Source organism: Curcuma longa, chromosome 8 (genome assembly GCF_044706935.1).
Source record: "Curcuma longa cultivar G26 ecotype Majalengka, Jawa Barat chromosome 8, ITB_CL_G26_1.1, whole genome shotgun sequence".
Taxonomy (NCBI): domain Eukaryota; kingdom Viridiplantae; phylum Streptophyta; class Magnoliopsida; order Zingiberales; family Zingiberaceae; genus Curcuma; species Curcuma longa.
The window spans coordinates 7,819,156-7,953,426 of record NC_133868.1 but is presented as its reverse complement, the minus strand read 5'-3'; the positions used below and the strand labels follow the sequence as shown (position 1 = coordinate 7,953,426).

Here is a 134,271-nt window from a genome sequence, read left to right as displayed (position 1 = left end):
TTAGTGGAAGCTTCCAAATATATATGTCCATCAGAAATGGGAGATGGCCCAATGGTGGAAGATCTTCCCACCTGGCACACCAATTAAGATGAATGGATTCCAAATTTGTAAGATAATTCTTCTCCAACCAACGTGGGGAATTCAAACCTCCATAGTGCTGAATCTTAAGTCTCTTTAGATTACAATGAGGTTCAAGGCCTTCTATTATATCCTTCTCGATATCTCCCTGGCTCCTTATACCTTCTCTGAAGTTGAGCACAAGATGATCAAGGTGTTCTTTGTCCTTTACTTTTGCCACCAAGGCCTCCTCCTGAGATTCAACACACTCAAGATTCTGTATGATTAATCTCCTTCGAATATTTCGTAATTCCTTGAGCTCTCCTATCTGGTGCCCTCTCTTCCTGGTAATACGGAATTCATCTAGTTCTTGAAGGTCAGTCAATCTCCCAATCCCATCTACTAGAGCAATTGTGTCTGCATCAGCATGTAAATGTCGCATTTTGATAAGCCTATTCATTCCATCTGGTAGTTTTTTAATCCAACACAGCTTTAAATTCAGCACTTGCAGATGGTAAATCTTAGAGAATGATCCAGGAAGCTGCCGAATCTTAGTGCCGGAAATGTCCAAATATCGGAGATGTGAAAGATCACAGGTAGCATCTGGTAGCTTCTTTAGTTCTACGCGCATGTACGATAAATTCAATATTCTTAAATTCTTTAGATTTTTCAAGATTCCTTCCAGTGATTCATAAAATTTTCTAGAACCATTTTCTCCCAAGGACAAAAGATCTTCAGGATGATAATCACGATAGAATACAAGTGTTCGCACTTTATGAAGCTTTGATAATTCTGCCAGTGTGTCAAGTTTAGCTGTCCTTATTACTGTCAAGTGACGGGCAGTTGGTGGAATTTTGGAAGGTTCATCATCAATCACAAAACACTCATCCCTTGAAATATACACTGCCAACTCTCTTATCAGATCGTGAATCACATATCTTTCATTTATAGTATGTAGGAAGAAGTATCTGCAAGTTAGCTCATCAAAAATCTGATTCCCAATATCCTCCAGTGTCATCCTTCCGTGCTGAGTTCCTGTTCTGACAAAGCCTTGAGCTATCCACATCTGAACTAGCTGTTCTTTATCAAATATGTGGCCCTTTGGGAACATGGCAGTGAAAGCAAAGCACTGTTTCACATTTGAGCTGAGGTGTTGGTAACTCAGACCTAGAGATGGAAGAATATTTTCCAAGACAAAATCATTTTCCCACCATTCACTTTCTTGAATCATTTTCCAATACTGTTCTTCCAATCTTGTATGTAACAAACTTCCTAATACCTTCGCTGCTAATGGTAAACCATGTAGCTTTTTTGCTATTTGTTTACCAATCAATTGCAACTTTCTTCTTAGATATGAATCAATCACTTTTGATGAACCAAATGAACAATGCTCAAAGAGCGTCCAGTAATCACTTTCCTCTAAAAGTTTTAACTCGATTTGGTCCATTGTTCCCATCACCTCGGCAACTAATGGACTTTGAGTTGTTATCAGAATAGTGCTGCCTCTGTTCCCATAGATCAAGGCACTTCGAAGCTCCATCCACTTTCTTCCAGCTTCATCCCATACATCGTCAAGTACAAACAAAAATCTTTTACTTTCAGTGGCATCGATGAGTTTAGTTAGCTGTGAATCTAAACTAAGGAGATCAGGGCGAGAATCAGAAGCCATATCGCCTTCCAACTCTCTTGCAATCCTTTTCACATTGAAATCATTAGATACATAAACCCACTTTCTGAGATCAAAATGGTCAGCAACCCTTGGATCATTGTAAATAATCTGTGCTAGAGTTGTCTTCCCAACTCCCCCAATGCCAACAATTGGAAGCACACCAAGACTCGCATGGCTGCTGCTGCCAGCTCCCTTGCTGCGGAAATCAGCATCATTTCCGGAACTCAACAACATCTCAATTATCCTTTCCCTCTCTTTATCTCTCCCAAACACCACTTCCTGAGTGAAGGAGCTCGTCTCCCTTATTGATGCGGTGTGCCTTGAACTGTCCTCATCCAGCTCAACTTTTTTGCGGTCGATCTCGGAGTAAATTTTATCCACATCCCCCAGTAGATTCTTCAACCTCTGGAGTTCATCATCCGAAACAAATAGGTTCTTGAAAAATCGGAGAGCTGATGCGGCTAAATCATTCACCATGCCCCTGTCTTGTACCTGATCCCTCAGTTGTCTGTACTCCATCTCGTCCAGTAGGTCGTCCGCTTCGTAGGCCGCCTCTTTGAGTTGCCGCAGCCAGTCGACCAAGGCTGGGTCCCTGATCGGCCTTCCCTCTGCTGAATGGATCACGGCTTGGATGCGAGGAAGTCGATCTTGTATCTCCTTGAGCTTCTCCTCCACGTCAGTGAGCAGATCCCTGTGGTCGGATACATGGGACTCGACGAAGTTGACCAGCTTATCGACGATGTAGCCCGCAAACCATTGTCCGACCATCATTGCGACGCCGGCTATATCCATGTTTGCGATTTCTGCTGGAAAGGAGGAGAAAGGAGCGGAAGAAGGGGGGTTCAGACTCCGAGAACTAGAGGTCTTTTGATGTTCATATACCGACTTTTCTTTTTAAATAAAATTACAATTTTTTTAAATAAATTGTGTGGTGCTCAGCTTCAAGTGTGTCTGGACACTTATTGACTTTTATGAGTGATTGGGACGATCAGTTATTAGCTTCAAGTTGGTGGCATGTTGGCAGTTGGCCCTAACTTGGGTTTGGGTTGAGAAACGTTTGGGCTGATGGGCCCACATTAGGATCAATTGGGCCTTATTTAAGTTTGGGATGTTTATTAAATTACCTGATAATTAATTAATGGATCATTAACTTATCCATTACATCTCCCACATAATTTTCTTATATAGAACATTTTATTCTCAAGCACACCACGTTCTTGCTAGAGTCAGCACTACAATTCTTTTCACCAAAAGCTTCATTATTTATATTTCACAAATAAGGTCGAATGATCATTTCGTATTTCATCATCTTCTTGTTCCTGTAATTTGGTCGGAGCCGAAAATTTATTTTAGATCAGTGTTCAGTTCAGAAATCATTGCGTCTCACTGGGTTTAATGCCTGGGGCGTGGCAGTCGACTGTGCTGGTCGGGCACGTGGATCCCAATTTGGTAATGGGCTGGAATGTAGGTGTCAGTGAATCCTCCTGATTTACCCTCGTTGGTCGGTGGGGACTCTAGTTGAAGGCCGTGGGGCAGGGCCGGTCAACCAAGGGAACTAGTTGGTGCCAAATGCCCAGATACCCCTTGTAAATCAAACAAAAAAAAGCCTTTCGACGTGAATTCAAATTCCCTGTAACTGTCACTCCAAATTTAAGAGATGGAAAGGATACATCAGCGTCCTGATCACATCAGTATCCATCTTGTGCATATAAATGCCCCTACAAGAGGAGCATGTGGGTGACCATGGCCGATCAGAGAGCATGCGAGGGAGAGTTGTTTCCCTGCCACAAGAAGGGGTTGAAATAGGCACAATGGAAGGTCAACTTCCAGAATAAATTCGGTTGCACTTTGCATCAGCAACACACATGGTTCAGAATCCACTCGGTGCACGAACTATATATGTTTACAGGTCGATCAGGAGCTGCTGTCTCTCGAAAGTGATCCGACAACAACCATCTCAATTCCAAGACATGCGATAAAGTTGAAACGAACCATATCGAGAAAACGAACATGAGATATGTTCATGGGTCAGTGAGGATTTGCAGTACCTTGAAAGAGATTTATCATAAGCTCCACAAGGTTGTCTCTTCCGAGAGAATATCACCCTGGTCCTCGATACTAACAGATGGAAATGGTCCAAAAACAGCCCTATATGGCCATTTGCCACCACCAGACCAGATAGGTCATCTGAACATTTCTAAATGGGAGAATAAAAAAGGCTTCTAATGGTTCAAGATTAGTGGAGGCAGACAATTAAACAAAAGATCAGGGGGCTGCTGTTCATCTGTCACTATCGTTTTGTGCCTATATGTAATCCTTAGACATTTACTATATTGGATTGTACGTTTTGTTTAAGTTATATGTATAGCTTCCTTTTGTGCCAAGTTATCTATAATCTAATGAAGATAAATAAATAAACCGTATAATTATGTGTAATGCTGAGGTGAGAGCATCAGTTTTAAAGGAATTGTTGTCGAGTGATAATCAACGTCTGTATTTCAACAAAAATACTCATTAATTTGATGACGGCATTAATTTTTATTGACCATTGTTTGGTGGTTATCAATGTTTCTTTGAAAGCAAATGGCAACGAGACATTCATTAAATTGATAATGAAGTGATGAGGGTTATGATTATAATTAACTGGACATCTTTCTCCTTCCCGTTGGTGAATGGCCTTCAAAGATTTAACTGTAGAAACTGTCACAGAGCTGACCAAATCCACAAGCATTTTTTCCCCTATAAACAAACTTCACCGTGGGCATCAATGGTGGAAGAAGAAAAAGGATAGAAGAATTGGCGAGGGTTAGGTTAGGTGTGAGAGTTCAAATGTCAAAACATCCCCTTTTCCTTGTCCTCTTCTCGCACGTCTCGTTCTAGCATTTTGTCTTTGAGGCCGTCAATTCCAACAGCGAATCTTTCAGCCTTCTCTTTACTTTCCATCGATCACTTTATATATGTAGCTTCCTCGAGGGACTTTCCTTGACATGGAGAACTCAACCCACTCGTCGGTTGATGCCTCGTCCTGTTCTTACGAAGAAGAGAGTGGTTGGACTACCTACTTCGAGGACTTCATGGCGTCAGAGGAGAGGAGGAGAGCAGCAGGCGGATCCTCCTCCAGCGTTGTCGTCGCAGGCAATTCCATGATCTCGGATGCAGCTTCCTGTGCTCCAAGGATTAAGACGACCAAGCCGCAGCAGCCGACGGCGAGCCTCGAGGTGTCTGAAAAGTACAGGAAGTTGAGCTTGAAGAGGAGGAAGGGAAGGAGGCTACTGGAGGACGATGCCTTGGAAGACACAGCAAGCTCGCCTGCTAATAGCCCCAAGGTGAATTGTTACAGCCCCCCACAATTTCCATTATCTTTTCTTAATCTTCAGGGGGAAGAAACTCATCTTATTTCATGTGCTGCTCGAAAAGATCACTCGTTTGAGTGCAATCCCAAGCAAGGAAGATGAAAACCACCAGGACACTGCTCTGGTAAACTAATCAATCAATCAACGATTTGCTTTTCTTTGAAGTTCTTCTGTCGAGATTTTAATTTGGTGTCTACTGCTCCTTGTTGCAGGAGGATGGCGCTGCGAGTAGGTTTGGTTTCGTAGAGAGGGCGAGTGAATGCACGGAGCTGAAGAAGAGAGGGCTCTGTTTGGTCCCTTTGTCCATGATTGACTTTATAGTTTGAAAAGTTTATGAAATTGCATAGAAAAAGGGTGAAATGGAGTTTATAAATGATTGTAGATTGATGAAGCATTTGCATCTTTAGTAGGCGTTTAATTTTGCTAGATTGCAGAAAATCTTCTTTACGATGAATGAAAGAACAGAGAAACAAAATTGGAAGAGAAATATACAATGAATCTGATGTTTATTTCCAATTGTTGAATGTTTGCCGTTCAAAAAGTTAAATTCACAGAAATTAGTTTCAAATATAAATTTATTAAAATAATTAATACCCAATCAACTTTTTTTTTCTGCTTGAATTAGAGGATATAAGTCATTTTCTATGTTTAGGTGATGAATGAATAATAGAACCTTTAGCATTTGAGCAGTTGAAATAAAAGAAAAAGTTGAAAGGGAAGCGTAATCACTATCGTCGACATGATAATCATAATTATTAGATGAACTGATTAGACTATAAATTTATAATTCTATTTATGAACTATAAATTTAGATGATAAAAAAGATTAACACATTATAACGAATACATAAATTTTATATCACAAATTCTTTTATTAAGTTATAATTTGATGTATAATTATGATTATGATTGTCCTATAATAATAAGAGTGACCCAAAATCAAACTAAATCATATTTTTATTGATAATTACTATTAAATATAGAATAATTGTTGATATAAAAATTATAAAAATCAACTTGGAATTATATTTTAAATAAAGATTTTGATTCTTTTTAAAAATATTTGTATTAAATAGACTAAAAAATCTTAAAAATATTTTCTTATACAAAATTTTTAAACATTTTTGACATTTTAAGTCATTATACACAAATTTGGGCAAAAATGACCTTTTATTGAAGGAAGTAGCTCAGGTCGCGTATCGCTCTCCTTCGCTTTCGCTTGTCGTTTGGCGATCTACGGTCTGCAAACCCTACTCGATTTGGTGAGCAATCGAGGGATCTCTCGCGCGCAGGATCCATGATTTTCGCAAGCAAGCTCGAAATGCTGATTGCTACAGGTTCTTCTCATTCCTCTCTTTGGTGCGCACAACATCTCTATGAGAAATGCTGTTTCTTTCGGTTGAATTCTTGTTCTGTGATCTTACGGCTCTTGTTTTGTTACTTCTAGTCGATCCTTTTGTTTCTTGGTTCTTGGTGCATTCGTGATGAGCTTTCTTAGGGCAAAGTGGAATTTTTTTTTCCAGTTGTGTCTTAATTTCTTCCCCTATCTATCTGTGGATGAGAATGGAGAAAGTATAGCGGTGGGATCTTCAGGGAAGCAGGTGTTTTAGGGCAACATAGAATCAGGCCATTACGATCGCTGCCTGTCTCTAGGGTTTGTCTTTTTATGGTCTGAAAAGGGTATCTTGCGAGATAGCAGGGGCGTTTGCTGATTATTGGAACTGAAACAGGAAATTTTATCTGTTTTGCTCGATATGTTCATTCTTCTGCATTTGAGATCAAATTCTGGGAAACTATCCTTTGTGTTACCAAAAATCTTCATGCTAGGTTTTGGAGCAGTCATTATTGTCTTTAGTTCACGGTTCTGGTTCCCAGTTGTTAAAAAGAAATTCAAGTGAGCAATCTAAAGTTGATACTGGGACGCCAAGCGTGTTCTTATGCATATGGGTCATTTTTAGACTGTGGTATAGTTTATTGAAGTTTGGAATGGGAAAAATGAAATTAACACAAAACCTAAGTTATTAATTCCAAAGCAAATGACAGTGTAACTATTTGGAACTGGAAAGGCTGATGTCTCAAAGTAGTTCATGTATAAACGTTTTCTTCTCTCGATCTTTTCATAGCTTTTGCGATGGTTTCTGAAAGAAAGTGTTATAAATTTAATATTAAATGAATAAAATATGACCATTTGTAATTAAATGAATTAAATAAGATTAATAAATTTAATAAGTAAAAAGTAGAATAGTCCCATATTATATAATTCAAAATAAATAGATTATAAATTACCTTTAATAAAAAAAAGAATAATCTTACATAAAAAAAATTTAAGATAAATAAATTTAAAAATTATTTAAATAGAAAGGTAGAATGGTTTCACGAATTTAAAATAAATAGGTTAAAAAATTAATTTAAATAGAAAGATAAAATAGTTCCATGTCAAAAAATTTAAGATAAATAGATTAAAAAATTATTTTAAATACGAAGGTGGAATAGATTAATTAATATTGAATTATATGTTACTAAAATATTATAAATATATTAAATAACATATTACATTTAATATATTTCTAATATTTTAGTAATATTAATTAAAAATCTAAAAAATATATAAAAAATTAATGAATCGGCAATTAACCGAGGCTATTAATCGATTCAAATAGCTAGCAATTGAACACTTGGTTTATCAGTTTATCGGGGTCCAACCTGTCTATGAGTTGGGTCTGTTGAACTGGTCCAATGGATAGCCGACCGTGCTGATCTGATTACGGATCCGATTCAGACTCAGCTCGAGGTCAAGCCTAAGCCGAGCTAGATGATGTTATACGGCTTGGAGAGTTCGTCAGGGGCTCCAGCATCTGATCTGATTGCAAAATTTGAAAAAGAGGCCGCAGGTGTTATGCTTTAATTTCTTGCTTAAGTTATTTCGGGGCATGCAGGATATATATATAGTCCAGTACTGGTTCTAGTATTCTATTGTCCATGGAATTAATTGAAGCAATTAAGCTAGGTACGTACGCTTATTGAGATTGGCCATGGGTGCACATCCAGTTCCACTGCAGAAAAGCCGATCAACACAAAGCCTGGCGGCTGGCACACCCAAATAATGCAAACTGTCCTTATTCCAACAGACAAAGATAGTCACGTCAAAGTAGGGAACACCACAGTTGGGTGAATGTTAATGGGAAAGAGGTTTGCATTTTATTGGAATTCATGGTAAAAGAGTGTGTTTTTATCTGTTATATAAAAAAACATTCTACCTAGCTATTTTAATCTATATATTATTATTCACTCAACAGAATTGGGTGAAGCTCCAATTAATGATTCAGATCGTTGGTATTCATTTACTGATTAATCTAGTAAGTACTGCTTCAGCACTATCAGGCTGGAGCAGTCATTTCCAACTCAATTGGCAAACTCAGTATGAATGGCCGAAGAGGAAAACCTGCGAGGGCATCAAACACTACCAGCGTCCGTTGGATCATACAATTATGTCTGGCTTTTGGCTGGTGCCTGGTAACCTAATCAAATGTGGTTTTACTCATTCTTTTCATGATGTTACATATGCAATTACTGTGGATTTCAGCACCACATTGCTGATCTATATATGCTGGCTTTGGTATGATCCCATGAATTAATTCAAGCATTGCATCTTTAATTTAGAACCAAATCAACCAAACAAAGACAAGCTAGCAAATTAGTTTGAGAACCAAATCTAGCAAACGAGTTAAGTGGATCGATCATATGGCACGGACAAGGCAATTAAGTCAAATTAGTCGAATGGATTCCCTATAAGAATAGGAATAAGGAGCAAGCATTAGTCAACAAAAATAATTCACATGCATTTATTCCAAAAGCATAAAGGATGGTACAAGCATGCATGGCAGCATGCACTAATTCACATGCATATATATAGCATAAGGTGTTTTTACACGATCATATTAATTATACAGATAAGATGCATGCAGGATCATATTATAGCATAAGGTGTTCTTCTTGCAGAAGCAGAAGAAGAAGAGGATGAAAATGCTCCACAAATTATTTATATCACAAGCCAGATAATATAATTAAGATGCCACAACACAAACTCTGACGCATGATGGAGTGGAGAGACAACACAAACTCTGACGCATGATGGATGGTTTGGAACTTGGAGCTTTAATTTGTATTGGGAGCAGCTGTCCTTCAGAATTTGCAGCTTTTTCTGGTCGCTCAAGAATGCCGACATGGTACAGAAGAACCCAGAGATGCGTAATGAACTCCCCTCCGGAAGCAAGATGTTTTTTGTGAGCCTGAATATTGTTCGATGAAGCAAGGTACAGGATGTACTCTACCCAAAACTCACCCAGCACTTTCCATCTCTCCTCCTCCTCCTCAATTCCATCCACCAGCTTCATCCCCAGCATTGCTCCCATTCTTGCTGCCGTTTTACTATTTGATTCTACGTCCGCCCCCGGCATCATCTTCTCCCACATTGCATTTTCGTCTTTGGCGCCCTCCAAGACCCTGTCCGTCTCATCAAAAATTAGCTTCTCTTCCTTGCTGCGATCCAGCAGCAGGTCCGGCGCATTCACCACAAGGTGTGCACAATAATTTGATAGCGTGGTGGCAACTTCCTTATAAGTTGATGATGAAGGCGCAGTCTGCGATGATTTTGTTTCACAGTAGCAAGTAGCGATGTGCCACACCAGAATAGTCAGAACGCTAGTGGGGAGATCGCAGGCCCAACCTAGCTCTTCTTTCTTGCTATTTCGTTCCAGTGATTTTTCACCGTTGGAGACGTGCACGATTTGGCTCTCGTCTATACTTAATGTAAGGCAATCCACGATCATTTCTTTGACCTTTTCAGGCACTTTGATGTGTGCATGGGTCGGTCTGCGTGGCCTAGCCTTGATGGGGAAGTGCTGATAATGTCTGAGGAGCGAGAATTGTCCAACCGTCTCACGCACGGGCTGCAAGATCTTTGTCTTGCAGAAGAATTTGAGCGCCATGTTGACTAAGTACGATTTCTGTAGCCATGGAAACTGCACGTAGATGATTAGCAAAGCCACCTTGGTCCAGTCGGAAAGGACGTAAGTGGTTATTTCAGTGATCTCCATGATAAAGATCATGGCTACAAGGACATAGGTGGTGAAATAATCACTGTTTTTTTCGCAGAGAGAAGCAGTGGTGACGATGATCCAGCCGGTGGCGGCCATTAGCAATAGAGACAGGAGGTAGTTGCAGATGGGAAGTCCATAACCGAAGACAATTGGGTACTTGGAGAAGAAGAAGTCTTCTAAGAACCCTAACTCTGTCTTGATCACCCGAAACACCCTGCTCTTATCATCCTTCGACTTGATTATGAGGTCTTGTAAGATCGATGCCTTAGATTCTCGGATTAATTCTTCACTAGGATTATCAAGAAACCTACATATATACGTGTGCAAATTAATGGATCAGGTAAAAATAAGTTTATATGACAGTTGGTATTTTTTCCCCGCCTAAATAAAACAATCATCTTGCTTTCTCCTCTCTCTCTTTTCTAAACTCTCTTGGCATCATCCTCTCTAGATCTTTCGTGCGCTGTCACCAACTGAGATAGAAACTTTCATAAAGTTTATCCTCATCGATCGAATATATATGCATCTGATAAAGAGAAAAGCTAGCTTAAAACGATCGATAATGCATTTCTATCCTTATCATCAACAATTGAGCAGCTAGTGTCATAGTTCTACTTTAATAATTTACCAGATGTTTAGATAGGTATTATATATATGCATGGGTAAAACAAAACAATATATTTAATCAAATAGAACTGTGATACCTACTCATCTCATCACATTATCTAAGTTTTATCTGCCATGTATACCAACAAAATTAAGTAATAACCTACCATCCTTGGATAAAACTAATTAAACCAACATGCGAGAGAGAGACATTTATATTAATTCATGAAATTTGTGAATGACTGATATATAAAATTGCAATTACCTTCTTCTGAGCAGCTTCATCAAGGCAAAGGAGAGGCATATGTCTTTGAATCGCCCATCGAGGTCCTTTGGGTGCTTGAGCAGGTCGCCTTCGCAGTCCCTCAACTTGTCCAATGTGATCACTTTATTTCTCAAATCCTCCTCATTATTAGGCACCGTCTGCATCTTATTCTCGTCCTTCATCTCCATCCGAAATGATATCTTCCCTTCTCCGCTGACGATGTATTTATGCCCTTGCTCGTAAACCGGATCAGCAGCGGTATCACTCATCTTCAGCGGCTGATCGTCCTGATATCGCAAATAGTTGGAGACGGAGTAGATGGAATCCACCCCGTAGGTGCTCTTGGCGGCTTCAAAGCTGAAGAACCTTTCCGCCGCCTTCAGTATGATCAGCCCCCAAATGACCCACAGGTTGATGACGAAGCCCCAAGACTCGTGGCCGTGCTTATCTTTGGGGATGTCGTTGGTCACATCCACCAAATTGTAGGTGAGCATGCCGATGAACAGAAGCTTGACGGAGTTGGAATCGTTGAGGGTGCATGCTTCGGCGATGCAGAAGAGGGTACCGTGGCCGATCATCAGGATGGCCCCCCACACCACGTAGATCTTCTCCAAGGGCTTGGAGAGAAGGTAGAAGGTGGCTATATCCATGAGCGGCCCGAGCATCTGAGCGAGAAGGTATTTGTGCGTTTTATCGATGGCTGGATTGGAGTGCCAAAGCCGGTTTTTGGTGGCGGCTATGAAGAAGGTGAGCGTGATCAGTAGCATGACGCCGCAGGTGATGCTTTCGCTCAACAATCGCTGCACTTCGAACGTACTTTCTAGAACTTTGCAAGACGGCAGCGATGAATACAACCACGACGTCGAGTTCGACGACGAAGATGAGGATGACGAATTAGACGATGATGACGATGAAGATGAAGATGAAGATGATGACGACGACGATGATGATGAGGAAGAGGACGATGACGACGAATTGGACGACGATGATGCAGCAGAGGATGAGGACGACGATGACCCAGAGAATGGCCGGGTTGGGCCGACGCCGGGACTCGCCATGATCGGAGTTAACTAATCTTGCTCAATGTAGAAACTATATATAATGGATCAGATGTGGTTGGCGATACACAAAGATGAAAGAGACATGCGCGAGCAGTGGCCCGACACACTCAAATAATTGAGTGGTTCAGTATTCCAACAGATGGATATATCAAATGTAGGACTGTTTACTGGACGTCGACGTTGCATAAATCTTGATGCCGAAGTGTGATTGGCACGTCAACTTTCAGTGCCTCCCCCAGTCTGAGTGATCTTTAAACCCCAAAAGGAAAAATATAAATAATTGGTGAGGCGAGCAGAGGACCAACCAGTGACGTCGGCAGTAAACGACTGGATGACTATAGAATGTTTCCGCATGCGATTGTGTTTGATAAAAAAAAATTACAATTTATATTCATTTTTTTAAAAAATAGTTAATAGTATAACTTTTATAGCAAATTATATTTCATAATTCTTTTTATAGAAATTTTCAGATACTTAATTTCCTATTTACAATTTACCCAATTTTCACAACTTATTATTAATGTTTTTTAGAACTTAGAAAAATGGGGGAAACGAACCAGTAAACACATAACATGTTATGCATGCATGCATGCAGGGGTCTTAATTTCATTCATGCTGAAATAGTACGAAGGCTTTTTACTTGCGTAGAATAACTAATTTAATCTTAAGTTAAATTTTATGTAGCTTAATTATGCAAATGATGGGTATCTAATTATTCAAGTGCCATCTATATACTTAGTCTGGCAATTTTAAAATGGGCCTGGTGAATGATGATTATATGTATATGCTTATAACACAATGATAGCAAGACTCGCGAGTCAACTGGTGGAAATAAGGACAATATGATCAATTATTCCCCTTTGCATTTGGCTATATAAAATACTAACCTCATGCTTTGCGTGGAAAATAAAATATTTAAAAATGATAAGGTTTAATGTATACATATATGCTTAATCATAACATTCAGCTTCCTACTCTACTCATTAATTAATTATCCATTCCCATGAGTACGTCATTCATGACGCATACGTGTAAAAAAGCTGGAACTGACGTACAAACTTTTTTGATTCCGGTCAGCTGCTTTCCCTTCCTTTTCGACGTCCACAGCAATCACACACACCACCTGTTCGATTCTCGATCGTCTAAGTCACTCAGTTCACTTCAGCTAATTACTCTGTGAGCTTGCGTAGTTCATCTATTTCGCTTACTTGACTCAGTCTAGCTAGCTAAAAGCTAAGCTGTTATAATATTCTAAAAGTCTTTGGGCGTTTCCTAGGCATGCATTCTCATGACGTTCATATACAATGAACAATGGTGACGAATTGAAGCTAGATGTCTCTTTCCTTTCTTTCTTTCTGTTTTTTTTTAAAATAGTAGTGGTCCTATTTTACTCTAAAAGAAAGATGGTTTCTAAAGTTGCTTCATCATTGATGCGCAACAGACAACAGATATTATATTAAAACCTATCTTGACTATTACTATTTGTCTTGCTTGTTGTTGTTTTGGAATATCATATCAGTATTAAATTAACTAGTTCATTTATATCATTGTGTGGTTACTTGTCGCTCACATGCATGAGTGAGAGACGACGAGACTAATTTGGCTGCAAATAAAAATGATTGATATGGATGGCAAAAGGGAGCGCAGTCATTACATAGAAGATGAGTAGAAGGGACAGAATTCCAAGTATATGTGATGAACAGCGTTGAAATTAATTCCAAGTATGCACAGAATTCCAGCTAGCTAAATTTTGATCCGCGACGAGAGCAGCAGCAGAAAATATAAGGGACATAACTAAATTAGCAATGGAGGTGTACGTTTTCTTTTGTCTCTGGGGGAAGAGCAGGAGCACTTAACAAAAGCAGAGACGAGGCTGCGAAAAAAGTGAGTTTTTTTTTGTAAAACAAATTACGAACCAGATTCTTCAATTTCTTTTTTAATATCCAATCAGCCGTTGATTTGATTTGAGGGTGATAAGGTCGAACAGATAAATAGATATAGACGTATCTGACCCACTCACTCGCAATTGCTTCCTCTTCTTCATCTCGGCCATATCAATTCGCTGCAGCACGATCGATAACGCCGGCAGAACGACCATTGGAATTGACTGCGCTCCAATCAAGTTAGTTTTTCTTTTCCTATATTCCTTTTTCCTAATGATCGATGGCTTCTAGAAGAAGGGGGAAAAATAATTGGATCATACGTCAAATATTTAGGGATTGTTTCCAGCGTTTTCCTGTACGCGCGTGTGTGAAATTCGTCTTTGAATGAACCAGATTATGAGATAATTATGCAGAAAACTCATATGAAGACGAATTTTTTAATTTGTAGATTTACTTTTTTTGTCAACGGAAATGTAATTACACGAAAATTGGTTTAAAATAGGATTAATGTTGGGAGAGAAATCACACGTGAATTCACTCTCAAAATAGAATTTGAGAGTAAAAACGCATGAGTATATATGCTTGATTCATCAGTTAACATATCTTTAAATGCTCGTGAACTGATGTTTAACAGGTGCATTAGGCTGTAATTTCCATTTTTTTTGACACTAAAAAAGGTTAAAAGTTTTGATGAATAAAAACGGATTATTGGATAATTTTTTGTTAACTCTCTCCCTAATTATCTGCAAACAAAGGGGACAACAAAGCCAAGATGCTCAAAATTGTACTCGCTTGCTGAAAGATCTACATCTCCAAAAGCCGAAATGCTCTTGCCCTGGAATTGATTGAGCATGCTGCCAAAGCACATACAGAAGTTGTTCTCATCAACAAATTCAAGGATGAAGTTTATAATCGAGTTGGCTACACAATTGTTTCACCCCTCTCCATTAACTCAGAAGCAAGTCCATTAATTAAGGACTGTAGTGTTTGACATGGTGAAAGCAGCCTTCGAAGCTATCGATCTCGAATTGCATTATGGAACTCATCCCCACATCTTGGAGTTGTAGACCACATCTGCTTCCATCCCTTGGCACAAGCTACGCTTCACCAAGTTGCTGAAATTGCAAAATCAGTGGCAACTGACATTGGAAAGTAGCTCCAAGGTTCCTGTTGCTTCTTATGTTAACTTAGAAACTTTCATTCATCATGCTGTTGGTTTTGTAACTCTTGTGCAATGCAATGCGATGCAGCCCCGACCTATCTATATGAATCATGCCATGAAGGAGGAAGAACTCTTGATTCACTAATTAAGAAGAAAGCTTGGCTACTTCAAACCCAACTCTGCTGGAAATCAATGGACAGGCTCTCTGAAAACGGATATTTTGGAGCTGAAGCCTGATGCTGGTCCCCTTCAGCCTTCACCAGCAAAAGGCATTGTGGTCGTAGGAGCTACACGTTGGGTCGACAACTACAGTATCCCAATCTGGTGCACTGATATCGACTCTGTTCGGAGAATTGCGAGCAAGGTAAGGGAACGAGTAGGTGGGCTAAAATCGGTGCAAGCTATGTCCCTATCTCATTCTGCAGGCTGCATTGAATTAGTTGCATGCAATATGCTTGATCCGAGCATCACAGGGGCGGCTGATCAGGTACAAAGTCAAGTCCAGAGACTTGCCGCAGAGGAAGGATTCAAAGTGGGGGAAGGATATTTTACTGAAATGTATCTTAGATCTAGTTCATGTGGAAGAGGGTGAAATGTATTCATTCCTATCTTGCATATGGATTTTTGAAGAAAAGGATTCTTACAAGCCATTTAATTTGGAAAACAGCTTCCAGTAGACTATTTGGTATACGATGGAACATTACATTTGCGTGGTGTTGACTTGAACATGGCATATTGGCATGCATGATGCAGACGGCATGGCATGCCGCCAGTTGAATTACAGTTGGCGCACTAGTCAACTTTTGCGGTCCATTCATTATAAGCCGTCGTTATGCCATCTTCATTTTCCCTTGCACTAATTAACTGTCATCAAATATATGAGCCACCATGCCATTTATGCTCTCAATTAATCATTAACCTGTTCGCATTCCATAGATTTTAATTTGTTTAGGTGTAATTGCCAACTCCACGGGCACATAAGTCGTCGATTTAATAGCGTACTTCAAGCCTTATTTTCTTGAATTGACTTTTGTTTCATTGTTATCATCTAGAATGATTATACTGGTCAAACACATTAATATTGTTTTCATCTAGAAAGTCTAATTGAATTAAATTATGGTTTGTCAGCAGCCGCAAAACTAATAGCGCACTTCAAGCCTTGTTTTCTTGCGCTGACTTTTTCATTATTTTCATCTAGAATGATTATAAGTCAAACACAAACACATTATTATTTTCATCTAGAAAGATCACAGGTCAAACACATTAATATATTAATATGTTTTCATCTAGAAAATGGCCATGGTGACTCATGGAACCGAGGGGCACAGCTGTTGATAAAAATAACAAGTGATATAAACAATAGCTCCATAAAAAATTTGCAAAATGATTATATACTATTTAATTATAAAATTTACTAAGGAATTCAAATCATGATAATTCACCCGAAAACTTATATATAGTGTCTAGCATACTTGTAAACATACACTGAAGAGTAGACCTTCCTATACGTAGCACTTATCTGCTCGATCGGCATTATCAATGACAATGACTCCTTCAGCCTACCACCACCACTTCCTCTTCCTCCTCCTCCTCCTCTTCTCTTCTATGAGTCTCTTCGCCTCCCAACCGTTGTACAACGTCTGCGGCACCACAGGCAACTTCACCGCTAACAGCACCTACCAAACCAACCTCAATCGCCTCCTATCCTCCCTCTCCCGCAACGCCTCCACCTCAGGGTTCGCCACCACCACCGTCGGCCAAATTCCCGACCTCGTGATCGGCCTGGCGCTCTGCCGCGCCGACGTCAGCACCACCGAGTGCCGCGCGTGCCTGAGCACCGCGACGAAGGACGCGCAGCAGGTCTGCCCCTTCAACAGGGCCGTCATCGTCTGGTACGACTTCTGCTTCCTCCGCTTCTCCAACGTGCAATTCCTCAGCTACACCAGCAACGACCCGGAAATCCTCTTGGGCAACACAGCCTACGTCAGTAACCCACAACGCTTCAATCGCCTCCTCAATCTTCTACTCGACTCGACCCTCGACAGAGCAGCCAGGTCGAGCAACGAGGTTCGCGACGGGCGTGGTGAGCAAATTCACTGTGGAGGACCCGACGGTGTACGGGTTGGTGCAGTGTTTACCATACTTGTCGGCGTCTCAATGCCGGCAGTGCGTGCGCGGTCTGTACGACCCGCTGCCGTCGTTCCTGCAGGGAAGACAGGGGGGAAGGGTCCTCGGGGTGACATGCACCCACAGTCCCGCTGGAAAACGCCACGCCGCCTCCTGCGCCACCTCCGCCCGCGGTCCGCTGAAAAGGTGAGAACATAATTGCTTATACCCGTACGATCATCGTATCATTTAGGCATCACTAAATTAAGTTTATTACGCTAAATTATAGATTATTAGAAATTAATTTCTAACTACCAGTAATTAAATTCGTATAATAATATTAGTAGTAGAGCTTTATTATTATTTTTGAGTAGAGATTATTTTAAATTTAAAGTGATGTGAAAAAAAACATTGATACACCGTTAAACAATTTTATGTTTATATTTTTATTACAATTTTTATGATAAAATCAATTAATATTATTTTTAAAGAAAAATATTTACTGGATATTTACCTTTTTGAAAATAAATACCAATTATTTTTTGTTAAAAAACTTGAAGGCTCTTTGACATTCTCTTACTTTAATGGCAAGAAGTCATCCGGGTGCCGTGCTGGCTGCGTCCACGAGCTGCCTTCCTATACAGACATCAACATATCTGAGAAGGAGAAAAGGAGCCAGCCCACAAAGAAATGCCATTAAAATAAATAAAGAGAAGAAAATTATAGAATTCCAGAAGTCTTGAATTGATCAACAGCTAGCAGAGAAATTATCTAAATAAAGCTTATTATTGATGTTCTGTTCATCATGAGTGTTTAATTTCTTCATGTATAATAAAATATCTGCTTCTAGATTTGCCATATCCCAAAAATATTTGAAAGAAAACCTCAAAAAAGAAAAGCTTAATTTTAGAAAAATAATTAATCCGCGAATATAAAAATTAAATATGCATGGAGGCGCATAATGTTGTGAGTTAACTGATGAAGATATTATTGGATTTAATTCTATATATAGACATAGACTAAGTTTCTTAGTCGGTAACTCTTTTAAAATAGTCAATAACTATTTTTTATCAATTCAATTAATTAATTTAGTAAATTTATTCGCCCAACAAATAATTATCAAATCACTCAATCCACGTAAAAGCCTTAAAATTGAGCTTGGTTATAAAACTATGATTTGAAAACAAATTAACTAGCTCCTAGCTAATTAGCTCACATAATCTTTTAGATTTTTATCGATTAGTAGAGGTACCCATTCAAATTTATTTAAACATTATAATAATAAATTAAAATAATCTTTAATTAGATTTATTTCTATATATATATTTTTTAATTTTAGATTTAAATACACATTTGAAAAATTTTATTAAAAAAACACAACTTATCTATTAAACACGTATTCTTTGAATTACACTTGTATAAGTAGTACTAAAACAGACAAAAGCATATTTAATTTAAAATTTTAGTAAATTAAATAATGACACACTCATTCATGGATGTAATTTATATAACTTATAAACAATTAAAAAATATTTATTAACATATAATTTTAAAAAATATAGATTAACTTTTAAAATACTTTAATAGTTTGAGTAGAGAGGAACTTAAATTTATATGTTAGTCTATTATTGATTCTATTTTTTTATATTTATTGTGTATGCCACATTTTAAATTTATACATTTAAGATAAATTAAAAAAAATTTAAAATAAATTAAATCAATTAAAATTATTATTATTTATTTATGATCACAACCTATTATAATGAAATAATTAGATACATTTGTAAAATTAATAGAACGAGATATAAAAAATTTTCACATTATATATTTCATTTAAAATTTGATCCAATTTTAATTTAACTCCCTTACTTCGTATCCGACGATTCAACTCGTTCCCTTATGATTATTATATATTTTATTTAAAAATTCAATATTTAACATAAAATATTATTAGTAGTAGTAATTTAAATTAAACTTACAAAAGTATAATAAATGTGTATGAGGATTTTTAAGTTTTAGACAAGAATCTAAAAATTATTTGATGACTTTTTTTATTTTAGTAAAACAGATAGTGTGAGGTGAATTTTAATATTTTATGATGGTAGTCATAAAAAATTTAATTATTTTTTTATTTGTCTTCATTATAGAAAAAAAATTCTCCAACTTCTTTAATTTTGAAAGTAAAGAATGGAAATATGAAATGCAACTTTCAACGTGGATCAGACATTTAATTTTGAAAGTAAAGAATGGAAATATGAAATGCAACTTTCAGATAATACAGTAGAAGAGTTTGATAAAAAAAACAAACGAACCAGAATCTTCAATTTCTTTATTTATATCCTGATGGATGATACTCTGGGGATCTTCGTCCAGATTATAACATGACTAAAACCATCAACCGTTGATTTCATTTTAATCGACGGCGTTAAGGTCAATCAAATCAATCGATATGGACGTATCTGAACCACTCACTCGCAATTGCTTCTTCCTCTTCCTCTCGGCCACATCCATTCGCTGCGGCACGATGAGGCGATGAAGCCGGCAGGCAGAACGTCCATTGGAATTAACTGCGCTCCGATCAAGTTAGTTGTTCTTTCCTAATGATCGATGGCTTCTAGAAGAAGGGGGAAAAAAATCAATTGGTTCATAAGTCAAATATTTAGGGATTTGCTTCCAGCGTTTTTTTGTACGCGTGTGTGTGAAATTCGTCTTCGAATGAACTAGATTGTGAGATAAATATGCAGAAACTCAAATGACCACGATTTTTTTGATTTGTATATTTTATTTTACTTTTTGTCAACAGAAATGTAGTTACGCGAAAATTGTTTTAGTATAGCATTAACGTTGAGAGAGAATGCCACTTTCTTGTTTCAGAGTAAATCTTCATTTCATTCAGAAAGGAAAATTTTCCCACTATTTTATTATTAGTGTTATCTCATGTTCTCAGGCACTTTCATATGTGAGCTATTGGCTCTCGCCGATAGCACATTAGGTACTTCTTTGAACTGCTGTCCCCCTAACTATTTTTTTTTAAAATAATAATGATGAAAAGCATTTGATACTTGTAAATTTCGATCGCTAGATAATGGTTTTAGTTTTGCAATTCTGTTCTCAGTCCCTGTTTGATTATAAAATTGTGGTTTAGCTGCTGCTGATGTTCTTCAATATCCTAATGTCGTTGTGCTTTGTGTTTAGCCAGTTTATTCAATGGAAAAAATATACAAGTTGGGGTTCTTAGACAGCAAGTTGTTGAATCTACCATGTACTGTTCTTAAAGCAATCAGCTTCGAATTTATCAAAATCACAAATTGTGCACACTTTGCAACTTCACAAGCTGTTGGTCCAACTGAAATTTAACATAATAAACAACTAATTGATAATTTGAGAGTATGTATGAAGATTTTTTTCCTTCTGAAAATTCAGAATGGTTTTGTCAAAACGCTAAGTATATGCTTGATTCATCAGCTAACATATCTTTAAATGCTCGTGAACTGATGTTTAACAGGTGCATTAGGCTGTAATTTCCATTTTTTGGACACTAAAAAAGGTTAAAAGGTTTGATGAATAGAGACGGATTATTGGATATTTTTTTGTTAACTCTCTCCCTAATTATCTGCAAACAAAGGGGACAACAAAGCCAAGATGCTCAAAACTATGCTTACTTGCTGCAAGCTCTACATCTCGGAAAGCCGAAATGCTCTTGCCCTGGAATTGATTGAGCATGCTGCTAAAGGACATTCAGAAGTTGTTCTCATCAACAAATTCAAGGATGAAGTTTATAATCGCGTTGGCTACACAATTGTTTCACCCCTCTCCATTAACTCAGATACAAGTCCATTAAGGACTGCAGTGTTTGACATGGTGAAAGCAGCCTTCGAAGCTATCGATCTCAAATTGCATTATGGAACTCATCCCCGTCTTGGAGTTGTAGACCACATCTGCTTCCATCCCTTGGCACAAGCTACGCTTCACCAAGTTGCTGAAATTGCAAAATCAGTGGCAACTGACATTGGCAAGGAGCTCCAAGGTTCATGTTGCTTCTTATGTTAACTTAGAAACTTTCATTCATCATGCTGTTGGTTTTGTAACTCTTGTGCAATGCAATGCGATGCAGCCCCAACCTATCTATATGGAGCATGCCATGAAGGAGGAAGAACTCTTGATTCGATAAGAAGAAAGCTTGGCTACTTCAAACCCAACTCTGCTGGAAATCAATGGACAGGCTCGCTGAAAACGGAGATTTTGGAGCTGAAGCCTGATGCTGGTCCTCTTCAGCCTTCACCAGCCAAAGGCATTGTGGTCGTAGGAGCTACACGTTGGGTCGACAACTACAATATCCCAATCTGGTGCACTGATATCGACTCTGTTCGGAGAATTGCGAGCAAGGTAAGGGAGCGAGGAGGTGGGTTAAAATCGGTGCAAGCTATGGCCCTATCTCATGCCGCAGGCTGCATTGAAGTTGCATGCAATCTGCTTGATCCGAGCATCACAGGGGCTGATCAGGTACAAAGTGAAGTCGAGAGACTTGCTGCGGAGGAAGGATTCAAAGTGGGGGAAGGATATTTTACTGATTTCTCAAGAGAAAAGATTACTGAAATGTATTTCAGATATATTTCATGTCGAAGAGGATGAAATGTATTCATTCCTATATTGCATATGGTTTTTTGAAGAAAAGTACTTATTACAAGCCATTTAATTTGGAAAACAGCTTCCGGTAAACTATTTGGTATGCGATGGAAGATTTGCGTGGTGTTGACTTGAATATGGCATGATGCAGACGGCATGGCATGCTGCCAGTTGAATTACAGTTGGGCGCACTAGTCAACTTTTGCCGTCCATTCATTATAAGCCGTCATTATGCCCATCTTCATTTTCCCACTAACAATTAACTGCCATCAAATAAATGAGCCGCCGTGCCATTTATGCTCTCAATTAATCATAAGTCTGTTCACATTCCATAGATGCTTGTTTAGGTGTAATTGCGTTCATCGGGCAATGGTGCTTCCGGTAGGACATCCAGATTGTTGGTGGGAAATTTGCGGTTCGATCTCCAGCTACGGCGTATTTGTAAGAATTTTCTTTCAAATAGGGACTGATTCAAAGGATGCTGGGTATTTTTGTTTAGCCGCCGTATGCGCTTCCCGATGGCACCCTGGTGGTCGGTAGGATACTTCAGTGGGACCGGACCGACCACCCCCAGGGATTGAGTCCATGAGACTGACTGGGATTTATCATTTTTTTTTGTTTAGGTGTAATTGCGTACCCTGAGCATAGCTAAGTTGGTTACGACGTAGCACTTTTATAAAAGAGGACAAGGGTTCGAATCTATGGCATTTTTGTTTAGGTGTATAGTGGAATTGGTATGAGAGTGGTAGATTATCACATTAGAACCGTGATCGAATTCTCCAAGAGAACAATCTTTTAAAGATTAAAATCTCTTCCACTTGAAAACATAGTTCAGTCATTGTGATTTACTCTCTATTCTAAAATTTTTGAATCCACCACCTACAAAATTTATCAAAATAATTCGGTGAAACAACTTAACTGATTGAAATAATTTGTTTTTTTTTAAGATAAATATATAATTGATGCTTAACTTTTTTTTCTAAGCTTAGTCCATGGAACTATTCAATCATACAATTAATACGAACGATCAAAATTATGGTGTATCAAAAGTCGTTAACATAATAGCGCACTTCAAGCCTTATTTTCTTCCACTCACATTAATTAGTTTCATTGTAATCATCTAGCATGATTACCGGTCAAACATATTATTGTTTTCATCTAGAAAGTGGCCATGCTGACTCACGGAGGCGCACATAACTATAGATAAAATAACAAGTGATATAATAAATATTGTTTAAAATGATTATATGCTGAAAAATTATCTTTTATTAGGAATTCATTGATTAAGTGTAGCCAAAAACACAAGTATTCAGAGGGCCCTAAGCATCGATCTTAATAGCCTATCCCTTATCCCTCAGCACATATTTGTATATATGCACAGAAGAGTACAGCAGCACCACTTCCTCTTCCTACGTAGCACTTATCTTCTCCGCAATATCAATGACAATGACTGCTTCAGCCTACCACCACCACTTCCTCTTCCTCCTCCTCCTCCTCTTCTCTTCTCCGAGTCTCATCGCCGCCCAACTGTTGTACAACGTCTGCGGCACCACCGGCAACTTCACCGCTAACAGCACCTACCAAACCAACCTCAATCAAGTCCTATCCTCCCTCTACCTCAACGCCTCCACCTCCGGGTTCGCCACCTCCACCGTCGGCCAAATTCCCGACCTCGTGATCGGCCTGGCGCTCTGCCGCGGCGACGTCAAGACCACCGAGTGCCGCGCGTGTCTGAACACCGCAACGCAGGACGCGCAGCAGGTCTGCCCCTTCAACAGGGCGTCCATGGTCTGGTATGACTTCTGCTTCCTCCGCTTCTCCAACGTGCAATTTCTCGGCTACACCGGCAACGACCCGGAACTCCTCTTGGGCAACACAGCCTACGTCAGTGACCCACAACGCTTCAATCGCCTCCTCAATCTTTTACTCAACGCGACCCTCGACAGAGCAGCCAGGTCGGGCAAGCGGTTCGCGACCGGCGTGGTGAGCAAATTCACTGTGGAGGACCCAACGGTGTACGGGTTGGTGCAGTGTTTACCATACTTGTCGGCGTCTCAATGCCGGCAGTGCGTGCGCCGTCTGTACGACCCGCTGCCGTCGTTCCTGCAGGGGAGGCAGGGGGGAAGGGTGATCGGGGTGACATGCACCATGAGGTACGAGATCTATTCCTTCTTCGAGGGCGCGCCCAAGGTGACACTCACAGTCCCACTGGAAAACGCCACCCCCACCCCGCCTCCTCCGCCACCTCCGCCCGCCGTCCCCGCCCCATGACAAGGAAGAAAAAGGTGAGAATTGCTTAAACCCGTACGATCGTATCATTAGGCTTCACTAAATTATAGGTCATTAGAAATTAATTTCTAACTTCTAGTAATTAAATTCGTATAATAATATTAGTAAGATTATTTGAAATTTAAAGTGATGTGAAAAAAAAAACTGATAAGATCATTATTTTACTTCCTATAAAGGGACGAACTGTCTGAGAAGAGAAAAGGAGCCCAGCCCACAAAGAAATGCCATTAAAGTAAATAAAGGGAAGAAAAATCTAGAATTCCAGAAGTCTTGAATTGGTCAACTGCAGAGAAAATTATCTAAATAAAGTTTATTATTCATGTTCTGTTCACGAGTGTTTCTTCATGTATAATAAAATCTGTATCTCTATATGTTTATGCTTTTACCGACGACATAGTCTAGTTGTACTCAGAAAATCTCTAAAGTTATCATATCCCAAAATATTTAAAAGAAAAGCTTTAGAAAAATAATTAATTCATAAATATAAAAATTAAATATGTAAGGAGGTTATTGCATGGATTTGATTCTATAGACCTAGATATGGTTATTTTCTATACGAATGAATTTTTGTAGTAGTTTTCTTTATTGTTTATAAGCCAATGGTACTTTCTCAGTTGGTAACTCATTTAAAATAGTCAATAACCATTTCTTGTCAATTCAATTAATTATGATCAAGAACATATAATTATTGAATCCACTCAATTCAAGTGGAGAGTAAGCTTATCCCAAACAGAGAGCGAGCTTGTACGTGGTGGACTAGAAAAACTTATCCTTACACAAAACTCCAAAACTGAACTTTGTTTGTTATAAACTATGATCAAGAACTAAACTAAGCTAGCCCTTGTTAGCTAATTAACTCATATATTACATGTTAAATAATAATTATTATCTACTAATAATTGACCGTAAAATTTAAAAAAAAAGAAATTAAAACTAAAATAACTTTATACAATTGAAAGTTACTAATCAAATATATAACTCATCTATATATTATAAGAATTATTATTTATAATGGATATAAATAATAATTATTATTATAATCGATGTATGATAGATACATGAAAATAAAAGAGTTATACATATATGGACACTGTCGCTACTTATAAAAGAATGTAAATAATAATGAATTGAGTACTTTCATAAAGAAGGGAAAGGGAAAGAAGAGAGAAACTTATATATGCAAAATAATTGTATTATAATTTCTTTATCAAGTTTAATATGTAAAATATATAAATTTTAAGATTCGTTTCATGAAATAAGTATAATGATGTTGCAAATTAATAATATTATCCTCTAATGACATGGTAAAAATCTTAAATCCAAATTAAAACTCATATTCTCTTTGGTATAAAGCAAAAGAGAAAAAATGCGTAAAATCACTATATTTATAATTGTTCGCTTCCCCCACCCCCACCTTAATCATTTCCACCCCGTTGACTCTAGGTCAATCTCACCCCCTACAGACAACATCAACATCAACATCAACTCCGCTACAAGTAGCCTTTTCACTAATTCACCCTTTAGAGTAAACGGATCGGATCCATCTTAAACTAAAACGGAGCACGATGGAAGATTTGCCTTGCCTTGCCTTGTGTTTGCTTCGATTGGGCATGCATAACGCGGACGGCACTCAGCTTTCGCCTTTAATTCTGACGCAGTCAACCATTGACTATGTCATCTTCGTTTTTCTGATAGAGTGATGTTACTTGTCACAACATATTCCCGTCACAAATTTATGATGGAAATCTGGGCCGTTCAATCACAATCACCCATTCAATCACAATCATTCATTCAATCTACGATCAGGATTTAATCTTAATTTTAAAATCCAACGGTGCAGATTCCCATCACAACATTTGTGACGGGAATTCTATTATGACGAGTAGCTTTTTTCTTTCCGATAACAATTAACTACCATTAATAAATGAACCTCAATTTCTACTCTCCATAAATATGTTCACATTCCATAGATATTTTCTTTTAAAAAAATAAATAGCAATTACATATGATTGATATTTGTTTTTTAAAAAGAAAAATTACCATAGTGTTTTTCTAAGTTTAGAAAATAAAAAATCTATGTAATTCAATGAATATTAATTTTAAGATATTTAAAAAAAGTAATAGTTTGATAGAATGAAATCAAATAAGTTCTATAAATTTAAATGAGCGAGACAGGTCTGATTAATTCAAGCATCTAATTTGCATAATTGTGAAATCTTTTGTTTTTGTTAAAATACTGAAGCGAGACACGTGTTTTATAGTTAATGCAAACGTACGCGAACGATTGACCGACGAGAAGCGTCCGGTTGCAGTGCCGTCTATGTCCACGAGTCACATTTCCACATGACAAAAGGAGCCGAGCCACACCACAAAGAAATAATATTAAAATAAAAATCTATATGTCCCCCAAGTCTTGAATTAGTCAACCGCAGAGAAAATTATATCTTAATATTTTTTATACTATTAATTATTAGGATCGGTGCATGACCTAATAAACGATGAAGAGCTTATACGTACATAAGTTTAATTTGTGCAAACATATTGTTGTTTTTATTATGAGTTTCTTCGTGTATAAAGATATTTATATCTCTAACTAGATTTACCATATCCCTAAAATATTTTTAAAAAATTCAAAAGAAAAACTTTGAAAATTATTCCGTCCACTCGATCTGCTCAGAATTTGATTGCATGCCTTCTAGTTTTAATTTCCCAATTACCACTGCGCTCTTATTTTCTCAAGATGATCAGCAATATCGATCACAGCACAATGTCTCCTGCCGCTTACCACCACTTCCTCTTCCTCCTCCTCCTCCTCCTCCTCTTCTCTTCTCCGAGTCTAATCGCCGCCCAACCGTTGTACAACGTCTGCGGCACCACCGCCAACTTCACCGCTAACAGTACCTACCAAAACAACCTCAATCGCCTCCTATCCACCCTCTCCCTCAACGCCTCCACCTCCGGGTTCAGCTCCACCACTGTCGGCCAAGCCTCCAACCTCGTGATCGGCCTGGCGCTCTGCCGCGGCGACGTCAACACCACCGAGTGCCGCGGGTGCCTCGACACGGCGTCGCAGGACTCGCAGATGCTCTGCCCCTTCAACAGGGCGGCCATCTTTTGGTATGACTTCTGCTTCCTCCGCTTCTCCAACCAGCAATTCCTTGGCTCCACCAGCAACGACCCGGAAATCATCTTTGGCAACAACGCCAACGTCAGTAGCCCACAACGCTTCAGTCGCCTCCTCAATCTTTTACTCAGTTCGACCCTCAACAACGCAACCGGGTCGGACACGCGGTTCGCGACGGGCGAGGTGAGCAACTACACGGCGGAGAGCCCGACGGTGTACGGGCTTGTGCAGTGTTTACCGTACTTGTCGGCGTCTCAGTGCCAGCAGTGCGTGCGCGGTCTGTTCAACCCGCTCCCGACGTACCTGGAAGGGAGGCAGGGGGGGCGGGTCCTCGGGGCCGTATGCACCATGAGGTACGAACTCTATTCCTTCTTCGAGGGCGCACCCACCTTGAGGCTCACGGTCCCACCGGAAAACGCCACGAGTCCGGCTGCGCCGCCTGCTGCAGCACCTCCGCTCCCAGTCCCCGCCTCCGGACAAGGTATAAGAATTGTTAATTATATTACGCCAAATTAAGGTAATTAGAAATGAATTTCTAACTATCAATACCAATAATTAAATTCGTATAATCTTATTAACGGAGATTTATTTTTATTTTTCATTAGAGATAATTTCACATTTAAAGTGGAGTACAAAAGTTCTGATCTGAGATGAGCATTCTGAAATAGTGGGTTGTTTTTTTTTCCCCCTTGAGAAATAAGTTCGGGTCTGGCTTTAATTATCGATATATATGAAGTATATTTAATTTGCTACCGAACTTATTTACTGACGTCTGGCAAGGGACGATGGGTCCAATAAGTTATTTTTCTATTGGAAATAGATAGTCATCACAAATTCAAGACTTTTGATAAAGTCAAGCAAAGTCCACTCAGCCGTGATTTCATGGCACTGTCGTTCTCTTGCCAGCGACGTGACACTAAACCAATTTAATTAATAATATGTAATGTAAAATTTAAACTTGCTGACAGTGGATGAGCACCAAAACTTGTGAGATATTTTATTGTCTTAACTGCTTGTGGAATAAAACGTCTCAAGAATTTTCTACATGAAGGGAATAATGTCGTCTAACAATATTGCGATTTAATTTGCTGCAGGGAAAAGGAATATTGTAACTGGAACCGTTCTAGCGATTGTAATACCATCGGTGACTGCGATATCTCTCATGAGGCACTGGACAGCATAATTAATTATCAAGCTACATGATGTTTCTTATGCAATCTCAAAGTTTTTTAATCTTCCATCAATAGATGAAACTGAAGCATGAAAATCATCAGTGTTGAATCAATATTGTTTCATCTCCCCACACTACAAGTCGCGACAGCCTTCTTCTCTTAAGATAACAAACTCGGTGAAGGTGGATTTGGAGCAGTTTACAAGGTATACTTAAATCTAAACTCAAAAGAAGAATTACAACCTATGTATAATTAAAAATGATGTTCAGGATATTGTTGATGCAAATGGGTCTTTAAGATCAAACGTGACTCGAATGATAATATTGAATGATATAAAACTAAACTTCTTGTTAAAGTATACATACACTCAATAATGACATTAATTATAAAAGGACTTTTTCACCTCTCTTAAAAATATCATTATGTATTATTATGACACTGATGACTCATTATGATTTAGAGTTACATCAGATGGATGTGAAAATAACCTTTCTGAATGAAATTCTTGAAGAAAAAGTATATATGGACCAACTTGAAGATTTTTTAATCGAAGAAAAATATTAGTGTGTAAACTTAAGAAATCAATATATGAACTTAAAATGTTTCCAAATAATGATATATTAAGTTTAATGATACCACATCTTTTGATTTTGAAGAAAATATTATTGATCATTGCATATATCAAAAAATTAGTGAGAGCATAATTATACTTTTAGTCTTATGTTGATGATATCTTACTCGCTACTAATGATTTGGGTATGTTGCATAAGATAAGAATTTCTCTAAAAATTTTTTAAATGAAAGATATGGATGATGCATCTTGTGTGATCAGAATTAAAATATTTCGTAATAGATCAAAATTAAAAGACTATTGGAATTATCTTAAAAAACTTATATTGAAAGAATTATAGAGAGATTTAATATGAAAAATATTCAACTAGAATTACCCAATTCAGAAAGGGGATAAATTTAGTCTTATGCAATGTCAAAATAATGATATAGAATGAAAATCAATGAATTCAATTCCATATGCTTTTGTTGTAGGAAGTCTAATCATGTACGTGCAAACCTATACAAGATTGGATATTAGTTTTGCTATTGGAATGCTCAGTAGATATCAAAGTAATCTTGGAATTAATCATTGGAAAGCTACTAAGAAAATTTTAAAGTATCTTCAAAGCATCAAGAATTACATGCTTATGTACAAAAAAACTAATCAATTGGAAGTGATCGATTATTCAGATTTATTTTATGGAATATATTGACAGTAGAAAGTCCACTTTTAGTTACTTGTTTCTTCTTGGAGAATGAACAATATCATAGAAAAGTAATAAATAATTTGACATTGTCTTATCCATAATAGAAGCAGAGTTTATAACATATTTTGAAGCCACAATCCATGCATTATGGTTAATTGTAAAATTTTATTTTAGGACTTAGAGTTATCGACATTATTGCCAAGCAGTTAAAAATTTATTGTGATAATTCTACAATAATATTTTTTTTCAAAAAATGATAAATACTCAAGAGGTGTCAAACATATGAAATTAAAATATTTTATTGTTAAAGAAGAAATTCATAAACAAATAGTGTCTATTAATTATATTAGAACAGATTTCATGATTGTAGATCCGTTTGCTAAAAGTTTACAATCAAAGATATTTAATTAACATATATATCAAATGAGTCTTAGTTATCTTTTTAAATGATGTATTAAATTGATATTTTGAGCTTACTTATATATTTCTTATATACAATTTCTAATTATAATGCATATTACTGTGTTATAACATAAATTACTTAAAATATTATGGTGAACCATATTTATGAAATTATATGTTTATTTATAGGCTTAGTATGATAGGATATTGATGTATCTTATATATAGAAAAGAAGTATATGTTATATAATATACAATCGCTATAACTCACATTTAGTATTTTATTATACTAAGGTAATTATGATATTTTAAAATGATGATTTATTGATACTTAAAATTATAATGCATCACATTTATGTTTTAAGTTTTGATTTTATTTAATTTTTAGACGGAATGTTAAATAATTATCATTATCTACTCATAATTGGCCACATAAAATTAAAAGAAAAAGAAATTAAAACTAAAGTAACTTCATGTAATAAAGTTACTAATCAAATATATAATTCATCTATATATTATAATAATAATTATTTATAATGAATATAAATAATAATAATAATTATAACTTATGGATATACGAAAATAAAAAATTATATATATGAGTCCTCCTCTCCTCTGCCTATAAAAAAAATCATGAATGAAATGAGTGAAAGAAAAGGAAGAAGAAATTTATATATACAAAATAATTATATTATGATTTTTCATCAAGTTCAAGTACATAAATATATAGATTTTAAGATCCATTTTATTTTATAAAATAAATAAAATGATGATGTAAATTAATAATATCATCCTCTAATGACATGGTAAAAAATCTTAAATCCAAATTAAAAGCCAGATTCTCTTTGGTATAGGGGAAGAGAAAGCAAAAGAGAAAAGAATAAGTAAAATCGCTATATTTATTATTGTTAGCGAAAAATGATAGAGAGCATGAAAAATGATAACATGAATGTAGCATGACACACTCAATTGTATGGATGTGGGTCCCACTGTATGTAAGTGGGACCCACTGCATGCAGTGTGTCATGCTACCATTTTTCATGTTCCCTATCATTACTCATTGTTCGCTCCCCCCCCCCCCCACCTTAATCATTTCCACCCCATTACCTCTAGGTCAATCCTCCCCCCCCCCCCCCCCCCCCCCCCCCCCAACATCAACTCCACTACAAGTACCATTTTCACTAATTCACCCTTTAGATTAAACGGATCCATCTTAAACTAAACATGATGGAAGATTTGCCTTGCCATGTTGTGTTTGCTTCGATTGGGATTTGGGCATGCATAACGCGGACGACACTCAGCTTTCATCTTTAATTCTGACAAAGTCAACCATCGACTATGTCGTCTTGGTTTTTTCGATAACAATTAACTACCATCAAATAAATGAACCTCAATTTCTACTCTCCATAAATATGTTCACATTCCATAGATATTTTCTTTAAAAAAAAACCTATTACATATGCTTGATATTTGTTTTTTAAAAAGAAAAATACCATAGTGTTTTTCTAAGTAATTCAATCAATATTAATTTTAAGATTTTTTTTAAAAAAAGTAATAGTTTGATAGAATGAAATCAAATAAGTTCTATAAATTTAAATGAGCATTTTTTTAATCAAAGTAACGAGACAGGTCTGATTAATTCAAACATTTTGAAATATATAGTTGGATACGTGTCTTATAGTTAATGCATACATACGGGAACGATTGACTGGGTCAAAATCTCTGGTAGTCAACGGTTCTTGCCACGAAATCGACGAGAAGCGTCCGGTTGCAGTGCCGTCTCTGTCCACGAGTCACATTTCCACATGACAAAAGGAACCGAGCCACACCACAAAGAAATATTATTAAAATAAAAATCTAGATGCCCCCCAAGTCTTGAATTAGTCAACCGCAGAGAAAATTATATCTTAATATTTTTTATACTATTAATTATTAGGCTCGGTGCATGATCCTAATAAACGATGAAGAGCTTATACGTACGTACATAAGTTTAATTTGTGCAAACATATTGTTGCTTTTATTATGAGTTTCTTCGTGTATAAAGATATTTATATCTCTAACTAGATTTACCATATCCCTAAAATATTTTTAAAAAATTCAAAAGAAAAACTTTTGAAAATTATTCCGTCCACTCGATCTGCTCAGAATCCTGACTTTGATTGCCTTATAGTTTAAATTTCCCAATACCATTGCGCTCTTATTTTCTCAAGCTGATCAGCAATATCGATCAGATCACAATGTCTCCTTCCGCCTACCAACACTTCCTCTTCTTCTTCCTCCTCCTCCTCCTCTTCTCTTCTCCGAGCCTAATCGCCGCCCAATCGTTGTACAACGTCTGCGGCACCACCGGCAACTTCACCGCTAACAGTACCTACCAAACCAACCTCAATCGCCTCCTATCCACCCTCTCCCTCAACGCCTCCGCCTCCGGGTTCGCCTCCACCTCTGTCGGCCAAGTCCCCAACCTCGTGATCGGCCTGGCGCTCTGTCGCGGCGACGTCAACACCACCGAGTGCCGCGGGTGCCTCGACACGGCGTCGCAGGACTCGCAGCAGATCTGCCCCTTCAACAGGGCGGCCATCTTCTGGTATGACTTCTGCTTCCTCCGCTTCTCCAACGAGCAATTCCTCGGCTCCACCAGCAACGACCCGGAAGTCCTCTTGGGCAACGCCGCCAACGTCAGTAGCCCACAACGCTTCAGTCGCCTCCTCAATCTTTTACTCAATTCGACCCTCAACAACGCAACCGGGTCGGACACGCGGTTCGCGACGGGTGTGGTGAGCAACTACACGGCGGAGAGCCCGACGGTGTACGGGCTCGTGCAGTGTATGCCGTACTTGTCGGCATCTCAGTGCCAGCAGTGCGTGCTCGGTCTGTTCAACCCGCTTCCGACGTTCCTGGAGGGGAGGCAGGGGGGACGGGTCCTCGGGGCCGTATGCACCATGAGGTACGAAATCTATTCCTTCTTCGAGGGCGCACCGACCTTGAGGCTCACGGTCCCACCGGAAAACGCCACGAGTCCGGCCGCGCCGCCTGCTGCAGCACCTCCGCTCCCAGTCCCCGCCTCCGGACAAGGTATAAGAATTGTTAATTACGCCAAATTAAGGTCATTAGAAATGAATTTCTAACTATCAATACCAATAATTAAATTCGTATAATATTTTTAACGGAGATTTATTTTTATTTTTCATTAGAGATAATTTCACATTTACAGTAGAGTACAAAAGTTCTGATCTGAGATGAGCATTCTGAAACAGAGGGTTGTTTTTTTTTTCCTTGAGAAATAAGTTCGGGTCTGGCTTTTAATTATCGATATATATGAAGTATATTTAATTTGCTACCGAACTTATTTACTGACGTCTGGCAAGGGACGATGGGTCGTCCAATAAGTTATTTTTCTATTGGAAATCGATAGTCATCACAAATTCAAGACTTTTGATGAAGTCAAGCAAAGTCTGCCATTAGAATCCACTCAGCCCTGATTTCATGGCACTGTCATTGTCTTGCCAGCGACGTGACATAATCCAATTTTATTAATATGTAATGTAAAATTTAAACTTCCTGACAGTGGATGAGCACCAAAACCTGTGAGATATTTTATTGTCTTAAATGCTCGTGGAATAAAACGTCTGAAGAATTTTCTACATGAAGAAAATAATATCGTCTAACAATATTGATTTTAGATGGAAAAAAGACGTGAAATGTTGAGATTTAATATAATTTGCTGCAGGAAAGAAGAGGAATGTAACTGGAACTGTTCTAGCGATTGTAATACCATCGGTGACTGCGATATCTCTCATCTTCTTAATTTTCATTTGCTACTGTAGGAGGAAGCCGGCACCCCGATGTGAGTGAGGCACTGCACAGCATAATTAATTATCAAGCTACATGATGTTTCTTATTCAATCTCAAAGTTTTTTAATCTTCTATCAGTAGATGAAACTGAAGCAGAGAAAATCATCAGTGTTGAATCAATATTGTTTGATCTCGCCACACTACAAGTCGCGACAGCCTTCTTCTCTGAAGATAACAAACTCGGTGAAGGTGGATTTGGAGCAGTTTACAAGGTACGTAAATCTAAACTCAAAAGCGTATGTTGGTATTAATTTCTTGTTATGTGTTTACATATTTTGCTTTAATCATTTCATTTGTAGGGATTTCTTCCAAATGGACAAGAAATAGCAGTAAAGAAACTATTAAATGCGGGTCAGGGACTTGCAGAGCTGAAGAATGAACTACTTTTGGTCGCGAAGCTTCAACACCGGAATCTTGTGAAACTTATCGGAGTTTGCTTGGAGGAGGAGAAGATGCTCATCTATGAATATGTTCCTAATCGAAGTCTCGATTTATACCTTTATGGTAATCATCAATTTCTCCATTTTTATGAAATTAATGCAAGTCGCAGCACTGCAACACTGCTAATTAATTAAACATTTGAACACTGGCTACATAGATCCTGTGAGGGGTAAGGAATTACGTTGGGGAACGAGATACAAGATCATCAGTGGAATTGCCCAAGGCTTGCTTTACCTCCACGAGGAGTCCCAGATAAAGATCATACATAGGGATTTGAAAGCCAGCAATATTTTGCTAGATGCAGAGATGAACCCCAAAATCTCAGATTTCGGTTTAGCCAAGCTTTTTGATGGCGACCAGACTCAAGGCACCACCAACCGAGTCATCGGAACTTTGTGAGTAATCTGCTATTTGCCTTTTTCTTTTTTCTTGTCGATCTGTTGATCAACTTTGGTTAAAAAAATTATTTTGCTTGGCTTTTATGTATTTAGTGGATACATGGCACCGGAGTATGCAATGCATGGTAAATTCTCAATGAAGTCAGACGTGTTCAGCTTCGGTGTTCTGGTTTTGGAGGTTTTGACGGGAAGAAAAAACAGCGGAAGCTATGATTCTGAGACTGCAGAAGATCTTCTAAGCTTCGTAAGTAGAAGTTGTTTTTTTTTTGTTCAAAATCTAACGAAGTGTATAGTGATTAATGGATCGATATTCCATTGTTTGGAACAGGCGTGGGAGAAGTGGAGTGGAGGAGCTGCGTTGGAGGCTGTAGACCCAGTTCTGGGTGACCAGTACCAACGCGGCGACGTTCTCCGATGCCTCCAGATTGGGTTGCTGTGCGTGCAGGAGAATCCATCGGATCGGCCCAGCATGAGAACGGTGGACCTGATGCTGAGTTCTGAAACGGTGTCCGTGCAAATTCCTTCCAAGCCTGCGTTTTGCGGCGGCAAGAGCTTCAAGGACGTGCAGGTCTCCGACAGCTCCTCTTTACCGTTTGGTGTACCGGAGAAGAGCCGCACTCGATCCATGGCCATGTCGCCCAACGAGGTCTCCATTTCAGAACTGGAACCCAGATGATAATAAATTGTCACTTTCCCTTTGCAAGCTAGCTAGCTATTCTACCAGCTGCATTAATTAGTTTTAGGATTTTGTGAACGCCATTTTGTTTTCTCTTCTGGATCGAGCAAGAATCACAACTCTTTCCATAGCTTTGACTTTTATTTTCTCCATGTGAAATTTCCTGTTGAACTTAAGCATGATGTCTGGGACAGATGTGCACGTATAGAGACATATATAAAATTGTGATTGGGACTTTTTTTTTTTTTCACAAATAAAAAAATTTCGTGTATATCCAGTCAGAGCAATATTTGACTAATTCTTCCTGCTGCAACATTTTCGAAGTCAATTTTCTGATCAATGTCTACGCACTCGCATGGTAGTAAATTAGAGTGTAATTGGAGTCCAATTTTCACATTCCATTTCCAATTCCACCATGGCTTCCTCCTTCCCCTTCCTTCTGCTTCCCCTCCTCCTCCTCTCTTTCGCCGGCGCCCAGGAGCTGTTCCAGAACTGTGATCCTAGCGCCGGCAACTTCAGCGACAACAGCACCTACCAATCCAACCTCGAGCGCCTCCTCTCCACCCTCGCCTCCGACGGCTACGCCACCGGCTTCCTCAATATCAGTGTCGGGGGAGGCTCCGACCAGGTGTTTGGCCTCGTCAACTGCCGCGGCGACATCAACGCCACCGAGTGCCGCTCCTGCCTCGACACCGCCACCGCCGAAGTCACCCGCAACTGCCCTAATAACAGGGGGGCCGAGGTGTGGTACGAGTTCTGCCTCGTCCGCTTCTCCAACCAGCCGCTGCCCACCTCCTCCTCCAACCGCCAGCAGTTGGCGTTCAACAACGTGGACGACGCCCCGGAACCGATCCGGCTCGCCTGGCTGCTGGGGATGCTGATGAACCGGACTGCCGACGCGGCGGCCAATTCCAGCAAGCTGTTCGCGATCGGGGAGGCGAGCTACTACTCGGCAGAGTTCCCCTCCATCTACAACGTGATGCAGTGCACGCGCGACCTGTCGCCGGCGCAGTGCAGGGAGTGCCTAGGGACGCTGTTCGTGCCGATGCCGCCGTCGTTCGTGGGAAAACGAGGGGGGAGGGTACTCGGCGAGAGCTGCAGCATGAGGTTCGAGCTCTACTCCTCCTTCTTCGAAGGTTCCCCCACCCTCAACATCTCTGTGCCCCCGCCGCCAGCGATGCAACCGACTCCGGCGCCCACCTCGTCCGGAGGTAATTAATTAATTAATTCGTCAAACAATTAGCTTCTTACGAGCATGATGATCGATCTGCAACAGATAAGATCATCTAACTACGGAAGAATAGATTAGTTCTTGCAAATTTCCAAAGGCTTCTGCTGATTAGAAATAAATTCGTATAAAAAAAGACTTAGCGGGGCGGAAAACGAAAGGAAGCTGACGAGAAATTTAGAAAATGAAGGGGTGTTCATTGTATGGCTTGACGGAAACCACTGAGGAAGGCAATTTCATAACGACGTGCCACTTCGTAGCCGCCCCACGTCAGCTTATTCAAAAGAGGATGAGACGAAAAAAATGCATCCACTTTAGAATGATTGGCGCAATAATATTAAATTACGAAGAACAAACACATTTATTCTCGATCGATCAACTGTTCAGCGATGTTATCCAGGACATGGCATACTGAATTTAGCGTACTTCTGGCCATTAATTTTTTTGATCGATGCAGGAAGACATGCAACTACAATTGCTGTGGCAACCGTGATACCAGTGGTGTTCGTATTATCACTGGCCTGCATCATTTTCATTCGCTATCGTCGGCTGAGGAAGCAGGCGTCATTGGGATCGCTTTGTAAGTTACTGAAACAAAATCAATGTCATAGATTAATTATGACATGCACGTTAATTTCGAGGTAACTAATTGGTCGCTCTTTCGATTTGTAGATGAAACTGACCCGGAGAAGATCACTAGTGTGGAATCTCTGTTGTTTGATTACCAAACACTAAAAGTTGCGACTGGCAATTTCTCTGAGGAGAATAAACTTGGGGAAGGTGGATTCGGAGCGGTTTACAAGGTACGCCTGCTTCAACAATCTTCTTTTACTTTACAGCATGAATTCGTTCAATACTGTGCGGATGCATTCTTGAGCAGGGAACGCTACCGGATGGACAAGAAATAGCAGTGAAGAGACTCTTGAACTCAGGGCAAGGCCTCGGAGAGCTCAAGAATGAGCTGGTTTTGGTGGCTAGGCTCCAACACAGAAATCTTGTAAAACTTTTTGGTGTTTGCTTGGAGCAGGAGAAGATGATCGTTTATGAATATGTTCCCAATAGAAGTCTCGACACATTTCTTTATGGTAATATATATATCCTTTTTCCTTTTCTTTCTCCTTTGAACTATATATATACCTAAAGATCAATAATTTGCAATTTCTGTTCATCTTTTTAATTAGATTCAGAAAAAGGGCAAGAACTGCATTGGGGAACAAGATACAAGATTATCACAGGAATTGCTCGAGGCTTACGCTATCTACATGAGGAGTCTCAGCTAAAAATCATACATCGAGATTTAAAAGCCAGCAACGTTTTGTTAGATGCAGAAATGAACCCCAAGATCTCAGACTTCGGTTTAGCTAAGCTTTTTGATGTCGATCAGACTCAGGGCATTACGAATCGAGTTGTGGGAACTTTGTGAGTCGACTATATTTATCCCAATGATTAACTCACTGCTAAATATAAATGCAATAACTAGTGCTCCAGTTTAAAAATTATAATTTCATTGCAGCGGATACATGTCGCCAGAGTATGCAATGCACGGACAGTTTTCGAGCAAGTCTGATGTTTTCAGCTTCGGCGTTTTAGTTTTGGAGATTTTGACGGGAAGGAAAAACACTGGTTCATATAATTCTGAAATGGCAGAAGACCTTATTAGCTATGTGAGTATATAAAGTACAACTACTACGCTATCTGTTTAGTGATCAAACAGCTCAACTCCATAGAGTGAATGATAACTGGAAACTAAATTAAAGGTTCAAATATATATGGTTTGAAACAGATATGGGGGAAATGGGATGGAGGTGCAGCATTGGAGATCGCAGACCCAGCTTTGGGTGGAGACTATGAAGCGAATGAAATGCTGAGATGCATTCAGATTGGGTTACTATGTGTTCAGGAGAGCCCATATGACAGGCCAACCATGTCTACTGTGGTTGTGATGCTGAATGCTGAAACTGTGTCTCTTCAAGCTCCTACCCGGCCAGTATTTTCTATCGGGCATAGTCGCCTCGCCGTCGACTCAGGCTTCAGCTCGAACGCTGCCGGAGCGTATGAAAGAGACAGTAGGACATTGCTCATCACACCTGCAACAAAGGATGTGTCCATTACAGAAATAGAACCTAGATGAGAAAATACTTAGCTTTTCTCCATAAAGTTAAGTATGGATGGATTCTTTTTGGTTCTTATATATTTTAATTTTGGCTTAATCTATATTTTAACTTTGGTAGGTATGATTTGTAAAGCTAGAATAAAAAGATGTGGGTTAGTCTTTGTTTGAAAATAAGTTTAAAGTTATTATCAGTCACACATAAAACATGAAACATACGAGTAATTAGATTTCCTATTAAAGATTTTTAAAATTAATTTACAAGTCCATTCAATTAACCTAGCTGAATTCCTCTCGACGTGCATGTTCTCCTCTAAATTGAGATTCAAGCTAGTTAGAAACAGTTGCCTGTTATGGTTTCAGCTACAACGTAACAAAACTAGTGCAAACATTAATATTCTGGCCTTCAGTCTGAACATTGATTGAACAAAAGCATTTCAAGATAGAAAATTGAGAGTACAAAAGCTAGTACTAGCAAAATTAATGATCACTACGCGAATGCATTGGAATAGCTAGAGACTCTTCTTTAAATTGATCTAGCAAGCGAGTCGACACTAGCTGAAGCATCACATGAGCAAGCTCCTAATGATGGCAGCTTGATCGCTACTGCTTTCTTCGAGCAGCTTCGACAGTCTCTCGCTCAAGTCGTCGACCTCCCGGTGCAAGCTTCTGATGTAGTTGCAGGTTTCCTGCAGCACCTTTGCTGCCGATGCCTGCACCAACAAAAGCTAGAGTTTGAATTGCAGAAATGGCGGCGTTGTTACCTTGCTCAACGACACTGGAACATTCAAAACTTACTCTATCGTTTCTGCGAATGCGGGCTTCGGGGAGGACGGATTGCAGCTTGGAGACCAGATCATTGATTTGTTCATCTGTGATCCTGGAGGAGCCTGACTGCCTTGCTCGATTTCTCCTGCTCGACATCTTTTGATACTGTCGAAAGACCAGTTAGAAGCTCAAGTGACAAGGTTTAAGACTTGTTATTGTAGAAAAGGAGGAAAAGATGCAGCAGAGGAGGGACACGAGAGAGCTAAAGAACTATTTAAATACTGCAGCTAGCTGAGAAGGTGCAGAGAGAGAGAGAGATGGAATATGCAAACCACGTTATGTTGTGGTTTTAAAAATCTGTACAAAAAACATAATTAAGGTGTTAGATTTGGACCAAAGCATAGTTAACTATGTTCACGAATGGATTAATTGTAAAAAGTGTTTCTAAAACCAGGCAACATTACTGAGGATAGAGGAAGATGCTGTAGCAAGATGATTGCTCACCCATGGCATTTTCTTATTAGATACTAGTTTTGCAGAATCGAATCACTAGCTAGTAGAGCTTTAAATGCTAAACGAAATAACTGCAAACATGATTCAGCTAGGAAATTTTCAGAGTTAGAGATCTTTCATCTCATTGTAATATTCCACTTCGAGAATATATACAAATATTTTCTTAGCCAACCAATCACAGCAGAGCAATTTGGATCTACCTAACACACACCTCCTCTGATTTCAAATATTTGTATTTTGAACAGAGTGCATAAACACTCAAGATAGGACCTTGAAACAAGCAATAGAATATAGAGAAGAAGTTCATGAAGATCTAATGATGAACTGACACTGCTGCTAATAATTTCAGTGGTATACAGAGAATTAAGCTTAACTAACACTGATAAATTGTATTTAAGTGGCAATTTGCAAGAAAAAAATACAGATATTAACAGTATCACCTGGATCAAACATTTAATATTGTTAAAGTTAATCAATCAGTGAAATATATTGAACCAAGTGAAGTTTCCTGCATGCTGCAGGTGCCACATGATTTGGATCCAATCGACAGCGAAGACACTGAATTAAAATTAATCCTGGGGTTTCTGATTCATGTAGTTTAATGCATTGGTACTGTACTGAACTTGGAATTGGTTAATAGGATCGGCCATGGAGGGATCCAATGAGGCTGATCTTCCTCCTACTTTCTGCGTTTGGATCAAAGCAAGAGTGATGAAGAATCACATGGAACCGTAAGGAGTAAAAGATGTGTGTACGTAGTTCTTGATTTTTTTAGGTTTTGATCTAGATTCATTCACATATATGTTTACTCTAATGTTTATGCTATTTTTTATAAGATTCTATTGGAGATTGCGCCCACTTAAAGATTTTTTAGCTCTATCACTTGGATGAAAAATAAGTTGGACGGTTACAAAAATACAGAAGGCAATCAATGAGTTTGTACATGGATCATAATAAACTTTAATGGAGGCAGAGAGCATTCACATGCAGAATTGTTTGTTTTCTCATACCCTACTTTTGACTAATGATTGTTTAATTTGTGGTATAAGCTAAATTTAGAGAGTGTGTTAAATTAGTTTAGTGCGATTAATGGTATAAACATATGATATCATCACATGTGAAGAAAGATTTCTCTGAAACCAACCTGATAATTAATAATCTTCAATCACAGGCCATGGCCACCACACCATTTGATATGTTTTTATCTTCAAATAAGTAAATCCTTAAAGTTATTGTAGATATTATGGAAAGATTATCACAATTGTAATAAATTAACAACCACCATAATTAAAGCTTAAGAAGAGCCTCATGGCACCACATGCACATTGTTAAACAATTTGTTTTATGATAGGACCTTTGCCGTCACATTATTGCGATCCTAAAATTATTTAATCAACCATCAACAAGATTTTTTTTCTTTTTAAAATACGATCATCTAGTTGTGATGCTTTAGATTTGGTTTTTATTTAAGATTGTACATGGGGAAGAGTGCATCAGAATCATGGATTAGTTTGTACATTTTGATGTGATCAAAAGTTAGTCGCAATTTTTAATTTCCATCGGAAAGAGTTCGTTAAAATCGTGGATTAGTTTATGGTGCAGTGAGCAGGTTAATTAAGGAGGACAAGGTGCATAGTTTATAAAATTGGATTGGATAGATCGAGTGAGTTAAATTATGTACAGTCAAAGATTTATTTTGATTTCATTGGTCGGACTAAATGTAGAGTTTCTAGTTGAAGAATCTGATTCAATCGAATAAAGACAATAATATATAAGATTTTGGATGATTTGAATGATCCAATGAACATATTTATTGCAACTTGTTTACTTCACAGCCATATGATTTAAGCCACGAAATAGAGATGTGGTACAATTCTTTTTAAAATTATACATGCTGATGATTATATTGGATATGGATCGGATAAACAAATATTAATAGAAAGTAGGAAATAGCATTATAAATATGATCATAAATGTTATTTTTTATTAATGAACTTTTGTATGATTTTTCTTATTTGGATGAGAAATTGATATTAAATTAACCATATGAGAAATTTTTTTATGACTTTTTTCTTTAATGTGTCGCTCTAAGATTTTTGGAAAATTTAATCTCTTCAAAATTATATGAGAGATAGCAAAATACCTATGTTTAAATGTAAGTTTGCAGTGCACCATTTTTAATTTATAAACTGGTAGAAAACTTTTTTAAAATTAATTCCATAATAACATTTGATGCCATTCTTTATAAAGAAAATTACACATGTAGCCTTATAAATATGTTATTTTGCATATTACAGAGTGCAAATTATTTAATTTATTTTAAAAAAATATCATTGCAATTCCTAAAGCATTGATCTATGCCAAGCTTAACTATTTTAGAATAATTTAATATTTATAATTGATAATCTTACCTTTTAACTTTTGAATCAGATATTCTGATCTTGGCCCTTTGGTCACGAGATATATATCCTTACATCCCATTGGAATGTGATATAATTCTATATTACGACAAAGTTAAACTCCTTTTCAAGTCATTATATGAATTTAATCAGCAACCTTTAATGAAAAATCTGCTGAATCTAATATGTATAAACATCCTATATCCATTTGTTATCACTGCCCTCAGCCCTGTTGGCTCAGATGTTTTAGAAACACTAAACCATATAGCTGTTAGTCGACTACAAATAAAGGCCATAAAGATTCTAGAGTAAAACAAGAAAAATGAAAAGGGTTAGTCTTCGCCAACATTTCAATGGGATCTTAGCATTCGTCGTGGCATTCCAATATCTGTGCAGAAGCCACCATGGGTTCTCCTATCTTCCCCTTCCCTGATAGAGAAAGCTTCAGGTTGTTCTGTCTAACATCCACTCCCTCAGTACATGTTTTAATTTGTTCAAGCTTCTATTAGCATTCTGTAACAAAAACAAAGTTAAAATCCAAACATGTCGGAGAAGAATAGACTGACAGATATGTCTAATCCAGCAATTGAAAAAAGATGTTTTCGATTTGTAAATTTTGACCATTATATTATAGATGATTGACCCATCGTTGATGAACTTGACCATTATGTATATTATATATGACTGACCCATCGTTGATGAACTCACGTTATGAAGGGCAGCGACTCTCATTTCTGCATTTGTTATTTGAGACTCTATTTCTTCTTCTACTTGCACAATAAGCTGTTTGTGTGAAGCTTCTGCTCATTAAACCAAATAAAACCAATATGAAAAGGAATTATTATCCATATAAGAGAATTGCATCAGATCTCTAAGAGAAAGGCAAACTTCATGTGTATGATTTACCTTTTGTGCATTCAAGATCATGTGACATGAATATTATGAGCACAAGTAACACCTTCAGAAAAGAATAATCTAACTTTATTGAAAACAAAATGAGCATACTCAGTGTATTAAGCTAGAAAGTTTAGTTACATAGTGTTCCATTACAATGCATCAGCTATTGAAAAAAAAAATGAGGACATAACAAAGGAAGATAGACCCAGCAAACTACGGGAAAGTTAAGCAGAGAATGCCAACAGACAAAAGATAGAAAGATTTTAACAGACTGCCAGAAAAGAAGAGTAGAAAAGAAAAGAATAATGCAAGTAATGTTGCAGTCAGGCATCTTTATGCTTTGTGTTCCTATCACATGATTGAAAAGATATAATAGGTACCAGAAAACCACATGATAAGGGGTCTAGATCCGGAACCTAGAGTTTGTTTTAGGAGAACAACCAGAAAGAAAACTTAGAAAACGACTAATGGCGTCATGCATTTACCTGGCATTACATCTGATGCACAAGTCATGCTCGCTCATATATGCCTGTTATTTGTTTATTTGATGTCTAATTCTCCTATCCTAACAATTCGCAAATTTGACTTCATGCACTAACTACATAAAATTTTAAACACTTACGCTGCTTATCGAAACCTCCCTTTAGCTGTATCTTGTATGCTTCTATTTCCTCGAAAGTGTTTTTGCAGACATGGAGGTGCTCACCTACCTCCTCCTTGAACTTGTTGTGTATGAACTCCAATCTTTCTTGTTGTTCTGTCACTCAGAAAATAATGAAATAAGCTAAAATAATTTAAAGAGCTCAGGGAAAAAGTACAACTGACAAGGACAATTGACAACTGAGGCATCTTGCAAGCTTATATTTACTCAAACTCTAGCTTCAAATGGTAGCCTGATCAGGTTGACAAAGTGAGAATGTACATGAAATTTTATTGAGCAATTTAATAATTCACCAAGCGAATTCATTGACCGCAGTGAAGTTTGTACCTCTGAATTTAGACTCTAAGCATTTTTCTTTCAATTTGCCAGCACTGAGGAACTTCCCACTGCAAATAGTAGAAGAGACTCTCATTAACATGTTACCCATTTGTTGCAAATGTGAATAACTTACATATCTTTTTCTATCCGAGATTCAGCATGTTGTAGTTGCTCGCATACTTTTTCCCTGGTATCTGAAAGTATATCTGAGCTTTTTTTGCATATTTGTGACCTTATTTTGGTTTTGAATCTTTGAAGAACTAGTGCCAGTTGGATTACAGCCCTATCACACACAGGTAGATTGGTAGGAAACATGAGCAGGAAAAAAAAACAGCTATTTTAGACCTGGGCAGCCTGCAAAAATAAAGGCATTTGGTAGTGAAATGGATGAACCTTTCCAAGCTATCCTCTGGATACTGCTCCAAGACTTCATATGCTCCAGAAGGTTCTTCAGTTTCTGTATTAGAGTAAAGCAAAGTTAACCTCAACAGTGGACATGGATGAGACAAAACATGAGCATTTAGCTAAAGTAGAAAATGATGGGGATAGTATGTTTTTGCTTATCAAAAGGGTGGGTGGGTTTATTGTATGAGAAGAAAGGATCGGTTGGGGGAGGAGATAAACTTAGAGAAAAAGAAACATGAGTGATAGAGCTCCATGTATAATTTTGTGAGCATTAAAACCCTCCTTCCACCATCCCCTCTCCATCCTAATTTTCCATCCAAGTAAATTCAGTATTAATCATCATCACACTGCATCATTTCATTTGATGAAATCCAAGTAGGACTGCCATTACTAAAGGACAGCATCCGAAACTGAATAACCAAACTTAAAAAAATTCAGCCAATCATTTAACCAATTTGGTTTTATTTGGGAAAATAAGAAATTTTCATTTTCAGGCTGGAAGTCTTTACTAACAAAACTGAAACAGTATTCCCTAAACACCATAATTGACCAGGATTAAGATTAAGATTATTAAAAATCAAGCACAACAAATTAAGTCAATTCAACTCCTTAAACATGGCATGTGTTGTAGAAGATCATTTCTTAATTTTTCATACTGAAATAAAGTATAGCATCAACATCCAAAAAAAGAAATTGGAAGTAAAATCAGGTAGGCAGTATTTCAAAAGAGTATATAGTCTTTTCTTTTGGGAAGGTGGGGTCACCAAGTATCCACTATCTGTGTGTATCTCCACTATATGCGATGCAGTACCATTTATGAGCATTAATATTTAATATAATAAAACTTAATGATAGAACTCTGTAATGCGACAGCTGAGATTGCAAGAGGTGATAACTTACAAATGGTCATGAACAATGCACGTAGTACCATTACCATGTTGTATTTGACAAATCATCATATAAATAACTTCAGAAGAAAGAAACTCAATGTATAGCAAGAGTATTCCATAATTATGCTACCACATAATAAAAAATAAAACATCTGTAATTTTCTTGACTTTATTTACAAGTATCTTCATCTAGTGTTTCTGGAACTGGAAACCCAATCATTAAATACTAAAGCCATATGCATCCAAAATGATGACATTTTCATAATTGTAATTGACCAATTCTAAAAGCAATGCAGTTCACACTCATTAGCGATAACATTTATCCTTTGCATCTTTCTCACTGGCCACTGCAATAACATGCTATTGACAATCATAACTTAGAAAATGGTGATGACATGCAACATCCTCATCAGCAATCAAGACAATGGCCAATGAAATCAAATGGGGTTGAGTAGAAGAAAACACCAAGATATACAAGTAGAGTTATTTCTATAACAACATTTTATCTAGACATCAATGAAAAAGAACAGAATGATTGAACTATTGTACAAGATGAGCAGCATTCAATTAAACAGGGATCAGCTGTCAAAGAGCTGTTGTATAATTGTATCTGAGGCAATGCAGGAATTGAAACAGAAATTACAACAAGATTGCAACAAATGGGAAAAAACTGAATCAGATACAATTAATCCACAAGCATATCATTGATAAATAAATAAGAAATGATCAGATGTTAGCCAATGACATATGATTCAAACTTAGCCACTAAGATATCTGTTTCAAAAGGTCAGCATTCTACAAACTATAATCAATAAACAAGGGATCATCCAAGTTCATTAACTAAATAAACAGAAATATTAAACAGACAGAAATCACAAGCATAAAAAGGATATGAGTGAATTCAATTATTGAATGCATCTGGATCATGGAAAATCCCAACTATTAAACAAGCAATATATAAACCAGATTATAGAAATTATGCATAAAAATCTCACTCCAATGCATTTTACACAACCATACCCCACTCAACCAACATATGGAATCTGGGAAACTGCTAGGTTCAGACTACTCCCTAACCGATAGTTATCCATGATTAACCATCAAACCATGTTGATCATTCTAAACCGGCAAAATGTGTTCACTTCAAAGTTATAATTTCACATCTAATATGAAATAGGTAGCGAGACAAATTGATATTTATGCTCACTTGCACAAGACTATCACATGAAATTTAAGCACCTTTATAGAAAAAATCACTTGGCTGGCATTTGTCTGGTGAAAGAAAAGGTTGTTTCTTAATTTCATTTTCTTCTTCCTCACTCAGAAGTACCATATTCTCTGATTCAAGAATCTCCACTGTCTGTTCCTTAACATAATTAAGGCAAATGAAATAAGGAGACAATGAAGAGGCAACCTACAAGACTATTTTAAAAGAAAGACAACAACAAAAAAGGATACAACAGATTCCATGTCTGAATCTAAACTATCAGTTTTGTGTTTGTGATTCTCCATAAATTTTGACTTAGAAGATGTTCTTAATCTTCTCTTAGTTGGACTGTAAAGGTCCTCATCCAGTAGTTTACATCTTGGTGAAGGTGACCTCACATTCATGGTAATATTTAGATCCTGAAGATCAATTAGTGGGATTGTTTTCTGCACTGATGGATGTTCAACTTTTTTTTCCAGGTACACATTATTTGGCACTTTGCTGTCAACATGTTCCCATGAATACCTCTTCCTTTTTAGGCTATTAGAATGTTCTTGAACGTTTGCAGTGCTTGTTACGAGTGGAGTGACCAAATAACTATCTGCTTCAGATTGTAACCGATGTTTCAGACCCTTCTTTGATGTTTGTGGCTTTTCTTTTTCATGCTCAACCATCTTCGCTTGATAAAAATTTGGCTTTTGAGTCTCAACTTGTTCACATGAATATCTTGTCCTTCTCAGACAGCCAGAATCTTGTTGAGTTTCTGCACTGTTTGCAAGCGGAGTGATCAAATGCTTATCTACTTCTGATTGTAAGTAAAAGTTGGGACCTTTGTTTAATTTCTGTGGCATGTCTTTGTCATGCCCAACCAGCTCCTCTAGAAATAAATTTGGTGTTTGACTCTTGACAGTTTCACATGAAAGGCTCTTCCTTTTCAGACTAATAGAATGTCCATCTTGAGTTTCTGCACTGCTTGTGGCTTTCTTTGATGTTTGTGGCTTTCCATTGTCTTGCTCAATCATCTTATCCAGATACACATTTGGTTCTGAACTCTTACCAGGTCCCCTTGAACTCTTCTTTTCTGGACTACTGAAATGTTGTCGAGTTCCTGCACTGCTTGCTACAAACCCAGTAATCAAATTCTTATTTGCTTCTGAATGTAACTGCTGGTAGGTTCCTTTCTCTGATGTCTCTAGCTTGTCATTATCATGCCGAAACAGTAGATTAGCAGAGGGCCTTGTTTCTCGTCTTCTACATGATGCTTCATCTGGGGATGGCACTATTTGTCCTCTTCCATTGGCTTCTAAAATTTTGACAGAAGAAAACTTTTCAGTTAAATGGACTTTCGGTAACTCAAATCTCTTATTTTTCAGTTCACTTTTCATCCCTTTAAATTCATTGGGATTATAGTTAATGTGCTGGGCTGAATTTACTAGTTTTGCTTCCACTCCATCAAAGGTAAAGATGTTATTTTCTCCCAGTTTCTGTTTAGATTCGGAGCTGGATGACAGAGGAATTTTTCCATACACACTGCCCTGGAACAATTTCTGAAATGTTTTAGATGAAGCTTTCTTTTGAGTCATAGAGCGCGTAAGAGGTCTTCTGATGATTTCATTTGGACTTTCTGAATCAGTCTCAATAGTATCTGACTTCATTTTGTTCCTCTTAGAATTTCCTTGTCTAACTTTTCTTTGATTTCTGTTGAATGTTTTTCTATTTCTGACAACTGGAGAATCTATAATCTGATGGCTCTGTGCAAACTTATCAGATTGATTCCTGTTGATGGCGTCCTTGTCTTCAGGTTCTGGCAATTCTATTTTCTGCTTGCTCTCTGATGCCATGTTTAGTATCTCCTGAAGCTTCGCCTTCAAGCCTTCATTGTTATGCTTAATCATTTTGTCTTGCAACCCCATATTAGCACCTTTATGCAGCACATGCATTTCAACATTTGCAACCTGCTCTAATCTAATTCCAGAAGCAATACAACCTGTTTTCTCCTGCATCCTGTCCTGTGACTTGTTCGTTGAAGCTTGATCTCCAGACAAAATTTTCATTGAAGTTGGCATTGGATGTTGGGACTTCATGGAAAACCACTCTGAACTCTTTTCAGCCTTGTCTGCCTTATCTCCTTCAGGAGCAACAAAATCTACATTCTCAAGAATATTTTTTAACGAATGTATCACTGGAGTCTGCTCAGTAAAAATATGAACTGTCTGCCTGGACTCTGTCCCCTGAGGTAACAATCTTGTTGAAAATTTCACAGAAGCTTTCTCATCTTTGGCATTCAGTGTTCTACTTTTAGTTGTGTTCTCAGAAATTTCAGGTTCCCTATTTTTATTTATAACATTTTCATCCAATTCATGTCTCCTATGCCAAGATGGCAGTCCAACATCATCTTTAGTTTCTCCTTGGGATCCCAACTTTGGGTACTTCTCGACAGTAATACCAATGGATACTTTTGGATATCGTTCTGGAGGATAGTTGTTGGTTCCCAAACTCTGAAAAACACTTGATCCAGCCTACATTATGCTTGAAAACTTAATAAAATGGAGGAATCTATTTGATGGTCAAAGCATGAAAGAAACATTTAACTTGACCCAGGAATGGAAACACATCATGTTCCATAAAAAAAAGAGAGAGAGAAGCAAGTAAGCTCATAGACAAGCATACATTTAATAACTTTGGTGACTTAATATCTGTCATTTTCTTCTTCAGCTAATTGACTATGGGCATCTACTTCTAGATTGAATCTGATAAAACAGCAAAACAAGAATCAGAAAATAATGGTATGTCTAGAGGAAAAAGTGCTCTTTACAGAGAATCCTACTGGACGCCAGCTCAATTTAACTCCAGCACATAAGAACGTGGTAAGAAAAGAAGGGGAAAATTTTAAAAAATATAACAAAGAAATCTTTTAACCATCCTTGTATGTATTCCTCTCGTGTGCTTTTCATGGATCATTTAAATCTGAATTTACATTGTGCTAAACTCTTTTCAAGTGTGTTTACTTACTTATAGGGAAGTTGTCCAAATGAAGAGGGTCAGAAGGCGATGTTTTCTCGAACATTGGTGATGACTAGACATTGCCAGCCACAAGTCATTGACCATCGCAAATAATCAAACATCATGCAGCCATCACACCTTGACCATCACCACAACCTATTGTAACTTCGGATGGAGGGGAGGGTTAAGTTGACTACTGCAGGGCAGCTAATGTAACAATGGACAAGGGGGTCAAATTTCAGCAAAGCCGAGAAAAATGCCCTCCCCACAGTGGTCAACTACAACTTTCTAATTTACCTCCTCACAGATGGTCGTAGAGTCAATTGTGTGGAGGTCGTTGAGGTGGCGGATTCCACCTTTTTTCTACAATTGGGATAGAGGAGAGACTTGAAAACAAGTGTATGGAACTATTTTTCATTCCTTCCTCTTCCAACTTTTGATCCCTTCTCTTTCCTTTTTTTCTCACCCTCTTTTGGCTCCACCTTTTCCTTATCTACAATACTGATCCCTCCAAGTAAACAAAGTCTTCAAGATTCATCCTTGATTAGATCAGAATTTGAGGATGAATTATTATCACTAGACTCATCATTGTCTGGTCCAGATATGCAAAATATTCAAACTTTTGGAAACCCCTCCTTGATTGGTCGAGGGAAGCAGCTGCCATGTATAAAATTGAAGCAGTCGTAAACAAAATAAACTTGGTAACATTGGCTAGTTGTATAACTTCAACTGTGTTTTGTTTATTTTTCTCTGTTTATTTAGCTACTTGTTGGGCATCATTCGACTCAAAATAAAAAAGGATCCTATTTGTATCTTCAAAATACCAGTACGAAGCAGACAGGTAATTTCCTGCAACATAATTAATTATGATTGTTATGCTTTGAGAATAACTGATGATATGGTAATCCAAACATTAAACTGATGTGAAAAACAAGTTTGCATCCCAAAAGCAAGGGGGCCTGTCTTATAAACTGATGAGAGACCGGGCACAAGTAATTTGAAAATTTTGTTACATAGAATAAAATCTGCATGAATGCCTCAGAAATGTGATCAAACCATGTTAACAAGGGAACAAGCCAGTTGCTTACAAATTTATAAGCAATAGACATATAGAAAACATACGACACAATGGTGTTCCAATTAGATAGGAAAATATTGACTGCTAATATATATATTTTTAAATAATAGCAGAACAATATTCCCAAGATATCCGATCTATATTCCAAAAATTCCAGGAAAATGATCAAAACCTAGTTAACAACGACAGAAAATTCAAATTATGTAAATGCTTCATATCAGGACAACACGTTTCATAAACAAAGCATGAAATCTTCACTTCTGACACTATATTGGCGAAACGAGATCAACTTCCCGTGTGAAGCTCTTATGAAACCTTACTCCCCGGTAAAACCTAACACATTTCTTGAAAGCGGGAATGGAAGCGAAGCGGTCAATTAATCCCCACTCAAACAAATACAAAAACCCTAAGTTCCTTTTTCAAAAGCACCAAAAGCCTAAATTACTTGCAAAGCGGAAATCAGATTCCCCTCAATTCGCGTAGCAAAACCACAGGCATTGTATCGATCTAATGCGAACACCCATAGAAGAAACAGAACAGGGCAGAAAAAAACGCAGATGAGAGGGAAAAACAGATCAAAGTTTCCGAGTAAATCCATCTCAGAAGCTAAGCCGAAAGCATCTGCGATTGGAAGATATCTCACCTCCTGCTCCATCCTGGGCAGATCTGAAGCCCCTCTCTCTCTCTCTCTCTCTCTCTCTCGCTCTCCCCTCAAGGGATTCAAATCTGAAACGAAGGGCGGGTTCCCTCCAACGCTAACGGAACGCGCACCGCCATTTTATAACGTGGGTCGAGCGGGCATCTAACAACTTCGGATGGGCCCAATGTTTCACCATGTTCACATGTCCACTTTGTGCAGTTGGCTTTGCTGGCACTTGAAGCCGAAGAAATGAAGAACATACGCTTGACTACTGCGTGAGGCATGTGTGACTATAGAACTGCAGATAATATGAATATAAACTAGTCATCTGAAAGTGGTAGTCATTTGGGTGACTAATGAAAATGGTAATTTAGATTTTAAAATAATTCCTATAACTTTTTTTTCTTTCCATTTCAGCATTTTAAAATATAAAATTTATAAGTTTTGAGATAGTGCTGCATATACAGTAATTATCTTAATAGTGTATGTATTTATAGTGAGTAAAGTGACAACTTTTACTAGCAAATTAAGTAATTGTTATAATTAATAATTACGGCCATTGTAGCTATAATAATATGAAATAAATTGGCTTTTTCATTTTAGTCTATTTAAGTCAGTGTTGATAATGATGAATAGACCTCACTTCATATTCAGCAAAGTTATCAAGATGCAACTCTGAATTAAATATATTTGTTAAGTGCTAATTAACATTAATAATGATAATATTTTTCCAAATCTGAAAAAGAAATGAATTCAAATTTTTATTAAAGAATTATATTTCTTTAAACAATTCTAAACATTAAATCCTAAACCTAAATGATTTAGCTTGCTTAAATCCGATTCAGAAATTCGAATTGGATCTGAATCCGACCCAATTTGGATGCTTAGATAACCGGTGACTTTTTTTGGCTGTCACAAAAAATTATCCCACGCTTTCTACTCGCTCGGACCCAGGGTACAGAGTGGGTAGCTAAATTATTGATTGGGCCCGACGGAGCCCAGAAACTTCTAGAATTTTTTCCCCAGGCCTCTATAAATTTACAATGAACCCTTGTTTCCGGTTTCTCCAAAACCCTCCCAACTCATCGATTACCTTCCAGGTCTCTCTCTTCTCATCCTTCTGCCCCTGATCACCGCCGCCATGGCCATAATCTCCGAGATCGAGGAAGAGATGCAGAAGCAGGAGGCGCCTGCCTCCTCCTCCTCTCCGATTCCCGCCTCGACGGCGGATCCAGACGAGGAGGTCTTAGCATCGCTTCTCGCCAAGAAGGGCCCCCTTCCCTTTCTGGAGGCCGCCATTGACCTCGTCAGGCGTCGATCGGAATTCTTTAAGGACGAGGCGGCGGTGGGAAAGGTCGTCAAAGTAGTAAACGCCGCCAAGGAGAAGGCCGATGCCGAGGAGAGTTTGAAAAAAAGGGCTGCCAGCGAGGCAGCCAAGGCCGAGAAGCGGCTCAAGGAGGAGGTCCAAACTGTTCCGGTGAAGACGGAGGCCAAGGCTCCGGAGACGACGGAATCTTCTTCCGAGCCAGATGAAAAGGATGGTTTGCGGAGTAAGCGGTGCTCTTTCATATGTCATCCTTGTTTTCATAAGCTTCAGTCCATCTTACCATTTTTTTCCTTTTAAACTGTATTGTTGGGATGCGCCGAAATCTACATTGAATTAGGTTAATTTTGGTATTGTGACGTAGAGTCGACTAAGAGATGGACAAACTTTGAGCATCTAGGGTTGCCCGCCCCTTTACCTGAATGCTCAAGACTTGAATGCTTAAAATTTTTGTTATTCATTTTTGGATTGAAGGTTGTAAAGTACATTTTTCTTATGCAGTGCCGTTGTTGTGCTTGAATCATTGTAATTACAAATATAGTTGCTTTTGCGAGAATTAGTGCATCCTTTCTTTTTATTAGGGTTTTCTCTGTGATCTTCCTTTTGGTTTAATATTCACTTTATTAATATTCTGTTCCTTATCTTGCAGAACCAAATTCTGGTAATGGATTGGATTTAGATAAATATTCATGGATCCAATCACTTCAAGAGGTCACTGTTAATATACCAGTTCCTCAGGGAACAAAATCAAGATTTGTTACTTGTGAGATCAAGAAAACTCACCTTAAGGTTGGATTGAAGGGTCAACCTCCAGTTATTGATGTAAGTCCGTATATTGCATATATGTTTATTTGATTCGGACTATTGCTAGAAAGTCTTGTATCTCACCCATATAAATTTGCCTCCAGGGGGAGCTTTATCAACCAGTGAAAGCAGATGACAGTTTCTGGAGCATAGGTACTTCAACATGAACACATTTTGTGCAAATTATATGTTTGTTTTTATATCTTAAGGTCAGACGTGTCCTTACAGAGGATGGGAAATCCATTTCTATACTGCTAACCAAACAAAACCAGATGGAATGGTGGAAATCTGTGGTGAAGGGTGACCCTGAAATCGATACCCAGAAAGTAGAACCTGAGAATAGCAAGCTATCTGATCTAGATCCTGAAACTCGCCAAACTGTAGAAAAAATGATGGTAATTGCTCTTTTTTTCCTTCAAATACATTAACGTGGTTAATTTTTTTTTTTCTAATTTAGACATCTTTATTACCCTTGGTCACCTTGTCTGTCAGTCTCTCATTATCAACTTGTCTGGTTTCTGATAAATCTATAGCACTGATCTCTATTGTTGCCATATTTCACATGAATCTACCTATAGTAATCTTTGCTTTCAATGGATGATTTATAAACAAACTGGTTAGCTAGTTTTGCTACGTAAGATGAGGAAAGGCTTTGAACCAGCGACACTTTAAATGGTTTGGTTAACCCCATGCATGATTTGCAGGAATAGCTACTCTATATTGCTGCATGAACCTTGATTACCAATTTTGTCAGAATTAATAAAGGGATATATATGCTCATGTCAAGGCAATTTTCTGTTTATTTGTATTATATTTCTTTCTGTTATGCCTTGTATTGTTGTTATAATATGCACGCAAATGGTTTGTTTAAGTTGTCATTAGCTATTTGTGAGATCAGGATGATCTTTTTTTTCCCCATATGGAACTTCATAAATGAATTTTATTGGAGTTGTGGTACTCTGATCAATTTTGTCCCTGATAGATGCCATAAATGTTTTTTTTACTAATTATCATTTGGATTATGCTATGATATTCGTTCTTAAACTCTCACGATGGTTTTTGTTTTCAGTTTGATCAGCGGCAGAAATCCATGGGTCTTCCAACAAGTGACGAGATGCAAAAGCAAGAAATCCTCAAAAAATTTATGGCTCAGGTGACCGATCTTCTCTTTTTGCCAACATCTTCTTTCTTTGACTGTACTTGTCTGCTCATGTTCTATAGAATCATTTGACTGCTTTGTTCTGTGCAGCATCCGGAGATGGACTTCTCAAGGGCAAAAATAGCATAATATTATGACGTTAGTTAACAGGATCAAGTTCGTCCGTGGACAATGTGGGTTATGGAATTAAGAAAAAGGATATCTTCTCGAGTCGATGCTCTGGTTATGGCAATGTTTTGTTATCTTGTGTCTAGACTCTAGAAAGCATTATTAATTTAAGTTGTTTGTGACTTGTTATGCTACATCTATGGTTTGATGCTGTGTTTGAACTGATCTGTACTATGGTTAAGACCTCGGCCTCATTATGTTATTTTTAGGTTACTTTGTGAAAATTATACCATTTCATGAACGCGGAATATAGCCATCCTTTGTGGATAATTCGGTAGGCTGATTGATTGAGGAAGTGAATCATATTTTCCTATGAGATTGAGTTTATCAGATGCATCTTTTCCTATTGATGCAACTAATATCTGCCTTAGCAGTGGTCATTGAGAATTTCACCATGTAATTTTGCTATATATTGGATAAAAAACCATCTAGGCTACCTTATCACAGCAATAAATGGGTCTTCTTCAATTACAAACTTCTTGAAAGAATATAGAAACGAACCATACATGCAATAAGATCCTAATAATCAATCCTAAACCATGCCTTGATTTGTATGAGTATATCAAAGATCCTAGGAAATTTGGAGGTAGATAAGAGCAGCAAATGGCAACCAGCTAGTAAGAAATTTTGTAACTTCAACATTGATGCTCCTCTGTAATCTGTTTTTTGTTTCAGGTCTACAAAATCCAATTTGAAGTTACAAAGGAAAGAAACCAACAATTGTTTCTCACGCAAGAATTTATCAGGATCGTCTTAGAATGATAACATTCAAGTCCTCGTCTTTTAGAGATCTTTTCAACAAACAACGCGTTTCCCTCTTGTATTTGGAGTCATGCCTTACTATTTTTGATCATTTTTCCTTCTTATTTTGTGATGGAGTGCAATTTATTAAAGCATAAATAAATATGACCATGAGGCGAAAATTTCCGTATTAGTGGATATTATGAAAATTTTCCAAAATAATATATCTAGATTGGCAAACAAAACAGGTCGCGTTGGAAGCCAGCGGTGACCGAGAATCCATAAGACGCGACCACGCTGATGAAAACCGCTGCCTCCAGTCCAGCCACCCAAAACTGAGAGAAGTCTGAAGAGAGAGGAGAGACGAGAGGCGGTCGGAGAAGGCCATGTCATACAACAAGGTATTTAGGGTGGCAGCCGACGGAAGCGCCGACTTCCGCACGGTTCAGGAGGCGATTGATGCAGTGCCGCTCTCCAATCGGACGCGGACGGTGATCCAGGTGACGCCCGGCGTCTACCGGCAGCCCATATACGTTCCGAAGACCAAGAATTTCATCACCCTCGCCGGTTCCTGCCCCGAGAATACCGTCCTCAGCTGGGACAATACTGCATCTGGCATCAACCACCATCAGGTTCGCATCAACCCCGAGAAGGTGCTTCCTATATGTTTCTCTCACACGCCCACTCTCAATGCAGCCGTCGCGAGTGATAGGGACGGGGACTTTTGGGTGCGGAAGCACGATTGTAGAAGGGGAGGACTTCATCGCGGAGAACATCACTTTTGAGAACTCTGCTCCGCAGGTGTGCCCAATTGGTTACCTAAAACCCCCATGTTTATTTCTCTTTTCTTCCACTGCCTGTATGCTGGAGTGGTTCAATGTCATGGCCCGACACAGGTCTAATTATTTTGGGTGTACATGTAGGGTTCGGGACAGGCCGTGGCTCTCCGGGTGACTGCCGATCGATGCGCTTTCTACAATTGCAGGTTCCTTGGGTGGCAGGTGCTTTTAATTGGCTCACTCTTTCTTCTCAATTGCTTGTTTTTTTTTTCTTGACATTCCGGCTTTTATTACCTAGTGCAAGAGATATGAAACTGTTTGATACAATATGTCGAGTGGCTTTCTCTTATCTTTTCTACTTTATCTCATCAACATTGATATTAGTTAATAGTTGTTTATTGTCTCTATTCGCATAGCTATGATTTATCTTCTTCTTCTTCAATTTTATTTTAACACTAATATGGCATTTCATCTTAAACTTCGCTTCTTTCTTGTTATGGTTGATTCTCGTAAAAGAGAAAAGGATTCAGAGCTATCCAAACAAGAACTCAGCTGATCACGAAATGAGATACAAGGGGCAATGAAATGGGCTGCAAGGCATTTTTTCCTTAGCTCAGGGAGCCCAGCAGCAAGAAAAACAGGGGCATTACTGCATGCCATGAGGCTGCAAAGCATGTAACCTTGCACTACTTCCAATCCGCCGCACGGCTAGTATCACAATGATGACTTAAGCCATTAGTGGTTTAGTTTCGTAAGAAATGAACGTTAGATTTCATTGCTTACAATTTAACAAAGTGATCTATTATACTTATCACCAAAAAAAAAAGTGATCTATTATGCAGTTTTTTGTGAGTAAAAAACAAAGAGCATTTTCATTCTAGTACGTGCATTGAAATAGTTGGCTTATATAGAAGATTTTGGTCTGCGGCAAATTCATTAGGAGGTTACTTTTAAGAAGACATTGAAGATCAAGGAGGGAAGATGAATTTGAGTCTTGAGTTGTCAAGGGAGATATTTCTTAGCTATCCACTTTTGTAGCTAGCTTCATTTAATTGAATCCTTCAATCTTTGGTTGATTCCAAACAAAATCAGCCAATGAAAGACGAGAAATATATCAATTCTTTGTATAGTCTTCAAGAACAGGCAGGCATCCACTGTCATCTATTTAGCTCTGCAATTTCATCTCTTTGAGGTTGTGGAAGACTTATATTCACACATTCTTCTCCCAATCTACACGTAACCAATCAGGAAACATATGTTCATATCCACCACATACTGTCACTTGCAATAGGGAAGGACTAATGGTTCGTTAATGACTGATATAGTTTCTATTTCCCAAAAATCAATAATCAGTGTCATCAAATCTTCTCTTATTTAATAATTCTTTCTGTCATTTCCCTCTTTCAGTATTCTAGATTTACTCATCTCGACAAACTGATATATTTATCTCGGGAAAGTTTTTTTTAGCTTATAATCAGGATTGTGAAGTTAACAGTATTACATTTTTTTAATTTTTAAATAACAGCTGTTGTTTAAATTCTGCAGGATACCTTATACCTACATTATGGAAAGCAATATCTGAGAGATTGCTATATTGAAGGAAGTGTTGACTTCATTTTTGGTAATGCTACTGCTCTCCTAGAACATTGCCATATCCATTGCAAGGCGCAGGGATTTATAACTGCTCAAAGTAGGAAATCTTCTCAAGAAACTACTGGTTATGTCTTCTTGAGGTACACCATTCTTTAGCAAACTTAATGGGATTAGAAAAAGTGAACAGATTTGTTTGCAATTTTAAGTTGAAAGAACTAGCTTCTGTTATTCTCTATGTCAAGATAGCTCAAGGATCCGGTTGAAATGATTAGCATGGACATAAAATAACCCAAAACTCTGTATTGTCTTGCAAACATGAAATTGTCTATTAAATATTGTTTTAATTTTGCTCTTTCAAAGGTAATGCTCATCGGGAATGTTATATTTATGAAATGCCTCAAGCTAAAATTATCTTAGAAAATCAGGAGAATGGTTTTATGAATGAGTTCTTGTTTCAAATTGGATAACTATTCAGCACCTTGAATAAAAAAAACAAAATCACTTGATGAAATGGTTGTGAAACTCTATTTGATTACTTTAACACCCTATGCTGGAGAATTATCAGAGATCATTTTAGGATTTGATGCAACTTATCAATTTGACTTGACTATGAAATTTGGTCTTTGTTGCATGATTTTGCGAAACAAATGTTGTTGGCTAAACAATGAACAAGCTAACCCTCTCCCCTCTTTTAAATTTGAATTGTCTTCTTATATTTATTTTTAAAAATTTTAAAGTTATCAATTATTTTATGTTTTTTTTGCATCCTCCAACCCTTAAGGCATGATTCCTACATGGAGACAACCTAGGAAGTTAACACTGACTGGGAATTCTTTTCTCCATTTTTTCGCATTTTGCTTTCCAAATTGGGCATGAGTAGCACACAAAATGTCCCTTATATCCTGTAAAAAAACTACTTTTAATGAACTAATTTAATGAATTTATCTGCTTATGTTCATGTTTAATGAGCTAATTTGCTGTACATAGTGTCTTGAGCTTGACTGCAGGCTTAGTTAGCAGAGGTAATGTTTCAATCATTTTAGCCAAATGTGGTCTATAAGTACTAATCTCATTAAGTTACATGACTAAACCAGCATAGATAATAGCATATACTGATAACCTGTGTATTTAGTCAGATAAATAGGATGGAGAGAGGGAGATGGAAAGAAACAGGAAAGGAACCTCATGAAAATTTTTGCATGTGTTTTTCTTGCCCTTTTGCCTCTATGTTCCCTCTCCTCTCTTATTCAACCACCCAGGCGAGGTTGCTTCATTGCATAATTTGGCTGTCTCTACGGGCTATATTAGTTTCCACATCAAGTGCCATTTGGTTTTGCTTGCTTTGATTTTGTTCCTTACATTCGATTTGCACAGATGTGTTATTACAGGCAGTGGTGGAACTTCGTATGCGTTTCTTGGGCGTCCATGGGGACCGTTCGCGAGGGTTGTTTTTGCATATACTTGGATGGACTGTTGCATTAGACCTTTCGGGTGGCATAACTGGGATAAACCTGACAATGAACGAAGCGCTTGTTTCTACGAGTACAGGTAATTTGCCACCTGTTACTTCCCTAGTTTACTCATCCTTTTAGATATTGAACAGATTGGCACTCTAAATTCAATCAATAATAGCTCCTTGATTGATTTAGTCCGCATGGTTTCAAAAATGATTGTCTGATGAAGTTCTTGCTGCTTCTCAACAATTTACACTGATAATCAATGAAATAAAAAATATTCACCCTTGACCTGTTTACTTTCTGAGCTCATTTCAGATGCTCAGGACCTGGTTGCTGCCTCACAAACCGAGTCGGATGGTCAAGAGAACTGCTTGATGATGAGGCAGAATCTTTTATCTCACACTACTTTGTCGATCCTGATCCAGATAAGCCTTGGCTTGCACAGAAAATGGCTATTAGAATTCCATATTCGGCTTAGAATTCTGAGTTCATGCATAATCTGAATGTTGTGTATGCCCGCTATAATGTTTAGCACCTCATGGATTCGGTCCTTTTAAGAATGTACTGAAGAACAGTTGTTTGAGATGCTTTATTAGTTCCTGATTTACAAGTAATTTGAGCTTTTGAAGGTGTTCATGTGCTACATTAATGATGCTTATATACGAGAATCCAAGCGATATAACATTTTATAAATATAATCATAATTTACTTAAAATATTAATTTATTTTTGATAGTTTTAATTTTTAGTGTAGCTATAATTAAACATCAAAAAAAATATTTTTTAAAAGTTTTTTGTGTTCCGAAAGAGTACTTCTGAACAAAATATAACTCTGGGTAAAAAATAATATTGTTCCTAACTGTCAGTGACATTTATTGTTTTTTTTTGCTACTTTAAACGTTAGGATTTTGTTTTGTTAAAAAGTTGGAATACAAATCTTAATATATTTTATAACAAGATTAAAATATGGTTCTATATTATTTCGGTGAAAAAGGGATGCAACTGCTAGAAATGCCATTGAACATTTATAATGATGATTATATAAGAAAATAAAATCAAATGGACATCTATATATTAAAAGCACTAAATAAATAAATAAATATACATTAGAAAATGATTCTATAAGTAGAATTATGTTTGCATAAAAAAAGAAAATTATCAGAAAAATCTATATGCTTTAATCAAAATTAACTCTTCTATGTTAGTGTTACAATATTTTATTATAAGGTGATTATTTCTTATTTGTTTTTTCTAAACTGTAAAATATTTTTTGTTTTTAATTTTTTTATACTATTGATTTCCGACTTCATTCACCCTGTGACTGGATCCAAATGAAATGTAGGGTATTTTTGACATTTTACTAGCTTTTAGGGTTTGGTGAATAATACGTAGCACCCTCGCAGATTTTCCATTCGCAGCCGTCGCAAATTTGGATATCAAGAGAAAAGCTCAGGCTTTTTGCTGCAGGAGAGTGATCTTGTGTGATAATGGCGTCGAGGACCCTTTCTCAGAAGGAGCGGGACATACAGATGATGCTTGCGGCAGATGTCCACCTTGGTACCAAGAATTGCGACTTCCAGATGGAGCGCTATGTCTACAAGCGGAGAACTGATGGTAATTCTATCTCCGGTCCCCGTCTCCAAAATTTGATTGTTTTTTTTTGCCTTTTTGTGTCTGATTTGTATTCCATTAACTTGATGCCTTTCTCTCGAGAATGCGCTATAGTGTCTGGTGTTTCTGATTGGAATTTTGGGTATTCGGTAAAGTTTACTAATGCTTCGTGGGGGGAAAATGGTACTTTTGTGTGTTTGTGTGTGTTGTTTTTGCTTTTAACCTCGAGTGCTGAAATTCTTTAGTTGTAATTCTTTCGTGTTATGAGAGTTCATGTCTAAGTTCTTTGTCTTCGTTTGTCAACATGTTGAAGTTGAAGATTCATGATTGATAATTGGTATGAAATTATGTAATGCTTTCGTGTAATGAGAGTTCATATCTAAGTTCTCTATCTTCTTTGTGTTGAAAATTGAAGTTTGATTATTGACATTGGTATGAATTTATCGCACGTCTTAGAGAAAAAAAAAGCTTATGAAGGGTTGTCAAATAATTAACTCACTCAAGAATTTATTGAAGGGGGAAACAATCTAGACAATTCACATATATGGTTGAATTCAATTAAACTATGGCTATTTGATGACTAGTCACTAACCTAGGAAAGTGTAAACTACTCATGGATGAGTGAATATGCTCAATGTGCTCGTGTATAATGCATTACAACTTGAGAAATAAGTTTCTATCTTTAAGAAGGTTACGGGTTATAACTGATTAATTTATATGAATATATTAATTAAATGTTTTACAAGAAGTGTTAGTTTTGGGGCTTTATCAGTCCATGCATGAGTTCAGGTATTCTAGATCTAATCATTAATTTTCATTTTGATTAGATTGAATTGCAAATCTCCGATCCTTATATGATGTATTGTTGTTCAGCCTGATTGCACTTGTTTTAATACCATTGGTGATCTTTAAATTCCCTCACTTGATCTAGGCCCTATTATCCTATCCTATTGCCTATAATAAGTTTTTTTTATATAATATCCAATGTATGTGTTTCAAGTCATAATCCTTTATTTATACTTGTTTAAGTGCTATGCTCATTAGAATGACACAGAATTTAAAAAAAAAAAGAAAGACAGAGATATAAAATCGAGGCAGATAACAAAATTGGTAATTTTCTATCTATGTTTCTCTGGAGGGATTGGAAAAGAATAAATTACCTATACCTATCTTTTGTCTGTTAAAATTGGATGGTAGCTGGATGAATTACATGTAGGTGAAATCGGGCAAAGAAGCCAAGGCAGCAGCAAGGGAAGGATAGGAGATTGCAATGATAACTTCATATTTGGGAGGTGTTCCGGCTAAAAACCGACGACAGTCAACCCTCCGGTCAATAATATGCCACCTCAACCTATGAGGGCCCGGCGAAGGGAAGGGAACCTGCAAGAATCACGGGAGAACGGACGGATTAGTTGGCGCCGGGGGATCCCGGCAGGCCACTCCGACGCTCAAGTTAGGTTTCCGGTGGTGGTGGAAAATAATAGAGTAAAGAGAGCAGTAGTGAAAATGATTGAGATTCGATGCCTCCTTCATACCTGCGAGAGGGCTTATATACCTGCCAGGAGAAGCTCCTTTCTGTTAGCGAGGCAGGCTTTGAGGGTATCTGGGGGGACAACGTCTGGCGTTGTCTGACATCCGTGTCAGAGAGGTAGCATCTGAGGGACAAAGGTGAACCGTTTGTAACCGTCCGCCAGCGTGGCAAGGCAGCCAACTTCTGTCGTTTATCCAAAAGAGGGAAGAAGATTGCCACGGGGGAAGGTAGTCGTGAAGACATGATCGCAACCTGGCCCCTGCACCTGTTCACATGCTCCTTTGTCTGTAGTGTCGATAGGGTTTGAATTAGAAATGCTTGTCGGAGTGGGCAGTGTAGCTATCTCCCGGGAAATGGTGTCGGCGGTGAGAGCCGGGTGAATCGTTTGCAGTGTAAGAATGGCCGAGAGAAGAATCCTTAGCTGAGTCTAAGGGCCGGGGATGTGTCTCCCGGGAGCTGGTCCATTGGACCCCTCAGATCCTTTTAACTGAGTGGATCAACTTCCCGACCGTGGGCCCCGGGGTTTGCCACATCAGCTCATCTGTTGACCTGAAGGGCTGCATATGAACAGGTGAGACTGCCTTGACCGTAGGCCCCGGAACTGGCCAGGCTGGGCAATCTATTGACCGATTGCGCCACGTCAGGAGAAGCTCCTTTCTGTTAGCGAGGCAGGCTTTGAGGGTATCTGGGGGGACAACGTCTGGCGTTGTCTGACATCCGTGTCAGAGAGGTAGCATCTGAGGGACAAAGGTGAACCGTTTGTAACCGTCCGCCAGCGTGGCAAGGCAGCCAACTTCTGTCGTTTATCCAAAAGAGGGAAGAAGATTGCCACGGGGGAAGGTAGTCGTGAAGACATGATCGCAACCTGTCCCCTGCATACCTGTTCACATGCTCCTTTGTCTGTAGTGTCGATAGGGTTTGAATTAGAATTACTTGTCGGAGTGGGAAGGTGTCTCGGACCGACAGTGGTCGGGTTTACCCGGGATTAAGTAGGAGATGTGTAGCCCGGGCGAACTGAACACCGTTGGTGAATGGCCGGGCTACCCGACAGACTTAGCCGTAATGTGCAAATAAACACAGTTTAGGTCAACTGTATGGAGTATCTCTCGGGAATTACCTTCAGGAGATGAATGAGGCTCGGAGCGGTTACTGCTCAGTAGTATCCGGGCAGACCAGGCACCTACAAGGGATGGCCGGGCAAATGAGCAGTATAGAGACAGTGAGCAAGTCACACAACTGGTATTCCGGGGTGAGAGTTTGGGAGGCCAGGGATGCTTAGGCACAGTAGTGTCTAACGAGGCCGAACAACCTTGGCTATGAGGAGTGTTGACCGAGGTATGATGTGGAGATCTGGGGGTACGTTTCCCGGGGGATGACTGGGCAGTGTAGCTATCTCCCGGGAAATGGTGTCGGCGGTGAGAGCCGGGTGAATCGTTTGCAGTGTAAGAATGGCCGAGAGAAGAATCCTTAGCTGAGTCTAAGGGCCGGGGATGTGTCTCCCGGGAGCTGGTCCATTGGACCCCTCAGATCCTTTTAACTGAGTGGATCAACTTCCCGACCGTGGGCCCCGGGGTCTGCCACATCAGCCCATCTGTTGACCTGAAGGGCTGCATATGAACAGGTGAGACTGCCTTGACCGTAGGCCCCGGAACTGGCCAGGCTGGGCAATCTATTGACCGATTGCGCCACGTCAGGCCCGGCATGACTTACCACATCAGGAGGATTAAAGTTTTGAGGAAAGGAAGAGTTAATCTTCCTTCTGCTATCTTCTCTCTCTATTTTTTATTTCTCCTCTACTCTTGTTTCTTTTTCTCAACAGATGCACAACCTTACACTACACCAAAAAAGAAACCAGAACTGATGAATACTATTGATTTTCATAACTACATACCATTGATGTCAAAGAGGATTTTTGTTTTTGTTTATTACTTCTCAGTTGTTTGATTACATATTATGATTGTAGAAGTTCAGTTTCTATCTAGAATGACCTGGTTTTTTCTCTTTATACCAATTGTCATTTGTCTAATACCTTGTTTTCTTGATTTTATGTCCTTTCAGATCCTTTGTTGGTTTTTTTTTGTAATGCATCTAGTTGTTCATCTATTACATAATTGAGCACCATCAAACTACTAAGTTCTATTTCCTGGGTAACTTATTTCATTGAAATTGCAGGTATCTACATCATCAACCTTGGAAAAACATGGGAGAAACTTCAACTTGCAGCCAGGGTCATTGTGGCCATTGAGAACCCTCAGGACATTATTGTCCAATCTGCAAGGCCGTATGGTCAGCGAGCTGTTCTCAAGTTTGCACAATATACAGGTGCTCACCCTATTGCAGGGAGGCATACACCCGGAACCTTCACGAATCAGCTGCAAACATCATTTAGTGAACCACGACTTCTAATCCTAACTGATCCTAGAACAGATCACCAGGTAAGAAAATTGGCTAGAAATTTTGAGATTGTACTTGGATGCAGATTAGTTAAAGAAACTGTCCTATTCTTCTACCAACAGCCTATCAAGGAATCTGCTCTGGGTAACATTCCAACTATTGCCTTCTGTGATACTGACTCTCCAATGCGATATGTTGATATTGGGATCCCAGCTAACAATAAGGGAAAGCTCAGTATTGGCTGCCTTTATTGGTTGTTGGCCAGGATGGTTTTGCAGATGCGTGGCACTATTCCATCTGGCCGAAAATGGGAAGTCATGGTGAGTTTACACTGATTGTTTATTTCTACTTTCTCATCGGTCATACCAATTCTATTTTGATGAAAACCTTTTTATTTTTGTGCATTTTAACACACTTAATACCCCTACTTAAAGTTTTTTCTGTGGATTTGATATATGGCATGCATTTTTATCAGGTTCTAATGAACTTATTTTTGTTTCAGAAGTTCATAATAACCTTTCTCTTGTTCCAGAACTTATTTCTCATTTTCTTTTATTTTATTTATTCGGTGATACTGGTTTTGCAGGTTGATTTGTTCTTCTACAGAGATCCTGAGGAAGCAAAGGAACAAGAGGAAGAGGAAGCTCCAGTTGCTCCTGATTTTGGTGCAGTTCCTGATTATGGTGCCATGGTACCTAATGATCAATGGGCTGCTGCTGAACAGTGGGTGCCTGATGCAGCAGCTGCACCTGTCATGGCTCCTCCAGTTCCAGGGGTCACTCCTGCTCAAGGTTAATCTAACTATCCATATGATGATCTACTTTGCTATGACCAAATTGACTAAACTATGACAAGCTTCTGTCGTACAAGACATTTCTGAATCTACACCAACAGTGGTATACTGATGCATTATTGCATATTTCCTCTCAAATGCCCTTGATTACCTTTCATTTTAAGATCTTCTCATGCAGTGATTCATGATATGTCAAATCATTATTTTTCTAGGTGAGTGACAGAATTGAATAGAGAACCAACTCATTTTATAATTATACAAAGATGTTACTTTTGGAATCAAACCCGATTACTTTTGTGGCATCTATTTCCAGTGTCTGATAACACAATGTTCTAGATTCTCTAACTTTAACCAGTCAACAACATTCTGTTGTTTAAATGTTACTTACCCCAAGGTTTGTCTAATTGTTATCTTTTCTACATCAGTTCCTGTAGCTTCTGATGGATGGGACGTCGCTGCTCCACCTCCAGGGGATGCTGCTGTCGTTGCGCCTGTTGTTCCTTCCGGTTGGGAGGCCGTTCCGCCTGCTGCTCCTTCTGGCTGGGAGTAAAATGAGCTGAAATGCTAGTGCCTCGTTAATCTTCAAATAGTTTCTCTTGAAAGAATTTGAATTTTGTTTTATTAGCACTGTTTGTTCCTCTGATAACCTCTCAGACTATTTTTGCCATTTTCTAGCCTCTTGTTTCTTTACTTCATTGTCTTTGCAACAGATTATTTCACTATTTTATCCGTTCAGAATTGTGATCGAAAAATTTATATGAATGAAAACTTCTCTCAACATGCTATACGCTATACTTTGCTGAGACTCAAGAGAGATTATATTAATGCATTTCAAACATTTAAGGAAGATTTTATTGAAACTAATAATCAAAATTAGTGATGTGTAAGCCTTCTGCTTAGTTATACATGTGTAATTGTAATGGTTTATTAGTTTCATATTGAAACCCAACTGAAACATGATCTTTCTTGTACTGTATCTGTTTGATTTGATTTATTGACTTGGAGGTACAGATGTTCATCCCTACTTTGAGCAGGTCACCAGTCCAAAGACGTAACGAATCTAATGCATGAATATATACATATAATAGCAACACCCACTTGTTGCTTGCTTGCTTGCTTTTCATACAAGATACTTGCGTTCATTTACGTCGTGCCATGCAAATTGAAGGAGCGAACAATTAAGTTGATTTGCATTTTTTGCATGACACAAGTGGCCGTCACATTCATTCCTCCACCGCCCTACACTACGCCAATATAATCACCCCAAACTTAGAGAGGTCCCCTCTTTACGTTTATTATACAAATTTAATGGAAATCCTTCTCTGAAAGATCGATCTTTCAGTCAATTTCAAGAATTCATGCACACATATTGGGTTTGTGATGGCTTTGATGCCCTGTATCTTATGATCACTATTAAGAATTTTGTATGGAATTTAGAAAAAGAAACATTTAGTGATGTCACTGCTACTAAACGCGATGGTAAAAGAAAGGAGGGGAGGAGAGGAGAGGAAAAAAAAACTAAAAAGTTGACATGGCTCAATGCCATTGGTTAGTTATGCCAACCCTAGATTATAGAGAGGTAGGGTCGTGATAATAGTCGCATTAAATAGTATTATGCGCATGCATGCATATTGCCAAGCTAAAGAATAACGATGACGTATCGTAATTGTTGGATTGGTCCTTCCTTCTTCGCCTCACCTTGTCGTCTTGCATGGCATGCATGCGGCGAGGCATGTGGCGTCGTGGACTTTAACGGAGGCACTTGCATGGGGACTACGAAACTGGGCCCACATCAGTAAGTGAAGGTGGTCCCCCTGCGTTCCATGTAGGATCAGATTAGCCTACCGTAGGTAGCCAGCCAGCCAGCCGCCTTCGCTGAAGGGGCCTTAAATAATAGGCCTAACCAACACGTACGACAACGATGACCATGTAAAAATATAATTGTAAAAACTTTTTTTATTTATTGTAAATATTAATTTTAAATAAATTAGCTAGCTTTTTTTGAATAGATGAACACGTAGAAAAACTTATGGCCTCTTATCAAATTAATTGCACCATTAGATGAGTAAGTGTTTTAATGCTTCATCTTTGACCAATAATTATTGATTAAAAATATGGCCAAACACAAACTCAATGCTCTCATTGATATATTAAGATAGTTCTTTACCTTACTCTCGTAGAAAATGGAGTTTGTGATCTTATACCGAAATAAAAAATAATAATGATAAAGGAAAGATTGAATCCTCTTTATATCAAACTTCATCTTTATGTAGCTGTAGACTTTTGTGAGCTTGATTAAATGATGGGACGGTGGGATATGTGGTCCCATTCAAAATCCACAGTGAGTAACTAAAAAAACTGTAAAAAAAAAATAAAATAAATCAACTTTACTTGGTGAATAATAAGCAAAACTGCAAGCAACAAACAAGTTTTATTTTACCATTGTAATCTTGAAGAAAAATGGCATCTGATAGTTTCTTCCGATCACGAGCCAAAGATTACCTCAACTGCCAAAGCATAGGAGATCAGAAATATTTTGTTTTCTTGCGAAATTCGGCGAAAATTGGGAGATGCTACGATGCTTTCTGCTATTTAAAGCAACCCAGAAGGCCGTTTATGTACTTGTCCTCCAGGATTAGGAAAGTGCTTTGTAGTTTATCTTCCAGAGAGAGAGAGAGATGAGAAGCATCTCCTGTTCTGAGAAATTCAGCAGCAGACACATAGATGTTGAGAGGAAACCAAATGACCCAGAAGAAGATCATCTTTCTGGTGCATACATTCGCAGTCTTGTCAAAAGACTCAGCTATTCGAGGTCTAGAGGTCCAGCAAAAATGGAGCTTGAAGATGGCAAAGACATAAATCTCCTCAATAAATCACAAAAACAGCAACATGAAGAACAACCGCAAAAGTTACAGTCAGGATCACCGAAGTCGCTACCACCGAAGAAACAAGTGAGAAGAAGACTCCACACAACTAGGCCTTACCAGGAAAGATTGTTCAATATGGCAGAAGCGAGAAGAGAGATTGTAGCTGCCCTCAAATTGCATAGAGCTTCCATGAAGCAAGCCAACGAACTCCAAAGCATGGCGACAACATCGACTTTGCAAGGAACATCCCATGAGCTGGTGGCGGATTCTATAAGAAACTCCACAGACCATCATCCCGACCGCAGCTTCACTAACTCCTTTCATCCTTCTCAATTCTCACCCATCGACCTTTCTTACCCCTTCTCCTGGACTTATCCATCCATTGCACCTATGTCAATCTTTGATCAACTCAACTTCCAATTGCCCAATCAGCCATTAGGCCTCAACCTCAATCTCCAAAGTTTCCAAAATATTGATACATCCATTTATCACAACATTCACAATCAAAAACCAGTTGAGCCATCATCATCGACATCATCATCATCACAAGCTTTGTTGTCATCTTATTCAAACTCTACTTCTAATGCAACGTCAGGCATCCAAAGGCCAGCCAGTTCACAGCAACCATCACATGCTGCATTCCATCCTTCATCAGTCTCACTGCACCAGGCGATGGATGATGAGGAGATGGCTGAAATTCAATCTATTGGAGAGCAACATGATATAGAATGGAATGATAAAATGAACTTGGCAACATCAGCATGGTGGAGTAAGTTTTTGAAGAACATGGAAGGTGGTGTAGGTGAGGGTCATGGTGGAGCCAATGGAGATTGGATCTATGCCTTTGATGAGGCCTTAGACATGCCATATTGGTTAAATGGCGGCAGTGTTGGAGAGAATGCAAAGGAGAATTCCTTATTTCAACAACACTTGGATGACTATTTCCATGTTGATGATTACCTGCAAGATGCTACTCTGGAAAGGTAAGTGGAATAATTTTTAACTCCAAAGATCTATCTGCGTCGGCTTTGATCAACTATAAATTAGAATTGACCGCACAGTTTACCTAGTTTATTTAAGGGTTTTCTGATCTGATAAGAGACTATAACATCAAATTTTCACAAGATTGTCAAGTAGTAAACAGAAGTTCAGCAGCTTGGATAATCATTTCTTCCACTCGAGTTTAGTGGACTGAACAGTTTGGCTTATGAGTTTACTGGTTATCTTTTGCAGCTTGGATACTGGAGAAGTTGAATATGGAGAGGAGAATGATTAAAATAGCAAGACAGACCATTTTTGACAAACAGCATCTCATCACAGCTCCAACAAATTGATTTGGACTTCGAGATGGAAGTATATGAAATTAAACTTAAATTTTGGGAGAAATCTTGTATCAAATAATCTGGTTTTCTATAAGATAACATGGCAATCTCAAGCCATCTAGAATGTAACCGGAAGAATTTCATGTTTTAATCTAAACTAAAATTTTGTTTTATCTTATTGATTTATGGTTGAGTGAAGAACTTGTAACAAATAAATAAAAAGATAGGTGATACAATGCCAAAAGATTTAAAAAAAAAACATTTTAGACGATGCCAAGAACTGCCTTCTGAAAATGGTTGAAAAAGATCCATGTAATTGACACAAACAGTTGAGATATTACAGCATCAAAAGAATAGAGTAAAAGTTAATGTGCGGCAGATAACTCAACTGATTCATTGTAATGCAGAAAAACATACGGGATTGTATTGTTGATCTTCCATTCAAATGGTTCTAATTGAATCACACTCAAACCTGGATTGGTTATCTACCCAAAAGTCAAGGTATGTGCTACTTTCCGATTCTGCAAGAAATTATGACTAAAGAAGATCTTTTCTTTCATCAAAATGTCCCCTATGGTTTGTGCTTGCTTTCCTTGATGAGGTTACTGCTCAAATATGTACAGTAACGCATTTAGTCCATTTGAATGCCAATGACTTGACTTAATTTAACTGGTTTTTAAAAGCATCCCAAAACACCTTAGTCTTCACTTTGCTGTTGAATGTTCAAGCTAAATACCAATTTCATTGACTTCTTAAGCTTGATGGGATTCCTTCAGAGAAAGAAGTTTTAGTTGTCCTTTACTAAAAAATTTAGCAAGTTGCCAATTAACTTAAATTTTTCAAAAATATAATTTTTTGAATAAAATAATCATCTTTGTGCATTTTCAACTTATGTGGTGATTTGGGCACATTTTGAACCTTTCTAAACCTTTTTGTAATGTAACTAAAAAAAAAAAAAACAGAATCATCATTTGTCTTAAGCTACAGATATGACTATGTAATCAACTTTTCAAACCAGCTTAAGCTAATGGAATATATCATACATTTAGGATATATTATTTCATCATAAGAAGTTGGATTAGAGATAATTTTCCAAGTTAAAATCAAAGACAAGTGTATGGTGAAGATGACCCCATCAAACAGGGAAATAAAAAATTTGGTAAGCAGACTAAGGTTTCTAGATTTATAATGTAATGTCTTCTATGGAACAAATGGTTATAATTCTACTCTCAAACCTCAAAACAATACCTATTAGATATGGTGTCTCAGTGATGTTGTCAGGTGTCTAGCCATTCAGGCAATCAAACAATTCTACATCTGCAAATCCTTGTCATGGGACCAACCTACATAAGACCTACCACTGACACTATTTCAGTTTCTTTTATGATCAATCTTGACTACTAGATCATATAATCCAACCTTTGCAATCCAAAATAACAAGATTTAATAACAGAAGCAACAAATCTAGTAGGAGGTTTTCTTTGGCATCTGTAGATTCAATGCATATCAACAGTCTGGTAGTACAGGGTATAAAAGTATACAGAGATAGAAGAGTTAGCTAGTGCTGTAAACTTTAGACACCAAACACTTCTAAATTTCCAAAGGAAGAGCTCAAACACAAGGTTGGAAAGATATAGGCACAGTTGGGGTCAAATGATCCAGCAAATGGAAACAATAATAATGCATTTAGAAAATAGTAGAAAAGCACAATTTTAGCCGTAATAGTGCCTATTAGAAACGTCCAAATGCTGAGTGGTCCACAACCTACGGGTAGTATGTCATGTTACCCACTGTTGAAATGGAAAACAACATGAATGTGAAGCAACTACTACTTTCTGAACAAATTCACTAGATCTTCGACTACGCTAGTTCACATTGCCTTGTAATTTTAATTTCTAGAATATTTTAATTTCATATATTACATGATAACAATAGGATTAGATGTTGCGGGCATTTTCAAAGGCAATCAAGAGATTCCATGTTTAGAAGAATTTAATATATAGATAAAAGAAAACATTAGTTATTGTAAATAAAACTAATTTTAATTGATTTGAATATTACTAGTGATATATCTTAGTATCTAGTTCACTGAAAGGTAAGATTCACCTAATCAATCCAAATATTTGGACAGATATGACCTGACTATATATAATGCCATGATACCATCCACTTAAAAGTTTTCGATCTACCATTTCAAACACTATTGCAAAACTACATATCATAAATTACAAATTATTTTTAGAAAACTCAAGAGTTTTGGCTTATTAGATTGTAGATTAAGAAATCAAGCTTGTCTTCCTAGGATAGTAGCAAATATAACCTATATGCAGATTTAAGAAAATGATAAACAAGGTACATGAAAGATTATATTGGCGTAGCTCCAGCAGATATATAAGCTGAATGCTAAATTGAAACCTAAGGGGTTCACAAGAAAAAGCCATCAAAGTTAAGATTCCTAAAACGACAGAACCATACCAATTTACACACACCAATCACAAAGAAAGAATTTATCATGTTCATTTTAACAGACACATGGAACAATTCTTATTCTTAACTAATTGCATGATGAAGAACCCCTGAAATTCATAAAATTGTATCGTTTGCAAGCTTCTAGCATCCTCACCGCCACCACAACCATCATCATAAGAAATAAAAGATGAAACCCTAGTTACCAACAAATTGTTAGATTCTTATATTGCTTTTGCCATACGCAATCTTCAAATTGCTGACTTTTTCAACGTCCCTATAACAGGCATTTACCCAATGAAGAGGAAGTCTTGCAGAGGGCCAAGAGCACAACATTGAAAGAGGAATATTCTTTTTTGAGAAGATGATAACAAAAGTAAAGGTAGCATGGCCCTAACTTCTGAAATAAGAGATAATAACAAAGTAAAAGTGGTGGCATGGCCTTACCTCTGAGATATCTGTTCCCACCAATCCCTTCCTCTCCAGTCCTGCGAAACAAAGGTGTGATTTTTTAATACATTATTCAGCAATCGAGTGAATGAACTGGTGAAGATTCATGGAACACCGGTGGTTTTAATATTTACGAAAAATTTCCATTCATTCATCAGTTTATAAATATTATCTAAAATGTTAAAACATATATTTCAATTTTATTCTTAAAAAAGGTATATTTTTCATTGATTCAGGAACATGAATCAAATTCGTAGAATTGTCGTAGAGATCATGTGGGGGCGCTGTTAAATCCACCTACTAAGGACAGACGGCATTAATGTTTTGGAATTGAATGAGTCAAGTGGCAGCATGGGCTGCAGCCTGTCGATTAAGCCTCGTATTAGTACAGCAGAGCCCCAGAGGTGATCATTCGGGTTTTATACGACAAAATGATGAGCTAGCCTACTACTATCACTATCACCTGTGCCGTGGTGGTCTCTAAGAAAATATAGAATTCCTTATGTCATTAATTTTACATACGATCCATTTTATAATTATTTATGAATAAATAAATTAAAAAATTATAATTGACCACTAAAAACGAGAATATTTTTCTCAATTTCATCATCCTTGCCTATTGCACCCTGTAATAATCAATTCAACCCGACTGATCTTTTGCAACCTGTTAATCAGAGGGGCTGCTAGAAAAATGTGGGGATAGAGATGAGGATCATTTATGATAGGTTGATTGGGTCGGCTCTGGTAAGTCTACGATCAGCTACTGTAGTAGCCAATACCTTGTGACCAGACTAGTAATGGGCGGTCACGGTGTGGTGCTGGTGGGGCAGCCAAGATTTTTAGATTATATATGGTGTGAATAAAAAGACAAGGATTAAATTATTAGGAGAATAATTAGGATTGGAAACAACCTATGAATCAAGTCCAATCCAACAATTATAGTATAAATATTATTTAGGAGGAACTTTGTAAACTATTCTTATTTTTTTAGATTTTTATTTTTTTAGTTATTGGTTACGAAAAAAATAAACTTTAGATTTTTCTTTAAAAATGGCCCAACAATGACTGGCTCCACCCCATGGCTTTGGATCAATTGAGTCGGGCTCTGGCAGGCCATGCTTGGGCCGGTGCTCCATCTAGCCTGGCTCTTAAGGGGTCAGGCCTGGACTTGGTTTAATTATTTGAGATTCTCTATTTCTCTTATCTAAGTTGATGGGGAAGTGAGTAAATTTGTTCCTGTTCCTTGATTCTGTATAAGGTTGGTTCTGAAAATATGTGCTTGCATTTTGAGTTTTGAAAGAGGCAAAGGAGTTGAGTCGATTGATATTGGAATCGTATTCAGGCAGAATAATTTTAATTAACAGAAAGAAACATGAGTAATTATTGGATAACTAGAGATGAGTCCAATTTATTAAACAGAAAGAAACCTCGTAACTAGAATGGCATTGCTCAAACAGAGTTTCAAACATAAGAACATTTCTCTTCATTCATCACGACAAAATATTGATCGAGAGACCACGGACAATTAATTAGCAAGCCAAAGCTCGAGCATCAAAGGTGGGATATGACAGTGAAGGACGGAAACACTGAACACACTTGCGGTCTTCAGAAATCAACCATCTGCAACGTGAAGAAACTAAAGTTAAAGAGTAATAAAACAAATGGATCGGATACTGGTCAGAGATTTGGAGCCATATGCAAATACCATTGTAACACTGGGAAGCAATCATTGGCATGCCATGGTTTGCCATGGGAAGAGAAATAGACAGTCGTGTCTTCAAGTCCATATTCATGCTCATCCAAGGATCTTCCTTCTTTGGAGGCTTCTCATCGAGAAAACAATGGAATGGCCTTGGTTGTTCCTCCTCCAACTTAGTAGGGCTATCTGTCCTACGATCAGTACTCGACAGAAAGTATTGTTTTTCCATCTCGTCCGTGCTCTGAATGCTGCTCCAAATCTGTTTCGATCCCATCTCAGACAGCCCGAAACTGCATGGCATCTCCCTTCCACCCCTAGAGCTTTCCAAGAGGAATGGATATTCATTTACACCTTCCTTGAGTCCATGAGTGCTCCTGCTCTCCAAATATTCATGTAAATCGACAAACACAGCAATACTTAGAAAATAATGTAGAGATTATTATAGCTGCGATCACCTGTAATTATCAGTTGCGTGGGACAGAGAGTCCAAGCTCAAATTGGTGGAATCCTTATGGCGCGAGTAACCCTCGGCAGGAGGCCTTGCAGTTGCAGAGGAGGAACAGGAGAAGGGAAAATGATTGTTTTGGTGTGCTGACCGTGAGAGAGGTGGGGAGAAGTTTGACGGACAGTGGGAGGAGACTGGGCGGGTGGCCAAAGATAATTCCACAGGCTTTCTTGAACGGCTTTTACCCCTGTGCATGTGCCTCTCACAATACTTGGAGTCAGGATAGGCCTCCTTGGAGCATCTCCACTTTTTCCCATCTGTTCTCCTGCACCTCCCAGGCTCTGAATCCATTGCTTTTCTTACACCACCCATCTGATACGCTCCCCATCCAACTGAATGCCGACATAAAAACGGGCAACGTAAATTGTGTTGCAAATACAACATCATCTAAAGAGTCATACCGAAGCAGAAACTAGGGAACTTGAACTCGCAAGGCTTACTTGCGGGAGGATTAGGGAGGAAGGGGAGAGTTTGAGGATCAATGAAGAGTCTTCTCCTGATGCGAAGGACGAGATCAGAGGGAACAGGTAAACCTGATGCCATGTAACTGAAGACGAGGGCTTGGAGCTCCAATTCTTGCCATTGGGATAGTGTGAACGGATATCTACTTCCCCCTCCTCCCATCATGATCTTCTTCTCAGTGACTGGCTTGCGCAGAAGAAACACAGCTACAGGTTCGACAAGGTTGAGACTGGAGATGTTAACCGTAGAAGCAGCAAGGAGAAGGCAAGGCAAGAGTAATGGTGGATAGGAAGTCGATGCACTAAAAGAATAGAGAGTGACCGACACATGACAGAAGCAGCAGCGACTTGTTAACTTGCTGCAATAATAATTTAGCTAATTTGTTTTCTCATGTGACTGCAATAAAGAAGAAGCACGTTTGGTTTGCATAGGTCTTGTCAGTCAACGAGGGAGTGGGGAATCATAAGACTCAGCTGGGGCATTGCATGGGAGCTCGGCGGAGCTAATAGATCACAGAGAGAAGTAGTATTTAGAGTAGCTTTACCTGTGTGTTGACATAACATCTAGGTTTAAAAATTAATGGCGCGCGTCAGTGGTACAGCAGTTGTTTCTGCTACCTGGTGCCAATGCTCTGTCTGTTCTTTAATTTGACTGACGGCTTGATGGAGTGCAGGCGAAGGCACAAGCACACAATTTGCTGCTCGTCCCGCTTCTGCTCGTCTGCTGTCTTCTGGTCAATTGCTGCTGCCTTTTGTTGTTATTGCTGTTGTTTTCTGACGCCCTGCCACCTACGCAGAAACCATTTGTAAAAAGGGGAAGCTTTAAAAGCTGATGCAAGTCGTAAAAATATTTGGGGAAAAAAAAAATCTAAAATGTGTTTCTTGTTTTTCAAAGAATAAATAAAGGTTTTAGGAGTCATTAAAGTTCACTCATGCTTTTAAAGTGGCTAAATCACTCAAAAATAGCTAAACTTACTACATATCTATTTTAAACTTAAATTGTATGGAATTTTTCTTCAAATTTTGAATTGCAATAGAGACATACACTATTAAAGTTTGCCTAAAGTTTTCAAATTTAAGGAGTCGTTTATCTTTTCCTATTTATGGAAGTTTTGAATTGCCCAATATGAGGATTAGGGAAGATGCAGAAGGTATCAGGAGACAACACCCTGCAGAGATTTTTGGATAGTCACTTGCAATGACCACCCTTCTGGAACTTCCACAGAGTGTTCAAAGTAACAAATAATAAAGATTCAGTCAAGCACATGCATATGGCAGAGGATTGCCTTCTGCAATCTCCAGTGCCATGCCTTCGATACATAATAAGTGTAAGCGAATGCAAAATTCCAAACATACAATGGTGCTCGATCATGCAATGAGAAGATCCTTTCCTCTGACCTCAATCTCATGTTCAGACTGTAAAGAAAAACATCCAGCAAGAGATGCTTGCCCCCGGCCGGCAACCATGCATGGTAATTTCTGAAAATGCACTGTTGAATTTTGCAGGGCACCCGGCGACTTCTAGGACTCTAAGTTTTGGCTAGAGTATCAGACTATGCATCATCTCAGCAGCTTCATCAGTAACTTTAAAATAATTTTTTTCTCGTTAAGGTTTTGGAAATTACTCTTTCCTTAAGGTCTAAACAAGTTTTCTAGTGTAGACACGGTAGGAACTTGACTGATTCTGGAGCAGAAAGATACCAAACTTCTGAGGCAAAGACATGGAGATTCAAACTGCATTCTTTAAAATCATTTGCAGGAAGACAGTAAGCATATAAGGAAAGAAAATCATCTAAGCGAAGCAAAAAAAGTTACGTTTCTGTCGTGACAGGGAAGAGTAATCTAATACTATCCTTACCCGTGCAACTTTCATCAGTATTGGTCTGATCAGGTAACAAAGTCAAAGGCAGTGGAAATGGCTCAGGAGTTGACAGAGTGAAAGTACAAGCAGTCAATTGTTACAAGGAACAAATGCATGCGCAGACATGGGAAATCTGTAATGAGCGTCCGGGGAAGTGTAAACGAGAAATCGTTCATTAGATAGAAACATAGAGATTCATTAGGATATATTTATTGTGCAGAAATGCTTTTTACAGGACTTGTAATGGCTTCTTCCTCACGAATATTAAATTCATTTTGAATTAAATGCTTAAATCTCCACCGCCGCTCCACCAAAGGTATGGGATGATGCAGGACTAGGTGGTGCATTCAAAAATTTCAAGTAGAAGCAAGCATATCTTTGATTACTAAAAACAAACTAGAACAAAACATGGGTGTTCGATCTAACTGAACGATAAAAAAACTAATGCAATAAATTGCAGAGCATCTTAGCATTATATGAGATCTTCAGGATCTACAAATATGCTAGCTAGAATTCATAAAAAGTGTCAACTTGCTTCACTAGACGCAATTTGCACCTCAAGCGACGATAATGATACAGTAAGTAAAATTTGTATGTCGAGCTGAATTTGAGCTAAACCACAGGAGACTTTCAGATTGACGGTAGCATTCCTATAATTAGAGTAACTATCGACATTTCAAAGAAGAAGAAAGGGCTCAGCCAGCATCTATTAGGATGGGCGTGACTTTTTGCTGCTGCATGTTGGGCATTTGTACTGCTTGATGTGTTCTGCTTTAGCTGGCGTGATCTTCACACACTTACCGTGAAACCATGTCTCACAAATATCGCAGCAGATCCAAAATTCATCTGATGCATAATTGTCCCCACAAGCCCCGCATAGGGTGTCTCCATGTTCATCCTCTTCTTCCTCATCAAGTTCATCATCCTCTTCCATGACTTGTGCCTTTGGAAACTTCGCCTGGGATTCTGATACACGCTGCAGCAACAATGCATGGGAAAACAAGTCTAATGTGAGTATAGAAACAAAAGAAACTCAAAGTTCAAGGATTCTCTTTCCAATACAATGATTGTGGAATGTGTTAAAATGTCTTATATACATATCTAAAAGTAAAGTTAATAATGTATCCAAGACGAGAAAACAGTTTGTCTGCTATAATCAAGAAACTCAGATTAGCTAAGGGAGGTGATTCAGTAATCTAACCGTGCTAGAGTTTGACTTGGATTTGTTATTGTTATGGTTTGTTTCAGTTGGCCGGACCTTGTTCCTGCTACTCACAACTTCATATATGGAAGGAAGATCATTGATCATACCAAAGAGGCGCTTCCTGTATCCAAAATCACCACAAATTTATTAGAGATGCCACCCAGTAAAACAATTGCATGCAAACTCCAGCAAGTTGTTAGTTAAAGTACGTGAACAACTAGAATACAGTTAGCTAGTCATAACTTGCTGAAAGAATGCAATAGGACAAACATAGGAAACAGTAAAGGAGTGAGCAAATCTCTAAAGTGAGTGAAGCAAGCCATGTGTGCAGCACTTGTCAAAAGGTAAAGGATTTAAGTTGAAACACTGTGTACACTGCTAGTCACTCCATTTTCTGGGACAGTGCAAAAATGGTTCAAAAATACTAGCAGTGGCACGTGTCATTAAGGTGTACCAAAACCTACCTTCCTTGTATGTGGTTTTTAAATTAGGGCTTCCATAGGTAAATCAAGCAATGAGCAAAGCTGAAAGAAGTGCCCCAAAAGCTCACAGTTAAACCACTGCCTAGACCTAAAAATTTGAATAAATGAATATTTAATGAAATTTGGATCTAGGCAAGCAGGTATAAAGAGTTCTCTTTGGTTTCAGGTTCTAGAAGAAGCTTATAGGATGTAGAGTGACCTAAGTATGACACCAAGCATGTTACAGTTATAAGTTTCATTTCTTTTTAAAAAGGTACTGTCCATCATTAAAGCCTTTCAGGAAAGTAAGTATCCTAATAATCTTTCTAATAGCTGTTTGGTCTAGTAATCTCAACAACCAAAATGGATATCATCAAACATTGTTCTGATGCAAGATGATTGCATGCTGGACAACTTATCCTTATGTCATACAATTGTCTCACTGGAAGAACAATTACCAGAATCATGAAAACTTACAAAATCTTAGTCAGGACTCTTCTGGATAAACTAGGCCACTGATCCTATAAACAAATTATCTAAAGAAACTTCGCACACAACAAAAAATGTTGTCAACAGAAGCATCCTTATGTTTCTAGGATGTCTGATTAAAGGCATTTCAATTGAATACAACTAGGTATCCATCCAAACCATCTGATGTTTCTAAACTCAAAAAAGCAATTTGTTTGCCAATACTTTAAGTAATATAAAAAATATCTAAAGCTTTTATAGAACTTAGATGTTGACACCTTATGCTAAGTAATTTGGTTCACTATTGAGAATAACTAGTCAACATGCAAAAATATTCATATACCAAGGTGAAAAAAATCAAGAAACTAATACACAAAATCCAAACAAAGTAAAGACATTATCAGTCAAGACCAGAATAACATTACATATTGCACATGCAACCCATAATTAAGCACTTTGGTACAATTTGAAGCATACAAAAGAGAGAAAATTGCACTAATGAAGTCCATAATTAGTATTCAAAACTGGATCAAAATTCAAAACCAACATTGTCACCACAAAGACCTAAAGGCCATTTTTGTAGCTCATATATGCAACAATGTCACAAACCAGACATGCAGGAATAAAGGTATTGACTCACACAGAAAAATCAATAAAAAGAAGTTATTTTCAGCCCACGTGAGCAACAATGTTAAAAATTAGACAATTATGAATGAAGGTACTTAACTCACATCAGGAAAACTCAATGAAAGTTATTGTCAAAAAAGAAAGCCTACAGCAAAAATAGATACAGTAGTTATTCAAGCCAATTAAGAAAACACAGTTAGAAATTTTAATTCAGAAGACACATAAAATAATCACCTTTGTAATTTATCAAATCCAAATCTAGCACCAAAGTAGAAAGCAACAGCAAGTAGCCAAGCATCACTGTGTACAGCCACTAACGAGAGCCAATCCTTTTCTTGCATTCCATCCCTAGCAAAGTTAATGCCTAAAGCAGGTTCAGGAAGTTCTGGAGGCACCTCTTCTGCAGGTAAATTAACTTCCCAGTGTTCATTGGGAAATCCATAGAGACATAAATTTTCTTTCTCTGTAAATAAGATAAAATTGGTCAGCACAAGATGATAATTTATTAAAAGCAGTTGTGGTCTCTTCCAGGTAAACAAAAAAGATGTTAAAAGGAAATAGTGTTGTGACCACAACACCTATATTTTTCAAATCAGGAGATCATAGAATCTCCAGTTAAATGAGACATGTTTCACATGTTTTCCATATATAGGTCAAGAAGAATGCATTCACTGTCAGTATTAGTGTCTGCATGTTCAGAGAAGAGTTGGCATATATTCTAGTAATAATGACAGAACAAAAAACACGAAGTGGTTTGCGAATACATTTTTCCTTTTATCTTTTTTTCCCTTGTCACATGCTACTTTTTTTCTTTTGCATTGTTTATGCAAACCTAAACCAACTCTAATGAAACCAGATCATTGCATTCTATTGTTTAACATTGGTTGTAAAATCTGGTCAAAACTTCAACCACCATTAAATTTTATCGATCTTATATTTCTCCACTATCAGGATGGACAAGAACCAGTATATTTATAAAAAAGATGGATGAAGCTTAATCAATCTATCTTATTGTTTACTTGGATGGATATATACCAGTTTGTTCAACTAGCAATTCAAATGATGTTTTCTTGGAGACGAAATTATGATGCACTTCTTTTTTCCAAAAAAAAAATGATTCTGTTTTTTACTAGTAATTGCTTCCCCGTATAACTAAAGTTAATTCCTCTGTTACAAATTTTTTGAAGTAAAGGTGATAATATTTCGCAGCAGAAGCATCCTACAATTAGCCAACGAGGCCAAATGTGAAAACTGCATACTCAGTGAATTTAACAACAAAAAAATCTACCACTACCAGTACCAGCACCAGCACCAGCACCAGCACCAGCAAGCCACACAATAATCGAGAAAAAGGGTAGAGCAGATCCTCACCAGGGTCACACTGCTGGTAAAAATCCTCGACATCTACAGCAAAAGAAACCTCGTCAACAATTCAATCCTCGGCGACAAAAATAATAATAATAAATCGAATATCTTTAGTGCGCGAAAGATGAAAATAGCAATTAAAAGAAGATCTTTTTCTAGGAAGATATGAAAAAAGTCAGTTTTTTTTTTTAAGGGAACGAGATGCAGACCGGCGGTGAGGGCCTTGATCATGGCAGCTCGCCGGCCCTTGAAGTCGCGGAAAACCTCCTCCACCGTCCGAGGATTGTACTGTGCCGCCGATCCACCATCCATTGCCTCCCCAAAAGCGAGCGCGCAAGCAAGAACAAGGAATCCAGGAGTTACGATATAAATATATAAAATTAGATTGAGACGAGCTTCACACGGATCGAGCGAACAGTGAAGTAGAACGGCAAAATAATAAGAAAAAGGAGACGCTCTATTTTTTTATTGGGGGAAAAATAGTAGATCCGCAGATCCAATTGGGGGCTAGGGCAAAATACACGTCGGTCCAAAGGAGTCCGAAGGGAATGTTACATTTTATAAACCTCACTTTGCCCGTTAATGGGCCGGACATGGCCCATGAATGGAGGATCCATGCCACGTCAACAAATAATTTATGCATTTAATTTGACAGGGCGAAACAAGATTTTTCTGATTTCTGTGTGGAATAGTGTTACTATTTTAGCATAGTGACTGCGATGTGATCGAGCCGAATCTACAATAAATCCGTACTATAAGTGGACCAACAAGCAGCTAGCATGCAGTGTACTTTTGTCTCCCTGATTAAATCTAATCAATAAATTTCCTTCCAAAATTTCTTCGCCAGTAATTAATTAATCATATTTCACCCCTCGTATAAGCCTCCAACGGTTAAATATAACAAATATATATATAAAATAAATAAATAAAACGTGGAATTGATGGCAATGAATCTCATTCCGTATCCTTCCTTTTCTTATTCTTATTTATTATATCCATCTCTATCTTCGTTCTCATCTCTATCCCTATACCTACCCTATCAAATATCATATTATCATTTATAAATTTTGTATAATTTGAATTATTTAAATAAAATTATGAATATTTAACAAATTCGTAAGAAAATAATAAAAATTATCAAATTAAATATAAAAATTATCAAATTCGTGTGAGTGGATTTTGGATTTTATTAATTTGAGATGAGAATCTTTTTAATATATAAATATAAATATATAAATATTATAATATTTATGGGATATTTGAGTTTGATAGGGATAGGATTCTAGGAAACCCGTCTTCTTATCAAACTCAAAAATCTATCTATCTAATAATTTAATTATTTAATTGAGTTTAAAAAATTTTTATATCCCTTTCTATTCGAAAAGTATATTAAATTCAAAAGAAATTATCAACCTAATTGGATTGTGTTTTGTTCCCTTATTTTTTTTTCCACTTATAAAGGCATTAGTAACAACAACGTTGCCCCCATAAATGTATATCAGGCATTAAAGCGGGGCCCGAGGCACGTGTTATGGCGGAGGAGCACGTATGCAGCTGCTGCTTGTGCATGCGGTCTCTCGCGAACACGTGACAAGCCCACGAAATCTATCTCGAAATCTATTAACCAAACTCCCGTGATCTACCAATTACGGCGTGGGATTTATCCTTGGATCCAATGGTTTTACTCGTCGGGTCCGCTAGGCGTGGGCCTTGGATATGGACGGTGACGGCGGTCTTCACTGTGGGCGTGAGTCATCGCCCGCGCTCCATTTGTCTGCCTTTGGAGCATACCACTGGCGAAGATAGCTCCAACTCAAAGGGGTAATCTGGTCAGGAGAATTGTGACATTGGAGGGCAATAATTTATTGGACGAAAGTAATGAAAAGCATAGCAGAGGGCCGAGAGAGGAGGAAGGGACGGCTACTGGGTGGTGGTCTTGGTGTTTGGAAGTGGGGAGAGAGATTTATTATTTATATTTCTTACTGTTTTTAAGGATAAAGAAAGGTTGACAGTAAGGGAGAGGGAGATGCTCTTGCATATTTGGCAGGTGAAACCTTGGCAGCATATCTTTTAAATGTGAGGAGTGAGGTGTGTGGAGAGAGGAGAGGAGGATAACCAGGAAGGAGAAGGAGGAAACGAAGGGGAAAGGCAAGGGGGCTTTAAGATTTCCTCAAGGTTACTCTCTGCAGCCAATGATCTGGTTCTGATTTTAGTCTGTTTTCCCCCTTTTGAATCCTTCGGTATATTTGCATGCATGCACTTGCGCTGTTGCTTCTTGCCTTAATTTTTCTTATTCTTGGGATCCCGTTGTTGATTTCGTTACTTCTTTCAAAGGTTTAGGTTTTGATTAGGAGCAAAATAAGTTTGATTCTTATTTTTTAGTTCTTAGTGGATCGTGTGTAACTTGTTGGATTTCAAAGGTGCATGTCATTTAGCTGCGGGCCCTTTGGGAAATAGACGATGTTGGCGGTTCTCTTGGTCTTCTCACTGTGTTTGCTCTTTTTTAGGTGTCGATCACTTCTGTTTCCCCCCTTTTTTGAAAAAAAAAACATGGGAACCATTGGTTCTTAGCTCGTTCTCGAGTTTCATTACTTGGAATCGTGTTGCTCGGTTTCTGGTTTCTTTTCCATGTGGGGAAACTGGAAATTCCATTTCCCGGACTGCTTGATGTATATGAGACTATTTATTTTCTGAAGAGACGTATTTGTTAGGTATCATCCTTTTGCATTGATGCATCAGAATTTTGCAAATTGACATTCTTATATGGAAGAGGATTGCATAAATATGCATTTGTTGACATGCATCAGACTATCTTTGATGCTTCAGATGTTAGGGCATGTGGTCGTAATTGCCTTTTAGAGATCAAGACCCTACAACCTACTAATAGAACTCGGCCGAAGTAATTGTGTGCCAGCTTGTATTGCAAAGCGAGATCAAAACAGTTTGCCCTTCTTTGACTCCGTTTGGGTGGACTGACATGTTAGTCCCAGTTTCTGAGTAAGCCGCACTTTTGCTTCTCTCAGAATCTCACTGTGTTAGGGAAAAACTGCATATGGAGAAGAGCATGTTGTTTCATGAGAGAGTCTCATTTTCCATTTTATCTTACAACCATTGTGAAAGGAGCTGGTAGTTGTCTCTTCATGTTGGTGAATATTCCTTGGATAAAGAATCGAAGCCGACCATAGCAATTTCGGGGTTCATCATTAGATGATTTGATTTTTCATGTTATAAAAATAAATTTGATATTAGCATTTCACATGTGTCTGGATGTTTGTCAAAAGTTCACAGTTATACTTTCCACAATTTGCTAGAAACTGTTGATAATAACTTGTGTTACTAAGAGGACAAATGTCTGATTTCAGGTAATCCTTCCTCTTACACTTTTGATAGTGTTATACGTTCCTTTATTAATAGTAGCTGATCAGTAAGAAAGATTGCAGTTGGGCTCAGTCGAGCTCTGTGGAAATTGAATTATGCATCATTATGCAAAGGCTTCAGAAATGCAAGTTGTTGGAAAAAAGGGTTCAGAGAATAATGCACTCTATTCAACATCTACTCTTGTGAACAATCCTGCCTGGTGGAATATGAGTAGCTCAAATATTCTGCAGTCTTCTTATTCCAAAGACTTGAGTATGAATATGGACTACTTAGCAAAAGACGGTAACAGGGAAACACAATTGAGCCATACAATATCTGACCATGACTCTTCAACTCACTCCAGTGATCAATCCCATCGAGAAGTATCCGAAATGAGTGAAGACAATATTAATCAGCAATACATTTCTATACAGTCTGGTACTATCGAACTATACAAAATGTTCTTTTACTGCTCTGAATTACTATGTATCTCAAGTTCTACTAGTTATTTAAGCCTAAATTCTTGTGCTTATTTTGTTAAACAAGCACATTGTTCTGTAGCCTATGGTTAATTAAATTTGAATTTTCTTGTTTATTTTGGCAAATTGATTTTTAGAGTAAGAGTGCATGTTCTCATCGAATGCAATTGACTCTATCTGTACCAAAGATCCAAATGGCAGCTCTTATTATAGTATATGGTTGATTGCTTTATCATCTTATTATCAATTCCTTCGTTAATGTTTGGTCTTATTTCACAATACACATGCTTATTTAGCCTGGACTGCATAGAGTGACCAAATTGTTCCTGTGTATGAGAGTCTTCTTGAACTTAACAATCTTTATGATGTATACAGCTTGCTAAATGTTTAATATAACCAAAAAATATCTAGTTTATGCTGTTTTAGAAGTCCAAGATGTTTAAATAAGCAACATCAGAATCTTTTTTAGTCAAGAATCTTGCTTGAAGACTCTGTTGTGGAATTCTGAGAAAATTTGTTTGTGAAACAAGACAGGCATATACCATATTAACTTCTTGTTTATTATTCCATTGATGTTTTTTTTTGGGTAGATATTGAGTGCTCAGTGTTGTTGTTCAGACATACTGTTCTTTGGTCGTATTTAATATACACAGTTGCATTTGTACAACGATCGTTCTTTTATGTATGTGAGCTGTTAGAAAAGTTGGGAGAAAGCTTATGATCTACTAGAAGATGAAACTGTTTCCTCTGTATTGTCTCGGCATATATCTTTCTAGCATGATAAGTTGTAAAATATGTGCCACAAATCTTTGTTCACTTCTTGAAGTTGATGTTTTTAAACATCATTGTCACCAGTTTGGGGTTAAACATATCTGCTTCTATTTACTGTTCCAAGATCATGTCTATATTTCCATGTGTCCATATGACATTACTGATAATCGTTTGCTATCTTTTTGTAATGTTTTCTTCTTGTACTTGCCTTCGACCTGTATAGTTTACTGTCATCTTCTAAACTGTATTCCTTAGGTATTGATAATCCATATAGAAAATCTGACAGTCCCACGAAACCAGTTTTATGTTTGGGGAATTCAGAAGTTTCATTTGCACCTCCGAAGATGAACTATGGCCAATCTTTAGTAAGTTACATTCGACATGGTAACTTTGTTTTCGATCTTTTGTTTCTATTATGCTTCTAAATTGTAATATTTGGCTTTTCGACTTTAGGGCCACATGCAGTATCCTTATGGCGACCCTTACTTGGGTGGCTTCCTTGCTGTTTGCGGACCACCGGCCATGGTAATTCTACTAAGCAAACATCCTCCTTAAAAGATCGATGTCATTACAATGCCTTCATATGTAATTGCTTAACCTACAGATCCATCCGCAAATAGCGGGAACATCTTCTGCTTCTCGCATGCCACTGCCTCTTCAACCTGCAGCTGAAGGACCTATTTATGTCAATGCAAAACAATACGCTGCGATTCTACGAAGAAGGCAGCTGCGCGCAAAGTTGGAGGCTGAAAATAAACTCATAAAGAGCAGAAAGGTATGATTAAAGACCAAGTTTGATACAGAAGCTATTTAACATTACCACTACAGATGACATACCTTCTGTTCTATATAACTTTACAGCCATACCTTCACGAATCTCGTCATCTCCACGCGATGAAGCGAGCAAGGGGTTCCGGTGGAAGATTCCTCAACACAAAGCAACTTGAACAGCAGCAGCAGCAGCAGCAGCAGCAACAGACCCAACTTTCAACAATGTCAGTCTGCCAAGGTCTCTCTGATTCAGTGAGTGCCCGCGCGAGAGCTGTTCCGACGAATGGAAGCAAGGTGGCTGAACGGAAACACTTCAGCTTCCAAACAACCAATTTTCACTCGAGTTTGGAGTGAGCATGCAAGGTGGAAGCACCATGAAAGGATTCGGGGCGTCGAGAAGATCGCATTGTGCTGTCTGTCATGGTGTTTCCCTGGCAATTCATCCTTGGCTTTTGGTAGTATCTTCGTTTCGTTTCGTTTCAAGTGTTTTATTTGACATTTCTAGTGAACATGAACAGGACTCGACTGCATGATAACTCTTGTCTAAACAATGTGTAATGTTCTGTTGTTCATCTCCTTCTCTTTGTCTGTCTTTATTCTAATATTTGAATGAATAATTTAAAGTGAAAACCCATTAAAATATCGAAAATTTAAATAAAGACTCTTGTTTACAATATCTCCAAATCGAAGGGTCTCACGCACGTGAGAGTATATTCCTCAGATTCCGTTTAATTATGCCCCAAATAATTCGACAAAAGAATATTAACACATCTCCAAATCAATTGGCCAAAAGAAAGGTGAGTTTGGATCTCGTGGCGCATTTAAATCCAACGTAAACCCAGAGAGTCAGTGAGGTTCTCAGTAGGTACCATTCTTCTCACGCCGTGATCGTCTATAATGCTTGTTCCTTCGCTTTCATTTTGATCCCGTCAACCGATGTCCGACCTATTCGTGCTCATCTGTAGATCTTCTTGGAAGCTCTCATCTGTTATAGCTATGGCATTCGCCGCGCTCCAGAGCGCGGCTTTGACCGTCGTCGTCCTCGCGGCCGTGACGATGGCTCCGGCGTTCGTCCCCTGCTCCGCCGATCTGAAGCGGTTCGAGCACTCACCCAAGCCTGATGGATCGCTCAGCCTGTTGGTCATCGGAGATTGGGGAAGGAATGGGTTGTTTAATCAATCGGAAGTGGCGTTTCAGGTAACCTCCTCCTTCGTTTCTACAAAGTTTTCTCCGCTCAAAAAACATTTTTTTTTTGGAAAAAAAAGGTGCCATGTTTTTCTTGTTGCTATTTGGTTTTGGTTGTGCACAAATTGAGTAAAAACCAACATTTTTTGGTTCCCTTGTCGAATGGTTTTTCTCCAATTATTCCGAGTGGAGTCTTGCCAGTGTTTGATCTAGATGCTACTTCAGGTCATCTGTCATTTGCTCCTGTTGGAAGTCGGAATATGCACCTTGTTCCAGGCTTCCAGCTCTTCTTTTAGGTCTAAGATGAAAATATGCTTCTTATGCTGATGTTGTGGGAGATGCTTCTTTCGGTTCCTTAAAATCTCGCGCATAGAGAAGTTTGTATTAATTGCATGCAGAAATTTTAATTGTTCGATAATATGCTAGATGGGAAGGATTGGAGATGAACTGGATATAGATTTGGTGATATCCACCGGAGATAACTTCTACGAGGATGGACTTGCCGGCGTCGATGACAAGCGATTCGAGGAGTCATTCTCCAACGTTTACACCGCAAAGAGTCTACAAAAGCAGTGGTACAGTGGTAAGTTCATCAAATCCATAGCCATGCCCTCACATCTTCTTTGTTTGCGAATTTTTATCGCCCTTTGAGTATAATCGGTTGATCCCCTTGTGCTCCTAGTCTTGGGTAACCATGACTACAGAGGAAATGTCTTAGCACAGCTGAGTCCTGTTCTCCGTAGCATAGAACGCAGATGGCTTTGCTTGAGAAACTTCATTCTTAATGCAGGTGAGACTAATCCCATCACCTCTTCTATATGTAAATTTATTTCTTGTTTTGTTAAACTGTTTATTTTATGGTGTTCTTGCTCTTGCCAGAGATTGTAGACTTCTTCTTCGTGGACACAACTCCATTTCGGGAATCGTACTGGACCAACCCAGGGAAACATCACTATGACTGGAGAGAAGTTGCACCTCGCGGGACTTACATTTCAAATCTACTGAAGGTTTTATCTACACTAGTACTATTTTCTTTCATATAGTTTTCTGTTTCTTGTGGTGAAGAACTGAGATTGAACTATTGCTTGTGTCACAAGGACCTGGATGCAGCACTAAAAGAATCCACAGCACCATGGAAGATTGTTGTTGGGCACCACACAATGAAGAGTGTTAGTGAGCATGGAGACACGCCTGAACTTTTAACTCTGCTACTCCCTGTTCTCAAGTCTAATGGTGTGGATTTATACGTGAATGGGCATGACCATTGCCTGGAGCATATCAGCAGCAATGACAGGTAAAAATTACTCGTGAGCTTATTGTTGCTAGGGCAGATATATAGCTTTCATCTATTAATAGCTAGCTCTCCTCCTCGGCAGTCCAATTCAGTATCTGACTAGTGGGGGTGGCTCCAAGGCATGGAGAGGTGTTTCCCATTCAAACTCAGACAAGCTTCGTTTCTTCTACGATGGGCAAGGGTTCATGTCCCTGCAGGTCACCAGGTCATCTGCTGATCTGGCGTTCTATGACGTGTTCGGTAGAGTTCTTTACAAGTGGAGTGTGGCCAAGTCTCTTCGCCCAGCAGCGTAGGTCATGTAGTCGATCAGTGGATCATTTGGGAAGAAGGTCAATGTTGCCACAAAACGATTGCATGATAAATTATAATGATGTTGTAAGATTTGAGTTGTGAATGGCCATGAATAGTTTGCAATTTTCCTATGAAGTGAATAAAACTGCACGATACCGATTGTAGTTTTTAACTCAAAAAACTGGACTGATTGACAACAATAAAAATACCTGATCCACAAGGTCTAATTACAATCATTTCGTGGCTGTTTCAGCCTCATGATCTGTGATGCCATAGCATGTTCACCGTACCTGTCAAACACCTTAACGATGGAATCGGCACAATCTTCCTGCAAACAAATCTCCCTCTCTACCACTTTGGCTCCCACCCTGACAGCCTCCACCAAATCGCCTTCATGACAAATACCTTGTAGAAGCGAAGAGTATACGTCAGAATCAATGCAATCTAACCCCTTATCCTCCATCCTGAGAAGCCAATTATATGCATCACGGAATCGCATTTGCTCGCAGAGAGCCCTCATCAAAGAATTGCATGCCATTCCATTTGGTCGAACACCTTTCTCCAACATCCCCCGAAGCACCTTCTCCGCTCGCTCCACATCCTTGATTGTCAACAGGCACACTACGAACACGCTGTAACAGTCTTCGGTCGAAACCTTTCCTTCTGAGGAAACCCTGTTGACCAGTTCCTGAGCTCCGACGAGATGTTCCCGGGCACAAAATCCATCGACCAAAGTCCGAACTGTGGTTTGGTTTGGCGAACAGCCTCTCTTCTCCATCCGGTCAAAAATGCTCAATGCTTCGTCTAGTTGACCATTCTCACAGAGGCATTTTATCAAACATGTATAGGACACGACGTTGGGGGCACAAGAAGAAGTGCTTTCCATCTCCCCCAATATCTCAATTGCAGACTGCAGATTGCGGTGGGCGCAAGCGCCGTCTAGAAGCGCCGAGTATACCACAACATTAGGCACGCATCCAGTAGATCGCATTTCGCCGAGGAGAGAACGGGCAACTTCAATCTGGCCGGAGGCGGACAGCGCTCGCACCGCCGAGACGTAGGTAACCATGTCCGGGATCAAGCCGTCCACTTCCATCTCCTTTAATAGAGCTGGCACGGCGGCACCACGGCCGGAATCCCCCAGGAGGCGAATGGCGACGTTGTAAGATGAAGTATCTGGACGGCAATCGAACTCCGGCATTCTGCGGAGTAGGGCGACGGCCTCGTGGGGCAGGTTTGCATGACGGCAGAGGTTGAGGAGGATATTAAAGGTTTTGGTGCAGACGGCTGAGGCATCGGCGCGGTAGGAGTCGAGGAGTTGGGATAGGAAGTGGGGGCGGCGATGGAGGAGGAGGGCATCACATGCTGCAGCGTAGGCCGCGGTTGAGTGACGGTGACGGGGCTGGAGGCCTGCCCAGACAAAAAATCTGAGAGTCTGTGAGCGGCCGTCGTCGTCATCGGGAGCGGCGGCGCACTGGCGGAGGACAGACTCGACGACGGAAGCGGTGAGATGGGTCCTGGAGGGGGATAGGGAGAGGATTCGATCGAGGGAAGGTCGGCCGTAGTTAGATCGGAGGAGGCGCCAAAAGTCGGCGGCCGCGGAGGAGGCGGACGAAGAGAGGAGGCGTCGTGGAATTAGGTAGAAAAACATTTCGAAGGAGCTGCGATGAACCGGTGAGGCAACGAAGGACGGCCTTGTGGTTTAACCCGTCAAGGAACCAGGCCGCTCCGGTCTGACTGACCCGTGCGTGACATCGCGACCCCCCCCCCCCCCCCCCCCAGCTACCGTCGCCGTCGCCGCGCCGTCCGACCACCACCGGCCGCCAGCTCGGGCCGGCAAGCACGATCGACGCGCCACTCGCTGGTGCACCGGCCGACATCGAATTCCGGCCATTCCAGGCGGATAGTGGCCGAAATCTGACGAATTCAGTCAGAAATGGCTGAATCCGACGCGCGGCCACTGGCGGCCAAATCGCGATCGGTTTTCGATCAAATCGCGATCGGAGACGGGCCGAGGAAGGACCGTCGTCTCCAGATTCAGCGGTTTCCAATCGAATTCGTCGGATTCCGATCACTATCCGACCGGTGCGCCGGCGAGCAACGCGTGCGATCACGCCCGAGCCGGCGGCCGGTAGTGGCCGGACGGCATGGCGACGAACAGCAGCAGCGGCGGGGGTCGGGGCCGGAGCACTGTACTATTGTCTCCGGTAGCTCCGGGAGTACGCAAACTGATATGGGTCGTCGAGGCTAGTGTTGGACACTATCTCCGTAAACGATATTGCTCCGCTATAGTGCTCAACGGATAGCAGCAACTCGTTCCCAAGATACAACGACGAATGTCTCGGAATCGTAGCACTCCAAATTCCGAGACCGACGAACTTGCTCGTAGGCTTTTTGGACTCCGAATGCACTAGATGGATGAATGCACAAGGAAGGCTTGAATTGATGAATTCGATGATTTTTCCACCATCTGGAGGGTTCTATTTATACTAATCAAAGAGCTTTCTCACTTGGCTACCAGGATTCATAAACTCTAGGACTTATCCTGGAGGTCTAGAGTTCGAATCCTGGGGGAGGCAAAAATCCACTGGCCAGGGGTGGAAAGTCCTAGTGAGTAACGACACGGCCGAGGGTCGTTGATTGACGACATAGGGGTCGCCAGGGGGCCGCTAGTTGGGCCGCCCAAGGGACCGCCGATTGGGCCGCCAATTGGGCCGCCCAAGGGGCCGGGTCGTTACAATAAAAAGGCGCCTTTTTATTGTAACGACCCGGCCCCTCGGCCCCTTGGGCGGCCCAACTAGCGGCCCAATTGGCGGTCCCTTGGGCGGCCCAACTAGCGGCCCCCTTGGCGACCCCTTATGTCGTCAATCGACGACCCTCGGCCGTGTCGTTACTCACTAGAACTTTCCACCCCTGGCCAGTGGATTTTTGCCTCCCCCAGGATTCGAACTCTAGACCTCCAGGATAAGTACTAGAGTTTATGAATCCTGATAGCCAAGTGAGAACGTTCTTTTGGGCTGGATCGATCTGGATCGTCCAATTTCAAGGGTTGTAACCCTTCACACAGCCCACTCGAATCTCATCCATCAGATCTGAGGGACACAACCCTCAGATCTCGCTTATTACCATCAGCCATCGGATCTGGATCCATTCACTCCGACGCTTCAGATCAAGTCTCTTCCCAAGCGGTCTGATCGTGACTCTTCGCGATCCAACGCTCCAGATCGCATCACAAGCATCCATCACACCTCTTTGATCGACGGTTGCCATCTGCCTGCCCAATCAACAACACAGTCACCTCTACTTGCCCACGCGGATGCCACACAGGCAATGCCACGTCACATGCGCGCCCGACACGTCACCCGAGTGCCACGCAGGCACTGCAATGTCACCCAGAGCAATAAATTAAGCTCCTCAATGCTCCTCGCGACGACGCGTACGTGCAAAGTGCAAAGTGCAAAGTGCGCTTACAAAGCGCCCATTGCGCACATGCGCACATGCGCACATGCGCACGTGGCGGGTGGCGGGCTCACAGGTGCGAGCACCAGCTCGCCCAAGGATTATAGAGTATCTGTGCTTCTTGTGTTAACTTAATTAACACAGCAACACATATAAGGAAACATTAGCTATCGCCGGTTAGCAATGTGGGACTAAAATCCCATCTTTTCCTTAATATTATTTTGGACACCACTTTAGCCAATTAATTTCTCATTCACCCATAATCGGTTTTGAGCAAATTAATAGTCTAGATTTATCTACGCGAAACGTAGATTTCGATTTTGAAGTCATATCAGACTTTCAACGATCGATGGCACTTTAATTTTGCCTTGCAAAATCATATCCAACACTGTACATTCCCAGATTTGGACTGTCAAATGCAGCACGTGTTCGCTTGATGAACAGTGGATTCGACGTCGCGTACAGGCGCGCAGGAAACAAACACGCAGCATAGCAGAACTCATATCAAGAACTATAATCCACAGTTCGATTAGCAAAACAAAACACAAAGTTCGATTAACAAAAGTAGCAAATTTTACAAAGCATTTCGAAATTCCAGATCAACTGAATCCTAATAGTAGTAATAAGTTCAAGTGCTACATATCAAACTACATTAACTCTGAAAATACAAAAACACAAGGAAAGAAAAGAACACAGCCAAAGAAAAAACAAAGGAGGGAGGAATGCTGATTGTCTTTACAAGTCGTCATCTTCCATCAGCCGAGGTAAACGAATCTGCAAATCCTGGTGGCCTCGTTGGAATGCTGGTGTGGGTGTTGTCCAAGCTCGCAAGGAAAGAGGTGGTGGCTTCGTTCAAATAACTGCGATCCTCAAACGCCTGCCATTTCTTCAGTGCCTGGGGGAGTGTCATGTCGAGGTCGATACTGTAGCACTCCTCCGAGTCGGGATCAGAAGGCTTCCAAAGCTCCGCAAGCGAAGAGAGGACGTTGACTGCATGGCCCATGTCTGGCCTCTGGTGAGGCTCTCTGGCACAGCAGTGACCAGCAAGCTCAGCGACCGTGCTGACGCTAGCTGAGGTCTCCTCGTCGAGGTCAATTGACTGATCGATGGCCTTAGGGAATGCATCCTTGTTGAGCAGCATCCTCCGGAACCATGTCACCAAGTGCATGCTCTCCTCTGGCTGGGTCTCGTCGAGAGCCTTCCTGCCGGTGATCAGCTCCATCAGAATTACTCCGAAACTAAATACATCCACTTTTGTGGTCACCCGCCCTGTAACTGCAATAGATGCACAAGAATCCATAGCATCACAAATTTTCTTGACGTTCTAGAAATTATCATCTTAGTTACTCCTTAGTAGAAGTGAAGACTCAGAAGAAAAAGGCAAATACTCTAATCCCTGCTGGTTTTAAGGTTCTTTAGCAATGATAGCCAAGTAATAGAATCTACTATTGAAGAACCAATTAGGTTTAAGACATAGCAGAGGAATGAAAGGATAATGAGAATGTGAGAATTGTGGCAGCTCAGTGACCTATAGAGTTACTAGATTTTCAGAAAATGGAATTAATCATATTTGTTAGGAACATGAATCTGGTCAAATGAATTTGACAAATTTTGGCAGAATAGAAGCTAAAAGGAAAACCTGAGTCATTAGGTCCAGGACAACAGTCTAATTAACAATGTGATTTGTAGTACAGCACTAGCTTGAACCATAGGTTTCTCTCTACATACTACACTGATAAATAAACTCGGCGTATGAAACAAAAACATAAGGGTCCAATTACTTGGATGGAAGATACAGGGGAAAGGAAGGAAAGGATCACAAAATTGTAAATAAATGCTGGAGCTCTTTATTTAATTTTATAATCATTTTCATCTAGTCTTCCATACCTCATATCTTTCATCCAATAATAGAACTCTAAATATCCAGTAATAAGATGTTTTTTTTTTCTTTCAGTTCCATCAATCATATATGTGAGTGTTCTACTTATCAACTAAAAACTAGAACAAAGTCTAGTTATCAAAGAGTTTGACATGAAATTGCACCACTTTCCTGGTGATTGGCTGTTCAGTGTATTGGCATGACAACTGACAAGGCAGGTTAGAGGTGCACTTTGATAGACTACACTAATACCATCCAGATCAGGATGATGCAGAGATGCATTGAATTAGTACATGTCGGGAAAATGGTAGTGACAGAATCATTTTCCATACCAAAGAAGGTAGGGAACTCAGCGAAATAGTTAACAAGGTACAATTAAGCCATAGAAAAAGGTGAATGTGATTGTCATCCATTTCAGGTGGAAAGATCTTGTGTTGGTAGAAGATGGGATGGAGTCAAAGATGAATACCCTTAACCTAATTCAAGTCCTAGAAGAGCATAATTGATCGCTTAAATTTCATTCGTATGTAGTGGAGAAGGCAATATGAGAACCATATAAAACATCATGCAACTAATTAACAAATTATCGTAACAGTTGAGCTAGATCACCTGCATACTCTGGTGCTAGATAGCCAAAAGTCCCTGCCAATCTTGTCTCTACAAAGCAGCCTTTGCCCTCCGGTGCAAGTCGAACAAGGCCAAAGTCAGCAACCTTGGCTTTCATATCATCCCCAAGGAGAATGTTTGAAGGCTTCAGATCCCTGTGGATGAAGCTCTGCTGTGCTAAACTGTGTAAATATTCAACACCCCGTGCCACATCTAATGCAATGCCTAACCTCTTCTTCCATTCCATGGGTTTCAACCCTTCTTCCTTCCAATCAAAAAGATGCCGGCTTAGTGTCCCTTGTGGCATGTATTCATAGACCAAAAGCCTCTCATTGCCATCCAAGCAATATCCGAGCAAGGAAACCAAATTCCGATGCCTGACCTTTGTAAGAACTGCAATTTCTGATTGGAATTCATTCAGGCCTTTTGTCCCCATTGCACCTGCCTCCATCCTCTTGACTGCGATCTTTGTTCCATCATGCAATTCACCCTTGTACACCGTTCCAAATCCCCCGCGACCGAGAACATTTTCCTCACTGAAATTGTTGGTCACATTCCTAAGGACTTGGATGGAGATCACCATGTTTCCAGACTCAACAACATGGACATCGCTTGGACCACTGCTCGTCCGGCTAATGGTCTCACTTGCAGCTGTGCCTCCATTGACACTGGATCCTGCAACCGTGATCTTGATCATGTCTGGATCAGATCCCGAATGCCGTGGGTGTATCACAGTTGTGTTAGGGCTCTGAACTCTACCGAAATTTTGTTGCTTTTTCTTGTAGTAGCAGACACCCAACAGTCCAAAGATACCAATTCCCAGCACCACGGCTATCAATGAACCTGCAATTATGCTTCCTCGAACATGGGAAGACTTCCTGCTGCTTTTGCTATTTGAATCATCTGATCCATCTGAACTAGAATTGCTGCTATCTCCAGCAGAGGCCAAGCCAGAACCAGGGGAACCACCGATCACATTCTTCCCTATATTTTGGTTTCCAGCAGTATTTACCAAGACATTCTTGCCAAAGGTCGGGACTTGTCCCCATAACGAGTTGTTTGACACATCCAATTCCTTCAAAGATGGCAACTTTGCAAGCGTATCTGGAATTGTTCCAGTGAGATTATTGTTAGACAAGAATAATTTCTGCAAAGAGGTGATCGATCCAAACGCTGGCGATATTGTCCCATTGAGCCCCATTCTCTGGAAGCTGATCACAGTAATGTTGCCATTGACGTCGCAGCTAATCCCCAACCATCCGCAGGGGTCGTTTCCATTCCAGTTCTCGGAGAACCGAGCTGGGTAGCCAAATCCATTGGCAACGGAGAGCAAGGAATTGACACGGGGGTCGCAATCGCCTGGAGTGGGAAGGCAAAAGTTCTCGCCTTTGGGATCCACATCCACTTCCTTGACGGAGGGCGGGAACTCCGGCACCGGCCCCTGGAGGAGGTTGTTGGTGAGGGTTATTTTGGTAAGCGCCGGAAGCTGGGTCAAGGATTTGGGGACGACGCCAGTGAGGCGGTTGTCGCGGAGTTGAAGATCGCGGAGTGCGGTGAGCTGCGAAAAGTCCGGCAACGGCCCAGAGAAGTAGTTGGAGTGAAGCCAGAGTACCTCGAGGGCGGTCATGTTCTCGACGAAGGCAATGTCGCCCGAAAGGCGGGCGTTTCCCTTCTGGTTGTTGAGCCAGAGGGAGCGGATTGGGGCGGTACCAAAGGCGTCGGGGACAGGACCAGACAACTGGTTAAAAGCGAGGCTGAGGTGATCGAGGTCGGGGAAGTCGGTGGCAAAGAAGGCTGGGAGGGATCCGGAGACGCCGGCAGAATTGGCCGAGAAATTGACGAGGGGGGCGGCGTCGCGGAGCGAGTCGGGGACGGACCAGGGCGCGAGGGGGTTGTCGTCTAGGAAAGCGGACTGCAGCGAGGAGAGGCCAGCGAAGAAGGAAGCAGGGATGGACGAGAAATTGTTACCGTGGAGGAGGAGGACCTGGAGGGAGGAAAGACCTGCGAGGGAAGGGAGGGGGCCGGCGATGCGGTTGTCCTGGAGCTCGAGGCGGACGAGGGCGGTGAGGTTCTGAATGGCAGGGGAGAGGAAACCGGAGAGGCCGCGGTTGCCAGCCTGGATAGCGGCGACGCGGCCGTCATCGGAGCAGGAGACACCCCGCCAAGAGGAACAAGGGTCGGCGGAGCGGGACCAGGAAATGGAAGGGGAGCGGTCGGCGCCGAGGGCGAGGGAGATGACGCGCATGGCTGCCAAGTCGCCAGGGTCAGTCTCGATGGCGGAGGCGTAGAGGAAGAGGAGGAGCGCCGCCAGCAGCAGGGACTGACGAAGGGAAAAGGTGGCCATCGCTTAGTTTGGAAGAGGAAAAGAGAAGTCCAGAAGTGAAGAAGGTGATGGGGGAAGTAAACCTGTTTATAATAAGGAGACTGAAAAAGCTTTGCACATGGGCAAGGCGGCCCGCCCATGTTCGCCTCCAGACAGGCGACACTTATTAGAGATATATAATTTCTGCAGTTTTGAAAAAGCAAATTTTGGGTAAACAAGGCCAATAATTTGGTGTACCATGTGCTGGCGAATACAGAGAAGAGGGGGAAGGTATGCTTGCGGGACCGAGACAGGTGGTAGACAGCGGCACGTCGCTGGAGTCCGATATTGCTGATACCTGACATCCATCTTTCTCCTCCCTCCATTGGATTCTCAAAAGCAGACGATGCAGATTGAATCCAAAGAAAGAGAAAACTTTCGATGCAAAGATTGATAATAAGATCAAATTATTCAGCGACGTCTCTGCTGTTAGTTAATTGGCGTTTAGTCGAAAGGGAAGTAAGCTTTGGTCCAAAGTCGAAGCAACAGGTTGGCTTACTCGGTTGCTTCACCGCATGAGCGTATCAGCTGTTGCCAACTGTTCCGTGTGGCTTCGAGCATTCAAAACCCGCATGAGAGGGCGGGCAATGGGCTGCATTTATGTCGCTCAGTGGACAAGTTCATTTGTTGTGTACCAGAAGAAGATTCAATCTAATACTTCTGTTTCCTCCAACCACTTGACCAAATGTTTATTGTGGTTATTATTGAAGTTTGATTGGTGAGCTGCTGGTGCTACTGTAATTGATCATGTATATGCTGCATTTATGAAACTAGCAATCACAGTTACCTACCAAACCCAAACCCTGTCAGTTGCATCATCCATGCTTTTGTTTCAATGAAATCGAAGGGGGTTGCAGACAAACACTGGCAGAAGCCTGGTTTTTGCACGCAGTGTTCCTCAGAGTGGGCAGCTTTGTAATAAATATGTGATCTTCCCTTCCAAACGCGCTGCATGCTCGCCTCTGCAGAAAATGGCACCTTGAATTAATGCATCGCCATAAATTCTGTGAGCTGACATTAATGCATGCAGGATCACGGACACAAATTTTATAGAGCCCTTTCATTGATGATCTTATATACAATTGCAAATAACAATGCTCGATATATATTCATATAATATTTTTAACTCCAAAACCCAAACGCATTACAAATGTAACAATGTTCGATATGATACATAGTATTGAAAAAGGTAGCCTGAAAGCTTGATATTGCACTTGAAAACCAGTTTCTCGCCACATTGACACACTGTGAGAATCAAATTGCTTCCAAAGCCTCGAAGCTGAATTCGACTTGAATGTTTTTAAGCTCTTGCTCTCGATCAAATTTAACTTATGTGTCTAGTTTGTTAAGCTATTGAAAAATGGGATCCACCGACTGAGAGAAACATTTTCACATACAGATAGCCATCAAAACTAAAATCTTCATCATCGAGCCTGAATTTAAGTGGGAATCTTAAAAGGAAGAGTAAATCAAGGTTATAGCGTGGACTGAATGATGATCCAGGACAAGAGAATCAAGGCCTTACTTGTACTCTGAAAGTGAAGTGACTCTTTCTGAAACGTAGGGGGAAGTAAATTCTAAAGGTACAATGATCGTAAACTTTCAACTTTAATAGTTTGAGCACCTTTAACAATTTGCAAACTTCATTTTTAATAGTATATACTTGCATTCTTTCCTTTCAAGAGTGTCCAAAGAGATGAGATGAGACACCATCAACTGACTCACAAAATGTGAATCAATCCCTATTTGGACATATATAATATCAGCATGAACAATTCATAATTTATTCATCTTTTGCCTTCCTTGCAAAATTGGTGGCAACAAAAACATGAACAATAAATAACATCGAAATTCTTTTCTACAATATACAAACTTAGCAAAGACAAAATTATTCTTCTTGTCTTCTTTTTTTTTAGCTTTTCAATATAATTTCCCTAAATTGCCTACGAGGAAATGGCAAAGAATATAACTTCAAATTAACTTCTTAATCGAGATATAAGGGTCTTCTATTATATTCATCAATATGAGTTTTGATAGAGGTATTTTTTTCCATCTGAAAGTGATTAACTCATAATTTATGATAAAATTTGTTATCCAAAGTTTTCCTCGTGTATATACTCCAATCGTGCATAAGAAATCTTAATTGAACTATCCAACGAGAAAGAAATCTAAAGGTGGTCCTTAATTGAGTGAGAATTGTCGTTGAAATCCAACGAGTTAGTGGGAAGTGATATGCAATCTAGAAATGAAGACATGCATCTTAGGCAATGCGCGTGGGGAGGCGAAGGAAGAGGATAGTCCTTAAGCCAAGGAATTACTTATGTATCTTCACTAGAGAATTTGTGAATTTAGCAACTTGTGGAATTGCTACTAATAGTTGGATCTTAATTGTATGATAATGGTCCTTGAAATCCAACAAACTAATGTTGTCTAAGTGATTATGAATACATTTCTTAGTTTGAGCACCTTTAACAATTTACAAACTCCATTTTTGAATTTCTTAGGTTAACAATTTGCCGTCAACCTAATTCTTTCATAAGATCAACCCTTTGTTCTTCTTCTTCTTCTTCTTCTTCTACAGGATATTCGATTTCGTTGAAATGGTTCACGTAAAGACGATGACTCTTCCGCTGCATTCAGATCCATCATCTTATATTAGGTATTTATTTTTCTGCCATGGATTCGTAATGACACTAGATCTTGCATATTTTTCCTTTTTGTTCTTAAATTCATATCGGTTCTAGAATTCATGCCGTTAGAAAATTTATTTCCCCTTCATAATCCAGCACTAAAGAAATCCAATGGTGGTCCTTAATTGAGTGAGAAATGCCCTTGAAATCCAACGAATTAGTGGGAAATGATATGCAATCTAAAGAAAAAAGAGAAATCTTAGGATTGCGCATGGGGATGTGGGGGTGGGAGAGGGGCCGGGGAGGAAAGAGGATAGTCCTTAAAGCCAAGAAATTACTATATATACCTATATATCTATATATGGAAAATTAATGAATGTAGCTAGCAACTTAATTTTGGAAAATTATTACCAATGGCTGGACCTTGATCGTGCGAATTAATAATGGTCCTTGAAATCCAACAAAGTAATGTTGTCTCAGTGCATGCGGAAATTAAAGTAATATCGTGCGATCGAGATTTGTAGAATTTCCACTGATGATGGGTGGGTGGTCCTTAATCGAACCAAAGTTAATTGTCCTTGAAATCCAAGGAATTGGCTACTGATGGCCTTGCATATCCCTCCCTCCCTCGATCGCCCCTCGCCCTATATAAGTCAAGGAACTCTCTTCTTGTAGCTCAAACTCATTTGCATGCTCCGATCGAGCTCAGTAGACATGTCTAATTTTGCTATGATCCATATCTTCTCTCTCGTTCTTGTCTCTATGACCGTTGTCACGATGGCCGGGGGAGGTAGAGATCCAGATATGTGTAAGCCGCCGCCCCCGATCGGGCTGCCAATCTACCCCGGGGGAAAAGGACTTGTTTCAGTTCGCCCAGAACTTCGAGTTCCTCGAGGGTGAGTACTTCATGTTCGGCGCCCTCGGCCGCGGCCTTGACTCCGTCGCACCGGAGCTGGCCATGGGCGGGCCGCCGCCGGTCGGTGCCAGAAAAGCCAACCTTGACAATACCACAAATGCCATCATCGAAGAGTTCGGCTACCAAGAAGTCGGCAACCTGAGGTTAATGATTTCACAACTTAATTAATTAGTTAATCCTCAATCGAACTTAATTAATTAGTTTGCCTTGCCTTGCCTTGCCTTACCTTGCGATGATAACATAACTATACTTTGGCGCGAATTAATTAAGGGAGCTCAAGAGCAAATATGGTGGGATCCCAAGGCCGCAGCTCAACTTGAGCGTCGAAGTCTTTGCAAGCATAATTAACGAAGCCTTTGCGTACAATCTGACCCCTGCATTTGATCCCTACAACGACACTCTCAAGTTCCTCATTGCTGCCTACGTGATCCCCTACCTGGGCGTCGTCGCCGCCGTTGGTGCAAATCCCAGCATTAAGGGTTATGAATCCAAGATGGTAATATAATTGAAAGGGCCTTCCTAATTAATTAGCTAGCATATTTAATTATCAACTTAATTATAATTAACTACAAATTTATGCAGATTTTGGCGGGACTGTTAGCTGTGGAAGCTGGCCAAGATGCGGTCATAAGAGCGCTATTGTATCAGCGCAAGCTTGAGCTGGTGCCGCCGTACAACATCACGGTGGCCGAGTTTACGATCAAGATATCGGAGCTCAGGAACCGGTTGGCGATGTGCGGCGTCAAAGATGAAGGCCTCATCGTTCCGATCGCGTTGGGCGCCGAGGGAAGGCTGACCACCAACATACTGTCGGCCAACAACAATTCCCTCGCCTACGACCGAACTCCGGCGGAGGAGCTTCGGGTGTTGTACGGAACCGGAAACGAAAGCGAGCCGGGATGGTTCTTTCCCCAAGGCGCGAATGGAAAAATCGCAAAGGGATACTTGGAACCTCGTTGAAAATGAAACTGATCGATCGATATCGCTAGCTGCGCTATATATTAACTAACTAAATAAAACCGTACGTCATGATGCCTGTCCTTTAATTTGCAGAAGAATAAAACTGGAACTAGCTACTGTAAGCTGTTCTAGCTTGTTATGTGATCTTCAAAGCAATGAAGAGTACGTATCTCAAGTTAATTAATTATATGTACTGTTTGAGTTTTATTTTTAATTTTTCCTTTTTTCTTAACAAAAAATTAAGTGATAGTTAAAATTAAATCTATAGCAACAATATATATTAATTATTATACGGATTTAGACATCCAAACTTAATTTTATGGTTATGGTTCACAAAGTTAGTTATTTTCAAATTCGCAAGCACTTATTTCTTAAATCAATTTAATTAGGGAATTATTCTTTTACTAATATCCTATACTCTATTTTTTTAATATTATATATATGTTAAAGTAATAATTTGTGATACAGTAGCAAAACGTGAATTTTATAAACATTTCTTTTTAAAAAATGCCAGAGTTTTTTTAATGAATGATTAGATTTAAACACGAATATAATTATAAAAAGTATCAAATTGTATAATGATATGAAATTTTATATTAAGATAAAGCGCTGTTTCTTACTATATATATTCAACCACTTTAAAATTAAGATAAATTATTTATGAGACATTATTTCAGAAAATTTTCAGATATTTAATTTAATTTAAAGGCCACAAGCTATATCACATTTTATTTTCAATGTAATTTATGCAAATGCAAGCATTGCGAGGTGATCCACTGATTTATATATATAAACAAACTTATTAATTAACAACGTCTCAAAATATATTTTAGAAAAAAATTATTTTCACCTCAAACTTCTATTTTATTTTAAAATATCCATTGTAATTTTACCATTTTTTATTTTTCCTTTTACATTTTTATAAAGTATCAATATTAGTGGCCAATCCATTTACTATACGGAATTGTAATAAAGGGGTGAATTTAAGACGAAGAGGATAAAACGATAACAAAATTAAATATTATTAGTTAATAGTGGATTAAAAAATATTAAATCTTAATCAAAAGATTTATGATTAACTTACGTATCATTATGTTAAATAATTATTAATAAATCACAAAAAAAATTTAAAAAAATAAAAAAAATAGAGAGGTAAATTCCACTTTCTCTCCTTCATTTTCGGATTTCCTTCCGCTCATCCATCCACTGCTCTTCTTCTTCTTCTAATTAAATGATAGTTCTTCCCTGTGCGATCCAGCCCTCTGCAACTGCAACAAGATGATGAACGAAGGTAGGAGCATGCATAATGATCAAGTTAGTTGTCGTTTTTTAATTAATTTTTTCATTGTTCATCTCAGAGAATACGGATGCTCGAAAATCAGAAACTACCATGGAGTTGCCAATGCCGGATCCAGGGCCGGACAAGGAGGCGCCGCCGCCGCTCTTCTGTTGCAACCAATGCGACAAGGAGACGGTGCACAAGATCGCCCAGCTGCTGAACCCCGGGCTAGCCGCGGCCTGCGTCGACAACACCACCGGCCTCTTCCGAGGCCCCGCTTCCGTCGCCGTCCCCTTCGGCAGGAGATGGTCGACTACCTCACCCAGCGCAGCGAAACGTACGTGGCGGAAACCATGGCCCAGCGCGACGAAGCCACCGACCCCGCCGCCGAGGAAATCTCCGACGATCCAGCCGACATCGTCTCCGACCTCATGGAGGACTTCGCCAGTTCCAAGCGAAACTTCTTTAGCCGCGTCTCCGGGTGGATCCTAAGCGACAACCGCGAGGACAAGGTCGACGACTTCGTGCTGGAGATGGAGAGGAACGCGTTCTGGCAGATCGACCGGCGGGAGGCGGTGGCGGAGACTCTGCTTCGGAACGTGGATTACAAGAACGCGTTCCACTGCCCGATGAAGTTCGAGACGGAGGGACAGCTCGCGGGGCACCGGGACGAGTGCGGGTTCCGGATCATGGAGTGCGGCAACGAAAGGTGCAGGACCAAGTTCTCGGCGGCGCACGCGGCGAAGCACGACGAGGAGTGCCCCTACAAGATCCTTCCCTGCGAGCAGAAGTGCGAGAAGAGCATCATGAGACGGGAGATGGACCGCCACTGCGTCACCGTCTGCCCCATGAAGATGATGAACTGCCCCTTCTACCAGATCGGTTGCCAGTCGGCGTTCCCGCAGTGCACGCTCAAGGGGCACTGCGCCGACTTCCTCCATGAGCACTTGACCTGCGTTGTCCTAGTCATTCACAAGCAGGAGTTCTCGGAGGAGGAGATTGAGCAACGAGTGTTACTTCTTCAACAGGTCAAGCACATGTTTCTTCTCAAAACTAATGCAAATCCTATCGCTAATATATATAAATAATTAATCACAGATTCTTCATCCGATTGTTTATTTTGCAGTCGGAGTGTAGAAGCCAGCTAAGTGAAGCCTTGGACGTGAGATCTCTTACGATAGCAGTGAAGGATCAAGAAGCAAAGATGAGGAAGTCTGACCGGGGACTCGGTACAGTTTATGAAGTCGATTAGAGCCTTGATATTTAAGCAGCTAGCTCCTACCAAGAAAATAAAACACTATATAGATATATTCCCTTTGTTTTTTGTCTTGTTTTTTGGCCTCTGTTTTGCCAAAGCAAAACGTTGGAATTCCTAGTCTTTTGCTTATGTTCTTGGTTCAAGTTGAGAGATCGATCATGTTCTGTTCGTTTTTGGTACTTAGATGAAAAGTATACCAGAGGGCACTGCAAAGTTTAATTTAATTATTCAACGTAACTCTATGCTGAGTCTTATATATTATGGACTTCAAACATAATTTGATGAATCAATGCGTGAGATTATTCTCCTAATTCTTTTATCTTTCGAAGAAGTGTTATCTTATCTCCTAGTTATCATCGACCACTTTGTTTTTCTTTCTTTTTTTTTATAGATTGAAGAACAAGAATTCAAGTTAAAACAAAGCATTTAAATTAAACTAATTTCGTCCTGCTGGGAGCAGAACTTACCACTGTTCGAACAATTATATATCCCTAAGCCCGCATGTCATTGTTCTGTGAGCAAAATATATATATATATTATAATATTGTGCTAGCTATCAGACGTTTTTGCTGGTATCATAATCCATGGAAAGAAGATGAGCATAGAGCAGCTGATTCCACGTATCAGGAACTCCGGGCAGACACCAGTGGCTGCAGTCCTGAGGAGCATCCGGCGGCGTCCCCGGTTCCCGGTGCTTCGACGGATGGCCATCTCTTCTGAACTCCGTAAGACCCGTAATGTTCAGAAGCCGCGCCTTCTTCCCGCCACTCTTCATCCCTTCCACCGCATCAGCGATGATCCAGTTGTTCCATGGCTCGGCCGGTCTGAGGGCGGAGTAACTCCTTTCCGGCTCTGTGAAGGCCGAGCATGTCCCTCCCTCATCCCACGTCCCGTTGCTGCATGGCATCCATCTCACACCGCGTGTTGAATCGTTCGTAAATTAGTTTATAGAATTTAAGAAAGGCGACTTGCCTGAAATGAATCGGAGAATGGTTCCTGAAGAAGATAGAGCCCTTTTGCAGTTTGTTTAAACTCCATAGCTTTACCGTATCAATTGTTCGACGAAATGCTTCCTTCACATCCATGGTCATGTTTATTTCTCCGCCCACCTGAAAATGCATTCCCCTGAAGCATATTAAAGTCCAGCAATTAGTCTGATCGGTTGAGCAAGTGCACCTACGATCCAATGGTCTTCTTTTGGTTCCACCAGTGGCCGGCGTTGAGGACCAGCACGTCGGCGTCCACCCAGTGCTTGGATTGCCAATTGAGCTCGTCGAGGTGGATGGCGCTACGGACGCCGCTCGGGGCGGACGGAGGCGGCCGGCTGACTGCGGCGAGGAACGGAGCGCGGTAGTACTCTACCGTGAGATTGTGTTCGTGGAAGACGATGGAGAGGAAGCCCCTGTGCTTCGTTATCGGATTCCCGTACTTCTCGTAGATGCTCGATTGGTTGTGAACCGCTTTGGCCAGCATGCACACGAGCGACTCCCACTGGTTTCGCCCGATTGAATCCCCCACGAAGACTATCTTCCCGTTTCTGCTCCTCTCCAGCAACTTTGATGCGTTAAATCTGTATTTATATATATATATATATATATATATATAAGAAAAATCAAAATCCAATCTTTTCGATTCCAAATGGAACTAAACGGCAGCAATTGAATTAATTGTTGTTCAGAATTGGAACTTGGGGAGATTGCAGCCACGGGGTTGCCACCGCCAGTAAAGATAGCCGGAATCAGAGCGGCCATTTTGACGGCATCGGAAGCCAGGGTCGAGGAAGGGGCAGTCCTCGGCGTAGGCCTCGGCCCGGTGGATCCCGTCCCAGACCCACTGGCCGGAGGTGTAATCGCAGGCGGCGTCGGCGTCCGGCGGGGGTTTATCATACGTACGGCCGGCGATCCGGAGCAAAAGAAGTGGCTGGAAGGGAGTGAACCAGTGGAGGACGATGAGGAAGGAGAGGAGGAGGATGACGGAGAAGATGCAGGAAACAATTTCTGATCTCTTGTTGAAAAAGAAGAAGAAGCGCGGTGGAGGCGGCTTCTCCATCAAAAGTGGAAGGCGGACGATAATGGTGACGATGGGGAAGGAGATGAATACGGATCAGTAATTTCAAGGAATTTTTTTTTATAAAGATGTAAATGAGCCAGATCAAACTTAGCTGGTTTAAGATTCTTTATTAAAAATTTTATCTAACTCTATCGGATGTTAAATTTATTCATGAATATTTTGATAAACAATGTTAAGCTTTTAATCAAATTCTAATTATTTTTTATATTTTATATTAAATTTTTATTTATTTCTAAATTTTATATTATTTGTTTAATATATTATAAATATTAGATTTAGAAAGAACATTACAAATTTACAAAATTATTCATAAGTATCTTTTATATATATTATTTTAAGAATTAAATTTTATATAAATAAATTTATTCTTAAATTATCTATGAATATTATTCATGAATATTTTTATAAATAAACGAACATAAATAAATTTTATCAAATTGTCTTAATTTTTTATAATTATTTTTTTAATAATCTATAAATATTTAATTTTTACCATCCTATTAGACATTCCGAAACAATATAATTTATATTTGATTAAATTGATTGTACTATTTTAATTGATCAAGGACCGGAGTTTTCTATGTTTGAAAGTTTAAGTTTTCTTCTGCAGAAAAGAAAGTTTAAGAATCATGATACATAATCATTAGATTTATCGAGAGTACCAACATTTATAAGGGCAGATGTAATTAATCTTTAAATTTGAAATTAGGTACGATATCTTAATTGAGGACATTAATCATTAGATTTGAAATTACGTACAATTTCTTTTAGAGATTGAGTATTATGTTAAAATTGAATCGAATCGAACTAAATTAATTGAAAATCGAATAAATTGATTTTTTTTTAACCAACTAAACTAATCGAATTTTTCAATAAAATCCGAACAAACTGAATCGATATTTTATCGATTAATTCAATTTTCAACCGAATTAATCAAAATTTTAAAATATTATGAAAATTTTATTAATTAATTAGATATTTATAAATTTATTTATTTAAAAATTATAAATTATTTTTTAGTTTGATTAATTTGGTTTATTCAGTTTAATCAAACAAGAAATTTTAAAAGCAAAACCGAACTGAATTAACTGAATTAATCGATTAAAAAATAATCAAAATTCTAAAATAATCGAATCGAGTTTTTTAATTCAGTCAATTCCAAGGTCAATTTAACCAAATTTTTATTCACCTCTAATATCTTTATAAGGGCAGGGTTAACCATTAAAAGAGATACATAAATACACACCTCAGATTTATTGTTTTAATTTCCCAAGTTACCTAAAAGACTTTAATTTTAAACATAATTAAAAAAAATTGAAACCTATTTAAAATTAGTAGAACAATTTCAAAATGAAATAAAATATTATAATTTATTATATTCCTTGAAAATTTTCTTATTATAGTTTTTTTTTAAAAAAATATTTGTTTATTTAAAAAAACATAATTAGAATTAAAGTGTTGGCTGAGTGAACTGACTAATTATTTTAGGAATAAAATTCTCTTGTTAATTTATAAAAAAAATGTGAGGATTTGATGTGAGTCCCTTTTTATTCTTCCTATGTATAATTACTCTAATTTACTTTATTAATTTTACCTAATTTGATTGTAGCTAACTAATCCACCTCCACTTGCCATTGTTCCGTTTCGACTCAGTTCAGGTTTATCGCCTAACCCACTCATTCATTCCCTACTAAATGCAACCCACCGGTCGCCCGCCTACCGCCACTTCCCATCACCTTTGACTTCCTCGTCAATCAACTCATTTCTCGTCCATCTGCAACAAGCAGCGCCATCGCGTGATCGTGATCGTGATCGTGATCATGATCGCATCCCCAGGCCACCACCGTGCCAGTTCACCTCCGCCGCCCCACGCCCCAACGTCGACGCATCGATCACTCGCACCACACGCCGGTGCTAGCTAGCCAGCAAACAACCTAACTTCCTGTGAGTCGCGTCCTATTCTTCAACCATCTCCGCCGCCGGCCTCTCGCTTGAGTTGCTCCACCTCCCGCTGTGTAACGCATGCCTGTTCTACGGCAAGGACGAAGACCATTGCGGACTGATCACTAGATCTCCTAGTTTGGAGTCGAGAATTTCTGTGAAATTTTGATACCGAAATCAAAACATAGCCCAAGCCGAGCTCTATCCAAAACAGTGGTCGACTTTCGATGATCAATGAAGCGACGCGAGGATGTGAGAGATTTTGGGAAACAAATTTTGACTGCGGGGAGAGTAAATGATTCTGAGGAAATAAAATTTCTAACTTATTTTATTAGCTTTTATTTTAAAAAATAAAATAAATTTATTAAAAAAATTAATTTAGAGCCGTCGGAGGCGGGACCCTGTGCGGCGACCCCACCTTACCACCCAGGGCGGCTTTGACATGTCGACCCTACTGAAATAATAATTATGCAAATAATTAAAATAAAATATTTTCTGATTGATTCGAAAACATCGAAAACTATTTTAATTAGCATAAAATAACCTCCACTGCATGATATTTTAAATTCATATTGAACGAATCCACCTAAAAAAATTAGTGCTTTTCCAAACCATTAAAGATCATAACGAACAAGACATTACATGTCGACATAAAATAAAAAGACAATGGATGAAAAATATATCCCACTAAATTTTAATAGATGATCACCTATATATTAAGTCAGTAGGTAATCACAAAATAATAATCTTCATTAACTAAACTAAAGTCAAAGACAATATCAATTGCATCTTGTTCAACTTTTAATTAAAAATAAAAGAGTCGAGTTCAAAAGACTTTAGGAAAGCTCTGAGATGATATTTCAAAGAGCACCACCCTAATGATACATTAGATAAAATTCTTGATGATGCAATTTTAGAAAAACACTTTGATAACATTTTATAAAAGTTGTTTAACGACACCTTAGTCGATCTCTTTGAAAATATAATTTTAGTAGAAGCTAGCTACTAATCCCTTTGGAAAATCATGGACATGACTTGGACTTATAAATTATTCCTTGCACACATTTCCCATAAAAGTTAAAAGAGAAAATTAAACAAAATGAATATCATATACTAAGAATATTGCAAGATTTTAGTTTCAATTTGGCAATTAAATCCAACTTGGAGAATTTGTTTCTTTATCTACTATTTATCACTATATTTTACTGAGTTGATTCAAAATAAAGACAAAATTGATCAATTTCATCACCTTTTTCTATAAAGTAGAATCAGTTATATCAATTTAGTATAGCAGTAGTTCCTTAGACAACTCAATTAGAGAAATAAAGCTTGATGGAAACAGAGATTTGACAATTGACAGACAGGGGATGACAGAAATTTTATGATAAATGTACATTAATAATAATAATAATAATATAAGATAAAATAGCATATTGGTCCACCTCTTTGTTACTGCTGCTGTGGCGTAGGCTCCTGCAAGAAGCAGAGGAAACAACAAGACACATTTATCACCAATCCCCTGCTTAGCTTTTTGTTCCTGTTCTTCACTCAATAATGCAGCAACTCACCAAATTGAAGCTATTGCACGGAAGGAAAATACCCCTAAAATGTTAGATATCGACACATTTATTTCAGCTGCTTCTCCTTTTCTTGCTGGTCTCCCTCGTTCTCTCCTCTCCGGCCTTCGCCTCCATTTTCCTTAGAAGTTCTTCCGCATTGTCTGCCGAAATGACAATGTGACTCTCAGAGTCCTCGATGAACCCTTCTCTCACTCCTTTGTCAAACAGTTGGATCAAATCATTGTAGTAACCGTCCACATTCAGAATCCCAACCTGCTCAAATCAAGCAAATTCAGGTTTTCCAGCTGATAGGTGCGTGCATAACTGAGGGATGAGTAGTGTGCATTACTCACTGGTTTGTGGTGGATTCCAAGCTGAGACCAAGCTATTATCTCAAGAAGCTCCTCCATGGTTCCATAACCACCTACGAGTTTGGGGATTATAAGTTTGAGATGTTTCAGACGTTGACAAATAATTCACTTGGGTTTCACCTGGAAGAGCAATGAAGGCATCTGCATTCTTAGCCATTTCTGACTTCCTCTCATGCATGTCTGCAACTCTTTTCACCTCGCCGATGCTTTCTCCTAATATCTGCAAAAACAAATTTCTTTGCTGCTTAGCCGTTTTCTTGTAGCCAAAATAAAAAAACAAAACTATATTGAAACAAGATAGAGGGACATCATATATCTGGAACTGCACCTCACTTGGCAGAAGGGCTGTTGGAATGACCCTGTAATTGGATATGGAACAAGAAGATTTCTTGAATGAACTACGAGATATAGTACTGCGTGAGGAAATTAAACAAGTTGCATATTTCTCACCCAAGAACATGGCAGCCACCATCATAGACTGCTTTAGATATTAAACCCATCAGACCAACACTTCCACCACCATACACCAGGTCTATCTTTCTCTCTGCCTGAAAGATGGAGGACAATTAAAGAGGAGGAAAGAAATAGGAACGGTTGATAGAAGGATTACAACAAAGCTACTTAAAATTTAGTAAAGTCGTCACCAGTTTCTTCCCCAGGTCAAGAGCTGCTTCACTGAATGAAGTCCTGTTACCTGACCTGCTTCCACAAAAGACACATATCCTCTTAAACCATTCTCCGCTTCCAGTCCCCGCTGCATTCTCCAGGTTTTCTTCCATCCTCTTGAGAATGGAGCACAGAGAGAGAAGCTAAATCTAGAGAAGAGGAAGGATTCAAGCAAGCAAAGAAGCAAGCAATCAATCTATCTCAAAAGAGGTAGCCCACATCTTTATGACCAACAAGCAACTAGTACTTGGAGTTGGGGGGCCACGGCAGCATGAATCCTCTCCCATTCTCCTCCTTTATGCATGTCCCATCCTCTCTCTCTATCTCTGGCAAAATTACCATAAGAACATTTCTCCTTTTGGGCCAATCCAATCGGTCATTTGCTTACCTATGTTGTTTGTTTCCTGCCACTTGCACTGCCACCTTTCATCTACTAGTTAGCTTGTGTCCCTACAATCCTAGATCACACCACAAATTCCGAGACATATAACTAGATTTCAGTTACCAGAATGACAATCTTGTAGCTCGAGGTTGGGATGATATGTGCACCTTTTGCTGGAATTGACTCGTTACTGTTTGTCACAGGACCTTAAAATATTCATCCGAAGTCAAAAAAATAATTAAGATCAGGCGTTGGTTAACAACTTTGGTTCATATAACGCGTTCAGCATTAGTTAATGGAGATCAAGTACTCTTGTCAAACTAATGACTTATATCCAGGGGTTTTAGTAGGGAAGAACCAGAGACTTTGAGGATCCTGTATTCAGCATCAATATAATTTTTCACAAAACTATGGACTCTGGCTAGTCGTTCCAAAACAAACAGAATTTTGTTCTGGATGACGTAAGTTTTTTGACAAGAGCTGCTTCCTTCAGAAAGAGACGCAATAAATGATTGCTTATGGCACATTTCTCAATCCTCGTTGCTTCTTGATCGTGTTTATGTTAAGAAGTCTAATATACGTTGTGATTTTCGTTCTGAATTAATGAACAAGAACAGAAACAGATTTTTTTTTTATAACTGCAGCGGAGTTGTAATATTGCACGACTAATTCCCTGAAATAGGCCCACAAGGTTATCCTGGCACATTCCAGGATCCAATCAATGTGATGGGAGAACAAACAGTCCTTTGCAGGCCTCCTCCTCCTCCTCCATGATTACAAGAATATCATTTTGCTTGGCCAAAAGTAGGCTCCCTTACCCTTGCTTGATGGCCACCTATTCCTGGTGGGTCACTTTGGCATGGAATCATTCTTCTTTGTCTTCCTTAGTTGGCCCCATGCACAGTTATGAGATCAATGTAATAAATTGTTTTACGTAACTCTTCCTCTGTGAAGACTGCAAACGGCCATCAAATATTTTAAAGATCAAAAGAGAATCTCTAGATAAGATTTCCCTCAAAACAGGATTTGGAGGTTCAGCTTAATTAATTCGCGATCGACGTCATTCGGATTCGGTAATCCTCTAAGATTGACTGAGAAGCTCTTGATTAACTAGGAGTAGCTTCTTTGATTGCATTATTTGCTTAAAGGTGTTCTTGTAGGTGGCAATGGTGGGTCAGCTTCTCATGGCACTATCTCAGCCGGCCACTGAGGCCTAACCACCAAAAGAAGTAGTAATTTTTAGGGGTCCCTCCAACCTCGAGAGAATCTAGTGTCATAGATGATGTTATATTGTGTCTGCAGTGAGAAAGATATGGAGGAAGATGACAGGGAGAAAGCTGGGTTGAGGACAGGATGGCAGTTGGATTCTGTAGAAGATTATAGTTTATATGATCATGGATTAGGCTAATTAACCAGGTGCTGCTGAGTCTGCGCAAGTGCCAAAAAGATCAATCACTAAAGGAGAGATTCTCCCTTAATCTTTTCATTTATGGAGACTGTTCACAATTGCCTACTTAATGTTTCCTGATATGACTTCACTGTTACAGTGAGACAGAGCCAGGGTTGATTGATCATTACAAAATCCAAGTGTAAATAAAGTGTAATGCACTTAACAATCTTCCGATGAAATTTATTGCTAAACAATTTGAGCTGTCGATTAAGTAATAGCCCAGATTGCATCGTGCTCAGTCCGTCGATCAGAGGGCTTGAAAGAGGCCAAATCGTCCGAGTCATGTTTCATATGCGCCGTCTTCAGTCGCTGCCCCTGCATGACGACATGTCCGGCAAGGAACTGGAAGTCTGGAACTCCGGCGGGCTGAGGTCGATCGCCAGGCTGAAGGATAAGAACGCCGGGCCAACGACTTCGAGGCGGTAATGCCCCGACTTCCACGCGCTGACCTTCGATCTGCTGAATCCTTAGCTTGCTACTATCATTACGCACAGCTAGCGCCAGAAACCCCGCCGCCTCGTCCTGCCGTAGCCTCCCGGAGAGGTCCGGAACTGCCGACCACGGCAGGAATGGCGACCAGAGCTCGACGTCTCCATGGTCCTGGTAGAGGGGAGCGGGCGTAGGAGACGCCCAGGCGGTCCTTGGGGTTGAGGGAGGAGACGGTGGCCTGAAGCACGATAGGTAGGAGGTCGTCTTCGGAGAGGTTGAACTGGAGGACGACGGCGTCGGTGAAGTAGAAGGCGGGCGCGTGTGGTGGGGCGGAAGACGAGCCATGTGGTGGCGACGAGGAGGACGGGACGGCGGCCCATGCGATGACGGCGAGCAAGGAGAAGCAGCCCAGCAGAGGTCGTCGTCGTAGGTGCAGTCGCAGTCGATCTCCACCGTTGGAATAATTTTAGAGAATTGTAAGAGAATATAATGATAATTAATTTGGAAATCATATTCATCGTTTAAGTATCAACAGGATTTTCATATGCATGTTGAACAAGGAAACGAAGAGGCTTGGATTCGGTGCATGGTTGTAAACATTATCATGCCATTTATCCTTAAGCTATAACTGAATCTGTAAACCTATTCTTTAGATGAAAAAGAAAATAATAATCATCTAATTTTGATATGCTTGATCATCTTATCAAATACATCATTGCAGAAAATCTAATTGCACTTATGTTATATATAGAATTTATATAGAAAGTTTACGTTTCATTCTGCTGGCTTGCTAAATGATGGATTTTCTTCCTACCGATGAGTCAGGTAAAGACATTCATCGCAGGCGCCCTTCGGGCGTCCTTCAATCACAGCCCCACGCACAACAAGTTGAAAGAATAAATCAAGATGATCAAACGGTACCGAATATATTTTATTTTCTAAGCGATTATTTCTTTAAAGATTTGATCTTTATTCTCCTATAATAATTTACCATTTGAGTACCAACTCTACTGTATCCCATAGGAAGCAAGTCAGATAATGTTAATTAGTCAGTGGCAAAGGGTAAAACGATCACTCAACGGTCCCATACTTTCTGAAAAGAAATATATCATGAGAGATTTGTTCAAAAACAAAGCATTTTATTTGCACTCTGCTAAGAATTGACTCAGAACTATATTTATAACAACACACCTATAAAAATCATCTGTATCAACCCATAGGGGTCGAGTCAAATATCATTAATGTGGCAAAAGGTCATATGTTGATCACAAGTGCCTTACACAGCCGATCCTATATATAGAGATAAATTAAGAGAGGACTTTGTCCTAATATAGTAGTTCCTACATAGTTAGATTTCATTAATTCTGTATATTCTGTAAAAAATTTAGGATTACTATGGAGTAGAGTTGTTAAAGTTAGTTATGATTAATGATTGTATTGGATGTTAAGATTTGATTGTGATTTAGTTCTTCTGCAAAATTTTAAAGTTCAAATGACGGCCTATTAGAGGCTGGATCAGACACAGCACAAGAAGAATTCAGCCTCGTTACGGCCCATTTACATCTCGTATAATTTATTTGTATTTTCTGTTTATGTGATTATCCAGTATATATATACTAGTGTATTTTGTTATTTCTTAAAAAATTATTTTCCTATATTTTGTTGATCTTTAATTATAAAAAAATTACAAGGAAAGTAATATCATTTGATTAAAATATTTCATGTTTCAAATTACTGTATTTTTAATTTTAACACACAGGGCGCGGACATTTTACACTTGAAGAAGATAAAAGTACGGATATGGTATACGATAAATTAGCTAGGCCCAGTTCCTTCATCCTCTTTTCCCTCCATCTCAAGTGTCTTAGAGACGATCGACGAGCAAGGAGACCGAGTAGGAGGAGGAGGAGCAACTCCGGCGAGGATATCAGCAAAGGCCCGGACGATGAGCCCATGAGTCTTCTCGCCGTTGACCCTTAGATACCAAACCAGAAGCTGCAAGAGCTTGCTCCGATCCCTAACACCGTGGGCAGCCACCATCTCCTCCATCGACCGTCGGAAGTCGCGGTACGGGTCCTCTGTCTCCAGCGCTACCACCACCGCGCCCTCTAACGGCGGCGCCTCTGTGGGCTTCACGGCCTCCTCAGGTGTCGACCAGGTGCCGGCGCCGCAGCTGGGCTCGAAGAAGAGCCGGTCGGACGACCGCAGCCCCAGCACCACCCTTTCCGGGGAAACTCCGACCGAGAATTCCGAGACCGTCGAGAAGCTCTCCGGCGACGAGCGAGTGAAGCACGAGTCGGCCGAGTCGAAGGACGACGAGTTGACGGTGCAGGGCGCGTGGCGGAAGGACTCGGTCTTGGGGGTGGCGCAAGAAAGCCACGGCCATGGAGAAGAGGAGTAGCAATTGGGATGCTCCCTCGAGTAATTTGGCGCGAACAGGAAGGAGATGAAGCTTAGCTTCTTGCCCATATTAATCTTCTCATTAATCATTCAACATAACTGAGGAGGAGGATAGGAGGGGGAGGGGGAGGGGGAGGGGAGGAGCAATTGAAGGTGGAATTTTGAAGTGCCTTATCAGGCTTATTAATGGAGTCGGGCAGTTGCTATGGGGACAACTCGAGGGAGAAGGAACATGCATGATTGATAGGGAGAGTGGTACACCCATGTGAGCATTAACTGTTAGGTTGGGCTCTTCATTAGAATGGATTACATCATTGAACAGTAGTATTGGAAAATAGTAGTTTTGTTGGGCAAGAACAAGAGACTTGAGTAGGTTCAACCTAAATTTGTTGCACTTCCAAATATCAAGATAATTGATGGATATGTGCACTCCACATGCATGCCTAAATCCATTGCACATACAGTAAATTAAAAAAACAATTGCATATGAAATACAAAGGGAGTGCACAACATCATCTTCAAAAATAATCATTGTGGATAGTTTAGAAAGGGATTGCATATAAAATACAAAACATGTGCACACGTAGTACCACCGGTGCACATGGATTGTGTTTCTTGACGTTGTTTTTCTCCGGACTAGAATTAAAGAACACGAGCTCAAGATTATTGTCCGGAAATTTGGGGGATTTTTTTTTTCCTCCATCTGTAGCTATTCTCTGCTCTAATTGCTTGTTGTGTTCATTATTGAAGCCACGATCGAGTCTGAGTTCGCCAGGCGCTGCTGCTCTGCCTCCGGCCAGTATTCCAGATTGACTCCGAAGAGTCTAAATCGCTGGGAGTTTTCTCCTGCAGACATCGTCTTCTCGATCTCCACCGCCCCGTTCGTCGGATCTCCATCTGTGTATAATTAATACTACTTCAGTTGCCGGAGAGGAGAATTAAATTCTAATTGAATCATATATATTTATATTCACAATCAAGTCTGAAATTTTACCTGCGGCATGGTACATGTCATGCACCTCAGTCGCCGCCGCCGCCGCCGACGGCAGCAGGCTCACGTTGCCGCCGGTGCGCCGACGGCAACCGATGTAGAGGCGACCTCCTCTGCGCTCGAATTGGACGACGTCGCCGGCGTCAAGTTTCTTCTCCTTCACGAACCGGCTCCACCCTCTGGTGAGCACGTAGCTCTGGCTACTCGCCCAATGCGAGTACCGGAACTGCCACAACTTGTCGACCGATTCGTCGACGAAGCCGATAACCAGGCCGCCCTCCGCCGCCTCGACGTCGAGGGGGAAGTACTTCTCGGCGTGTTGCTTCGGGATCACCAGTCTGTTAAGCTTCCCGACGTCACTCGGAGTGAGGAGCTTCTCGAACATGTGCACTCTCTCGCACGAGTAGTAATAGCGTTGGTCACTCATCGTCAAGCTCGAGTCGATGAAAGCCATGGTCCATGGAGTTGAGAAGCCATTGCCGCCTATTTATAGTGCATAACAGATCAAGCTACACAAAAGGCAAGTTAAAGGAATAATCAAGTAGCTAGAAGGATGCATGAACGCACAATTAATGGAAGAGACAATGCCTGGTTCATTGATCTGAGCACGCATACATGTAAGGGAGTTGGTGCCCTTTCATTGACCTGTGGGAATAGAAAGGACCAAGACTTCAAAGTTTCGAAGAACTCAGCCAGAGATTTTATATAGCTACAGATAAAATGAAGCAGTCAGTATGCATGGCTTCAGCAGAATCATCCAACTTCCCCCTTCCACTCCGACCATTCACCTGTGTTACAATATTAATTTAAAGAATTGTAGTTTTAAAATTAGTTTTCTTTTTTCATGTGCTGGATAAAATAAGAGTCATTATTTGGGGGCAGGAAGGAAGGTGGCGGTAGGTCTGCGTGCACTGCACTGCACTACACTGCAAACGCATCTTATGTGAAGAAGAAGATAAGGGGGCACATGGCATGGGGATAAGTGGAGGTGAATCTGTTGCTGGATCCGTCCAGCGTGCAGAGTGTATTTGGGGGAAGAACAGAGGACTTTAAAACTCAGAGGTGCATGAATCAGTAGCTCGCAGGATACTTCAATCGCATCTTTGAAGGCTTCGAGTGGATTCTCTGAACGAGCAGCTATGAATTCCTTCATTTTTCTGATATTTGCAGTTGATATGTCTCGCCATGGATTCAATGCATCAGAACGCGACTTAATTTTGATTTAGCATGCTTTCTCAACCAAAGTTTGGACAAATAACATAGTTTTTATGATCTTCATTAGATTTTCTACGAAGGAACTCATTTTGGCTGCAAGATTTTAGAAGTTTGATTTGGACAACTGATGACGGCTTCGCGGTTAATGGCTGAGATTAAATTCACTCTGATTGAACAGTCAAAAACACTTTTTAAATATATATTTCTATATATGCTCACCTAATAATATATATATATATATATATATATATATATATATATATATATATATATATATATATATTCATTTAGTTATTTAAAATTCATTAAATTAAAAGTGAAGGGAACTTACAAACTCATGTTGGATTTGAGCATATTTTCTTGTAAACATTAGCACATTACAAATTTAAAATATGAACATAAAGACTATCAATTAGATGGTATATAAGCTATTTTACCTCAACTTTAGATAATAAACTATTTCACATGCTGAAGCTCTGGATGTCAAACCATGCAGGCCCATGGAATTTCTTCTCATTGGCGTCATGAACTTGTTAGAAATGTGAGAAAATAATGATGAAAGAAATTACTTAAAACAGCACACAGTACAACCAGACGTTAAATATGGTCAGAGATTTGTGAATTATCAAATCGAATACTCATTTCTAGGAGTAGATAAGTCGACCTTTCAACCAGTCAATTCAACAAAGTTTAAATTGTCATGAATCTTATTCAACAAAAAATTAATTAGTAGGTATTCAGATTTGAATGTGACTATGAATTTGTTCTTCACTTAACATCATTCGATTTCGAGTCAACACGACCACGGCCCACCTTCTATCTAATCCGAGGCGGGCCCGGGCCTGGGCCCTGGCCTCTCCCCTCGACCATGCTTACCTAAAGCGTTGAATGCTGTGTGATTCGTCGGAGTGGGTCCCTGTCCAGGACAGTGTGGGTCGAAAATCTGATAGCAGAAGACGAATTGGATTCGGACTCGTGTACGGGCGGATTTGACACGGCGCTGTGAGTTTGATTACACTGTTCCTCGAGTCCGGAACGGCATTGGGCGGGAACCAATCAAGCGCAGGCGCAGCTCTCGATGTTCGCACGCTTCCCCCGATCACCGCCTCCAGCCGGTCGCCACCAGTTCCGATTCATTCGCATGTTTGGATCCTATGTGTCTGGCAAGACACGGAATAACATACGAATCATTCCAATTGGATTACTTCACATTATTTTAACGAACGACCAGTCGACAACCAATTGTGTGTGTGTGTTGTAAACGATTGTGATTCGACTGGAACATGTGATTCGCATGGGCTCCATACCAAGTTACCAACTGAGGTAGACGACGGGAAAAGAGGGTAGAAGAGGAAGGGGGAGAGAGAGGGAGTCGGTGATGTTAAATACTTGCGCTTCCGCAGTGGCTCCCTTTCTTTTTCACCTCACGAGCGTTTCTGTTCTTGACAATTTCCACGCCTCTCGGCTCTCCCTCCATCTCTGTCTATCGCCCTGGTCCGCCGTGATTCTTGACAGAAGGTGGGTCGGCGAGTAGGTGCTCGTCTCGACAGAGGATAACCGGTGGAGGTCTTCTGTTGCTTTCTAGGGTTTCCGAGGTGCCCGTTTCCGCCCTACTCTTCCTGCTCGTCGGATGGGTGAAGCGTTGGAAGGGCTTGGAGCTGAATGTGGTGATATTCAGCGGTTGTTCTTCGATTTCATAAAGGTAATGGTTGCAGTAACGGTGAATTTTTTCTTGTTTTTTAAGCCGTGCATGTTTTATTTTTCTCGTATCTCTAACTTTTTAAGAATCTTTTTCTTTCCTTTAAGATCAAGTTTTTTAAAATAATAATAATAATAATTTTGAAAAAAAATAAAAATATGATTTTTTTTCCTCACGAGTGTTTCGTTTTGGAGTGACGGTTCGTTTCAGCGAAGAAATTCTCGGGACAGTTTGATATCTATATATTTTGAGTTTGATTGTTTTTGAAAAAGAAAATCTTGGAAATGAAACATGTCCAAAAGTTGATATTTGTAGCTGTGTTCTTATCCGAGAATTTAATCAGTGAGCTTCCTGATCCTTCCCCCTAAATTTGGGCTTGCATATCTTCACGATTATTCTGTCATTAAATCTTTCCAAAAAGCAAAAAACTGACTCTTTTTTGGCATCAATCTTCACGTAAAAACCTACCTCTAGCGTCGTAATCTCCGGCGAATGGGAGTATGTGTGGCGTACCCGAGCGGATGAGGCCTTCTTCGTCTTCAACCTTGCAAGAAGAGAAGGAAACGAAGAACATCAATATCGGAGGTGGTAGTCCTGCGGCCGTAAGAATGACTCCAATCGCTACCGACAGAGATGAACCTTTCTCTACTGTTCTGGAGCTTGCGGCGAACAACGACGTCGCCGCTTTCAAGCGAACAATCGACCGTGATCCTTCCTGCTTTGACGAGGTTGGCCTCTGGTACGGCCGGAAGAGAGGGTCAAACCGGATGGCGCTCGCTCACCGTACCCCGCTGATGGTTGCCGCCACGTATGGAAGCCTCGACGTCCTCGAGTTCCTTCTCTCGTTGCCTACCTCGGTCGCCATCAACCGTGCTGCTGGGCAAGACGGCTATACGGCCTTGCACTGCACCGCGTCTGGTGGCTCTCCTAATGCGGCCCGTGTAGTGAAGTTGCTTCTTTCCGGCGGCGCCGACCCCAACCTGGTCGATTCCAATGGCGACATGGCCGCCGATGTGATCGTCGTCTCCCCAAAGCTGCCTGATGTGAAGGCTGCGCTGGAAGCTCTTCTAGGAAAGAGCTCTAATGATACAAGTGTGGAAGACCGTGAGATAACAGCAGTTTTAAACTCAGATTCACCTCCTCTGTCTTCCTCTCCTGATGCTGCTGGATCCCCATCGTCTGGCTCGGTTTCCTCGCCGATGATGACCGGAAAAGTTTATGAAATCCAACCAAATGCTACGTCCGAGAAGAAAGAGTATCCTTTTGATCCGTCGCTCCCTGATATCAAGAACAGCATCTATGCTGCTGATGAGTTCCGGATGTACTCGTTCAAAGTCCGACCTTGCTCGCGAGCATACTCTCATGATTGGACCGAGTGTCCTTTTGTTCACCCAGGCGAGAATGCTCGGCGGCGCGATCCAAGAAAGTATCACTATAGCTGTGTTCCTTGCCCAGATTTCCGCAAAGGTGCTTGCAGGAGGGGTGATATGTGCGAGTATGCGCATGGGGTGTTTGAGTGTTGGCTTCACCCAGCGCAATACCGCACGAAGCTTTGCAAGGACGGAACTGCTTGTGTTCGCCGCGTCTGTTTCTTTGCCCACACTGATGAAGAGCTCCGCCCGCTGTACATGTCCACCGGTTCTTCCGTCCTTTCTCCCTCATCGTCCTCTGCTGCAGTAGAGATGGCTGCAGCAATGGCCCTCATGCCTGGGTCTCCTGGCTCTGTAATGCCTCCTTTTACTACGCCCATATCGCCCTCTATGAATGGTATCGATCGCTCTTCCATTACATGGGCTCAGCCAAATTTGTCTCTGCTGCATCTTCCTGGTTGCAATCTCCAGGCTAGCAGGTTGCGATCGTCTATCAGTGCAAGAGACATGCCTTTGGATGATTTCTCTGTGATACCTGAATCTAATTCTCACCAGCTGCTAATGGATCCATGTCATTCTCGTTTGCGTTCATCGCTGGGAGGCCAAATGCCAAGATCGAAGATCCTAACTCCGTCTAACCTTGATGATCTTTTCTCTGTTGAAATTACCGCCTCTCCAAACTATAGTTCTGATCAAGGCACTGTTTTTCCCCCCTCCAACAGGACTCTTATCCTCAACCAATTTCACCAGCAACAGCAACGCGTGCTTTCGCCAATCAACACCCTCTACGCAACAAGAGCCATAGACAGCCAGCAGCTGCCTGGACACTCAGCTCTTGTACAGCCCTCACTCGGTGTTCCTTCATCTGGCAGCATGTCACCCAGAAGCATGGAACCTGTTTCTCCGATGTTCTCTCGTTTGGCTTTTCTTGCTTTAAGGAAGCAACATCAGGAAGCAGCACTTCGGGACCTGAGTTCCCGTGATGTTGGTTCTATAACCTCCCCGGTCATCAACTCCGCTGCTAATACCTCATGGTCAGATTGGGCGTCACCGCGTGGGGCAATTGACTGGGGGGTGAGTCGTGAAGAGCTTGGCCGTTTGAGGCGGTCATCATCCCTTCGGTTACAAAGTAACAATGAGGTGCCTGATCTTTCTTGGGTCCATTCCCTAGTGAAGGAACCACCACCTGAGAAAATGCTCGATGCTTCAGCAAGACTTGCCGGGCCTTCCCTGTTGCTGTCTGCCAATGGAGCCGCGGTTACCAATTTGGATTGCCAGTTTCATGGCCTTGATCAAGCTGATGCTCTCTGTGATTAGCTCGAGCACTGTCAGCTTGGTCAAAGGTAACTGAGCAAGTTTCAATTTTTCTTCAACAAACTGAACTGCAGAGGAGAGGATGATGATATTTTGAAAGATCTTAGTAAATAAGATTTTTTTGATTAGTTGGATTCAACTTGAATGAAGATTAAGGATAGTTCTCAAGATTCTTTTTCTTCTACAGAGAAAATTGTTGTTACTATGTTTGATGAGTCTTAACAGCCGGAAAACATTGTATAAAGTTGCTTTTGTTTTGTATTATTTTATCAGGTGTTTTTTACCTATATTTCTTCTTTCATTTTGAAATTATAATCTATAATGTTTTCCATCATTCCATGGCCACAAGATGTATCATTGTTGTTTGGTTGAAGAAAGAAATATGGTTATGTGACTTGGTTTGGATGCAAGAAGAGTTTCCAATTTGCTTTATGTGATTATGTCTTTGATAGTGGAATTCGTGGAAGATGGAAATTCGTCAAATAAACGATGCATTGATTTGTCTCTTTCATCTGGCCTTTTTGATGCAAATTCTGTTAACACTGAAAATTTAGATATAAGCATCAAATCGATATAACAGTAGCATATCTGATGCTTTTCCGGTCGTGATGTCTTCAATTGGCATCCATTTTTCAAAGTGGAGGATGCTTTATGGTATCATATTTCTTTCGGTGCGGCAATGGATAGAAAGGCTCTGGTTAGAAAGTTGGCCTATTCAGAATTGCACCAAACTACAAGATGAGTAGTTTTCATATATCCTGTAACAATTGAATTGACATGTGTGTTATTTGTTCGAGAATTCCTCTATCTGCTGACAAACGAAATTGACGTAAAGCCAATGGCTGGGAGTTTTGGTGGCCATAGTTGATGTGGGACAGGAGAAGGTAGTCTTTTTGGCTCCTGCCTAATTCCTCTGTGCATGATTTGGAACTAGATCTTGTGGCGTCTGAATGCATGTCTAAGTTTAAGCGCCTACAGATAAGAGACTATAGTTTTCCTTCAAATTTATATGTTTGGATCGATGTCTTTGTTTTTTTTTTGAAAAAGGCAAATACGTGTTTACTACCCTTTTCAGATTTGTGAAATAATATATTTTCAGTATAATACATCGATATCCTAAATGGGCTGAAGCGAAATGGGCCAAGAAATCACTGCGGCCTTTTTAATTCCCCCGATCGACCGCCTATAAAATCTCGCAGACCCTTCCCTTTTTAGGTCTTTAGTGCACTTTTCGTGTCGGTCGACGCCAACTTCGGCGACAGCGCAGAGCAATAGAAGGCGGAGGAGAAATACCCTTCCTCTCCATATCGTCTCTACCGAAATGCCGAAGCATTTCGGACCTGCGGTACCCATCGGTGTTCATTCTGTGTCTCTGCATCAAATTTGTATTCTTTGTTTGAGGCTCTATTTTGTTTTGGATTCGAGGCAAGAAGAAAGAAAGAAAGAATGAATGAATGAACGAAATGCAGCGAACTATATTAAAAGGACAAAGGCGGTTGATTGTCTTCAAGTTAATCTGTCCCATTTCAGGTAAAGCCGGGTTCTATCAACTCATTTACGTCAAGGTTAGGTTGGTGGATGTCAATCCTTATTTTTGTTTCGTTGTCCAGGAAATTATGCATTCTAAAAGGCATATTTTCGGAGAACCAAAGAGGACGGTGGAGGGGAACCACAAACTTACTATCGCATAAAGAATATCATGTTCCTTGCGCACGAGCCTCTACTTCGTAAGTTGAGGTATAATTGTTTGTATCACTAAGAAGAATTATATAGAAAGTTGAGGTAGCAACAGTTTGAGAAAAAGAAAAGTAGAAGCATAAAATTTTATTGAATAAATAAAGAAAATGCAGGATTAACTGCTATTAGACTGGTTGAAGATGTTATCATCAAGAAAGTTTAGCGATATTACAGGCTCTTCTCTTTTTGTCACGTTGTATCGAGGGGTCATTTTAGTTATTTATATATTAGAAGATTTGATACTAGGTTGGTAAAGAACTTGTTAATACTTGTTCTTGATTATCACAGTTTTCTTTCTGCACATATTCCCATGTTGAGTTCTTAGATAACCTTTTGGTGAACTGCAAGTGCTAGTTTTACCTCGCATCTGTCAGGGAATGAGAGTAGATCCAGAATTATGCAGTAGTTATTGTGCCTTTATCATAAATAAACATTTGGATTGTGAAACTAGATTTAATAAAGATGTTGATTACAAGTATTATCTTTAAAATTGTTCTTCTTAGAGTGGTAAACATTGATATGTTTTATTTTTATTATGTTTATTCTGATACAGGGATATAAGAGCTCATAAAAAACCAGAAAATTATGAAATCGTTCAGGGAAAAGAGTTAACCTTCAAGTTATAAGTGCAAAGCTCATTATTTTCTTCATTTGGTCTTGAGTTCTAAGCATTAATTTTACAAATATAAATTATATGTGAGAAAAATTATCTCTCCATGGAATATTTTAATGTCCTACATCTTGTAAAACTAGTAAACTTGGTTCATATATGGCTTACATTATATTGAATGATGCAGTGGAACTAGTTTGAAATCTCTGCATTATGTTATATGTCTCACATTTTAGACTGATGTACAAAGAATTGTTAATAGATTACATATATACAATTCTGAAATATTGCTTATGCAAGAGAGATAAATATCTGTTATACATGAAAATCTCTAATGAGTCGCTAAAAAATGACAGTGATTTTCTTTTTCTTAGTATTGTAAATGGGGGTAGGTAGTGACGGGGTGATTGAATTTTTTTTACTATTATATATATATATATATATATAATTAATAGAATAATTTTATTAGGTTTAAATATATTAATTAAAAATAAAAAAGTTAATCTAGATATTAAAAAAATGTTTTTAAAAATATCATATATATATTATATTAAATTAATAAGATAATTTTATTAGGTTTTAATTAAGCCTATTTAAATTATCTCAATCATAACTAGGAGTTGATTAAAATTATTAATATAAAGTTTCTATTAAATCCTAAGTTAAAAAAAAAGCTCTCTTTGTTTCATTTTGACGGTGTTTCTTTGACTTCAGACACATCATCAGACTTGGGTGATGCGTCCGAACGTGTCTCTTGGGCCCGACGATTAGTTTGGACCCGTCACATGAGCCCAAATGTGTTGTCCAAGCCCAACGAAGGACTTGGACACGCCACTCGAGACTAACCTAACAATGGCAGCCAATGGCGGTAGCAGTGATGGCAACGGTAGCGGTGGCGGGCAACAACAGCACTGCCGGTTCGTGGCGGAAGGAGGCGCTGTAGGTTTTTTAACCTAAGTTTACTTTGACCGCTGTCTCTCACAAATATGGTGCGGTTGAGGTCCACCTCCCGCTCAACTGCTATTTGCAGCACTGCTTTTTCTTTATATGCAGCTTGATTTGTAATACTTCTCGAATGATTATTAGTTGGTTTTCTAAGGCAACTGTTAGAAAAATTAGCTACTAAGTCTTTTATTATATCTAACAGAATTAGGAAGTTGTTTAGCTGAAAATGGATTATCCAATCAGTTTATGCATTACAGAGGAATCCTGATTGTTAGATTAGTTATCTCAGAAAATCCTCTCCATAAAAGAGGGAATGTGATTGCTGGATTATAAGTATCTATAGTTGTCTAGAATCTCATAAGATTGTTGTGGGTTACTTTTTAACTCCTATTTTCAATAAAAAGGGGATGGAGGATGTGAGGATAATTATAACAAAATGCTGATTTCATTACTTGTGATGCTAAAAGATCTTGTGGAATTAGTAAAAAATATATATATTTGCCACAGCTGGAAACTAGACTAAATGGCTCACTATGCCATCTAGGCTTGACTTTTGTTTCGGAAGAGGGTGCTAGAAATCCCAAGTTCCTAGTGATGGAATAAACCAAGGTTCTGATTTTTTTGATCATCAATAATTTACTATTTTTCCGATTGTAAACTTCAGATTTTGACCTCAATAGTAGGAATAAAAAATGAGCACACATTAAAATTGCATTAATTTGTGAAGAATATTAACACCTAGATTTTCATTAGAACATTCATAGTTGTTTGGTGATCCATAAACTGATGTTTAACCAAGTTGTTGTTTTGACCAAATTGGAGCAACCTTCCACTTTGGATCAAAGATCATTATCAGTGGCTGAACAAACTTCTTTTCCTGGGCGAGGCACTAAATTGTATTTTTTTTTGTCCATTCAGTTCTTTTGATCCAAAGTGGAAGGTCGAAACAAATTTTGTGGTGAATTGTGTTGAAGATGATTGAAACAAATTTTGTGTTGTGAAGAAACTTCACATAACAATGATTGGATTAGTTTTTTTTTTGTTTGTTTGTTTGATGAGTAGGTACAGCATCTGTAAGGAAATGCTTTGAATATCAACAAAAATTACAGAGCAAATAGATGTCAGTTAACTATATCAGTTTCATAGATCTATCTGTGCTGCTTGTTCTACTAATTTGATTGCAGAAACTGCTTTACTAATTGACATCATTATCAGGATTCTACCCCCATTGTCACCTTTTGTGGACAATGAGCCTGAAGGATGTGTTCCTGAGTATGCAGAAACAATCAAGCGCCTGCAAACAGCAGCTAAAAAACAAGTGTGACCAATGCCTCTAGAAAGTCAAGATCTAAGGAATAGTTGATATAATAGAAGCTAATGAAGCTGCTAAAAGGAAACGAAAGGTATTTGCATTTTAGTCTTCTGTTTAGTGTTTCTACTTATAAGATTATATAAGCTGTGATAGTATTACATCTGATGATGCTTGAGAAGCAGTACCATGATGAATTGAGCATGGGGCTTCGAGGAATAACATACTCTTCTTCTCTAGCAAATGTGAACTCGGATAACATAGTTGACAATGACAATGAAGAGATTGTTACTCGTGTGGAAGAACCCAACCACTTTTCACCGGTTACAATGTCACAATAAAAGAGAATTAACTTTATGAAGCAATGAACTGACCTGTGTTATCTGGTTTCACAAAGGATTTTGTTTGCTCTCTGGTTGTCTAGATATACCTCTTTAATTTGTTTTTATGCGAAAATGCTATACTTTATTATACTCTCGAATTGCCCTTGCGGTCATTTGATTCAAAGCCATGACTTCAAGGTCACACAATAATAATTTTAAATTAAATTATATGACTTCTAACTTGGCCCTTCCTGACAGATCGGTCCAGAAAAGAAAAAGGATAAGGTTATAGCTTTTGCATGAGCGGAAAAAAAAATGCAAAAGCCAGAAACAAGCTTTAACTTGTTCTGTCCGATATGCCGACTGCTTGTGCCTCCATAACAAAGCCCCTTCTCAGCTTTGGCAAAGTTTTTTAGATAGTATCAGTAAGGTACTCAAATGCTACTTGTTTTAGATCATCTTTTTCATTATGTTTTTCATGGAGATGGCAGTTAGTGTATCCTGTGCAAAATCTGTAATAGAGATTTCTAACTTTTTGCTGTCCAAAAATTGAAATTGTCCTTCTATTTGCACCAGCAAGGTTTGTTCGAGTGAGTCTTTGAAAACAACTGAAGTTACAGGATCAAATCTCATCAGGTAAACAACAAATCCAACTGAGCCATTCAAATCATGTAATGTGGCATCCATTTCCCTATCATCTTATTTTTATTTTCTATATTTTTATATTAAATAATTGAAGTCGAGGACCGTCAAATGTCCTAGCTTAGTCCAAAAGCATTCTTTATATCTTTACTTTTGGACTTGTCAAACGCATCGTCTTGTTCTGCAAACTAATGGTGATGGCAGGCAGTGAGGTTTTCCCTGAAGAAAATAAACGACAATGACCATAAATAATAAAAACCCTCAACATGCTTCCACCAACTTCATCCCTGACCTACTTATCATAATTGCACCATTAATCATGATCATTATGTATATTCCACATCACATGCAATAGTACACTTGTAAAGGGCATTCTCAACGTCCCCACGCTTAATGACTAACAACCACAATGATGAAAACGATCATGTCGCAATTAAATGAAAGAGTATAACACTGCCACTACTGTTGGCCCAACTTCAACGGGCAAAAGCATCTCAATCAATCTCTCTTTCCTTCATGTGGGAATATGTAATTATAGTTCCTACGAAGAAAAAAAAAGGTGACACATTGGAATTGAGAAAACTATATACAAATATTCACTGATCACCTTCAACCTCTTTCTACAAATCAACGCCATGAACTCATTTGCATCACTTCATTTGTATTACACAATTGGTGTAAGTAGTATATATGTTGAGTAAAAATGAGCTCTTCAAATTGACTACAGTTTGAAGAATTTGCACCGGAGAGAAATTAAAAGAGACGTACGATACATGCATGTCTGTATAATTCGAGTCCATATGATCATTCAGCTTGGAAATCAAGGAAAGGAAAAGGGATCTCTCTCATCAAGTCTTCCAACTCCCACTCCCCCACTCTAACGTTGTTTTCTCCACCCTCCCAATTGACCGCCAATCCACCTCCTTCGCCACTGCTATCACGACTTTGGACCATGAAATTCCCTTCAACATGGCTACTGATCATGTTGCCACTGCTCGCCACATTATTTCTTCCATTCCCATCATCCATGCTGTACTTGTCCTCTTGTCCGCTGTCAAGAGGAGGCACAAAGAGATCATCTTCACGTCCTTCCACGAGCCCTTCTCCTCCTCCCTCTCCTTGCTCTATCGCCATCATCCCTTGCACTCCACTACCAAACCCATATGCCCCACAGGCCATGGCCACCTGATGAGCCACACTAGTCGGGGCTTCATGGAAGTAGGAGCTGTGATCCATCCTTGGCAAATTGCACCAACTGAACTCAGGAAGAGGGAGTAGATCATAGTGGCTGACCGCAGACGGCAGATTGCCCTGCAATGACGAGGACGAAGACGATGATGAGTCGATGTGAATGGTCTGACTTTGCTGGTCATCCTCGTTGATCGTGGTCTCTAGTTTAGTACTCTTCTGTTCTGATACAATGCAGCTGTTTGAGAATGGAGAGGATGAGATCTTTAGTCTCTTTTTGATGGTGGAGTTCCAAAAGTTCTTGATCTCATTGTCGGTGCGGCCTGGTAGTCGAGCTGCAATTTGAGACCACCTACATTATTAGACGAGAAACACACTAGTTAATTAGGAACTTAGTCATTTAAATAATTAATATCGACACATATATAACACTCGAGCATAGTTTAATTGATTTGAATATCCACATTCAAATAACTTTGCAAAGAGATGAATTAAGTTTAAATTTGGGATACAAATTACATATACACCTAGCTAGGTAACGAATGTGATCACTTGTGAATAGTTGTGATCATGAAGCTTAGAGATGGTAAATAAATTAATGAACCTGTTGCCGAGGATTGAATGAAGATGAAGAATGAGCTCCTCCTCTTGGACGGAGAAGGCGCCGCGCTTGAGATCCGGGCGCAAGTAGTTGATCCACCGAAGTCGGCAGCTCTTCCCGCATCGCTGCAAGCCTGCATTCCTGGCGACGTCGCTCCAACACCCTTGCCCGTTCCTCATCATGTAGTTTATCAGCTTCTCGTCCTCCTCCGGCGACCACAACCCTTTCCTCAGCTTGCAACTATTGACGTGGTTACCGCCACTAGTACCACTCATCATTATAAGGCCACTGCCCGCCGTCAAGGCATCGGCCGGCTTCCTCATCTTTGATAGAACGATATTGGCAATGAGAGCTAACAGATGATAGAGCACGCGTTGATGTGGAGGAGGAGGCAATTGGATATATATGCACAGTTAAGTAGAAGGTGAAATGAAAGAGAGAGAGAGAGAGAGAGAGAGAGAGAGAGAGAGAGAATCTGATGTTGATGTGGCAAGGCACTGCACTGTGAACTTTGCTTACAACACGGAGAAGAAGAGAATAGATCAGCCTCTCTGTTAGGTGTTGAGTCGAACAAAGAAGGAAACACCCGAAGATGAACATTAATTAACTACACTGCAAATTAAATCTTCAAATAAATAACAATAAAAGGAGACTTTTTAATGTGTGCCTGAAAGAAAAAGAGATATAGGATACTGTGAAGGTGGGTCTACTTGTCTTTGACTCCAGTTCTTGTCTTCTTTTTTGTTTTTTTTTTTCGTTTCAGCTATCTTCACTCACAAGGTAATCATTTAGAGCTGGAAAGGAAAAAAAAGAAAGGAATACGATAGAGAGAGAGAGAGAGAGAGAGATTGTTTTGTTGTGAAGCCAAGCGATTTGCTTGGACTTCACATAATCTCACTCTCTTTCTCTCTTTCTCATCATGAAGAGTAGATATGTATAAATTTGCAAGATACATGCAGTACAAATATGGTTATTTAATGCAGAGTGCAACAGCCTTTGGATACTGTCTACGCATGGATTTCATTGATAACCCTGCATGCATATATACACATTTCAGTGATCAAGAATATTTAACTTTACAATTTTACGAAGATATATATATATTATATCGATCTAGGCCATGATCAGCAAATCAGGTGCTTTCATAGCTTGTTTGAACAAAGCTTGCAGTGCTAGCTCGTGTATTCCCCTGAACTATGTACAGTATTGCTCCTGCTGCACTTCTTTACTTTATAGCTTAGTGGTTGGTGCATTTGTCTCGGTGTCTTCGTTTCCAAGTATGTATGTATATATACGTATCTGCTTTCCCAATAAAAGAAAATTGAGAATTAATTACAGTACTCAAGATAATTAATTAATTAGCTCCTTGTCTTTAAAATTCAGTTAAATAAAAAGAATCATCAAACATTGTATAAACTCTTTTATTTGGTTCAGACGATGATGTCAAATCAAAAAGATTGCATTTGAGCCAACAACTGACAAAGTTTGATATATTCTTGTTGGGTAAATATTGATATATTGCTTGTCGAGAATTGACATTGTTTTAATTTGTTACGTACCTGATGATGAAATGAAACCTGAAGGAGCGAAGAGAAATTAATTAAGTCACGTATATTTGACTAATTGGCAATGCAAAACATATGGAGATACTGTTTTGCATAAGATTCCTCTTCCAAACCATCGATAGCCAATTAATAAAGGAGTGAGTGATGATCATCAGTTTCGAGTCGAATATGGATGGTGGAAGGTGGCTCTCTAAAGGAAATCTCATAAAGATCTTCTCATTATATATTTTAATAAAAGAAATCGATCGATGTGATTTGTCTAATTTACTTAATTATATAATTTTCCTTAAACACTCGATATATTTAGCATCTTTGACAAATTGTTTCATTTTGATCAGGCTAGCTAGTAGTGTGACCTATATATAGTTAATTAGTGAGGTAAATAAAATTATTATAGAATATAATGGTTAATATAATCATTATAGAATATGAGTTTAGCAAATTAAGCAAGTGAATCAGACACCTATATATATGAATGAGATGGTTCACATGGATCACTTTTATGGAACATAATCTATCAAATTCAATTTAATTAGATCAATAAAATGCATGCTATGGGAGTATATATAATGCATGAGATTAAGATGATCAGTAAATTAGGAACATTAATTATGACGCTCCTAATTAATCCAGTGCATGGTGAAAACATGTAATAACATAAAACTTGTATTTTAAAGTAAAGTAAAAGCAACATGTGATTCATATGGTGATCAAAATAAATGGAAAACGAAGTTCAAAAGTCCATTGAGATCACATTTGATCGATGAATTATTTGGACCGGATTCAATTAATTAATTAATGCTTACGTTGAAAACGTCATTCACGTTTTGTTTGTTTGTTTATTTTTTCACGAAAGCAGTCATGTCAATCAATGTCGTGATCATTGGATGTTTGAAATTAGATATTCAGTCATGGTTTTTTTTTCCATAGAAAATTTTTTGTCATTCATTCCACCGATCGAGTAAAGATTTAATTAAACCTTGCAATCGTCAGACCAATGGTTAAAGATTGAACTAGTTTTGTATCTCTCTCAAATTTCATGTCCTGCTGTTGATTTTCCAATAAGAAAATACTATGCGTTAGAAAATATATTCAGTTCATTGTTCTTCCAAATTGTTTTCCAAAAAAGAGGGGAAATTAAAGTTAAAAATTTTTTGGCTTATTGTATAAGAAAATTTATTTATTGCATAATAGATGTGATTGACCCACATGTACTTGATTTTTTTTTGGCAAAATAATTATCCCCAAACAATAGTACAATGATTAAGGTCCTTTGACAGATTTTAAAAATCTCATATTTGAGATACGATGCATTGCAAATATGTTTTTTATTTAATGAATAGAGGATTAGAAAAAGCGGATTGTCTGCATAGCCCATCACCAGTGCTTCTTGATTTATTTTGATGCTCGATAAAAAATTTTTATCGAACACAATGGCAAAATAATTTAAATTAAGGGTGAGTTAGTTTATTGCAAAATAATTTAATTATCAATGGAAAATATATCTTGGAATTTTTTTTGTTATTTGGATGAGTTAATGAAAAAAAAAATTCCTGCATGAATGTAGAAAAAAACTCTCTAATTAAATTGGATCGATAGCCTCAATCCCTAGCCAACTCAATCCAATCAAATTAGCTTAATTGAACTTGGTTAGCTAGTCCAACTTGATCCTCCTAACCAATTCAACCATCTAACCTCGCCTGTTTGGATCAACCTACTCGAACCAACATTAAGGGCAAGCGGAAGACATCAAGTTTATTCCACCATCTCACTCTACCTCATCTGGACCAACCTGACTAGCCCACCAATCTACTCTAAGATATATACAAGGGAAATGAGTGAATGAATTCCGTTTATCTCTAAATGAAGTCATGAGTTTTCTTCAAAAAGCTGCACTAAAATTAAGTTCTTAGCTAACGAATTTGTTGATTGACTATTGCATTATATTACACACCCAAAAATCTAAAAAATATTTTATTTTTTGACTATTGCTAACAAATAACATCCTTTAGGCGAGTAAACAAGTCAAGCCAAGCCAAACTTGACTATGTCCAAGCTTATTTATTTTCTTATTGAGCTTGTTCAAGCTTTTTTATTAAAAACTTTATTTTATTGAGTTCAACTAACGACACTGTTATACTCAAGTAAACTACTAAGCTATAATATATGAAGCTTATATTATTTTCTTATTTTTTAGCATATTATAGGCAATTTAAAATTATAAAATGTATAGATTACTATAGTTTTATGTATTTGAATAAAAATAGAAA

The 134,271-nt window shown here is 39.3% G+C and overlaps 26 protein-coding genes and 4 pseudogenes across 30 annotated transcripts in view; 17 read left to right on the top strand and 13 right to left on the bottom strand.

Moving 5' to 3' along the window:
• LOC141833277 (putative disease resistance protein RGA3) overlaps window positions 1-2,518 on the bottom strand; it is a 3,720-nt gene extending 1,202 nt beyond the window's left edge. For both annotated transcript variants that reach the window (XM_074720679.1, XM_074720680.1), the window contains exon 1: window positions 1-2,518. This exon is cut by the window's left edge and continues 943 nt beyond it. In XM_074720679.1, the coding sequence (XP_074576780.1) occupies window positions 1-2,518 (2,518 nt within the window).
• A 2,195-nt stretch (window positions 2,519-4,713) lies between these two features.
• LOC141834127 (vascular-related unknown protein 1-like) lies at window positions 4,714-5,544 on the top strand. Its single transcript, XM_074721578.1, has 3 exons — window positions 4,714-5,052; window positions 5,144-5,203; window positions 5,292-5,544. The coding sequence occupies exons 1-3, from the start codon at window positions 4,714-4,716 to the stop codon at window positions 5,403-5,405; spliced, it is 513 nt and encodes a 170-aa protein (XP_074577679.1). The 3' UTR covers window positions 5,406-5,544.
• A 3,348-nt stretch (window positions 5,545-8,892) lies between these two features.
• LOC141833373 (uncharacterized) lies at window positions 8,893-12,117 on the bottom strand. Its single transcript, XM_074720795.1, has 2 exons — window positions 11,049-12,117; window positions 8,893-10,484 (listed from the first exon to the last, which is right to left on the bottom strand). Exons 1-2 carry the CDS (start codon window positions 12,104-12,106, stop codon window positions 9,143-9,145), a joined length of 2,400 nt encoding a protein of 799 aa, XP_074576896.1. The 5' UTR covers window positions 12,107-12,117; the 3' UTR covers window positions 8,893-9,142.
• Window positions 12,118-14,764: 2,647 nt separating this feature from the next.
• LOC141832845 (formiminotransferase cyclodeaminase-like protein) lies at window positions 14,765-15,830 on the top strand (annotated as a pseudogene).
• An 831-nt stretch (window positions 15,831-16,661) lies between these two features.
• LOC141833973 (antimicrobial ginkbilobin-2-like protein) lies at window positions 16,662-17,463 on the top strand (annotated as a pseudogene).
• A 2,286-nt stretch (window positions 17,464-19,749) lies between these two features.
• On the top strand, window positions 19,750-22,016 carry LOC141833607 (formiminotransferase cyclodeaminase-like protein). The gene is made up of 3 exons (XM_074721090.1): window positions 19,750-19,842; window positions 20,766-21,287; window positions 21,375-22,016. The coding sequence occupies exons 2-3, from the start codon at window positions 20,903-20,905 to the stop codon at window positions 21,890-21,892; spliced, it is 903 nt and encodes a 300-aa protein (XP_074577191.1). The 5' UTR covers window positions 19,750-19,842; window positions 20,766-20,902; the 3' UTR covers window positions 21,893-22,016.
• Window positions 22,017-23,295: 1,279 nt separating this feature from the next.
• Window positions 23,296-24,569, top strand: LOC141833608 (cysteine-rich repeat secretory protein 38-like). Its single transcript, XM_074721091.1, has 2 exons — window positions 23,296-24,171; window positions 24,352-24,569. Exon 1 carries the CDS (start codon window positions 23,327-23,329, stop codon window positions 24,155-24,157), a length of 831 nt encoding a protein of 276 aa, XP_074577192.1. The 5' UTR covers window positions 23,296-23,326; the 3' UTR covers window positions 24,158-24,171; window positions 24,352-24,569.
• A 2,373-nt stretch (window positions 24,570-26,942) lies between these two features.
• Window positions 26,943-28,677, top strand: LOC141833611 (antimicrobial ginkbilobin-2-like protein). Its single transcript, XM_074721093.1, has 2 exons — window positions 26,943-27,780; window positions 28,394-28,677. The coding sequence occupies exons 1-2, from the start codon at window positions 26,943-26,945 to the stop codon at window positions 28,480-28,482; spliced, it is 927 nt and encodes a 308-aa protein (XP_074577194.1). The 3' UTR covers window positions 28,483-28,677.
• Window positions 28,678-32,352: 3,675 nt separating this feature from the next.
• On the top strand, window positions 32,353-35,548 carry LOC141833606 (cysteine-rich receptor-like protein kinase 10). Of its 2 annotated transcripts, none has more exons than XM_074721089.1 (7): window positions 32,353-33,206; window positions 33,862-33,978; window positions 34,068-34,198; window positions 34,286-34,490; window positions 34,585-34,822; window positions 34,919-35,069; window positions 35,154-35,548. In XM_074721089.1, exons 1-7 carry the CDS (start codon window positions 32,369-32,371, stop codon window positions 35,499-35,501), a joined length of 2,028 nt encoding a protein of 675 aa, XP_074577190.1. In that variant the 5' UTR covers window positions 32,353-32,368; the 3' UTR covers window positions 35,502-35,548. The 2 variants fall into 2 exon arrangements, with proteins under 2 accessions (XP_074577190.1, XP_074577189.1); XM_074721088.1 differs by having other exon boundaries at window positions 34,065-34,198.
• Window positions 35,549-35,858: 310 nt separating this feature from the next.
• LOC141832891 (cysteine-rich receptor-like protein kinase 10) lies at window positions 35,859-38,987 on the top strand. The gene is made up of 7 exons (XM_074720254.1): window positions 35,859-36,712; window positions 37,187-37,309; window positions 37,402-37,532; window positions 37,610-37,814; window positions 37,911-38,148; window positions 38,243-38,393; window positions 38,513-38,987. The coding sequence occupies exons 1-7, from the start codon at window positions 35,917-35,919 to the stop codon at window positions 38,858-38,860; spliced, it is 1,992 nt and encodes a 663-aa protein (XP_074576355.1). The 5' UTR covers window positions 35,859-35,916; the 3' UTR covers window positions 38,861-38,987.
• Window positions 38,988-39,405: 418 nt separating this feature from the next.
• Window positions 39,406-39,763, bottom strand: LOC141832892 (transcription factor ILI6-like). Its single transcript, XM_074720255.1, has 2 exons — window positions 39,638-39,763; window positions 39,406-39,552 (listed from the first exon to the last, which is right to left on the bottom strand). Exons 1-2 carry the CDS (start codon window positions 39,761-39,763, stop codon window positions 39,406-39,408), a joined length of 273 nt encoding a protein of 90 aa, XP_074576356.1.
• A 3,200-nt stretch (window positions 39,764-42,963) lies between these two features.
• On the bottom strand, window positions 42,964-49,600 carry LOC141832890 (meiosis-specific protein PAIR3-like). Its single transcript, XM_074720253.1, has 10 exons — window positions 49,568-49,600; window positions 49,165-49,416; window positions 47,149-48,975; window positions 46,930-47,056; window positions 44,789-44,852; window positions 44,529-44,678; window positions 44,405-44,463; window positions 44,039-44,173; window positions 43,228-43,319; window positions 42,964-43,032 (listed from the first exon to the last, which is right to left on the bottom strand). Exons 1-10 carry the CDS (start codon window positions 49,598-49,600, stop codon window positions 42,964-42,966), a joined length of 2,808 nt encoding a protein of 935 aa, XP_074576354.1.
• A 3,096-nt stretch (window positions 49,601-52,696) lies between these two features.
• On the top strand, window positions 52,697-55,238 carry LOC141833323 (protein BOBBER 1-like). Its single transcript, XM_074720734.1, has 6 exons — window positions 52,697-53,168; window positions 53,592-53,764; window positions 53,851-53,899; window positions 53,975-54,141; window positions 54,816-54,899; window positions 54,996-55,238. The coding sequence occupies exons 1-6, from the start codon at window positions 52,760-52,762 to the stop codon at window positions 55,032-55,034; spliced, it is 921 nt and encodes a 306-aa protein (XP_074576835.1). The 5' UTR covers window positions 52,697-52,759; the 3' UTR covers window positions 55,035-55,238.
• An 830-nt stretch (window positions 55,239-56,068) lies between these two features.
• Window positions 56,069-60,273, top strand: LOC141833498 (pectinesterase 31-like). Its single transcript, XM_074720961.1, has 6 exons — window positions 56,069-56,446; window positions 56,511-56,615; window positions 56,738-56,815; window positions 58,139-58,326; window positions 59,561-59,734; window positions 59,959-60,273. The coding sequence occupies exons 1-6, from the start codon at window positions 56,201-56,203 to the stop codon at window positions 60,119-60,121; spliced, it is 954 nt and encodes a 317-aa protein (XP_074577062.1). The 5' UTR covers window positions 56,069-56,200; the 3' UTR covers window positions 60,122-60,273.
• A 796-nt stretch (window positions 60,274-61,069) lies between these two features.
• LOC141833200 (small ribosomal subunit protein uS2y-like) lies at window positions 61,070-66,754 on the top strand. The gene is made up of 5 exons (XM_074720585.1): window positions 61,070-61,256; window positions 64,957-65,219; window positions 65,301-65,498; window positions 65,765-65,969; window positions 66,397-66,754. The coding sequence occupies exons 1-5, from the start codon at window positions 61,130-61,132 to the stop codon at window positions 66,519-66,521; spliced, it is 918 nt and encodes a 305-aa protein (XP_074576686.1). The 5' UTR covers window positions 61,070-61,129; the 3' UTR covers window positions 66,522-66,754.
• Window positions 66,755-68,649: 1,895 nt separating this feature from the next.
• Window positions 68,650-70,114, top strand: LOC141833971 (uncharacterized). Its single transcript, XM_074721452.1, has 2 exons — window positions 68,650-69,821; window positions 70,072-70,114. Exons 1-2 carry the CDS (start codon window positions 68,650-68,652, stop codon window positions 70,112-70,114), a joined length of 1,215 nt encoding a protein of 404 aa, XP_074577553.1.
• A 4,491-nt stretch (window positions 70,115-74,605) lies between these two features.
• Window positions 74,606-75,907, bottom strand: LOC141833970 (uncharacterized). Its single transcript, XM_074721451.1, has 4 exons — window positions 75,721-75,907; window positions 75,231-75,612; window positions 74,751-75,149; window positions 74,606-74,696 (listed from the first exon to the last, which is right to left on the bottom strand). Exons 1-4 carry the CDS (start codon window positions 75,905-75,907, stop codon window positions 74,606-74,608), a joined length of 1,059 nt encoding a protein of 352 aa, XP_074577552.1.
• A 2,108-nt stretch (window positions 75,908-78,015) lies between these two features.
• LOC141833073 (PHD finger protein ALFIN-LIKE 4-like) lies at window positions 78,016-82,244 on the bottom strand. The gene is made up of 5 exons (XM_074720469.1): window positions 81,937-82,244; window positions 81,734-81,766; window positions 80,597-80,825; window positions 78,804-78,927; window positions 78,016-78,578 (listed from the first exon to the last, which is right to left on the bottom strand). The coding sequence occupies exons 1-5, from the start codon at window positions 82,037-82,039 to the stop codon at window positions 78,312-78,314; spliced, it is 756 nt and encodes a 251-aa protein (XP_074576570.1). The 5' UTR covers window positions 82,040-82,244; the 3' UTR covers window positions 78,016-78,311.
• Window positions 82,245-83,635: 1,391 nt separating this feature from the next.
• Window positions 83,636-87,677, top strand: LOC141833626 (nuclear transcription factor Y subunit A-3-like). Of its 3 annotated transcripts, none has more exons than XM_074721111.1 (6): window positions 83,636-83,902; window positions 85,168-85,522; window positions 86,590-86,699; window positions 86,788-86,859; window positions 86,939-87,109; window positions 87,196-87,677. In XM_074721111.1, the coding sequence occupies exons 2-6, from the start codon at window positions 85,201-85,203 to the stop codon at window positions 87,457-87,459; spliced, it is 939 nt and encodes a 312-aa protein (XP_074577212.1). In that variant the 5' UTR covers window positions 83,636-83,902; window positions 85,168-85,200; the 3' UTR covers window positions 87,460-87,677. The 3 variants fall into 3 exon arrangements, with proteins under 3 accessions (XP_074577212.1, XP_074577213.1, XP_074577211.1); XM_074721112.1 differs by having other exon boundaries at window positions 85,161-85,522; XM_074721110.1 differs by having other exon boundaries at window positions 85,090-85,522.
• Window positions 87,678-87,953: 276 nt separating this feature from the next.
• LOC141833625 (purple acid phosphatase 17-like) lies at window positions 87,954-89,998 on the top strand. Its single transcript, XM_074721109.1, has 6 exons — window positions 87,954-88,302; window positions 88,717-88,873; window positions 88,973-89,080; window positions 89,170-89,297; window positions 89,388-89,584; window positions 89,667-89,998. Exons 1-6 carry the CDS (start codon window positions 88,042-88,044, stop codon window positions 89,875-89,877), a joined length of 1,062 nt encoding a protein of 353 aa, XP_074577210.1. The 5' UTR covers window positions 87,954-88,041; the 3' UTR covers window positions 89,878-89,998.
• Window positions 89,999-90,034: 36 nt separating this feature from the next.
• On the bottom strand, window positions 90,035-91,526 carry LOC141833624 (pentatricopeptide repeat-containing protein At5g47360). Its single transcript, XM_074721108.1, has one exon. It carries the CDS (start codon window positions 91,524-91,526, stop codon window positions 90,099-90,101), a length of 1,428 nt encoding a protein of 475 aa, XP_074577209.1. The 3' UTR covers window positions 90,035-90,098.
• A 2,363-nt stretch (window positions 91,527-93,889) lies between these two features.
• LOC141833623 (receptor protein kinase TMK1-like) lies at window positions 93,890-98,182 on the bottom strand. Its single transcript, XM_074721106.1, has 2 exons — window positions 95,823-98,182; window positions 93,890-94,609 (listed from the first exon to the last, which is right to left on the bottom strand). The coding sequence occupies exons 1-2, from the start codon at window positions 98,161-98,163 to the stop codon at window positions 94,080-94,082; spliced, it is 2,871 nt and encodes a 956-aa protein (XP_074577207.1). The 5' UTR covers window positions 98,164-98,182; the 3' UTR covers window positions 93,890-94,079.
• A 3,326-nt stretch (window positions 98,183-101,508) lies between these two features.
• LOC141834193 (ferritin-like catalase Nec2) lies at window positions 101,509-102,869 on the top strand (annotated as a pseudogene).
• Window positions 102,870-104,077: 1,208 nt separating this feature from the next.
• LOC141833969 (uncharacterized) lies at window positions 104,078-105,218 on the top strand (annotated as a pseudogene).
• A 562-nt stretch (window positions 105,219-105,780) lies between these two features.
• On the bottom strand, window positions 105,781-107,273 carry LOC141832848 (protein trichome birefringence-like 8). The gene is made up of 4 exons (XM_074720216.1): window positions 106,912-107,273; window positions 106,405-106,794; window positions 106,197-106,349; window positions 105,781-106,120 (listed from the first exon to the last, which is right to left on the bottom strand). Exons 1-4 carry the CDS (start codon window positions 107,271-107,273, stop codon window positions 105,781-105,783), a joined length of 1,245 nt encoding a protein of 414 aa, XP_074576317.1.
• A 3,305-nt stretch (window positions 107,274-110,578) lies between these two features.
• Window positions 110,579-111,982, bottom strand: LOC141832849 (putative cytokinin riboside 5'-monophosphate phosphoribohydrolase LOG4). Its single transcript, XM_074720217.1, has 6 exons — window positions 111,810-111,982; window positions 111,616-111,713; window positions 111,494-111,524; window positions 111,286-111,385; window positions 111,148-111,218; window positions 110,579-111,067 (listed from the first exon to the last, which is right to left on the bottom strand). The coding sequence occupies exons 1-6, from the start codon at window positions 111,942-111,944 to the stop codon at window positions 110,867-110,869; spliced, it is 636 nt and encodes a 211-aa protein (XP_074576318.1). The 5' UTR covers window positions 111,945-111,982; the 3' UTR covers window positions 110,579-110,866.
• Window positions 111,983-115,801: 3,819 nt separating this feature from the next.
• On the bottom strand, window positions 115,802-116,618 carry LOC141834152 (transcription repressor OFP13-like). The gene has a single exon (XM_074721607.1). The coding sequence runs from the start codon at window positions 116,580-116,582 to the stop codon at window positions 115,908-115,910; it is 675 nt and encodes a 224-aa protein (XP_074577708.1). The 5' UTR covers window positions 116,583-116,618; the 3' UTR covers window positions 115,802-115,907.
• A 490-nt stretch (window positions 116,619-117,108) lies between these two features.
• Window positions 117,109-117,910, bottom strand: LOC141832837 (B3 domain-containing protein Os11g0156000-like). Its single transcript, XM_074720212.1, has 2 exons — window positions 117,487-117,910; window positions 117,109-117,389 (listed from the first exon to the last, which is right to left on the bottom strand). Exons 1-2 carry the CDS (start codon window positions 117,908-117,910, stop codon window positions 117,214-117,216), a joined length of 600 nt encoding a protein of 199 aa, XP_074576313.1. The 3' UTR covers window positions 117,109-117,213.
• A 2,235-nt stretch (window positions 117,911-120,145) lies between these two features.
• Window positions 120,146-123,407, top strand: LOC141833695 (zinc finger CCCH domain-containing protein 24-like). The gene is made up of 2 exons (XM_074721183.1): window positions 120,146-120,400; window positions 120,872-123,407. Exon 2 carries the CDS (start codon window positions 120,898-120,900, stop codon window positions 123,082-123,084), a length of 2,187 nt encoding a protein of 728 aa, XP_074577284.1. The 5' UTR covers window positions 120,146-120,400; window positions 120,872-120,897; the 3' UTR covers window positions 123,085-123,407.
• Window positions 123,408-129,451: 6,044 nt separating this feature from the next.
• LOC141833697 (uncharacterized) lies at window positions 129,452-130,759 on the bottom strand. Its single transcript, XM_074721184.1, has 2 exons — window positions 130,440-130,759; window positions 129,452-130,187 (listed from the first exon to the last, which is right to left on the bottom strand). Exons 1-2 carry the CDS (start codon window positions 130,757-130,759, stop codon window positions 129,452-129,454), a joined length of 1,056 nt encoding a protein of 351 aa, XP_074577285.1.
• Between the last annotated feature and the right edge of the window lie 3,512 nt (window positions 130,760-134,271).

What these genes read in the sequence shown, in the direction of transcription:
- LOC141834127 (XM_074721578.1), top strand. Translation starts at nt 4,714, where the DNA reads ATGGAGAACTCAACCCACTCGTCGGTTGATGCCTCGTCCTGTTCTTAC. An exon ending in CGCCTGCTAATAGCCCCAAG is followed by an intron (nt 5,053 to 5,143) that starts GTGAATTGTTAC and finishes CTGCTCGAAAAG; the next exon opens with ATCACTCGTTTGAGTGCAAT. An exon ending in ACCACCAGGACACTGCTCTG is followed by an intron (nt 5,204 to 5,291) that starts GTAAACTAATCA and finishes TCCTTGTTGCAG; the next exon opens with GAGGATGGCGCTGCGAGTAG.
- LOC141833626 (XM_074721111.1), top strand. Translation starts at nt 85,201, where the DNA reads ATGCATCATTATGCAAAGGCTTCAGAAATGCAAGTTGTTGGAAAAAAG. An exon ending in TTTGCGGACCACCGGCCATG is followed by an intron (nt 86,860 to 86,938) that starts GTAATTCTACTA and finishes CTTAACCTACAG; the next exon opens with ATCCATCCGCAAATAGCGGG. An exon ending in AACTCATAAAGAGCAGAAAG is followed by an intron (nt 87,110 to 87,195) that starts GTATGATTAAAG and finishes ATAACTTTACAG; the next exon opens with CCATACCTTCACGAATCTCG.
- LOC141832892 (XM_074720255.1), bottom strand. Translation starts at nt 39,763, where the DNA reads ATGTCGAGCAGGAGAAATCGAGCAAGGCAGTCAGGCTCCTCCAGGATC. An exon ending in GCATTCGCAGAAACGATAGA is followed by an intron (nt 39,553 to 39,637) that starts GTAAGTTTTGAA and finishes TTGTTGGTGCAG; the next exon opens with GCATCGGCAGCAAAGGTGCT.
- LOC141832837 (XM_074720212.1), bottom strand. Translation starts at nt 117,910, where the DNA reads ATGAGTGACCAACGCTATTACTACTCGTGCGAGAGAGTGCACATGTTC. An exon ending in TGACATGTACCATGCCGCAG is followed by an intron (nt 117,390 to 117,486) that starts GTAAAATTTCAG and finishes AATTATACACAG; the next exon opens with ATGGAGATCCGACGAACGGG.
- LOC141833623 (XM_074721106.1), bottom strand. Translation starts at nt 98,163, where the DNA reads ATGGCCACCTTTTCCCTTCGTCAGTCCCTGCTGCTGGCGGCGCTCCTC. An exon ending in TCTAGCACCAGAGTATGCAG is followed by an intron (nt 94,610 to 95,822) that starts GTGATCTAGCTC and finishes CATCTATTGCAG; the next exon opens with TTACAGGGCGGGTGACCACA.
- LOC141833611 (XM_074721093.1), top strand. Translation starts at nt 26,943, where the DNA reads ATGTCTCCTGCCGCTTACCACCACTTCCTCTTCCTCCTCCTCCTCCTC. An exon ending in AGTCCCCGCCTCCGGACAAG is followed by an intron (nt 27,781 to 28,393) that starts GTATAAGAATTG and finishes AATTTGCTGCAG; the next exon opens with GGAAAAGGAATATTGTAACT.
- LOC141833498 (XM_074720961.1), top strand. Translation starts at nt 56,201, where the DNA reads ATGTCATACAACAAGGTATTTAGGGTGGCAGCCGACGGAAGCGCCGAC. An exon ending in GCAGGTTCCTTGGGTGGCAG is followed by an intron (nt 56,816 to 58,138) that starts GTGCTTTTAATT and finishes TAAATTCTGCAG; the next exon opens with GATACCTTATACCTACATTA. An exon ending in ACTGGTTATGTCTTCTTGAG is followed by an intron (nt 58,327 to 59,560) that starts GTACACCATTCT and finishes CGATTTGCACAG; the next exon opens with ATGTGTTATTACAGGCAGTG.
- LOC141833970 (XM_074721451.1), bottom strand. Translation starts at nt 75,907, where the DNA reads ATGATGGGAGGAGGGGGAAGTAGATATCCGTTCACACTATCCCAATGG. An exon ending in CACGCAACTGATAATTACAG is followed by an intron (nt 75,150 to 75,230) that starts GTGATCGCAGCT and finishes TTTGGAGAGCAG; the next exon opens with GAGCACTCATGGACTCAAGG. An exon ending in TGGCTCCAAATCTCTGACCA is followed by an intron (nt 74,697 to 74,750) that starts GTATCCGATCCA and finishes TTCACGTTGCAG; the next exon opens with ATGGTTGATTTCTGAAGACC.
- LOC141833373 (XM_074720795.1), bottom strand. Translation starts at nt 12,106, where the DNA reads ATGGCGAGTCCCGGCGTCGGCCCAACCCGGCCATTCTCTGGGTCATCG. An exon ending in ATGAAGCTGCTCAGAAGAAG is followed by an intron (nt 10,485 to 11,048) that starts GTAATTGCAATT and finishes GTATATATGTAG; the next exon opens with GTTTCTTGATAATCCTAGTG.
- LOC141833697 (XM_074721184.1), bottom strand. Translation starts at nt 130,759, where the DNA reads ATGAGGAAGCCGGCCGATGCCTTGACGGCGGGCAGTGGCCTTATAATG. An exon ending in CATTCAATCCTCGGCAACAG is followed by an intron (nt 130,188 to 130,439) that starts GTTCATTAATTT and finishes CTAATAATGTAG; the next exon opens with GTGGTCTCAAATTGCAGCTC.
- LOC141833323 (XM_074720734.1), top strand. Translation starts at nt 52,760, where the DNA reads ATGGCCATAATCTCCGAGATCGAGGAAGAGATGCAGAAGCAGGAGGCG. An exon ending in TGAAAAGGATGGTTTGCGGA is followed by an intron (nt 53,169 to 53,591) that starts GTAAGCGGTGCT and finishes CTTATCTTGCAG; the next exon opens with AACCAAATTCTGGTAATGGA. An exon ending in TGACAGTTTCTGGAGCATAG is followed by an intron (nt 53,900 to 53,974) that starts GTACTTCAACAT and finishes GTGTCCTTACAG; the next exon opens with AGGATGGGAAATCCATTTCT.
- LOC141833606 (XM_074721088.1), top strand. Translation starts at nt 32,369, where the DNA reads ATGTCTCCTTCCGCCTACCAACACTTCCTCTTCTTCTTCCTCCTCCTC. An exon ending in AGTCCCCGCCTCCGGACAAG is followed by an intron (nt 33,207 to 33,861) that starts GTATAAGAATTG and finishes AATTTGCTGCAG; the next exon opens with GAAAGAAGAGGAATGTAACT. An exon ending in AACCGAGTCATCGGAACTTT is followed by an intron (nt 34,823 to 34,918) that starts GTGAGTAATCTG and finishes TTATGTATTTAG; the next exon opens with TGGATACATGGCACCGGAGT.
- LOC141833971 (XM_074721452.1), top strand. Translation starts at nt 68,650, where the DNA reads ATGAGAAGCATCTCCTGTTCTGAGAAATTCAGCAGCAGACACATAGAT. An exon ending in CAAGATGCTACTCTGGAAAG is followed by an intron (nt 69,822 to 70,071) that starts GTAAGTGGAATA and finishes TATCTTTTGCAG; the next exon opens with CTTGGATACTGGAGAAGTTG.
- LOC141833608 (XM_074721091.1), top strand. Translation starts at nt 23,327, where the DNA reads ATGACAATGACTGCTTCAGCCTACCACCACCACTTCCTCTTCCTCCTC.
- LOC141832890 (XM_074720253.1), bottom strand. Translation starts at nt 49,600, where the DNA reads ATGACAGATATTAAGTCACCAAAGTTATTAAAT. An exon ending in TGAATGCCAAAGATGAGAAA is followed by an intron (nt 48,976 to 49,164) that starts GCTTCTGTGAAA and finishes TTTTCCATGAAG; the next exon opens with TCCCAACATCCAATGCCAAC. An exon ending in ATTCAGACATGGAATCTGTT is followed by an intron (nt 47,057 to 47,148) that starts GTATCCTTTTTT and finishes AATTATGTTAAG; the next exon opens with GAACAGACAGTGGAGATTCT.
- LOC141833695 (XM_074721183.1), top strand. Translation starts at nt 120,898, where the DNA reads ATGTGTGGCGTACCCGAGCGGATGAGGCCTTCTTCGTCTTCAACCTTG.
- LOC141832849 (XM_074720217.1), bottom strand. Translation starts at nt 111,944, where the DNA reads ATGGAAGAAAACCTGGAGAATGCAGCGGGGACTGGAAGCGGAGAATGG. An exon ending in TTGACCTGGGGAAGAAACTG is followed by an intron (nt 111,714 to 111,809) that starts GTGACGACTTTA and finishes TCCATCTTTCAG; the next exon opens with GCAGAGAGAAAGATAGACCT. An exon ending in TTGGAATCCACCACAAACCA is followed by an intron (nt 111,068 to 111,147) that starts GTGAGTAATGCA and finishes TGATTTGAGCAG; the next exon opens with GTTGGGATTCTGAATGTGGA.
- LOC141832848 (XM_074720216.1), bottom strand. Translation starts at nt 107,273, where the DNA reads ATGGAGAAGCCGCCTCCACCGCGCTTCTTCTTCTTTTTCAACAAGAGA. An exon ending in CAAAAGAAGACCATTGGATC is followed by an intron (nt 106,350 to 106,404) that starts GTAGGTGCACTT and finishes AATATGCTTCAG; the next exon opens with GGGAATGCATTTTCAGGTGG. An exon ending in CATTCTCCGATTCATTTCAG is followed by an intron (nt 106,121 to 106,196) that starts GCAAGTCGCCTT and finishes GATGCCATGCAG; the next exon opens with CAACGGGACGTGGGATGAGG.
- LOC141834152 (XM_074721607.1), bottom strand. Translation starts at nt 116,582, where the DNA reads ATGATTAATGAGAAGATTAATATGGGCAAGAAGCTAAGCTTCATCTCC.
- LOC141833200 (XM_074720585.1), top strand. Translation starts at nt 61,130, where the DNA reads ATGGCGTCGAGGACCCTTTCTCAGAAGGAGCGGGACATACAGATGATG. An exon ending in GCCGAAAATGGGAAGTCATG is followed by an intron (nt 65,499 to 65,764) that starts GTGAGTTTACAC and finishes CTGGTTTTGCAG; the next exon opens with GTTGATTTGTTCTTCTACAG. An exon ending in AGGGGTCACTCCTGCTCAAG is followed by an intron (nt 65,970 to 66,396) that starts GTTAATCTAACT and finishes TTTCTACATCAG; the next exon opens with TTCCTGTAGCTTCTGATGGA.
- LOC141833625 (XM_074721109.1), top strand. Translation starts at nt 88,042, where the DNA reads ATGTCCGACCTATTCGTGCTCATCTGTAGATCTTCTTGGAAGCTCTCA. An exon ending in ACATTTCAAATCTACTGAAG is followed by an intron (nt 89,298 to 89,387) that starts GTTTTATCTACA and finishes TTGTGTCACAAG; the next exon opens with GACCTGGATGCAGCACTAAA. An exon ending in CATATCAGCAGCAATGACAG is followed by an intron (nt 89,585 to 89,666) that starts GTAAAAATTACT and finishes CCTCCTCGGCAG; the next exon opens with TCCAATTCAGTATCTGACTA.
- LOC141833624 (XM_074721108.1), bottom strand. Translation starts at nt 91,526, where the DNA reads ATGTTTTTCTACCTAATTCCACGACGCCTCCTCTCTTCGTCCGCCTCC.
- LOC141832891 (XM_074720254.1), top strand. Translation starts at nt 35,917, where the DNA reads ATGGCTTCCTCCTTCCCCTTCCTTCTGCTTCCCCTCCTCCTCCTCTCT. An exon ending in GGCGCCCACCTCGTCCGGAG is followed by an intron (nt 36,713 to 37,186) that starts GTAATTAATTAA and finishes TGATCGATGCAG; the next exon opens with GAAGACATGCAACTACAATT. An exon ending in GATTCGGAGCGGTTTACAAG is followed by an intron (nt 37,533 to 37,609) that starts GTACGCCTGCTT and finishes ATTCTTGAGCAG; the next exon opens with GGAACGCTACCGGATGGACA.
- LOC141833607 (XM_074721090.1), top strand. Translation starts at nt 20,903, where the DNA reads ATGCTCAAAACTATGCTTACTTGCTGCAAGCTCTACATCTCGGAAAGC. An exon ending in CATTGGCAAGGAGCTCCAAG is followed by an intron (nt 21,288 to 21,374) that starts GTTCATGTTGCT and finishes AATGCGATGCAG; the next exon opens with CCCCAACCTATCTATATGGA.
- LOC141833073 (XM_074720469.1), bottom strand. Translation starts at nt 82,039, where the DNA reads ATGGATGGTGGATCGGCGGCACAGTACAATCCTCGGACGGTGGAGGAG. An exon ending in GATCAAGGCCCTCACCGCCG is followed by an intron (nt 81,767 to 81,936) that starts GTCTGCATCTCG and finishes CTTTTGCTGTAG; the next exon opens with ATGTCGAGGATTTTTACCAG. An exon ending in GGATTTGATAAATTACAAAG is followed by an intron (nt 78,928 to 80,596) that starts GTGATTATTTTA and finishes TTTTGGATACAG; the next exon opens with GAAGCGCCTCTTTGGTATGA.